Raw genomic sequence first — 107436 nt, 5'->3', positions numbered from 1 at the left:
ATAGTACAGTAAAGTATGTAGTATCCCAGTGAATGTGTAATGAAATTGGTGACCTAGTGAATGGTTTCTGTAATTATATTGTGCTCAGTATGTAGGAGGCAAGACATCTAGGCAGAAAAAAAAAACACAAATCATAATTTGTCTCCCTGTGTTTTTATCTCTAGCTATTACAATAATTTTAACTTTTTACGAAACACCAAAATAGGTAAGTGGAAAATGCCCTAAAGATACTAAAATTGTAATCCAATTTGGTAACCATAGATTAATTTAATGCTTCCCACCCCTGACTGGCACAGTAAAAATTTTCCTGGAGGCGAGCAGATCGTGTACTTTATATGACTGAACAAGATTATGAACCATAATTTATTTTAAATAATTGGACCACTATCAAGGAAATGAAACAATGCTTAATGACAATGACCTGGTCATAGGAGTAGACTGTCCCTAGAGTAAGACCAGACCGGCCTCTGGAGCAGTGGCCCAGATTCCCCATGCAAAAAAAAGGTGAATTGATGTAACCCCGAGGGACTGTGAAGATAGGATATCACTAGGAACAGAATGGAATGTGTATTGTAAGCACGCTTGCAGAAGGGAAACATAACAAACTTGTAGGCTTAAGACTGACAGCATTATTTTGTGCTAACTAGAAATTTGAATTAAAATGTTTTTTTTTTTAAACCAAACTTAAAAACTATTCTAAAGGTAAATTTATACTTGAATTACCTGTACATGTAGAGATATATTATAATTCAATGTAATTATATTGGTATGATTACATTTGTATATTATATTACATTGTATGGGCTGTTTATTATATTATATTATATTATATTATATTATATTATATTATATTATATTATATTATATTATATTATATTATATTATATTATATTATATTATATTATATTATATTGAAATAGGATACTTGCATATAAACTCCTAATAAACAAACCTAATAACTAAATGTAAATGTAATTAAATATGACCAAATATACTTAATTGCATTTATAAATATATATATTTACATTTTATTATAGTCATATAAGTACATTTCTATATTATATTATATTATATAAATGTAATATAAATATAAACAATTAAATATGAACAAATATATTTAATTCAATTCATGCATATATATTTAAATATTATATAATAATTTAATATAAATAAATATTAACTTCAAAAAATTAAAATAAATCTTTTTCATTATACTAACAATGAAATATGTTTAGGTAGAATAAAATAAATAATTATTATATATGTGTGTGTGTGTGTGTGTGTGTGTATGTGTGTGAGAGTTATATTTAAATAATCATAATTTTTTATATTATATTTATATGTGTTATATTCTATCATTATTTCATGTTTTTATTCTATATTATATATAATTTTATTTGAATATGATTAAGTATAAAATATGACCTAACTCCATTTAATAATATTTAAATAGAAAAAACAAAATTATTTTTTGAAAACAAACCTAATTCCATGAACTATAAAGAATGGTAAGAGTAGACATTGTGCGTTTTGTAATATTGGTTGCCCGAGGAGGATTGTGGTATGTTGAAGTATGTCCTGTAAAAAGTATTTTTGTATTCTGACCTTTCTTTCTCCGCTGCCTCTAGTTTTGCTTTCTTTGGCAGTGGTTAGATTTGATGTGCCTTTGTGTTGTAGGGTGATGTCAGCTGGGTTATTGGGAACACCTGCTGAATTACGCACAATGCTGCCACAAGAGGGAAAAAAGGTTGAGACCTATCCCTTCTGTGAGTGCATCCAAGTTGCAGTGTGTGTGCATGTGTACACATGCGCAACCCTGGAAATCCAGCTTATTGTCAAAGAGGCAGCGTGCTTCCTCTGCTTTCTAAACTCCCTCACCATCCGTGTTCCTTATTTCTCTTCCATCACATTTAATGTCTCTAATCAGAGGGTTTGAACTAGAGTGAAAGCCTTCATTTTATGAGGACAACACCCTTCATTGTGCCCTCCATGGCCTGAACGGTATTAGTCAGAATACTCACACAAGGTGATCAGTCTTTGACTTGAAAGAAATTGTTCAGTCAAAAAAATGAAAATGTTGTTTCTGCATGACTTTCTTTCTTGGAACACAAAAGGATAAAAAGGATAAATGTCGATAAGTGCAAGGCAACTTATTTCTAATGAAAGTAAATGGAGATCTGCAGACCATAACAAGAATTAAAAAAAAAAGTAGCCATACAACCTTTTCTCATATATTCAGTTTCTTTTGAAGCCTTAGAATATCTTTGAATGCGAAACTTGAAGCCTTTATTAATCGATAATCTTCTCCTCTGCTGTGACAATTGATTTTCTTTCATTTTGCAGTTCAGCTGCCTGAATCCACATTACTTTGTAAAATTAAACTTTGAACTAGAGTTTAAAGCCTTACTATGCATGAAACTTATGGTGCTTTTTTGCTCATTTGACAGCTTGACAGTCTCACTTTCATGATAATTAAAAGAATGGCCAGGATATTTAAAATTTCTCTTTTAATGTTCTAATGAAGAATGGTCTGGAAGAAATCTAATCAACAACCAAATTAAAATGCTTTGACAATCAAGCAAACTTTTTAATACAGCCAGTTAATTACTGTAGAAGACTGTTCCCATCACAGAATAAAATAAAAATAATAAAATACAATAAAAATAAATAAATACAAATTACAGGTAATTGATTTTGAGGCTTATTATTTATTAAGTGCAATTTTGAGAAAAGTCAGAATTGTGAGATATAAAGTAAGGACTGATTTTTTTTTTTTTTTTTCAAATATTAGATTATATATTTTTGTTTTGTTCTGTTGTTGCTCTTTTTGACCATGGAATAAGATCATTTTAAAAATGTACATTTAAAAAAAAAAAGTAATAGCAAACTTCATATTTCACGATTCTGAGATAGAGATTTACAATTAGCTTTTTTATTTTTAATCCAGTGGCAGAAATGGGCTTCCATAATTTAGTTTTATTCAAAGACTGAATATTCAAACTTTTACCCTTCAAGCTTGCTTGCTTGAGTTTGTTTATTCATTTATTTTTCACAAGCAAATTGCACTGCACGATTAAATCCCTATTGTAAATATTTCACAAGTGTAAATATTACTGTTTGCTTGGGTTTTAAAGAGTAATTTACTACTTGAATATACTTCTTCACTTACACCACCACTAAAATAAAAAACAAAATGATCCAACAAATAGTTATGTCTAGAGTGTGTTCTAATTCCTCAGCCGCCTTCAGACTGTATAGTCTCCCGTGTAGCGTTCAAGGCGGGCAAGCCTGAGGGGGAAGTCTTTGTTTTGACACTGTGGGAAAGCAAGCTTTGTTCTTACTTATCTTATTCCTCAGGGTTGCACTGTGCTCTCTCTCACAACCCTGAGCGCAGAGCTGCAGACATGCACTCAGAAGTGGAAGCTTTGATGTGGCTGTATGAGCACACATCCACAGTCCCCCCATCTCCAGCGAAGACTTGGAGCAATGGAGGCATTTTCAAAATAGTGTGTGGCTTTGTCTTAGTATAAGTTAGGAAAGTGTTGAATATTAGGTCTTTTCATGTGGCATATATTATGACTGACCAACTACTGTCAGTGCTGGGAAGTAACTAGTTACATGTAACTAGTTCCCTATCTGTCGGTCACTACGAGTTATGTCGACCGACAAATGGGGTCTCACTTGGGAGGCCAATCATCTCTTATTTAAGAGAAAACGCCAATGAAATTGGCAAGTGGATTAACACACCTGAGCCACTCCCCGTGCCAGCGGGTATAAATAGGGCGACAGGTGCATCCACTCATTAGATTTTTGCTTCGGAGCCGAGTAGTCGATGAAGAAGATCACTACAAAGCCATTCATCTTTGTTTTTGTTGAACTGTTCCTGGTCGGTGTGACGGCGCGTTACAGCGGTGTCCCTGCGAGACGGCGATTCCCCTGGGCGCTTCGGCTAAAAGAGACAGTTCTCTAAAAGAGCAAATCACGGACGATTCGCGTCTTTTTCAAGATGCCGTTTCGTCCGTGTCCTTCTGGATGCGGTCGTTTCCTGTCTTCGGTTGACGGTCACGAGCGTTGTCTGCAGTGTCTGGGCGTCCAACACGCTGAGGCTGCGCTCGTGGATGATTCATGCGTCTACTGTGGGCGTATGAACATGGCAGCGCTGCGATCGCGTCTCTCACTCCTCAAGGGGAGTGCAGCAGACCCCTCTGTCGCCACCCGTCCCGGTCTCTCTGGCTCGAGCAGAGGGCCGCCGGCTGGCGCTCTGGGAGATCTGAGGATCACAGTGAGAGCTTCTCCGCCGGGCCACGCCCCACGGACCTCTCACTCCTCACGCAGCGACTGTCCCGTGCAGCTGCCGATTGATTCTGCTGGGCCGTCTCACAGCGGTCCCAGCGTGTCTTTCGGTGCGCCGCCCGAAGACCAGATGTCGATTGCTGCATCGGGGGATGGGTTATCGACCTCTGAGGATGAAGGTTCGGCGGGGCTGCCCCCCTCGGGTGTTGTCGCTGCTGCCGAATCGGACTTGGAGTTGTCGGCCATGCTTGCCCGGGCAGCCGTGAGTATCGGACTGGAGGTGACTACACCGCCCAGTCCCGAGCCCTCACGGCTGGATGATTGGTTTCTCGGCGCGGGACGTGGCTCACAACCTCGTTCTGCTCCGGTGCCTTTCTTCCCGGAGGTGCATGAAGAGGTGACGAAGTCGTGGACGGCCCCTTTCACGGCCAGAAGCCGCTCTTCTGCCTCTTCCATCCTCACCACCCTCGATGGCGGGGCAGCCAGGGGGTACGTAGAGGTTCCCCAGGTGGAGAGGGCGGTTGCGGTGCACTTGTGCCCACAAAACGCCGCCACTTTGAGGAATCGTCCGCGCCTCCCGTCCAAGGCCTGTAAGCTGACGGCCGCACTCGCTGCCAAGGCTTACAGTGCTGCGGGCCAAGCTGCCTCTGCCCTGCATGCCATGGCTATCCTGCAAGTACACCAAGCCAAGGCACTCAAAGCCATGCACGAGGGTGGTACCGACCCGGGGTTGATGCAGGAGCTGCGCACGGCGACTGACTTCGCCTTACGGGCAACGAAGGTCACGGCGCGGTCCCTCGGGAAGGCGATGTCCACGCTGGTGGTCCAGGAGCGGCATCTCTGGCTGAACCTGGCTGAGATGAGGGACATGGACAAAGCGCGCTTTCTCGACGGCCCCATCTCCCAGGCAGGCCTGTTCGGCGACACTGTCGAGGACTTTGCCCAGCAGTTCTCGGCGGTACAGAAGCAGACTGAGGCCATTCAGTACATCCTGCCCCGACGTGTCTCTCCGGCTGCCACCGTTCCGTCGCGGGTAGCGCCTCAGCCTGCTCGTCGCCGTGGGCGCCCCCCTGCGTCCTCCACACCAGCTCCGCCCCGTGCCGAGAGTTCTTCGAGGCCGGCGCGTCGAGCCCCGCGCAGGAGAGCGGCGCCCCCCGTGTCACTCCCGGCTGCGAAGTCCTCCAAGAAGTCGACCAAGCGGCCCTGACACGGGCAACTCGGAGATGCGGAGAACTGCTCTTCAGGAGATGGCGAAGACAGCGCCACTCCTTCCCCCGGAGGAGGGCCGGGTGGAGAATCCTCAGTTTCTGTTTTGTTCTGTTCCGCCACTGGTCGAACGGCCAGTGGCACCCACATTTTCAATAAAAGAGCAAATTCTCCTTCCTCCGAGTTGCAAGGCTCGTGGGCTGACAATGAGCGACGCGCAGCTTCCTCACTCTCACCCACGACGCCCCCTTTCGCCAGCGGCCAAGAGGTCGCGGTTCGGAGACGCATTCCCTCTCCACGCGTCTCTGGCCAGTTCCTCCGGGAACACGGGGAGTGTGGTTGTGATGACCCAGGACGCAGTGCCTTCTGGGCCTCCCGGCACGACTCCCCATCGCTGCACCACTGCGGGTATGTCGACTGTCCCTTTGGTGCCACTTGTACGGAGTCTGGGAGCGTGGCTTGCGCTGCCCAACCCGTCACGCTGGCTCATCCGGACGGTCCGACTCGGCTATGCGATTCAGTTCGCCCGGCGACCCCCCAAGTTCAATGGCGTTCTCGAGACTTCGGTGGCAGTCCAGGACGCCCCTGTCTTGCGCGAGGAGATTGCTGTCCTCCTGGCGAAGGATGCAATCGAGCCGGTCCCTCCAGCCGAGATGAGGACGGGGTTTTACAGCCCTTACTTCATCGTGCCCAAGAAGAGCGGTGGCCTTCGACCTATCCTGGATCTGCGAGTCTTGAATCGAGCCCTACACAAGCTCCCGTTCAGGATGTTGACGCAGAATCAAATGCGTCCAGCCCCAGGACTGGTTCGCAGCGATCGACCTGAAAGACGCGTACTTTCATGTCTCTATCCTCCCTCGTCACAGACCGTTCCTGCGCTTTGCTTTCGAGGGTCAGGCATGGCAGTACAAGGTCCTCCCCTTCGGGCTCTCCCTGTCCCCCCGTGTCTTCACGAAGGTCGTGCTTCGTGCTTCGGCACCTCAGTCAGTTGGGGCTTCAGGTCAACCGAGAGAAGAGCAAGCTTTCCCCTGTGCAGAGAATCTCTTATCTCGGTATGGAGTTAGACTCGGTGAGTATGACGGCACGTCTCACCAGCGAGCGTGCCCAGTCAGTGCTGAACTGCCTGAGTTCCTTCAGAGGCAGGACAGTGGTACCGCTGAAACACTTTCAGAGGCTCCTGGGGCATATGGCATCCGCAGCCGCAGTCACGCCGCTCGGGTTGCTTCATATGAGACCACTTCAGCACTGGTTACACTCCCGAGTCCCGAGATGGGCATGGCGCCGCGGTACACATCGTGTCACCATCACACTGATGTGTCGCCGCCTATTCAGTCCTTGGTCGGACCTTGCCTTTCTACGGGCCGGCGTGCCCTTAGAACAAGTGTCCCGGCACGTTGTTGTCACAACAGATGCCTCCAACTCGGGCTGGGGCGCGACATGCAACGGGCAGGCAGCCTGCTTTGGCACATCAACTGCCTGGAGTTGCTGGCAGTGCATCTAGCTTTGCGACGGTTTCGTCCGCTAGTGCTGGACAAGCACGTGTTGGTCCGCACGGACAACACTGCGGCTGTTTCGTACATCAACCGACAAGGCGGGTTACGATCACGTCGCATGTCTCAACTCGCCCGTCATCTCCTCCTCTGGAGTCAGACGTGGCTCAAGTCGCTGCGCGCTGTCCACATCCCGGGGGAGCTCAATCGTGCAGCCGACGCGCTCTCACGACAGCTCACTTTCCCCGGGGAATGGCGACTCCATCCCCAGACGGTCCAGCTGATCTGGAGTCGATTCGGGGAAGCCCAGGTAGACCTGTTTGCTTCCCACGAGTCCTCCCACTGCCAGCTGTACTATTCCCTGTCCCAGGCCCCCCTGGGCACAGATGCACTGGCACACAGCTGGCCTCGGGCTTTACGCAAGTATGCGTTCCCCCAAGTGAGCCTGCTCGCACAGACACTGTGCAAGGTCAGGGAGGACGAGGAACAGGTCCTGTTGGTTGCGCCTTACTGGCCCACCCGGACCTGGTTTTCGGAACTCATGCTCCTCGTGACAGCCCCTCCCTGGCGCATCCCCCTGAGGAGAGACCTTCTCTCTCAGGGGCTTGGCACCATTTGGCACCCGCGTCCAGATCTCTGGAACCTCCACGTGTGGCTTCTAGACGGGACGCGGCAGACCTAAGTGATCTGCCCCCAGCGGTGGTAGACACTATCACTCAGGCTAGAGCCCCTTCTACGAGGCAGGCCTATGCTCTGAAGTGGAGTCTGTTCACGAATTGGTGTTCTTCTCACCGAGAAGACCCCCGGAGATGCCCGGTCAGAGTCGTGCTTTCTTTCCTGCAAGAAAGGCTGGAGCGTGGGCTGTCACCCTCCACCCTGAAGGTGTATGTGGCTGCCATTGCAGCCCATCATGATGCAGTGGACGGCCGGTCCCTGGGGAGGCATGACCTGATCGTTAGGTTCCTGAGGGGTGCCAGAAGGTTACATCCTCCTAGGACACCCCTGATTCCCTCCTGGGACCTCTCTGTTGTCCTGGCGGGACTTCAGAGGGGTCCCTTTGAGCCGCTGGATTCAGTCGAGCTTAAGTTCCTGTCTCTCAAGACAGCGCTCCTGATCGCGCTCACTTCCATCAAGAGGGTCGGGGACCTCCAAGCATTTTCGGTAAGTGAAGAGTGCCTTGTGTTCGGGCCGGCCTACTCTCACGTTGTCCTGAGACCCCGGCCTGGATACGTGCCCAAGGTTCCCACCACTCCCTTCCGAGACCAGGTGGTGAACCTGCAAGCACTGCCCCTGGAGGAGGCAGATCCAGCCTTGTCGTTGCTGTGTCCCGTAAGAGCGCTTCGCATATACGTGGACCGCACCCAGAGCTTTAGAAGCTCTGAGCAGCTCCTGGTCTGCTTTGGAGGTCAGCAGAAAGGGAAGGCTGTCTCTAAGCAGAGGTTGGCCCACTGGATAGTGGACGCCATCGCCTTGGCTTACCATTCCCAAGGCGAGCCGTGCCCCCTGGGGGTGAGGGCCCACTCCACACGGAGTGTGGCCTCCTCCTATGCATTGGCGCACGGCGCCTCTCTGGCAGACATCTGTCGAGCTGCGGGCTGGGCGACACCTAACACCTTTGCGAGGTTTTACAACCTCCGTGTAGAGCCAGTTTCTTCCCGTGTGTTGGGTAACAGGTAATTGGCGGGAAGGGCTGGCTGGGTGTCTCGCTTGCTGCGCCATTCCCCCTAACACGGGGATGTGAGCGCCTTCTTCTCCCAGTAGAGTTCCCCGGTTGGCGTACCCTGGTCGAGCATCCTCCAGCACCCTCGGCGTCAGACTTGGCGGAGCAGTCTGTCGCCAGGCCCAGTACTGGCGTTAGCATGCCCGGAGTTCGGTCAGCCCCTGTACTGGGCTAGGTGTCCATATGGCTGGGTTCCCTACGGGTAATCCCATATGTGTATTTTTCCACGGTAAGGTTTCCCTCTTGGCAAACCCGTGTCTTCCCTTGACAGACCGTTCTGTCAGTCTCTTCTGGCAGCCGTTCCATCCCTACTCCAAGGTAGGACCTGCCTCAGAGACCCCTTCCATATGTAGTACTGCCCCCTGGGTCAGTCCATATCAGTATATCCACATGTCACCTCCCTACAGGTAGGATGTGGTCTCCGTAGCGGCCTTTCCTAAAGGCTCGCTTCCCCATTGTCTTGCCAGCTGAAAGAACAAATAGGGAAGATTTGAAGCTGTCTTTCACCGAAGGTTGAAATCCCTTCCATTTACTTTATGTGGGCGGAACAGCAGCATGGCCTTCTCCAGCAGCGATGTACTCACCCTTTGGCCCCTTCGGTACCAAGGTCAGTGAATTTGCGCTGGGGCTTTGGGAAGGTTACGACCTTAAGCGTAGCTTTTGTGGCACGCCAGGGCTTGTCAACAATTGCAGCGCCACAGGGTTGTGACGAGGTTCAGGTTGTGGCGTTTTCCATAGGACCCCATTTGTCGGTCGACATAACTCGTAGTGACCGACAGATAGGGAACGTCTCGGTTACGTACGTAACCCTCGTTCCCTGATGGAGGGAACGGAGACGTTATGTCCCCATGCCACAACCTTGAACCATTCGCTGTTGCCGGGACACGTTCTCGGCTCCTCAGCGTAAAACCTAATGAGTGGATGCACCTGTCGCCCTATTTATACCCGCTGGCACGGGGAGTGGCTCAGGTGTGTTAATCCACTTGCCAATTTCATTGGCGTTTTCTCTTAAATCAGAGATGATTGGCCTCCCAAGTGAGACCCCATTTGTCGGTCGACATAACGTCTCCGTTCCCTCCATCAGGGAACGAGGGTTACGTACGTAACCGAGACGTTATATATGTATACTAGCATATATATATATATATATATATGCTTTATTTTTAAGAGTAACTGTTTTTTCCAAGGCCATGTGTTTTCTGTCAAAGCTCTGCAAAGAATTGATTTCAAAAACAGTATTATAGCTACTAAACTATTTCTCGTTATGCTTTTAAATCTGTATTTAACCTCAGAATGAACTCAAAGTAAGGCTGATTTTGTGGTGGCTGTGCTTTCAAAATTAAACTATTATAATCTTAATTCAACTGATGAAGGATTTCAAAAGTGACAGTAATCAGTGTTGAGTACTACTGTAAGGTTAACCCTGCCTTGTTTACTTGTTAGACATTTAGAAAAGTAATCAAATATAATCAGTTAAATTTGTTTAAGTAATTGAAATAGTTACACTACTTATTACATTTTAAATTATTACATTTTTAACCTTCCCAAAACTGCATACTGTAGAAAAAAATACCTGTGAGAATGGTTAACAGTAAAACATCAAGTACAGAAGTCCTTTTTCATACTAAAGCTTTTTTACTAAATACTAAAAAAAATTTATTATTATTATTATCATATATTTTATTTTAGTTATTATTTTTTATATAGGGGACACTAGTTGTAATGCATTTTACTCCTGTAAACAACTTTTACAGAGTGAACTACTTTAATAAAGTTTCGCAAACAGATCTTTTTTGGTCTTGGGGCATGTTGTCACATGGGAACCTGCTGAAAAAAACAGCCTACCATATGCTTTTCAGCTAAATTTTAAATTACAAACTACTAAGTTCTAATGTAAATTTAGCTGAAAGGAATTTTAGCTGAATTAATTTTTATTGTGAAGACAAAATTTATGAAACAGAATAAGGTAAATTATATATCAAGCTACTGTTTTGACCAATAAATAATACAGAATTTTATTTTAATTTTAATAATAATTTTATTAATATTAAAGTGCCCCATTATGCTATTTTTAAGGTTGCTAATATTGTTTTACGAGTCTCTTAAAACAGGTTTACATTCATGCAACGTAAAAAAAATTTTTTTAGTTTTCTCACAAAATTCATAAACGAATCGTTCAAAGCAGTTCAAAGAATCAGTCTCTCTAAACACCCCATTTCCGTGAGTCCTCACTGCTGTGATTGGTCAGATGGCACAGTCCTTTGTGATTAGTCCAGAGCCGAAGAGAGATTGGCTCAGAATTGGTCTAACGCGTACAGTACATGTCAGAAACGAAATGCCGATTACCATGATAAAATGGCAGCCCTTGAGTCTAGTCAATACTTAGAAAAGATGGTATGGATTGAAGTCTACTAATTTAAGCTGGAGTCTGATGATGAAACAGTTGAACTGGCTGACTGACATGAGACAGATTTGTAAGTATGACTGGATCAGGACATTTCTCAGTGGTATAAGTGTTAAGTGTTGACAAGTGTGTGGTAGCCTAATTATGAGTTGTGATCAAACACATTTACTCACACAGAGTAGGATACAGCATCTTCTCGACATGATGTTAACCACACAAAAATGTTACTGTTTTTGTGGGCAGGCAAGTTGGCGACTTAAAACTGGGCGGATAATATGCAAATGTGTTACTTCGTGATGTAGAGCCGTAACAGAGTGAGATTAAAATTCCTGACAACTCGTTTTGGCAATTGAGAGCTACATGTACATGAGCTACATGACACACTGCATTAAAGGTATATATATACTCAACAAAATTATAAATGCAGCACTTTTGTTTTTGCCCCCATTTTTCATGAGCTGAACTCAAAGATCTAAGACTTTTCTATGTACACAAAAGGTCTATTTCTCTCAAATATTTTTCAAAAATCTGTCTAAATCTGTGTCAGCGAGCACTTCTCCTTTGCCAAGATAATACATCCACCTCACAGGTGTTGCATATCAAGATGCTGATTAGTCAGCATGATTATTGGCAGCTGGCAGCCATATCACCCTGGAGCCCAAAACAGGTTTCCCACTGAAGCTAAGCAGGGCTGAGCCTGGTCAGTACCTGGATGGGAGACCACCTGAGAAAACTAGTTTGCTGCTGGAAGAGGTGCTAGTGAGGCCAGCAGGGGGTGCTCATCCTGTGGTCTGTGTGGGTCCTAGTGCCCCAGTGTAGTGATGGGGACACTATACAGTCAACAAGCACCGTCCTTCGGATGAGACTTTAAACCGAGTAGAGATGTGACCTCGGCATCCTGGCTAAATTCGCCCATTGGCCTCCGACCATCATGGCCTCCTAACAATCCCCATATCCGCTGATTGTCTTCATCACTCTGTCTCCTCTCCACCAGTAAGCTGGTGTGTGGTGGGCGTTATGGCATCATCCAGGTGGAATGTTGGTCCACTCCTCTTCAATAGCTAGGTGAAGTTGCTGGATATTGGCAGGAACTGGAACACAGTGTCGTATACGCCGATCCAGAGCATCCCAAACATGCTCAATGGGTGACATGTCCAGTGAGTATACTGGCCATGCAAGAAGTGGGATGTTTTCAGCTTCCAGGAATTGAGTACAGATCCTTGCAACATAGGGCCGTGTGATAAAACTGCACATTTTAGAGTGGCCTTTTATTGTGGACAGCCTAAGGCACACCTGTGCAATAATCATGCTGTCTAATCAGCATCTTGATATGCTACACCTGTGAGGTGGATGGATTATCTCGGCAAAGGAGAAGTGCTCACTAACACAGATTTAGACAGATTTGTGATTTATTTTTATAAACTTATGATTTATTTGTCAGATTTATTATTATTATTTTTGTATTATAATATAATATAATATAATATAATATAATATAATGTTCGGTCCTGAGGCAAAATATAAGTCACATATCCATAACAAGAGAGAAAACACTCCATAGGGAACATTGTGACAAGTAACCCAGACCGGTTTTCTTCTAATCCTATCAGATTTCTTAGAGAGGTGTTAAACATGAAGGGAGGGTTAAAAGAGGACAGTATAAGCTCAAGGCTATACAGAGAAGGGGTTATAAACTGCCAGTCACATTCACAGGACAATGCGTTTTGCAAACCTCATGGATTTGGTGCATAAACGAACACCCCCATTAAATGTTTCCTCTCCACCCCTAATTGAATGAACATCTGCGATGTTTGCCACAAAGACACACCCACAACCTGCCACTGGCATTAGATGTTTTTCATATTTTCAGCATCACATGATCAGATTTTTCCTGAACATTTACTAATGTGCACCAATGTCTCTTCACATTAAATGGTAAGTTGTGGCACAACCTCCCTTGGGGTGCATTTCCCACTTTCTCTGCTCCCAAAGCAAAAGCAAGATCATTTGTTAACAAATATAACATGCCTGACTGTAAAGTGCATAAACCTTATACTGAATTCTGTTTAAATGCATGACTGGAGTCCTGAAATGGTTCCAGGGGCTTATTACTTACACCTTATTAGGAAAAAAAGCAATGACGTTTTCAATAAGTAAAGTCATCTTGAGCGGAAAGATCAAGCTGCCTGTATTACAAGCAGCTAGCAAAATGTTTTCTTTGCTTTCTAAAGCAAAAAGATAATTCATGATCTATCCTACAAGCTGCAGATTTTATCCACCCAAAAAGAGATTAAGATCTTTTGATGGATTATATTAAACGGAAGGGTTATGAGATGTCTGTTTTTACTTCTGTGATGAATCATACTGTAGGATGACTATGACCAATTATTGAATCTTAGACATGCTTAAATTAATTGTATAGTCTTTTGTATTTGTTCATTGATTTTCTGTGAAAAATGCATGCATCTGGTTATGGTCTAAATGCTTGAGATATTGGTGGTTGAAAACTTACTGTTTCTGTATGATTTCAGAGGATGGACATAATGCAAATGCACATAGATTCCCAGTGCTCCTTTTGGGAGCTTTTTATTCGTTATCATATAGACAGTAAAGTTGAGAGATTACAGTAAAGTACTGGGTTGAGAGATGGGAGCGGGACTGGCACAGGACCTTGAGACATGAATCAAACTCAGGTCGAATGAAAATCAACCTGTATATGACGTACAGTACTATCGCCACTGACCCATTTACATTTTATATTTTAATTTTTAAGGAAATTGTGGAGAAAAAAGTTTTAAAAAACTTTAACTTCCTTTAAACAGACAAGTGCCGGTAGGCCATAAAATTATTTGTAGGCCTATAATCAATATTTGCCACTAATTTTTGTTTATGGAATATGGACACTACAAATTTTCCTAATTTATTTTCTGCTCTAATGAGATTGCCCAGCCAAGCAACAGAGATGTTCATTCAGTGTGAGTGTGAATGTTATGCTAATAAAAGACATGCAGACTTTAGAAAGCACAGTGAGTAAAAATATATTTAAAGACCACATCCCATTTTCCACAAGATGGTATCTTTAGCGTCTTTTCTTGAAATCTTGGTAACATACTAACCCAATCTCACAGTAATTCAAACAGAAATCATACAAATGAATACAATGTCACTCAGCCACCTCGTAAAATAATGTCCGTAAGATAGCGTTGAACATACTTTGGTTAAAATTCTTCAATAGTCATGTAAAACAACCCCGTTTTATCTTTTCAAAAACATCTCTGTTCACGGCAACCCATTTTGGTGCATGTCTCTTTAAATGATAATGAGCTACTGCTCACCCCACCCCTCTCTTTCATGGGGCGTCAATTCTAGACAGGCAAATACTGTATATCCAACCTGACCTCATGGCAATTCATACATATTGGTACAAGGTGGCTAAATTGTATGTATCTAAAACCCATACAAATTTCTTTCTTTTTTTTTCTTCTTTTTTTCTTTTTAAAAACCAAATTAGTAAAAATTCTGCAAAGGACCACCTCTAACCCGCACCTAAAACTACCCCTCAGACTAATCATACAAAATCATACGAGTGAGGTCGTAAGAATTTGTATGAATTAGCCAACTCATTAAATATATGACTTGGTTGTGAGATTGCGTTGATATATCTCATGATAAATAAGATTGTACGAATTCAAACAAATGAGCCACCAATTCATCAAACCAGAAAATAAGAAACATTGTATTTTTTGTTTACATTGAGATTGATAAAGCAGTGGGTTGAAGACACATTAGAGCAAGTAATCAAGCCAAATCTCAGATATGTGCATTACATTCATTTAACTGTGAGTCCTTCATTTGTACCAATGATGGGAGTTTTTGATTCTGTAAAATCTTTCTGTTGTTTCCAGTATGGCTCAATATGTAAAGGCTGACCTTTCACATTTGAAGACAGGCCTGGGTTTTTGTGCCCCAGACATACTAATGCTCCAGACAAGATGATGTGACATTACAGAATATTTCCATTAATTATTGTAATGTTTCTCTGTTCAGACCTGTTATTTACAGACTGATGAGCTGAAGCAATGCATGCTTATCTAATATGATATAACTGGTGAGTACGTTTTAGATTCTTTAAAGGGCACAGACAGTTTAAAAGCATGTCATATTAGCAAACTGCCAAATATTAATCAAATATAAAACCATCAGGTTTGTCCAAAAGGACATCATGTGACTTCTATTTAGCCTAGTCATGGGCTTACGTAAACCTCCTTGCAAAGGTGGGGAATGTTTCTTCTTGGTTTCCTACCAACGAGTAAATAAACTTTGGCCTTTATAAAATTGTTGACATCCCTACAGTATTAAAACTGGATTCACCATAAAGTTCTGGCATATCCCTCAAAGCTGAAATGATTTCGACACCTCTTTCTTTTTTTCTTTAGATCCTCCTCTAAGCATTTCCAACCTAAAACCTGGCAATAAAAATGTTTACTTGCAAGACATTGTCCATTTTTAGCAGAGAGCGGTGTTAGGATTTTAAATAGCAATTAGTGAGTGTGGGGCTGAGGAAATTATTTTAATTAAACAGCACAGCTGTGCACTACGAGGGACATTTTAACTAACTAATGCTAATATTGTCAGCATACAAAAGCGTGCGGAGTGAGGCACACAGCATGTTCACTGTCATTTTCTGGTATAGTGAAGAAGAAAATGATTTTGAAGAGCAATTTAGCAAATGCACAAAAGGGTATTTTTATTGCTAAAGCAAACTGAAGAATGCAACCACTTATTATTGACATCCCTTGAGTTTCCTCTCCAGTAGATTCAGAGAAACCAGTGAATATCTGCTGGGGGGAATTGTGTACAATACTGCAGATTACCTTACAGTTTTTCAATTATGATTCTGGAAGCAACAATACTCCCCTCCATTGTTCAGCATGGAAAACATATGTATTTATGGACTATTTGTTTTGTTTGGCCAGTTGTTTTGCATGTGTTTCTTCCAGTTTTTTGGATCCTTGTGCCTTTATTGCTTCAGGCATTGGAAGGAAAATCAGTGCATGCAAGTGTGTGTTTGTGAGATTTCAAAATGCCATCACAATGTCTCAGTAATAATAAGTAAGGCCAGGAATAGTGCCAACAAAAAGAGCCGGCCTGTTTTATATTTCCCTTCATTATCAGCCTCAGTAAGTCCTGAGTGATTTCTAACAGGCCCATAAAAACACTCAATAAATCTGTCCAACTTTACCTTCAGCTGTTTCCCCCGTCATTCTGGGGAGGGCATAAGCAATGCATTTCTCTTTGATGCGCTGATTCAAATCCTTAGCATCGGCCCCTGTTTATTGCTTGGCATTAAAGCTGTCATGGGCAGATATGTTCTGTATGGGTGAATGAGGCATGGGTTTAGAAAAAGGAGATTAAAATGTGTCAAAATAAATGTGTTGGTCCCACACTTTTTTCCCCAAGTTTTAAGGTAAGGATATGACATTGTGTTACAATAACTTTATATTAAGTGTATGTACAGTAAGCTCCAAAAATCTTTTAACCTTTTAAATGTAACATTTAAAGTCTATTAGTCCTATTCAATTTGATCTGAGTAGGGGAGAGCAGGGGCGAAAGTACCATTTTTCAGAAAAACTTCATTTTAAAAGATAATGTTGTATACATAGATATATTTCTGCTGTGGCCAGTAACTCAGAAGTGTGGTCTAACAATACCAGGTGGTATTTTGTAGAAATGTAGAAAGACTTCAGTATAATTTCACTTTGAACACAAGTTGCACATTGTTACTTTCGACCCCATCGGTTGGGACGAAAGTAACACACAGGTGGGTCAAAAGTAACACAAATAAGCTAGATTTTTTTCTGTTAGTCTTATTTTTCTTAAGTATACCTGATTGTGACCTTGTTAATAAATAACTGCAAACATATTTTGTCCTTTATCTTTGCAAAAAAAAATATTAAATTACATTTTCATATTTTCATTTTAAATTTAAGTTTAAGTTTCATCGGATGTCTTAAAACCTGACTGTATTTTTTTTATTGTAAATTTCAATGTATTTTTATATAATAATAAAAAAATTCTACAGAATGCACAATATAAAAATGTAATCACATTAGCATAATAAAAAAACTTTAAACATAATGTAACAGTAGGCCTATTTATGTTTCCATCCAGTTGTTTTTATGCATGAATTAAAAATGTGCATTAAAACATCTGGAAACACTGCAAATTCACAGGTGGAGGTGTAAAGGCTAATATATGGCTAAAACCTAAATATAAATGTGATGTAGCAGCTGCCCAAAGAGAGATGTTCCTCTATGTCCAGAAACACCCTCTCAAAAACATCTGGATAAAACCAGACCTCTGTCTGTCTTTCTGAACCTCACTCGGACATATTCTTTTGGTATAATATGACATTAACATTTGTAAGAAATGATGCAAGACACATAAATTCACAATATAGCTTGCACTGGAACAAAATAAATACTTTCTGTGACTTTAGCGGGACAAAAGTAACAACTGTTACTTTCGTCCCGACAGGAACTCCTGACATTTAAACTCGATTTAATTTTATATATAAAAAAAATTGAAAATGCTAACTTTAGGATGTGTTAAAGCACTAAATAACCTGTAGATTGATCATTACTTTGAAAAAAATACCGCTTCAATAATTTACTTTTTGTACTCGAAAATAGTTTTACGGACCTAACTTCGGGAAACGATGAGGAAATCACATGATATTTCTCAGCTCCGTCAAGGATTGCATGCTGAACATTCTGTCATAGCTGGGAATGCAAATGCAGAAAGAGGCTCGGAGAAAATCGCTTTGTTACTTTCGTCCCGTGTTACTTTCGCCCCGGTTCTCCCCTACTCATCAATGCTGCATCTATTTCATTAGAAATACTGTAAAAACTGTACTATTGTGAAATATATGTTAAATATTTATTTTATTCTAATATGTTTTAAAATGTCATTTTGAATTTCCAGCAGCCATTACTTCAGTCTTTGGTGTCACATGATCCTTCAGAATACAAAACAAACCAAATGTTGATTTAGTCCTCAGGAAACATTATATATCATCATCATATAACATATAACAAGCTACCGAGCAAAGGAAGTAGACAGAATAGAAAAAATTAAGATAACACATGGGAAATTGCACAAATGACAGCCAGCAACTCAATTCAACAGCCTTTGATACTTCATTCCCTCCCCTCACATCACAAGTTCAAGTGGCTTTTATAACCTTGTCTTCTTCTAATTCAGCTGCCAGTAATTGGCAGCAATAATTATATAGGCAGTCACATTGGTATATGAGGTAGGGTGTGCCCAGGGCAACAATAGGATGATCAACTCATTCATTACCCATGGGAAACACTTAACATCTCTCTCTCCAGCTTAGCAAAGCTTGAGCTAAGCAAAGTTGCAAGCATGTAACAGACAGAAGATGCTCCATTCATGCTACTCACTCCTTTTGGGAACCATTTCTTAATATTCCATGAACAATCTTTAAGGTTGTAGTTTTATAACCAAACATTCCACAAACGTTCTGGATGGGAACCAAAAATTGTTAGCTGGATCTGTCCTCTTTAAAGGCAGCGAAAGAGAGCACTCTTCTGAAGTAACTGCAACTTTAATCAAGTATGAAACCGCATAGTCTGGCTTGCTTTCTTCTATGAGGCTTAAGGGGAAAAATGATAGTGTTAGAATGCACTATACAACACAACGACAGAGGTGACTGATGCAGTAGTCAGGAGTCTATTATATGCCTCAAAGATAAGTTTAATGCCGTGACAGCGTATAGGGACAGACTAGAGCTATGAATCTCCTCAAAAGGTCAATCATACTCAGCATTGCTTTCCATATTTTATTTATATAGCTCATTCTTTGATGGCTGGGTGGTCATGTGAGGCCTGCTGAATCTTTTAACTTATTTTTTAACGCTTTTTAAGACTGCCTAAGAGCCAAAGCTGTTAAAGTCAATCCAAGGATCAGGAAGACAAAGCATTGAAATACAGACAGCAGACAATTCAGTGACTCAGTGTGCAATACCCATTAAATCAACCAAGCTCAACATATATATCTCTGCAGGGAGATTCATAAGCTATTTTGAGCAGGAGCAATTATGTGAATAGCATGCACTCTGACTTCCCTGTCACACTGTTCTTAAATTGATTTGGTTCATTATGGATCCTACGTAAACGTGCAGCATATTCCGATGAAACGGCCTGCTAAGTGTTTAGTCACTCTTACACAGGTTATTAGGCTACATGGGGGATTTTTGGAGGGGGGATGTTGAGTCATCCACAGGTAAATTGCAGTGGTATTAGACAAAAAAAAAAAAATCAGTTCTTGTTAATTAAACATGAACAAACATCAGGCAAGAATTTTCATCTTCCTTCCTAAATGGACTTAATGCTCCATTTCCCTTTAAAACAGTAAACACCTTGCACCAATAAATGGTTAATCATTAGTGAAAAGAGCTATCATTTGGGAAGTTGAGTAAATACTATAGGCTTGAAAGGCTTCCTGGAATGTGAGGAATGTTCAAGTTCCTGTACACAAAGAATTAAAGTGTGGAATTACAGCCTCTGGAGCAGGCTATTATTGCATTTGAAATAAAGCAATACAAATAGTTAGATCCAGGCATTGATTTTAATTGGCTGAGCAGCGTTTCAAAAGTATTGTTAAGAAGATGGTTTCTATAATAAAAAGATGGGTTATATCCCAAATATCTGATAAATGCTGTTTTTAGTAGACTTAATACATGACCAATCAAATGTTTTGAGTCAACAAGAAATGTGGCTACATTTCAAATAAATATGCCTATTCTTTGAGCTTCATGGTTATCTTACAGAATCCTGAAAAAAAAATTTTTTATCATGGTTCCACAAAATAACTAAGAAGCACAAATGGTTTTAAAATTGATAATAATACATATTCATGAGCTACAAATCATCATAATTCAAAGGTTTCTAAAGGATCATGTGACAGCGAAGAATGTAATGATGACTGCTTGAAAATTCAGCTTTTCCATCACAGGAATACACGGCATATTAAAATATTGCAACTTGTAATAATATTTCATAGTATTTCTGTGTTTTCGACCAAATAAATGCACCCTGATTGAGCTTCTTTCAGATATATTAAAAATCTTAAACTTTTGAATAGTAGTATTTCTTCATAATAATAATGTATATACTTAAATGTATTAAGGAGATTTTAGGTTGAGGCATTGCCAGGGTTAAAATAAACTAATGAATGAATTTATTATTCAGTTCACTCATAGGCTATAAATGCTCGATAGGCTTTGCCCTGACAGATTAAGATTGTTAGTGAAACCACACACGCTGAGCTGATTGACCAGTATGGCGGATTGGCAGCTGAATACTGATGAACTTATATTTGAAAAACACAATCGCCCCTGGGACCCCCTTCTCCACGCACAGCAGAAGAGGTTGGCAGAGACCACAGAGCGTGGCCTCTCATTTCCAATCACTAGGGAGGCTTTAATGAGAGACAAACACCAGGCGTTCCCTCAGGACAATGAGGGATACGTTCACGCTGAGTGATTAAAATGGCAGACAGCACAGGTGCTGAGTTTGCTCAATGTCAGGGACATCACAACTTTCCCGTGCTGAGTTGAAGGGTTTCATATTGAGTTTAGTTTTAGGCTCTTTATGTCTTCAGGCTAAACATGTGCTAGACTGCCATCTGCTGGAAGGAGCATAATCAAAACTGCTTAGCCTGAACTAGTTTGACTCACAAATCAGAGACAGTCTGTGCAAGAACTATAAATGCTTTATCATATTTTAGGCGTCTGTGTGCAGTGGTAGATATATAAAGACACCAAATGTTTGGAGATTTTATAAACTTCTTCAAAATCTTTTTGTCTGTTTAGTTAACTTTGTTATTATTTTTTTTTTTTTTTTACCAGGCGTGAATGAGAAGACTGCTCATTGAAGGAGAACGAACAGAAACGATGAATCACCGCATGATGTGTGTAACATCAAATTACACAGACAAACAGACACCAATGAAATATGTTCACAGAATATGAGCATCTTCACAACCATTCAATTTCGATTTGTCTTAAGCAGGCATAAAAAAAGACAAACGACAGAGAATGTAGTTATTACAGTGATGCCGAAAAACAAAAGCTTTGTTCATTATGGCAGAATTGATAATATTTCACTCCATTGACTTTCAGAGATCATCCAAGGATAGCGTTTATCTTCCTCAAAGGGCTGCCTTTAGTCTTTGGGTAGATATTTTTAACTTTGAAGGATAAAACTCAGCATGCAACATGGGTATATGCTTATGTGGAGACGAATCCACTATCATACCAAGCAGATAATAAGTGTGTGAACTGTAGTGTTGGTTTTTGCCAGGATTCAGGTTATCACCACACACACACAAAATCACTGGCATGTTTTTTACATCCCACTGGTGATTCAATTCTCACGCTGTTCTGCTCAGTGAATTCTCAGTGAGTTTTTTTTTTCTATTATAGCCACTTATTTGAAGAGGAGTGCTTTTGATTCAGCCTCAGTTGTGCTGTCACTGCATCCTGAAGAGAAACAGTAAAAGTACCTTGAACCTGGTTACCGTACAAGTGGGTGGTATTTCAAAGATTTCAAGTAGCTTTTCTAATCTATTTTCACCTTCCCTTCAGAGATGAAATTGTTTTTCATTTACCACCTCAGTTCCCCTGCCTCTAAGTACCCTCACACTTGAGGCTGGATTTCTCAAAGCGTTTATTAAAATATAGCATAAAATCATGACAAGTGGGTAAAAAAAAAAATCCTTCTGCCACCTTCCATTCCCCTTCTTTTAGGGCTGCATATTTTGACCTATATTCAACAAGGCTGTTGTTTGATATTTAAAATAAAGAATATTCCCTAAACTCTGTTTTGTAAAATTGTCTATTTTAGATGTTTTGTTCATCATTATATGCTCATTTTAATGCCACATTTATTTAGAGTAAGGATTATATTAAAATTCCAATTAACGAAAGCTAAAACAAAAATTAAAACAATTCAAACATTTTTGGTGCTTAAAGTACAATAAATGATAACTGAAATCACATAAAAATTTAGTAATGATACAGTAAACTACACTAAACTACTAAAACGACAAAACACCGCAAAATTAAATTGAGAAAAGAAAATATAAAAACAAAAGCTAATTCAAAATATTAATAAATATTAGTATCCCAATTATAACTATAACTATAATAACAATGGTTGAATAATATGATATTATTATTATAATTATAATTATTATTGTTATTATTATTATTATGTCATATGTGTTGTACTTATCAGGGAATAATATAATGAATCTTTTTTTTCTTTTCTTTTCTTATTTATTTATTTTTTTATTTTATTTTTTGCAGAACTTTTAGTAAATTCCATTAAAAAAAATCTACTTTATCATCTTGCAGTTTGTGCCCAACTGAAACTCAATTTTTAAATGCTATTTATCTAAAGCTGATAAATCAAATACGGCTGTTCTGTCACAATATCAGTTTGTAGGTTAACCAGCAAATCTAGCTATGCTACAGAAAAAAAAACCCTCAAGTAATGTTAACTACAGACATTAAAAATTGCAAAATCTCTTCCATTTCTGAGGATTACCAGATTCAATGCTATGCCTTACCAATTCTGTACCAGCAGGTGGCAGGATTCAACACTTTTTTTTATTTATTTTTTTTTTTTTTTTTTTTTTTTTAGCTCTACGTATTCTAATCAATGAAATCCATCTGACAGAGCATTTAGCTACTGCTTTATATTTGTAGAAAAGTATCTAAATGAGGCTTTTAGATAAAGTGAAACGTGACCTTTAGTTTCACAGAGAATAATTACAGTAAAATCAGAACTACCACTAAGCCCATCAGTCTCTTGATTCTGTGCACCCCGTGGGGTGAAATCCCAAAGGGACTTCGGAGGTATGGACTTTAGCTACTTAGCCCATCACCCTGGCCCAATAATGAGAGCCACGGGGGGGTGTTAAAGCTCTTTCCTCAGACCTGATTAAAAGAACTCACTGGTTATCAAAGAAGCAGAGCTGTGTTTACAGTACAGTTCTCCGGCAGGCTCTGTTACATAACCCCCTTCAGAGTAAATCTGTAAAATCAGCAGCGTCACTTGAGAGGGGTCTAGCTTGAGGCAAGAGCCCACTGTCAGTCAACAGGTGATTATGTTCCTCATTAGTAAGGAATTCTTATCACCTGCCACAGCAACCTTCACAAATAAACAACGGCACCATTTCCAAAACATCCACTAAGTTTTTAGACAGTCAAAATCTTAGAATAAAACACTGACATCTTACAAAAAAACTGTATTGTCCCCTATATAGCCTGGATATAATAGTATGAGGACCTGGATATAAGTATGTCAGATTTGATCCGTATACATACATTATACCCATGTACAGCAATATATACTGTATATACCTAGAAAGTGATATTATGGATAGAGGACATGTATTTTAGCTATAATTAGAAGGTTAAGACACAAACATGCAGCTTTTCACTTCACAAGAGAACTTTTGGATGATTTTATCAGCTGTTTGGACTCTTCTTCTGACGGCACCTATTCACTGCAGAGGATCCATTGGTGAGCAAGTGATGTAATGCTAAATTTTTCCAAATCTGTTCCGATGATAACAACAGATTCATATACATCTTGGATGGCCTGAGGATGAAGTTGGAGTAGCTGGAAAATAAATATATGGTTTACCAAGTCTTTATTGGTTAAAGACAAGTCCAAGAGTAATTTTGCATGGAGGGTACTATATGCTTTATGAAGTCGTTTCTTCAATATTTCAGAATTAATCTTTGAGGTGACTTGGCCCTAAGATTTTCCATCTTGAGGAGAATGAACTTCAAAGCCAGTAGGAGAAGGGAAGAGCCGTGTGGGAGGACCTGGCCTGACATTGGAGATGTGGCTTCAAATGCCCACAGGGTCAGCGGATCACATCAATATACGTGATAAGAAACGAACATTTCTACCATTAGTTCATGAGATGGTGACAAGATGATATGTCACTGTCTGCAATCTAGAGATTACTTTTGGAGGGGTTTGAGATCCATGTGTTTTTATCATCAAAGGATGACTTACTTTCTCTTTCAAGACACCACGTTTATCTTTAAACTAAAGTCTGACTTTAAGAACAAAAGCATTTATATTTGGCTGCTGCCATTACTTTGAGTGACCGAGATGGATCTAGCCTGTAATTAAAACATCACATGTACAGTTATTTATTTGACGTAAGTTGCATTTAAACTCCAATACCATGAATAACAGAAGTAAACAAGAAAGGTCATATAGAGTGGTGTATAACTAACCCACATATTTCACTTTACTCATTATTAGCTTCTTTTGCAGTGGTTCTTCAGACCTGATAGTTCCTCATAGGGTTTAATGAACTAAGGCTGAGGGAATGGTGCTTCTCGTGATGTTTGTGTAGATAGAGAGATGAGCCAGTGCAGATGATGGAGATTGAGGGTTTTAGATGGTTCTCTCCTCCTGCTGGGAAATCAGTGAGAGTCCCACTCCAATCACTGGAGAAGAGGCCACTTGTTTGTCATTTGATACGGGATTGTGGTTTCACCATGAGATGGTTTCAGATCATTTGCTTTCCAGAAAATCATCTAATTTGTGGTGTATGCATGTAACAAACTGAAAACTGCAAAAATAAATAAATCAAATAAATACAAACTTACTAAATGCTCCATAATATAGACATATAAAAAAAGAAACTAAAAAAAAAGTTATAAAAACAAAAAAATGATTAAAATTTTAACAGAAAATTAAAATGAAAAATTTAAATATAAAAAAAAAATTTAAATTTAAAAAAATTATAGTATATCAATGGTACTAAAATAACTCTGCATGTGACTTAATTTAACTGTTAGGTAAAACATAAAATTAGACTAAAACTATTAATAAGTCAGGGCTGCAGACTGCTACAAAAATAAAAAAAATATGCTACAATAATGTAAAATCAGAAAAGCTTTGTATTCATCCATATGCAGTTTCAATATGTAGCCTACTGTATTATCTCTAACATGTGCAAACATAATATGAGCCGTAATTTTCAGTTTGCAAAAAAAAAAAAAAAAAGGGCTCTTATGAACCACTTCTTTTTAATGAGTCACTCAAAACGATTCACTAAAAAAGCTCTCAGTCTTTGACTCAGTCAATGAACCATTCAAAGCAGTAACTGAAGAATAGATCACCTCACCTTCACATCATTCTTCGATCTTCAAAACACTAATGAAGATATTTTTAATGAAACCTGACAGATTTCTGTCTCTCCACTGAAACTCTATTCTACCAAAACTTTGTCGGGTGAAAAAGTCAAAGACGTAGTGAACATAATCAATATGAATCAAATGGTTTAACCAAGTTCTTTGTTTGATAAACAGATATGATTTAGGATTTTATTCACATATTCACAGTGATTTAATAACAGCAAATAAAAATAGTAACCGGAAGAGTTATATGCTTGATTCAAAAGGGTTTATTTCACTACATGTATCTTTTTATGAAATAATTTTTGTTGGAATGGACTGCTCTCAGTGGAGGCCTCTCAGGTTGCATAACATTTTTTATTTGTGTTTCAAAGATGAATGAAATTCAAGGCTTTGGAACTACATGAGAGTACATAAATAATGAAAGAATTTTCATTTTTGGGTGAGCTCTGGAAGCTAAACTGAAGAATTAAAAAAATAATTATAATATATATTTCCCTTATCTTTTTCTAGATTTATATTAAGTTTTCATTTAATGTTTAATAAATAGGTTTTTCTAAAACGTTAGAAATTCATTTAAAATTAAATATTGATGAATGCAGTATTGTTTAACATAGCCTACTGATGTAATTGAATGCCAAATACTCAGATCTAGACACCACAGGTAATTGGTCATGTCTTGAGTTTGTTTGTCTCTGATGGTAAATTGCCCTGTTTATTGTCTCTGTTTGTCTTGGCATTAGTAAACATTGTTAACTCAATGGGGTGCCGTCGCATCTGACTATCCATGAGCGCGTTACACGTCACTCTCACAATGACTCACCAGCCACAACAAATGAAGCTAAAAGCTTTCTGCCCACAGATTCAACAGACTGTTATATCAGGAGTGAGTTTCATATAAAACTCAACACTTGAAATAATTCCATTTGATATTTTTAGTAACATTTCTATCACCTGATCAGTCTTTCTGTCCTCTTTGTTTTCAGGTCTCAGGTACTAACATTACTATTTGTAAGCGTTTACATCAATCACAGACACCAGCGTTGCGGCTTCTCCTCCTGATCTATATGACTTTGTGTTGATCTCTGAAACAGCCTAGCTCTGTGTGAAAAGGTAATAAAAAAATCACTTCGCACACAATAACTCACAGGGCTTCTTTTGCGCTGGAGACTCGGTTCGGGGAATGCTTTCATTAATCACGAAGCCCAGTATGGACTCTAGCACCACTGCTCCTACTGAACATACATAACTGTCCTGGCAGGAAGAGAGATCGCTGGCCCCTCGCTCGGCATAGGGCTAAAAACATCACGACCTGCTGCATGCTGGGAGTTTTTGTGAATGATGGGACCCAGCTGAAATGTCCATCAGAGAATGTATGTGGCATTTGGATAGAAAGAAAACAAGACGTGTGACTGACTTAAGCAAAGCGCGGTGTATTCTTGTCTGGCTGGTCTTCAGTTCCTAGCACACGAGCCATAAATACCCCAAAGGTCCTTAAATATTGCATTATCCAATATTTCATAACAGGCCATGTTTTCTTTTGTGTCTTGTAATGATTCATATTAAGTCCGAGAACATTCAGTATTATAAAGACAAGAGTTTTGCAGTGATCCATGCTTATGCTGTTGTTTCCTTTATGAGCTCATTGTTTGTATATTGTTTCTGACAATTGTTAGAGACAGGTCTATAGTGTTAATGTATGTAAAATAATATTATAATGTCATATGCAGAGAATGTGATGAAAAACTGTCATCTAACAATATAACACAAGACAAATTCTAGACATTTATTTTCCTTTTTCTCTTACTAACCCAGGACTCTGGAATTAGACTACTGTTAAAAAAAGCTCACCAAGGCTGCATTTATTTGATCAAAAATACAGTAATATTGTGAAATATTTTTAAAATGTAAAATAACTGTTTTCTATTTCAGTATGTTTTAAAATGTCATTTATTTCTGATGGATAAGCTGAATTTTCAGCAACCATTACTGCAGTCTTCAGCGTCACATGATCCTTCAGAAATCATTGTGACCTGCGGATTTTGTGCATTATTTTTTGGAACATTTGGTACTTGGGACATTTCTTATTATTAACAATGTTAGAAATAGTTGTGCTGCTTTATATTTTTTTCTAAGAATGGTCATTTTCTCATGATTTTTGATGAATAGAAAGTTCAGAAGAACAGCATTTATTGCACAAAACTACACTGCCATTCATTTTGGCAAAAGTCAGCTAAAACATTCAGCTCTTCTCAGGTCCAGAGCAAGTTTGTGTATTTTTTGCTTGCACAGTTTATGCAATTACACTGCTGGTAAAAGCAATGATTTGTATATTGCCCTTCACATTTTTTCTGCTTTTTCATTTTTTTTTTTTTTTGTGATTTTTTTGTTTTGTTTTTTGTCGTAATTGTTTTAACATTAACATATAAGGAAGTGCGTCTCCTTTTTTGTACGTTTAAAGTTTTGTATTTATTTACATATTATATATTTATATATATTCTACTCTATTGGACATCATTATTAAAGCCAGAGTATAATGTAACGTGGGTGAATGATTGCACTTGGTTGCAAAATTTGACCATTTGAATGAACTGTAATTGCCCTCGATACCTTCAAATCAAATAAACAAATAAAAAAACTTAAAGAATTATAGTTACATATTACATCTGACAGTGACGTGACGTGTCTGACGTGTGCTATTTCCTTTGGTACAGCACCAGTTGGACGTGTGGGTTGAGAGAACTGCATAAGCCTTCCACACGAAATACATAGTAAATGTGTTTACTTGCGTGCTGTAATTATAAAGACCACATTGTGCTTGAATGCAGAGTAGGGCCAAAAATGTCCATCAAGGAATTGTCTGGAGGACAGCCATTCATAATCAGGGCATACATTGTCGGACAAGAGGCATTGCATCACTTTCCACACAAAGTCCTGTGTGTTTTGTTTTTGTCGTTGCACTTATCTTAGAAATGTCTTTCACAAAATTCATGCCTGCGGTGTGCAAGTCAGATTGTTTTTATTTATTATAGGTACTTTATGTGTGGTTTTTGTTTTACTAAACTATGAGTGCAAATGTTAATATGACCAACTAATTTTTCAGTACCATCTAATCATAATTTTATTTAATTTTATTTTAAAGAAAGCTCAAAGGGAAAATATTAAATGCATAGGTACATTCTTGAAATCAATGTCAATAGTGCTTTAAAATTAGATTTTTTTTTTCTTCCCAACTGCAGGTCTGGAGTGTTTGGCAGCAGAGAGATCCGTCTCTTTCACGTGCCTCACTCCCCCAAGCGTGTGAGGGTCTTTATTAATGAGCGTGGTTCACCCCAGAGGGTCAAACCCATTCGGCCTGCTGATGGAACTCATCTGCAGCAGAGTGTGCTGGGATCTTCTGCCTCACATGTGCTGCACCATCAGTCTCACAGTCAAGATAAAATACACAAATATTAACAAAGGTTCATATCACTACCGTCGATACAAAATACTAAGAATAAGTAATACATATGCTTTTATCAAGTAAATCATAGAATAAAAAAAAACACAAAAGATTAGATGTTTTTAAACTCGTTACATAAACATACTGTATGTAAAACTAACTTAATGATTACATTTCTTTTAAATTAAGATTTAGAATATGCATCCCTGTGTTATTTTTAATAAGTACTGGTATTTACTGGGTAGATCCAAATTAAGAGTTTACCGTTGCTCCAGCTGTTAAGAAACTTGATAAAGTTGTGTTTATCTAAAAAGGCTGAAACAAGTGTCAGCCGAGGAGTCAATACTAAATCAGAATATTTTTAAACGCTGCTTATTTTGTCGATTTACTCAAAAATGTATATGGATTTTAGATCATAACTTCATTTAAATAAATAAATAAAGGTGGTGGGGTTGTTATTACTATTACTATTGTTATTACTACTGTAACTATTAAGCAGCACAACTGTTATTATGTAAACTGTAAATATATTTAAAAAAATGCTTCATGATCACCAAATCAGCATATTAGAATCATTTCTGTAAAATCATGTGACACTTAAGGCTGAATGGCTGCAAAATTCAGCTTTGCCATCACTGGAATAAATTACATTTTTATTATATATCAAAACAATAGACCTAAGAGAGTGAAACACATACAGTAAACTGTAATTTTAATGAACTTTTATTACCGTAATATAAAATAAAAAATTGCAACTCTGCATGTGGCAATGTGGACTAAACCACAGCTAGAGAGCATTAAACAGCTTTGCTGCAAAGCACAAAGACATAGTGTTAGTATGTCGACCATAACATCTCTGTCAAAGTCATGAGAGTATAATACTGTCGAGATCTGTGGCCTTCATATTCACAATGACAAGAGACGCTAAGACAAAATAAGAACAACTACTGTTTAATCAAGAGGTTTCTTAAATTATTTTTGAAAGGACAGAAAACTTTTCCAGAACAGTCTATAATTACGGCTGGTATTTTGTTGTTCCAATAAAAAATAAAATAAAAACAAATTCACGAAGTAACTGGCTGTACTGTTATAGGTTAAAACTGTTGAGATCAGCACTATTAGAATAAGTTCAGAGTTCACATGGTCCAAGATATGTTGGCTGCGTGTTCCTTCGCCTTCATCCGCAGCACAGCAATGCTGGAGGACCGCCGTTCAAACTCAGGTTTGGTCTCGAACGCAGCGTGACTGTTCGCTGAAGGCGCCAGAAGTGAATCGGCGAAGAAGTTGTTGAGAGACATTCCAAACTGATTTTGCTGGTGATTGGGGAATCCCACGTAACTGTGCTCGCCGGCTCTCGGCGAGTGGGGATAGGGAGACGTCACGCAGGGAGGGGAACCGCGTGGGATCATGCAGGACGAGACTACAGAGCTGCCTGCAGTGGGACCTGTCCATAAGTTGTTGGAAATCTGTGTGGAAGGAGGAATAACGTAAAATCAAAATGAACTATAAAATCACAACGCTTCTCAACTATAATAGTTAACTCTGCACTCTCAGAAAAAAAGTTTTTTTGTACCTTATTAACCCCTAAAGGGGGAATATTAGTATCTTAAAGGCACATGTTAGTACCTATGGTGTGCATAGTAATACCTTAATGATACATATTAGTAGGCTACCTTTTGAAAGTGTAATGTTCCAGTGGCAGCTTTTAAATTATACTTTTTTTTACTCAGAGTGTAGGTCATTCTAAAACACAGGTAAACCTGATCCTGGGTTATCTTGCTTTTAAGTTTCACACTGCTCATACGTTACCCAGGGCTAACAATTATAAACTGACGTTTCACACAGTACATTCCTAAACCCGGTTTAATGTTCTTATTTCCATATGTTGGGTGTCATTGTTTAAACGAACGCAGCACTTGATCTGTTTTCATAAATGCTGTTGACTAGCTATAATTTTTATTTATTTTTTTCATGAATAGACATTTCACTGGGGCAGGAAGTCATGAAGCAAAAAAATCCATAATCAAAATAAAGAAATCCAAATGTTTGGAAATTCATGGTACATACACATAGATTGTGATTTGGAAAGTTAACTCGATTTTAAAATTTAAATCGATGCATTTTAGTATGCCTGGGAAAACGCTTCATTATAAACCGCGATGACATCATATCAGATACACCCTCAATCTACATTAAAATACAGTCACAATTATGTCCAAGACTTTAAATAAATCCAGACCAGGCTTTTAAGAACAAATCCTATAGCCCGCAAAAATGTATTTGTGTTTACCACAAAAATCTGGGCATAAGACAAACACAAGGCTTAGCACCCACCCACCTCTCCTTACAACATGCCAGGTGCAATAAAGACCTCTCCTATAAAGGCACACGCTTTTTTATGTTACTATGGAAAACACACAAGTGAGGAATCTACTCTCTGATGAAGGAAATTGAGGTCCCGTGGTGCCATCTAAATCTTCATCTCCTATCCTCCCAACAGCTTTTGTCAGTTAGCGTGAGACAGCTCTCTGCAGCCTGACTGACTACACAAACGTCAAAACAGTTTAAAGCGTTGTCAACAATCCATGCATTGTGTTTGAGTCTGTAAGGACCATATGCTATTCGCAGAAATTTGGTCAAATGTTTTGAGACTTTACAGTCAAATTTACTAATCACAACAGTAAATACTTTGTCACCTTGAATAATAGGTCATGAAACCTACTTATACAATGTATGTATGTATATACATATACATATATATATATATATATATATATATATATATATATATATACAAAAAAGCACAATAAAAAGTATGGTTTGCTAAAAACACCAGGGAAAGTATTCTTTTACATTTGAGTGGTGACCTAATAGACAGCCATGCACTGGTTGATTTTATTTTTTGCCAATGTTTTTGTAAAACCATGGTGTAGATAAATAAAATGAATCACCTGTGAGTAGCTGTCTGTCCGGGGCAGCATTGATATGTCATAGGTCGCTGCAAAGTGGCTTTTGGCCTGCTGGATCTGTCCGTATCTTTCTCGCTTTCTCCACTTGGCTCTTCTGTTCTGGAACCATACCTAAAAAATAAAAAGAAAAGTTATTTTTCCATGATGTAAAATTGTTGATTAATATCAAGTTAGAATTTTACATAAGCACAAATTTACAGAACAAGTTTTATTTAAAAAAAAATTTGTAATGTAGCCTTCTTTTTATTAAAACATTTTGGTTTAGTGTAAATGTGAAGCCATAAATTCAGGGCTGTGAGATTAAGTTCATCATCTTTATCTGTTATAAATGTCAGGTATGTAAAACGTTGTCATCGTTTTTATCACATTTAATTTTTAATAGTTTTATAGGGCTAAACTTAATTAATCGGTAATTACAGTCATTTACTTTTGGAAAAGAGCAAAAAAAGGTGCATGCTGTATACGGCATCTTTAGCACCACTTTCATTTTAACTTCAACGATTAAGGCAAAAAGTAAGTTTTTTATGAGGAATAAATGCATAAGGACTAAAAATGTATTAGAATTTTTTTTAGAGACAACTAAGGCTTTTTAAACCTCAAATGTAATGACGTTATTCTCAGACAGGACTTAAATTAGCATTGAGAATTATGAAGTATAAAAACATCCAGGGAAACTGAGAGAATCATCACAAATGAAAGTGAGCCGTTACCTGAACCCTGGCCTCCGTGAGCTCTGTTCTCATGGCCAGTTGTTCTCTCACATACACATCTGGGTAGTGGGTTTTCTGGAAGACTTTCTCCAGTTCCTCTAGTTGAGCGCTCGTGAAGGTCGTGCGATGGCGTCTCTTCTTGCTGCTCGACACGTTGCTGTCGCATTTTTCGCCGATGTCGTCCAGGTCTGTTTTGTCTGGTCTGCAGCAGTTCTCCATCGCGTGCAGGCTGCTGTCTTCAGTTTTAGGAGCGCAGTAATTCACGCCTGAATCTGATCATTAAAACTCGAGTAGTTAACACAAGAATACACAAAACTTTTAGCAGCACCCTATCTTAAACTACATCTAAAACGTTAAACCTTTTTTTAAACACTAAATAATTGTCTCATAAAAACACCCGAATGGAGTAATTTTACATCCTATGATCATTTTAAAAATGACGAAAACCTTGAGACCATAAATTTGGATATAAGCCTATTTGCATAAAAATAAGAAAATGCTCATGGATATTTATCAACGGCCAATGTAACTTTATAATGAAAGGAAAGTATCTGAATATAGCCTAGACCTGTGTAGTAGCTATTTGCCCATTTAGTTCATGTAGGCTACAATGAGGTTAAAATTATGTTTAGGCTATTTATTTGAATATTCATCTTCAAATTTAAATAAATAAATTATTTGCAGCTTTAGATTTACGAATTACTTTTTTAATGGAAAGTTACCAAACAATTAGGCTAGTGGATAGGATTTTTTTTTTTTAAATAATAACAAAGTTTATTTAAAGTTATAAAGAATTAGACAAAGGCCACGTTCCATGAAAATGTTAAACCAATTTTCTTTTTTTATCTTTCTCAACTTTTGAAAAACTATTTGTAATTGTTAGAAACAAACGGAGATCTTTTTTAATGCAAATCTTACAAAGGCTACTAAATCTGCTATATGTACTTTTTACATTTACTTCATACAAGTGATTTCATCAATAAAAAGCCTACAACTGCTAGTATCCTAAATGGTAAAACATTTCTTGTAGGAAATACAAAACTGGCAATAGCTTCTAAATCCGACGTAATCTGGTTTTCTTATTTTGTTAAAAAATGAAAGTTATTAAATTACTTTTATAGATTGGTGCCAGGAGAACATTCTGTCATCCACAGAAGACTTTTGTATTTTCAGAAATCCACATAGAAAAGCACATATATCGGTACTTTAAATAATCTAGACGACTCCAGCGCACTGACATGAAGAAACTCTTAAAATGTGATTAATATCTGGAGAAGCAAAAAACATATTTTACTGATCCAAGGTGTTGCAAAATCACCAAAGATTTTTAAAATGGTACGCAAAATGTTTTGTTACATTTAACAAAGAAAAAAAAAACTTTGGGTGTGTGTGTGTTTAAAGTCAGACTTACTGTTTTGGTTGTCACACGGAGACGATCTGTCCATGGTGGTGTGTTGATCATTGCTCTGCATCGAGAAGGCCTGGACGCATTTAGGTGATGTCTTGTTGTAGTACTGCACATTGTCTAAAGTCTCCATGACTTGGTCCATGTAGTAATCGCTGCCTTTAATCGCTTGACTTTTTAAGGAGAACTTGTCGCTCAAGTACTCCATCATGCTCCTCTGGCCTCGTCTCAAGCATGTAGCGCGTCAGTGGACACCATAAATGTTTTAGTGATGTCAAAAATGAAGCAATGCGGCCAATTATTTGTACAAGTCGTTAATTTGTCTTGTCTTAAAGAGACCGAGGTCCTCTCTTTATACGGCAAAGAGTGTGAGCTTCAAGCAGCCACCCAACTTCTGAATATGGAGAAGGTGAAACTCCACCCCCGCGCATTCACAAGCACTAAATAAGATTTATGAAACTCGGAGATGACCAGAAATTAAACAATTACACTTGCTTTCGCTTTCAGTGTGTTTGGATACCCCTAATGGTTATTTAACTGATAAATCTGACTCAAGCAGGGCGCTATTCATAGTGTTAAACCGTCTAAACAATATGAAGTAGCCTATTTCAGTAAACAGAAAAGTTGGAGACAGTTTAAAGAACAGCTATAGAGTATGTTATTTGCGAAGAACAGTGTAGAGTAAATCTTTAGGAGTAAAAATAAATATATTAAATACAAATATTTTACGTTACTTTGTATAGCCAACTTGCAGTTATATTCTCTTTTTAAGTTAGCCTCTATAGCCTAATATCACGATGACTAACGTTTGTAAGAAAAAAAAAAAGAAAAGAAAAGGAAAGTAGGCTACACTGCAAATAAGTATTTAGCAGCCCATTTAACTTGGAAAATGGCATCTTTGTTCCAACGCATAACTGAGTGTTATTTATACTACTTTTTTTGTTCATAATGGGGAAATAATTTTAAACTACCCAATTTTGGTTTTCCTGTTTATTTATTGTATTTTATTTAGCTAATTAATTATTTTAATTTACGGTATACACATAAGGTTAGTTCCGCTTTGAATAGCTAGCATTACGGGACGGCATTTGGGAGGGTGACAAATACATTTAGACTACTTTTCTGAAGTTACATGTCATTAAATTACACAATGTTATTTAAACATTTTATTTAATCTATTATTAGAACTATTCGAAGGATTATAAAGCATCTTGTTTCAATAATCTTGAATATTTTAAATCGTCTTGTTAGTAATTATTTTTTAAGACGCCTAGCCTACACAAATATAAGTTTCCAGTCAAACAGTAAACAGGTAATTACTACAGCATTGTTTTACATAATTACAAATTTTTAACACATGTATTACTTTATAAACTATTCAACTTTTCTCACAATTTTAAAAATATATAGCTAGTCATTAGACTAATATGTTTACAAAGATTATGTTCTATATTAAGGGGAATGAATAGGCTATGTATGTATATTATTTCATCCAACATCCAGGGCACAAAAAAAACTGTGTTTGCAGGTCTCATGAATGACAATATGAATCTTCCGAACAATAAACGAATAATAATATCACGACGGCATTCAGCGCATATAGCCAGCACAGAAATCCTGTTACTATGACCTAAATAAAAATACAATAAAAATTTATCACGCAGATTTAAATGTGTGTTAAACATTTCCAAGTTGCATAGATTTTTTTCTAGAGGAAAATATAGATGCTGTAAGAAAAACGATGACATGATCACACTAGCGTAGCTAATATTAAAGAGGATTTTATAGCGAACTTTATTCTGCTATTATCAATAGTTTAGCTCAGTTGACACGCTTGGGTTTAAAAAACAAACTCCACTGATAAGGCAAACAACGCAGAGTTTTACACACTCCGACAGTAACAGTGTCGACACAGTGAGCATAAGGCCGATTTTTGAATACGAGACTATAAAGCTCGGCACCGAAATGATTTTGCGACCACCTGAACGTGTATATTTCAGACAGGAAAGGCGTCATCCGATACCACCCTCACTCTAAAAAGTTTGTAAGAGATCACACATAGAGAAGCCCTCTCCTTTCTGCCAGCAAAACCTTACCACCTGCCAGGCTAGCCATATCTAAGGGTCACTTACAATGCTTGGGGTTTGATGGTGCCACTCCAAGAAAAAATGAAAATAAATAGGGGTGCTCTTAAGTAGCAGGGGGGTGTCTTATTAAGGCTCTGAAATGACCTTCTATTTGGACCCCTTGCTGAGGGGAAAATGTGAGAAATTCTCTGTGGTTTGTTGAAATTTTGTCTGCAGATTAAAATTAAAGCACATCAAAGTGCAGAAGATGCTATGAGTTACGGCCTAATTTCACTCAGTTAAGTTCAGAAGTACATCAAGAAATCAAAATAAGTGAGCATTAAAGATATAAGAAATTTGAAACATTTGATCTGCCATTTGTTCCTTTTATTACAGAGTAAATATTCTCCATTTTGAGTCTTTTTTTAATCATTACTTTTTAATATTCATTTTTGATTTTGCAGGCAGGCATTTTAATTTATGTTTAATATGTTTTAACAAACTGCAATTATTAATTAACATATGCTAACATAATGTTTATATCACATAAAAATATTCATACTGCCACCTATAAATTGTGATGATCCTTGCATGTCCCTGAAATTATCAAAAATATACATTAAGTATGTATGTGTGTGTTATATAATATAACAATTATATAATTCAACGATCTCCTTAGTCTGAGCCATGTCAAATTGGTACAGAGAGATGTTAGTATTTTTCTTGATTATAAAGGTACATTTTTAAATCATCTTAATGGTTTAGTACTGGCCACATGAGGCTTTCAGGCCACTGACATGTTTGCCATTGTTTATTGCCTCTCTCCGTTTTGTTCCCTCTCTCGCTCTCTTATGTACAGAATGAATCTCTAGTGAAAGTCAGAGGTCAGTATGAACGTGTCAGCTGGGTTTGTGTACATACGCCTTTGCAGTCACTTAAGTAATTAAAATGATAATAAACGGTTTGGCCAAAGCCACTTCTTCCAGCTGCTGCGATCGAGCTGCTCAGGTCAGGCCAGATGCATTGAGCTTGCAAAGTCAAATTTGGTTTGAAAGGCCTCTTCACTTTAGTGTGAAGGATTATTCAATGAGTATTTTCTTTTCCCTATAATGTGTTCCCGGACAGTTAAATACAACGTAGTCTATTAGAAACTCAAACAAACCAATAGGTTTTATATGACTCTGAAGGGTTTTACTAACCATATTCAGATCTGCTCTTGCTGGCACTTGAAAAGATTATCTCTCATGGTTTGCCTATGTTTTCTGTGGGTAACAACTGGCATGAATTACTCTCTGGCATCAGTCTGCGGATTCAGTCTGTTATTCTGAGATTCAGCTAAAGTGGAAACTTGGAAATGTACTGTCTTTGGAGTCCCACTATAACCTTTTTGCAGTCATATAGTCTGTCTATCTATATACTTTATCTAGTCCATGTGCTCAGAAAAAAGGTACAAAATTGTCACTGGGGTGGTATCCTTTCAAACATTATCTTTTTGTACCTTTTTTCTGAGAGTTTAAGTATATAATATATACTGTATACATATACACACACACACACACATAGTTGCACAGTTACTCATAGTCATATAGTGTAACCTAGTTTTATGCCTACAGTATTTAATGTATATTTATGTGTATATAATTCAACAAGACAAATACCACAGCAGTCAGCCAGTGTCTCTTAAGTACGAGACCTATGGGCCGTCTGCCCAAACATGATGCCAAAACTCCCAGTAATAAGGCATCCCTTTAAAATATTTTACCATTTCTATAGCCATAAAAATGCCAGAATGTTCTTTTCCAATGACTGTTTTGAACACTCAGCTTTTTGAAATCCAAAGTAAAACACACAAACAAAGATATCCTTATCTGACACTAACACTAAAGAAAACACTTTTAACTCTGATGTATGCATTTCTTTTTACTTATTTTTCTGCCACTTTTTATGAGATTATACCATAGGTGTTTGAGTCAGAACTGTGTGTATAGCAAATCATTTATTGACAGTGATCTTTGATATATTGCTTTCATTAAATGTGTATTGTCTTATTTTTAGCTTTAAGAACAACACAAATTCCCAGTATAAAGAAAGAAAAAAAAAACCTCTAAAGTAAATTAAAACAGGAACGAGCTGGTTTCTATTGCCTGTCATTGTCTGCATATTAAGCATGTCATTTGTAAATGGTTTCCACCAAGTCCATGGCTCGCAGTGCTCATGTTAAATGGAGTGATACTTGAAAGCAATACATATCCTGTGACTGCCTGCAGATATTTGGGCTAGATCTCATCCATTGCTTCTAATTCATTTGCAGGAGAGGAAGCTGGATTTTAGTAAAAACAGCAGCTGCAAAGAATTTCAGCGGAGATCAAATGGGCATTGTAAGTCTTGTTAAGGGCTTACATCAACAAGACATCCATCACACTCTAAATATATACATGGACGCAAATACGAAGGGCGAAAACAAAAGAACAAACAGAATCAATATTATCTCAGTGCAACAAACACAAGCTGATGTAGTTATCTTTTTACTTGTTCAATTTGGCTCTCTTCTTTCCTCCACTCCAGCCTCCACTGTATAGTACTGAGTTGTCCCCAAACGAGATGCTTTCATTTCGGATCAGAGCTGAATTGACTCTTGTAGGTGATGGCACTTCTGTTTCTGTGGCGACAAAGGTAACTTTATAAATAAATAAAAATACCTTCAATAATGCTAATACACCTGATAAGACTTTGACTGACATTTATGGAGTTTCCAACAAACACAGTTCTTTCAAATACATAAAACAAAGCAAGCTTTTTTCTCTAGCTGATGCGTTCCACGTGTAGAACCCATGGCTGCGCTCGGCAAGAAGTCATATGTGGTAAAATGAAACAGCAAGGAAAACTTCATCGATTCGGGAGGCTACCGTGCACCACTTATCTTCCTGCACATAACTCTAAAACACAATATGTTTTTAGAATTAAAAAATGATCCATTATTTTTATTTCAAAGATTCAAAGCCAAGTAACTCTTCTGATCCCTGGTTCTTAAGAAATTTAACACATTTTACAAATGTAGTAATTGTTTAGCTAACACACATTTTAGTTTTTACAACATTTGTCTTCATTTGTTCCTTGCCTTTGCCGATTCAAGTTGAAAAAAGCAGACATCTGCTCTTGATGGATATTAATCGCACTTCAAACCCTGGACATTTACATTCAAAGAGACACATGTTGTTGCCCGTGTTCTGTGGGCTGATATTTAATAAAATGGCCACACATTCACTTAACCGCTGTGACCAAACAAATTGTTTTCAGCCATTTTGCTTCCGTTACCTTTGAAAGAGGGCAAAAAATGAGGCACCAGGAGATTTCCTCTACACATAATGAAAACGTTTATGGCTTCCTAAACTGCTCTTTATGGCTCGGCCCCAGTAAGTAGAGGGTATCTTGTTGCATTAAACCTAAGAAGTATTTATAGAGTCCTTACTGTAATTGAACATCGTACTAAGCATGTCAACTTTGTGCTCATGACCTAATGACTCACGATGATTTAATTCAAATGACAAGAGGCCTATGAGGAGCTGGGAAAATTTGTTTTATGTTAGCTGATAAACAGATTAATTCACGACGGGAATAAAGCGTTCTTTTCAGAAAATGAGTAGTGATATTTGCATGTAAACTGTAAAGTGAATTATCTAGAAGTAAATCTTTTCAGTTCTCTTTGATCTGTAGAATCAGCCCTCTCTCCAATAAATCGCCTATAAATACCTCTATGTGAAAGGCTTGATTGAGTTTGTCATTCAGACAGCCAGTCAGTCATTCAGTCAGTCAGGCTGTCAGCAGCCTCGTGGATTTCATTTTCAAATCATCATCAGAATCCAATTTAGCTTCATTAGGACAGACAGTGAAAAGCCTTCACAGTGCGTCATGACTGTGTTAAAAGCGCTGAGACCTGCTTGTGTCCGTCAGTGGTATCTTTGTCAGGGTGAGTCCTGAGTGGTATAGTGTGTGTGACAGAGCTCGCACTTAATCAGTGAGCTGTCAAGAGGTCTCTCGCTGTCCGTTTCCTGCTGAAAGAGAGATCCCCCACCCCCGTCCCCTCACTGACCCCGGCATCTGTCTGCAAAGATGACACACGCAGACATAGGCAATTATACACATACACATTCTCAAAAATGCTTGAATTAACCAGAAGTATCCAAGAAAAATGTTTATCATGCATTCACTTTTTAATAAGGTGGAACAAAATTACAACTCTGCATTAATATATATATATATATATATATATATATATATATATATATATATATATATATATAAATAACAAAAGTGCTTGTTGATGTAGCTTTCGACTATTTGAAATCGGATTTGTGTGAGGTTGTAATGGGTTATCAAGTGAGCCAGATGATGTGTACAGTCATGTCAGTTTCCATCATGTGCTTCACGTCACACCCACTGCACTTTGTGCGCAGTATTTGATTTGGCACCTGACCCATATGATTTAACTTCACATCATTGTGTGAAGTCTGCAGTGTTTTAAAATTCCACCTTAATTAATCCCATCCCTTAACATTTCAGAAATTATTACCGGGATAAATCATACGGAGATGATACTCTGAGTAGAACCCAAAAGCTGGCGCCAAAAAAGAGATATAGAAACAAAAAAATGTATCCAATGGTGTGCTGTGTGTATTCATAACAGAAGTGGAGAAGGGAGTTTTGACTGCTTTCAAAAAACATGCTCTTTTGCTTGTGTGGTATTATCAACAGTGCAGGAACAGATGTTTCTAATGTTAATGGGCCGTTTGCATACTTTATAACTTGTATTTAAATGGCAAAATATGGTCAAATGTTTGGAATTATTAAGATTTTTTTTATGTTAGTGAGAAAAGCCCCTTGTGCTAACCAAGGCTGCATTTATTTAATAAAAAATACAGTAAAAACAGTAATGTTGTGAAATATACTGTATTATTTAATTTAAAAACAATTTAGAATTTTCAGCTTCCATTACTCCATTCTTCAGTATCAAATTATTCTTCAGAAATCATTCAACATTAAAATAAATAATTATTCCAAACTATAAGAATGGTAGTATATAGAAGAAAATAGAACACACGAACATTTTACTCAACTTACTTACATTTTAACAATTTACACTCCTGTAAACAAATATTTACAGGGCTGAAAAGAGCAGCAATTGTTAGTAATTTCTAAAAGTATTTACTTTAAATTTAAATTCAAAATTAATTAGCACAGAATCCAACAGTACTTGTAAAAAAGTGAACAGTGGCATGTTAATGTGCAGATTTTAGTATAATAAATGATCAAAAATAATAGCTCTTACCACAAGCTGCACCCTCCCACCAGTAAGAATATCCTGGCCAATATCAGGGAGGAAATGATCCCTAAAAAGTCACTTTGAATAGATTACCTCTAACACAATTTACACCACAGCACATTCACAACATGTGAGACCACTATAACTGATCACCATTGTGAACTGTTAATAACTTATCTTCCATCTGTGTATATTTTTCAGAAGAATATAGTTCAGAGTAGTGTGTCTCACCGTCCCGTGCCTGCGGAGTCTGTGTCGGGTTGAACTGCTTGTGTGTGGAGCCACTGGTAAGTTCTCTCCTTAAGATTGTTTTTCCTCTGCTTTCGGTAATTTGTGAACCTCATTCACTGCTTGGTGAACTGCATTTGACATGAAACAAGAAGAAAAGCATCCAAAACCATTTTTTCTTCTGACATATCCATTTAAATATTTACAGAAATAAACATGTTGAAAGGGGTTGTTTGCCAGACAACTCCTGATAAGTTAATCAAAAAAGAAGTAGTTTTGTGATAAATAAAAAGCAGAAGAAACAAGTCTGCGTGGTGGATAGCAAATGCAAACGACAGTTGTTATGGGAAATTCTGTGCTGTATATTTATGCCTTCTGAGCGAGAAAAAAGAAAAAAAACTAAATGAAGTATGTAGGAAGTAGGGAGATTTATGGACAGTATCAATACCTGTCACCAAAAAAGCCCTAATTCAAAATAAACATGTTCTTGTTACAAACTAACATGAATTGATAACGACTTCTGACAGCCAAGTGCTGGAACTAATGAGCCATTTATTTAAGTAATTTTCATGGTTTTGCCAAAAAAGTAAAGCGCAGACAAGGTTTATGGGTTACAGTTGTCATGGGTTAATTGAAAATCCACTAAAAATGTCAAGTGATTAACTCCTCCCTAAGGGCTGAACAAGAAAACGGAAAAATAGCAATCTACATTTATTCCTGATGAAAAGTCCACAAGTTAAACAATTATTCAGCATTAACAGTATGTTTGCACTTTGAACAGACATGATTTTGAAGCTTTTTCATACACTTTAGCAAATGCAATAAACAAATAAAAAGAATAGATTTAATACAACTATTTGGACACTTAAGTATGAACACATAAAATGTATGAATTATATTGCATTCTATAACAAAATATACAACCAAGAGGACACTGAAAACACATAATGTCGTTTAGTCATTTTTTAACCAACTGGCCCTACAGTCATTTTTATTTGAACAGGGTGCTTCTGCTAATTTTCTTTAAAATAAATGGAAACTAGTTTGATGTTGTCAAATGCAATAATATTCATATACATTAAAGTGAGACTGTGTCGAACTACCATTGGGGCCACTGTATGTAAAATAAGTATTAGAATAAGAATAGAATAACATTATTTATATTAATAGTTAATTTATAGCATATATAGCACTTGATAGATTTAATACAATTTGATGTCAACAATCATAAAACTGTTAGCTGAGTTCATAAAAAGTGTGCATTGAAAGGTTCATGGTTCAATAAGTATTACTATTTGCTGAAAAGTTGCAAGAAAAACAGGGTCGAAGTTGTGTGTTATGCAGCAAACACACAGATTTAAGGGAAGGACCTCTAGAGTTAACCACAGATGTTATATGATAGAAACTCATGCAGCATCCAGTAGCTGTCAAACCAGCTTCCCCCCCATCTATCCCACCCTCAGGACATTGGGGGGCCAGGAGTCACGGCTGTTAGAAGGGCTCTTAAGTACATTAGGCTGTGTGGTGCTGCTATGGCAGTGACAGGAGTTAGAGAATCAGCTCTTTCACGAACGAGGGTCAGGATGACAGAACCAAACTGCTGGGGGTGAGTGGCTCAAAGTGATTTCCTTAAGGATACTGTGCAGGTATTTTCAGAAATCCTGCTCTTCCTTGATATGGATACTAGGCAATAACACAAAGTCAATCCTGATAAAACCAAGATAACAACTGCCCTCTCCTATAAAAGAAGTATTTAAAATATAGATTATATTTTGATGCATATATATATATATATATATATATATATATATATATATATATATATATATATATATATATATATATATATATATATCTCGCATCTCATGTTATGTCTATAAAAAATGCTTCCACAGACTTTCCAACTATTTTTGGGTCTGACTTACTAAACTGGAATTTGGCGTCCAAAATGCCTAAATTGTTTCATTGCAATGAAGTCACTCCATGCACACACGCATAGGCTATGCACAAGATGTGCATGTGGGGGATTCTTGAGTGTGTGTGTGTGTGTTTGTGTGACTATGAGACATACCCATGGGGCTTTGATTGTTTGGGAGTTCTCCGAGCAGACTCAAAGAGGGAGGTCAGGTCTTTTATCGTGAGGTTCTGTCTCCCACTTTCCTTTACCCTGGGTCAAACCTTCACCTCCAGAGAGCAGACCACAGGCGGTCAACCAGCGGTCAACACACACACACGAACACACGCTACAGAAAGGTTCGTATGTATGCATGAAGTTTGTCAATAACATCAATCTGAAGCAATCAAAAAGTGCACCGAAATGGAAGAAATCTGATAAATCTTTGCGAAATGGAGGCAATCTTATAAATCTTAATATGAGATTTTGAGAAACAAATCCGTAGTTGCACTGGTGCAGAAAAGCAAAAAAAACAACGTTCATCTGAACTTTCTAAATTTAAGAATTGATGTTTTCCTTTAATACAGTGGAAAAAAGGGAATTAGTAATTTGTTTAGAAAATCTTTTTAATTTAAGTACTGATGTTTTAAAAATCATCTGATTATTTTATTTTCTTTTACTAAAGTGCACAAACATACACACACAAACAGAATAATTAGGAATGGAAGGAAATCTGATAAATCTTAATGTGAGATTTTGAGAACCTGTTTTATTTGAACTTTTTACATTTAAGAACTGATCATTAAAATGATCTCTGATAACGTTAATTTCTTATTACTTAAGTGCATAAAAACACACAAAAAAATAGAATAATTAGTAATTTGTTGAAGATATTGAAACAATCCGATAAATCTTAATGTGAGATTTTGAGAACCTATAAATCCTTGGTTGCACTGGTGCAGAAATTCAAATAACATAAAATCTGAATATTTTATTTGACTAAAGTGAAAAACACACCAATAATAATTAGTCATTTTTAAGGTGATTGCCGATATATATATATATATATATATATATATATATATATATATATATATATATATATATATATATATATATATATATATATATATATGACCTTAGTAAGACATTGCATTTCAGTTAATCTCTTTCAACTGATCTAAAGTATTATTTTCCACAAAATCTCACTCTCTTCTGTGATTTCCATGCAAAGGAATCCACTCAAACCAAAAGCATCATCTACTTGAGAAGTGATACAGTGCCAAGCCCAGCAGATACAGGAGACTGGAAATAAATGACACATGGTGCAAATCAAACACAGGAGAGCAGCGAAAACTTGCAGGTTAATGCAAAGCAACTTTACTGCATTTGACAAAAAAAATAAAAAAGTGTCAAATGATTGCATTTCTTACTATTAAAGATGCTTAAACCAAAATAAGCAGGGCATGGTGAAACTGTGTGTCCTGGCTTTGGGGTTGGGTAAGGCTACCTGCTCTTCCCCTATGCTGACCTGCGGAAGGCACCAACCCCATTAAGGACGGCCCCAAGCCTCAGGCTACAGGCTGGCCGCCGCTCCCCTGCTCTCCCCCAGCAGGGGCTTACATTTCAGCCGAGCGCTCCAAGCCCCCTTCTGGAGGTGATTAGCCCCCTGAAGCCGTGACAGATTCTTTCCGAGATATCCGCCTCACTTGTGTTTATTTTATCTGAGCTCTCTTTTGTGGATGTGCTGGACATGAAGTAACCCACTTGAAAATGGGTATCAGCTTACATACGCCACGGGACTGGCGGAGGAGTCGGAACAACAACAAAAAAAAGTAAAGAAAGAAAGCAATAGTTTGCATGTATAGAGTATATATTTTCATTTATTTGCCCTGCTCTTTAACGTGACCCTTCATCTATGCCTTATCTCTTACGCTCGACCCTGCCTCGGTAGCATTGTGCTGAAAGCCAACCCCCCTCGGGTGGCACTAGGGCTGCAGACGGCGCTCTCTCTCTCTCTCAGTCTGGAACCCCTAAGTGCCCTACCTCCTCTGTACTTAACTCAATTTCACACTTCAGGTCCGCTACAAAGTCTCCTGAAATACAATCATCTTGTTTATTCTCCACCATCCCAAACAACCTAATAGCTAGCTATTTACGATCCCATCATGTGCATTCAATTTAATCGGGTGATGTGTATGTTTTCGTGTATTACACGCAAGGTAGATCCAAGCGTGTCCCAAATGACTGGATGGATCCAGCCCGTGGGGAATAATGAAAATGGATCAGTTCTCTTAGAATTCAGGAAATTATGCAAACTCCATCAATTGTTGACTTGTATATTATATAACAACTTATTTCCTATAACTAATCAATTGATTTATATGGAGAATCACTTTTATTTATACAAGGAATAAATGTATTTGAATGGTGAATCATTTGATTAGTACTGGGTACTATTCAACTGATTCAAATGGTGAATTCTTTTATTCAAATAGTGAAAACTAGATCCATATGGTGAATAAATTGACTCATATAGTGCCGAAAAAATGATTCATATTTCGAAAGTGAATAATGATTCAACTGATTCATATAGTGAATCAATTCATTCATTTAAATATTAGTTGTGTCCCAACATCCCACACTTAAATAAGTAGTTCATTTGGGTGTTTAAAGTAAAAAGACATTTGTTGGAATTTTCTGTGTGGATACACTGATCATGGAATTTATCCTACAAAATGGCATCTGATATTATGTAAACTGAGAAACATATTCTTTTAATTTATATAGTGACTCATTTGAATAGTAAATCAATTGATTCATAGAGTACAGAGATTCAGTTGTTTCATATTGTAGCAACAACAGATTTATAGGTGAATAAACTAGTTTGTATAGCAATTTAACTTATTCATATAGTAACTCAATTAATTCATACAAATATATATTTTAGATGTATATAGTAATTTGTTTGATTTGTGGTGCATATATGCATGAATTAAAGTTGTCCTTGAAAGTAGGACGTGTTCGCCTTTTAGTTTTTGTGGAAACATACTAGTTACCGTAGCTACTGAACAGGGCCAGAAGTGGATTTGGGTCTAGAACACATAACGCAGACAGGAACACAGTCACAAATGAGCTCATAAGAACGCAGGATTCATCGAGCAGACAACCGCAAACAGAGAACTGACAGAAACCAAAGCTTCATTTTCCATTACGAGACCAAAGGACCAGTGGAGCAGTGGCTCTGAGAGTTTGACACAGGCCCTCATTTCATGGGGCCATGATTGGATTTGTGGCATTAGAGTCACGCACTCCTGACCTTGATCAAAGCCAGCTTCAGGCCAACCCTGGAGGATCCAGACCAGGGCCAGCACTACCTTGTCTGGGATTCTTCTCAGACTCACGCCCCATTGAACTTACGAGCACTGATGTTTTCCTAGCTCCTAGTAATGAAGCTGGTTCTGGGCCCTTGGACCTCAAAGCACGATGGAATATATGTAAGAATGTTTGCAGACAGGCCAATCGAACATGACAAGGCATGGAGAAGGGTGGAGCTGGTTGATGTTATGGCAGATTAAGCTTCTCATGGAATCACAAGCTCCATGCTAGTGTGGCATGACTGTTTACCAAAGACGAAGAGAGGGAAAAATTAAAAAAAAAAAAATTGGCATTGTTTCATTAAATGGATAGTTCACCCAAAAAAATAAAACATTGTACACTATTAAGTACACGTATGTGTGTATATATATATATATATATATATATATATATATATATATATATATATATATATGATTATGTATTATAATTATAATGTATTATATTAAGAAATTAATTTTCTTAGAAGTGTCTTTGTGTCAGTACAGATTGATAGCAGCCTTTTTAGAGGTAATGCTTTTAACATGACTAAATATTATATTAGTATTATCCACTGTATCTTTACATGCTAATACAATATATTGTATCACAGACAGTGGTTCTTAGCCTTTTTGACTCCAAGACCTCCACTGTTCACAACAATATTCAAAGGCCTTTTCCAGTTGTTTGTGATTTCCTGGATAAGGATTAAAGATAACAGCTGTTGAGGGAGTGAAAAAAAAATCTATTTTATTAAAATGTTTTAGGTGATTCTAATGCTTGTTTTTTTTGTGTGTTTTGAATCATTTAAGTCATCTTGAGGCCCCCTAAGAAGTTTGCTGAGGCCCCTAGTGGGCCCTGGCCCCCTGATAGAGATGCACTGATCTAGGACCCAATAAATGGTCTATTGATTTAAAAGTTGAATGATTTTAAGTATAACTCATAAGATGGATAAATTGATATATGTGACCCTGGACCACAAAACAAGTCTTAAGTGTCCATTTTTGGAAATTGAGATTTATACATTACATAAAAGCTGAATAAATAAGCTTTGCATTGATGTATGGTTTATTAGGATCGGAAAATGTTTGGCCGAGATACAACTATTTGAAAATCTGGAATCTGAGGGTGCAAAAAAAATCAAAATACTGAGAAGATCGCCTTTGAAGTTGTCCAAATGAAGTTCTTAGCAATGCATATTACTGATCAAAAATGTATAATATATTTACTAAATTTACTAAATATCTTCATGGAACATGATCTTTACTTGATATACTAATGATTTTTGGCATAAAAGAAGATGGGTTTTTTTTTTTGGCTATTGCTAAAAATATACCCCAGCGACTTAGGACTGATTTTGTGGTCCAGGGTCACATATAAATATGCTAACCGAATAACCTCTTTTGCTTCTTACCTTTCATTTTGTCGGCTCTCTTCAGCATGAGAAGGGCAGTGGACTCATTAGTGATTCCCCTGAAACAGAAGTTAACAAGAGTAACTACACTGGTCTAAAAACAGTTTTTTTTATGTGGAATTTATGATTTATCATTATCATTATGGAAAAATGATTTCCTAATAAATTTGATTAAAATTGTGGAACCAAAGTGAAAGGACTAAGAAACATGAAGACAGTAAAATAAAAAAATAGCATAAGTATGCAGTTTCTAATACAAAGACGTGCTTTTTTTTTTTTTAAAGATAAATAATATTCATGCTGCCTGGTTGTAGAACATCAAAGTGCATTCAACAATCTCTACATTTCCACAGCAGCAGCTGCATCACATCACAGTGCCGCTACCGTGATAGAAATGGCCAGCTCTCCCTAAAGAAAAGAAACCGCAGGAGAAAAAGCACCGGGCTGAAAAATGACATCTGCTGACGAGAAGGAAGTTTGAGGCAGCCTAGAAAGTAATTGTGTTTTTGGAGGCAATAAATTCGGCACTTAATCACCCAGAGAGACTCTGATTGTCCTGGCCCACAGACAGAAGGAGGGTCCGTAGGGCTGTTACCTTTGGCAATGGCAGCTGTTCTGAAAATGGCATCATCTTGGCCGGTAAGGCTTTGGAATCCAAGGTTATCCAGGCTTTCTCCACTGCTTTCTATTCACAACAGGACACAAACAAAACCCAAGAGCTGAACACGGACTGCACCATTCCAAAATGCCATGTGATGTGATTCTACAGCTGATTAAGTGCATCTTGATGTTTTCATTATTCCTTCAAAGCAAGTAGCAGATCACATTAAGCTAAAAGCACTGAACTGGTTTCCTGTGTGTGACAAACACTTGAGAATGTATCCACTTCAAAACAGATTTTTTTTCCCCCCGAAGTCGTGACATGCAGAAATTGGAGAGCCAACACATGAAAACCTCCAGAATTGTTTGATGTAGACCAATAATACAGATCAATTTAACATGACATCGTAATACACTATAATGAATCGCCTAATAAGCTACACAGATGAGCTCACTTAGCGTAATGTGTAGGTTAAGCCAATGTTAAGTTGAGTAAACGTGATGCAAATGGGCAGAAAATAGCAGGTGACATAAGACAAAGAAACAACGTTTTCCTTCCCCTCTTTCCCGCTCATTGACTGCTCTTTTTCAATACCTAATCACAGCTGACAGCCGACCGCCTCACGGTTCTGAGCGCTAGTTTAAGGACTGTCAGCACAACGGCCCAGGCTATCTGTCTACCGACTTCACCGTAATGGCAGGAACACCAAGCATCTGCTCATACCTCATCAAAAATGAATTCGTCCATGTCCACCTCTTCTAAGTCCTCATCGCTTTCTGTGATCTGAGCAGCAGCTAGAGCACAGGCCAGCTTTTTCCGCAGAAAGCAGCCCCTCCATGCAGCCCACAGGGGCAACACACACAGCCATGAATCACATGCAAGCATAAATATTGTGTGTTATCCCATTAGGAAGATAAAACATGTTAACCTCTGTTTAATTGCCCCATGGTCTGCAGTTTGAACTTTCGGTGACTTTGGCTTTATAAGACAATTGTAACACCGGGATGCCTTTAAATCTGCGTATTCCCCGTGGGGAAAAAAAGACTTAACGGATCAGAACCCTAGCGCTCCCACTCCAGCGACACGTTGGAATCTGATTAATCATTTTTTTTCTTTCGGTTCGAGTCCTTGGAGACTCATTAAACACATAGAGAGAGAGAAAATATCCCTTAGAAGTTACATGTGAAAGAAATAGCCTGTTTTCAAAAGCACTAACGTTACCTGATGACTAAAAACAAGCCCTTGGCAGTAATAGGTGTAATGAAGATGATTTAATTTTATTCAAGTTATTTATTGCATTCATAAAAGGAGGCATGGAAAATACATTTTCAGAGATATATCAAACAATCCTTGATCAAAACCAAAGTGAACAGAGGATTAGTTTTTTTGTGAAAGGAGCAAAAAAATGAGTCTCACCTGAATAACAACAGCAGCACGTTCTCTCTCAGGCCCCCCAATGCAGGTATCTTCCACCTTATCAAAATGTGATTTTGTGTTAGTTTTTTCAATTAAGCCTGGGAGGCCCTCACGTCTCTGCAATACGCATCTCCTCCGCCAACATCGCTGGATCGCCACAGCTGCCGCTCTGAGTGATAGCAGAGAATACAATTTTATCTGATGACTCACAAAAGTCATGAGAGACTAAATGAATGTCACTGAACTCATGCCTTGGATGATTCATCTGCGTTAAAACATCTGGAGAGAGACCCAGCAGGGGTGTAATGTCCACCGAATGATTTAGAGATGAGCTTTATTTCGATTACCTTTAGCTAAAATTAAATGTACCTTCAAATCATGGGAGATGTTTACTACATACAGAAATTAAATGTAAAAGTAAAAATATTTTGTGTGTGCATGCAGTCAGCAGATCGTAGCTCAAGGTCAGCTTGAGAAAATTGAGTCTTTTTGTGTTTCTGCCAAATCTGCTGTATCCCGGAGACACATCTCAAGTCTTTTTGTGATAAAGATGCTTCAGAATAAGTACATGAACTACTGTTAGCAGCTGCTGCCAGTGTAGAATCCTCTGTAAAACAGCTTTTGATATATTCATGGGCATAACACTGGTCCACTGCCATTCTGAGCAGGTCTGCTTGGTGGCCAATTGCAAGAAGCTGGGCGTCATCTTGTGAGGGTGCAGAACTGTGCAAAAAAATGCAGACAAAAAGCACAACATTTCAGATATTAGGAGCGGGAGCCATTCACATAGAAAGCATTTTTGCATTCCACTTCACTGCTTATAAACTTTCTATATAAACATGTGCTGGACAGACATGTTTGGCCATCGTTCTTACATAGACTTGTGTCTTTTGCAGCGTCTTGCACGTGACACTCCATTAAAAAAAGGTGCCGTTCAAGTTAAAAGAACTTGTTTTAAAAACATTTTCTTTTTCATTCTGTGGCATTTTTTTAAATGTAAAATTGCAAGTTTGAAAGGCTCATTAGAATCTTGGTAACACCTTACCTAAAGGTCTCATTAGTTAACATTAGTTAATGCATTAATAACAATAAGCAATATATTTGTTAAAGTATTTCTTAATCTTAACGTCAATTGATAAAAGTACTGTTCTTTAGTAGTTCATGTTAACTCCGTTCCATTAAATATAAAAAAAAGTTAATGATTTTAATAATTTCAAATTAACATTTAGCATATGCTTGATGAATTATATTTCAATGTTAGATCATGTTTACTAATGCAGTTAACTAATTTTAACAAATGGAACCTTATTGTAAAGTCTTATTGATGAGGATTTAAACTAGCCTTTACCACAGAAATCAGAACATTTCCTGCGAGATGTGTAACTGGCTTATAATGAAGTTTTTCAAGAAGTCTCTACAAAGGTGTCTCAATCCCATTCTAATTATTCTATTAGCCGTGGCTAGTTCAGCCCTCCTGCCCGTGACCCTTGAGCCTGTCTTTGCTGTCAACATCAGAAACCAGCTCTGTCACTATAGAGTCCCTGCTATTCTAATCCTCTGACACGGTTAAAGGGGCATTTGCAGCCCTCCAGCATACACTTTGTCCAGAATAGAGTCATAAAAAGAGCCTTGCAAGAGTCAAATGCAATGTACATTTGTTCTGGAAAACAAAACTACTGTCGAAACATGTTGAAATTCAGTACAAGGACAAAGATGTATAACAAAATTGCTAATTTGATTACCTCATTAAAACAAATTAATGTCAAATTGCATATACAGTCATCAACGAACATTCCGAAAGCCAAACATTATTACAAGCTATAAAAATCAAGCCAAGGCAAATAAATACAATCCTAGACGTTACACAGTTTCCCTACTTACTGACATCTGAAATTACCTCCGAGAAAAACCGGGAAAGATTTTCTTTTTTAAGATATTTTGAAAAACGTTTGCAGCTTTTGCAGTAACACAACATCATTTATGATTCAGTGGCATAGATTACATTTTATTGCTGTGGTATTGGTTTACCATTGTATGACGGTCAGACGGCAGTCTTCACCTTGCCAAAGCTGGGGACTGACACTGGGTCAGGTCAGATGTTAAACGGCTGCAGTGGTCCCGACGGGTGTGCAAAAGACCCTTTGTGCAAAATGTGCTGCGGAAGGGTTAGGGGGTATCTCTAAAGTCCTCTAAGCCATAAGAGACCTCGGTTTGAACCACAGGACACACAGACTTCTGCCAATCATGTTTCATGAAACATGGCAAGTGTTCTGGTGTATTTGCTGGTGGTCTGCAGCAGCATCTGAGGGGTCTTTTGTATCGAAAGAATTGGATATATAATTTGTATTTTTTTTTATATTCAGCATGAACAGGCTCAAAGAACTTATTATACATTTCTACATACCACAAAATGTGAAAATAATTAAACTCTCAGTCATACCACATATAAAAGATAAGTAATTTTATACATAAACAAATTTATTATAATAAATAATTACAATTAAATCTTTATATTTTTAAGGCCTGGATTTTCAGATTTTCTGCAAAGATCCTCTGCATAAATTATGATTTGTTTTTAATTTACCTACTATTAAAGTGATTAATAATTAAAATTAAATTAAAATTAAATTTATGCATTCAGCAGACGCTTTTATCCAAAGCGACTTACAGTGCATTCAGGCTATACATTTTTACCTATCATGTGTTCCCAGGAAATCGAACCCCCAACCTTGCTTGATATCTCAGTGCTCTACCAATTGAGCTACAGGAACTATAATTTTAATTATTAAACTATAAACTAAATATCACATGCATTTTGCATAATATACTACATTATTTACATTTTCAGCAATTGGGTCTTTATTAATACTTTTGAAAATACTTTTAAAAAAATCTGAAACTGCTAGTCTACCTGATCTCCATCTTTTGCTGCTGGAGAAGTGAATCTTGTCACTCTTGTTGTGCTTGACAGAGGGCCTGGAAACGCCACTGCTGTTCTGGACATTTATGGGGCACTGCAGCAGCAGCAGTCTGCTCATTATTCAACTTAATCAAGCCAGGCACTGTCTCCAAAAGCAAGGACCTGAGGGAAAACAGGCATTTACAAGATTTACCTGATGAAAATGTAATGTGAAATGACCACACATTGTGCTCAAAGCTCTTGGAAATTATTGATTTAATTGTTAGTGACTGTTTTATTTTATAAAGTAAAAAAAAAAAAGCTATAACAAAGTTTTAAAGCAAAGGTATACAAAAGCAAAAAAGGGATTACATTTTTTTTTGGGTTTATTTATAAAAAAGATTCTAGATTAAATATAAAGACACAAAAAATAATAATAATTATAATTTAAATAGCTTCTTTTGCAAAACAATTAGCTGTTCAGAATAATATGTAAGGTCCATTGCAATCATAAAAAAGTAACGGGTAAACTTTAGTTCCAGCCCCTCCCTCTCTCTGTCTCCATGGGCTATCTATTGGAGAATATTTATACTGAGCAGATGAAATCACTTATGAAACGGGGAGAAGACATTTAATGAGTTTGACATTCTGGACCCAGGAGAATCAACAGAGCGCCTGTGCATTGACTAAGAGGTTTAGTCGGAGCCTGCCTTTCTCAATGATGACACTCGGCTTGGATTAGAAGTGAAAAAGGGTTTGCTGGCCTCATTTCAGAGATGTGACAGCCACTCAAGTGAGCCTGTGTTATTGTTGTTTTAGATCTGTGTATTAATTTGCAAAATCATATGAGAAAACACAGGTGTAGCCTAGTCTTTGCTGAACCCTGCTGAGAGAAGTACAACTGAAGAACCAATGAGTGTTAATGACTGTTATATTCAGTAACAATTAAATTGCTCAATGTTTATTGCAGTCACTAATTAGAATTTTTTTTTTTTATCATTTATTATTATTTTTACATAAATTGTAGCTTTTTTATCTCTTTGTATTTATTATCATAATGAATACTTTTACATGTGTAAAATATTTTAAAAAATATAAAACCTTTTTACACAATTTTCTTTGTTATTGTTTACTTTAAAGACAGTATTTGTTCAAAAATAGTTTTTCAGTTGTGGTATATTAATACTCAGTTAATTGTAAAAAAAAAATACACTTGGATAGGAAATATAATTAAGTGTTGGGAAATTCTATCCAAGTTGATATTAACATAAAAGAGGATCAAAGAGGTCATTTCTAAAAGCCAAAACTGGAGGCATGGTCATGTGACACACTTTTGCCCATGTTGTGTCCGGCAGCCAGGCTCCTATTGCTACAAAAAAAAAAAGAACTGACTCCATTCATTACTCATGAAAACTTCCCTGTAAACAAAAGAAACTTACAGAAGTTTGAATAATCTAGCTAAAGTCTCCTCTCCCAGACTCTGAACACTCGTGCGCTGTGTATTTCTCTGAAATATCCTTCGGTTCTTTAATTTAGGCTGTGTTATCACTGGACAGGGATGAAAGGACCAGAGGAGAGTGAGAAAAACACTGGGTCTAATTCCGTTGTTGGCATTGAGGGTTAGACAAAGTTCAGCGGAATTCTGAGCCAGACTCGAGTGAACTTCCTATCCGTCATTACAGAATAAAACAGATGTACAGAAACAGATATATTTTACCTAAAATCTTCTTTTTGAAAGCCACATGCAAAATGTGGAAAATAAAGTTTAAAAAATTACTATTAAAATAAACAGCTAAAAATATCACAAGTCAATTTAGTAAGACATTTTTGTCAGAAAAACGAATGTGTTGCCAACATTAAACTTTTTAGGCCTTCTAAACTATAAACTCATGACAGTCAAGAAATCTCTTTGGTATGTATGATGTTATTTTTTCCATGTTGGCTGAATGGACTGGATTAATTCTTGAGAAATTAATTCCAACATGGGTTTGTATTTTCCTGATATTCCTATTCTTTCTCTCTCACATTTTTTCTAGCACATAAGAACATACAATTTGCAAATTAAAAAAACCCACTTAACTGCTGGCACTTTAGGAGCACATTTGCTTAAAAAATATTTCCCCACTGAGCAAATATTTTCAGAATTACGAGCACTTAAATCCACATGTGTACAGATGTCACTGGGTAATCCAATAGCGGACACAGATACAATGGCCGGTGCAGTGATATGGGCCGGAAGCTCAGCGGTAAAAAGGAATGTTTATTCTACTTTAAACGCCTGGTGCACTTCCAGCCAATGTCCCCATTCACATTAGTTTCACATTCTCGGACAATTATGAAATGCTTTGTGACTTTTGCTGGAATGCACACATGACAGCTTCTGCCCAATCCAAAATAAAGCTCTCCATTATAAAAGGAGGAACCTAATTTCCTTTATATACTAATATTCACTCTCAACAACAAAAATACTCCGGAATTTAACTTCGTGCCAGTAAGAAACTGAAAAATGAACTTAACTGTCAATGTAAAAGGTACTTAACTGGGTCCTTGGGTCACACCTACCTCCAGTTGCTTTCCAGCTGTAGTGGGTTACCAGTCAGGTTAAATTTTTGAAGGCTGGTGCATTTCTGGAGATTCAGACACATGTTCTGTAAATCTAAAAGGGAGTCAGAACAGAGATTCTTAGAGAAACGTTGCAATTTACTCTGCAAATTAGGTCTCAAGTTCCATCGTTACCAATGGAGTTCAATGGAACCAAAGTCCCTTTGAGGCAAATCGTGTCACTCTGCGGCCATCTTTGAAACGACTCTCGGGCATACGGTACAAGCGCAGATCCTATAACTTTGTATGGAGAAACATTACATTCTCCCAAACTGTTCACTAAGCTTAAGATTAAATTTCATATTTGAAATCACCAATTAAAACTGACAACAACTGTGTCATAAATGTAGTTTATTTTGCTCAAATAACTTTATAAAAAGCTTATTTTTTCAGGCTAGATTAGCCAGTGTGCATGCGCAGTCCTAAGCGCTCATCTCAGAATGCTGACTGTTTCTGTAGCAACCAGGACGCTTCTAAGGGCAGCTGCAATGATGCGCTTATTTTACTGGTTAGCGATTGGCTCTTTCATTCAGAAGGCGGGGGGCTTCCTGCGATTAAGCAGCCATATTGAGCGTAGCATTTTCCCCCATTCAATACTATACGACTGGCCCGTCTTGCATATATTGTTGTCTTTGATGGAACTAATGACCATAGTTATCTAAATGCTTTTGGGAAACGCACCCCTGGTCTTAATTGAAGATACTCAAATACTATGAGTTGCTATTCAGATCCCCGCAGATATGTTTATGTGCATTCGGGCCCTTTTTGCAAATAGCCTTTGAGTCTTAATATTAACGTTATGTTGTATAAATAACGAAGCATATTCTATATAAAATTATGAGTTGAATCCCACTGATTAAAAACTTGCTATCAAATGCATCAATCTACTGGTCATGTTCAGCGCCCGCAGCTCAAAACAGAATGCAGAACATTAACTGGCAAACGTTTTAGGCTAACGTTAGAATAAGAACACTATTGTAGAAAAAAAAAAATTTGTTAATTGTTATGGTTTCGCCGAAGTTAAGTGTTAGCAATCTGTTCATCAAAACATACAACATTATTTACCCCATATATATCTGCATGGTGTTTGTTACACATTTTCCCTGTGTGTTAACATCAGTAATTATGTTAGTCGAATATCTCACTTGACTCATGTTAATGTATTTTGCCCCACCCCAAACATATGATTCAACTATCCGTCGAATATCGGCAAGATTCGAAAATTCCGATTCGACTATGAAAATACTAATAAACACAAAGACTGTTATTGTCGATGGTACTTTAAGGAACAGTACAATAATTCATTATTAATAAGTCATTATTGACTCATGTCATTCATGCCAGTTAAAATTTGATTGTTTATATTTTTTCAGTGGACCACAAAGATTTAATTTTGAAAAATATTTATGATTCTATTTATGAAAATGACATGCAGAATCTATACAGCTCTATTTCATATAAAAACAATATAAAGTGTCTATTTGACTTACACTAGTCATCTTCTGAGGTCATCTGAAGTTTAATAATAGTTATGTGTAATGAAAAGGAAAAAAAAATACATAACAGCATATAGGTAATACAGGGGAGTAAATGATTTTTTTATTTTGGGGTGAACTATCCCTTTAAGGATGAATGATATGAGATATGGATATATGAGAACAGAAGTCTTTTTTTAAAGAACTGTTTGTTTGTCACAATGATCATCCATCCATATTCAAGAATAAAGACCCTTTCAAGCAGCCGAAAACAAAAGATGCATGGTCAAGTTGACCCACCCTACTTCATAAGCTCACCTGACAGACAGTTGTGACTGGCATCCTCAGAGACACCAGGTCCAAGAGTGGAATTAAATGAGTTACACTGAGGGGAAAGTGAACCCTCATTTGAAACAATAAAATATCTTAGCACTGTATAATTGTAGGTTTTTATATTACATTTTACTTAAGAACTTACTGTATTTAAACAAAGTCTTAAGACTTCTGTGCTTTAGTAGAATTAAACTGTAAGACAGTGTTAAGTTCACAAAACGAATAGGAAGAGACTCAAAACACTGTGAGCTGCTAGCCTAGAAAACACCTGCAGTACGATGCCCTAGGTAGGCAGCTCACTAGGTTTTGAGAGACAGCTATTCTGCATTGAGGCCTACCTTTTATGGGACATAGAGAAGTTCTGGAGCAAAGGCAGCCAATAGGATTCCAGATCATCAACAGAGGATAGAAGATTGTCATCCAAGTACAGGTCCCTCAGAAGAACTTGGTTCTGCGGGACAGGCCCGGAAATAAAAGCAACAACAATTCCTTCTTGACCAGATGATCACACAGGAAGTCATTCTTTCTGTTCCAACCATGAATGTCCCATGAGCTGAAATGGGTGGAAACTCATGGCTCATCATGAACATGACTAATATCTAAACGATAAGCAAAACAGATAATGATAATTCAATTAAAGTGATGGCAGCCCAGGATTGCAGTCTAACCGATGAGGATTTTTTTTTTTTTTTTTTTTGGTATCATGTAATGAGCACAGTCAAGTTACACATTTTCTGGACACTGGGATAGGAAATATGTTCCTAAATAAATTTTTAAAAGTGGTGAAAAGTCTATGATTTCAGTCGGGCTAATTAGAATAAGAACATAAACCGTTCTCAAATACCAAAGTAATGGAAAATTGTGATTATTGAGTGATATTGAGATCACTGCTGAAGACATGATAAGTCATGATCTCATCTTTCAACTTGTTGTTAAGCAGAGCACAATTCTTCAAACCCTCAACATGGCTTAGATGGTTGTACGAACAGTCCAGATGGAGAAAGGTAAACATTTCGTTCAAACCTCCTGTGCTGAGCAGCTGGTTATGGCCCAATGATAATCGCAGAAGCATTTTCAGGGGTCCTAAACCACCTAAGAAAGCAAAGATATATAATTTAGTCAATGCTGGTGTAGACGGAGTGAATGAGGATAATTCTAGACCATGGTGACAATATCTAATACCAGCCAAAGGATAATCTAATATAAAAAGGCAGCAGTGGCAGGACATCATCTTACACTGACAGCAAATACCTTTAAACTGCATTTATCCTTTTCTTTATGATACATTTATTCATATTTATTCAATATGAGGCCATTTTCTTAGAAATGAGACACATCTAGACATATTTTAAGAGCAGAGTGAGGGCAAAAGGCCATTCGAAGACACCAAACTGGAACAATGGTGCCCTCTTCTGGATAATGACAATGTTGAGCATTAGATACTAATTCTGTCACACGGGAGATCCAGATATCTTCAACTGACCAACTATCAGCATCTCTTTCTTGAGTCCTACCAATGCAAAATACATAAAAGTTAATGAACACTTCTAATGAAGATACTCACTTATGTGAGAGATGTTGTTGTGTGAGAGCTGAAGAATTTGCAGGTTTTCAGCTCCATCAAGACCAGGAATGTTCATTAGTTGGTTCCTGCCTAGAAAGAAAAACCTGAAGGTTGGCCAAACCTCTACAATCAACAAATTATTTATATTTTAAATAAATACTGCTCTTTAAACCTTCTATTTATCAAAAAATTCTCAAGCACAAAATCAGTGTATAAGAAGGATTTCTGAAGAATCATGTGACACAGAAGACTGGAATAATGGCTTCTATAAAAATTAAACTTTCCCCTAACAGTTATTTCATTTGTAATAATATAAGTGTAATAATTTTATAATATTTGAATCAAATACAGTAAATGCAACCTTGGTGAGTATAAAAGTTTAAAAATAAATAATTAATCTGAACTTTTTAATGGTAGTGTAACTGTATATCAAGCATAATGGATCATTTGACAAGGAAGTTTGAAAATAATGCAGACTGCACTGGATAGTTTGTTTCTTATTTGTACATGAATAAATTTGATCTAAGCACACTGGTTCAATACATCCAAAGAAGTGAGGCCGCAGCGTCTTACGGTCAAAGCCTGCAGATTGTTACATTCGGACGGTGTGGACAGGCTACATCCTGGTAGGTCTTCCAGCATCACTGTCATAACCTGATTTTATACAAGACAATTACAATAAAGCCAGCATTAACATGTCATAGACATAAAATGGGCTTTCAAGTTTAATTTCTACCTGTTTGAAAGAGCTCCAAGCTACTGTTTTGGGAATAGTGTCCACAGACGGGGGGTAAGCTGGGTATTCTTCTTTTTCTTGGGCATCTTTTTTTGAACTGGATGATTCTTGGCTTTATGGTTTATGGTCCTCAAGCTCAACAGCTGTAGTATTTTGAAGCCCCCTTGTGTCCATCTCTGGTGCTGCATCTCTCCATCTTCTCCCTCTGAGCGTGCTCTTCTTCCTCAGTCCTGTTTCTATTCTGTTCTCTCTCCTTCTTCAACTTCTCCCATTCCTTCTTCTCTTCCTCTTTCTTTTTCCTACGCTCTGCTTTGCTCCTAATGTTCCTCTGAGAGCAGCTTGAATCTTTGTTGCTGCTGTGCAATGAAGTTTCTGGATTCTCATTGTCCTCCCTTCCTGAACCTCCTCAAAAGCCTGTTTTTCCTCGTAACGTTTGAAATTAACCAAAAAATATTGACTGAAACACTTACTTCAGTAGATATTTGTGAGGTGGTATATAGTATAAGGTTATAAAAGAATAAGGTTAAAATCGAATAACGTTTTTTATTATAATAATTTTACTTAGATACACATTATTTACACAAATATACAGTACACATTGGGGAAAAAATGGTGTAGAATTTACTTTACTGGTGTAGGGTAACAAATTTCACTCTGCTAGTAAACTAATTACTGACTCAAGATTGAAATAGTATTTTTTAGTAAACTGTTCTCCAATAAATTTTGTTTTATTTTAAACTTTGAAAAAATATTCCTCACATTATACGTTCAACAAATTATATAATTTTTATATGTTCTATTTTTTTTTACATAATACACCAACTCATATATCATATAACTGAATTAAAGGTTAAAATTTTCAAAGTTAAAAAGGTTAAAATAATAAAAGGACAAAACACAGATACTTCTCCCTTCCTCTGTTATGACTCAGATGGTATAACAATCCCATTTCCATTTAACCACAAACAAATAACCATGACTCATGACTCACTTGCTCTTTCCACTTTATGGGGTCGTCTATGAAATCTGAAGCTGGCTCATTAGTAGGATTATCATTTGTGATGAAAGTGAGACAGGTTCTGGCTTGAGAAGTCTATAAGTAAACATAACGGGAGAAAATATACAATGCCCCCAATAAACAATTTAGATCATTTTAATTAAGACTTTCAATCAGTTTTATTTTTTTAAATGCCTTCTTACCCTTCTCTTCAACATGTTCAAAGATTAATTGTTCAAAGGCATTCTCTCACTTTCTTGAAGCTTCAGCATATGTGAATACAGAGTCATCTTCTTCATGCAGCTTTTCTGAAAACAGAAGTGATAGTGCTGCACTGACAAGTACGTTATTAAGTAAACATTCATATTTTTGGATGGACTACTTGAATTATCAGTTTATGTTATTATAATTTCAAAAAAAGTGGGATATATATAATATTCAGTTTAAATAATGTTGCAACTGTACAAAAAAAAAGCTTTTTATAATAAAGTGGTCTGAAAAACAAATGTTGAAAAGTAGGCTGAACTGTAAAAAAAAAAAAAAAAGTAGATGCGAAATTAATACTTAATGAATATAAAAGCCACTTACATCGTCTGACTCGGAATCATTTTCAGAAGGATGTAACGTTAGGTTTCATTTCATCAGCTTTTTGTGCGCGAATCTAACGTTACAGTAGAGGCGAAAATTTGCCAATGAACCAAACTATATCAACGTCATAGCAACGGTATAAAATACTAATGATTAATACAGAAAAGCGTATCATAAGTATTTATAAACACACCGTCTTTCTGACTCTGCCTTTATTTGAAGCCAAGCACCTGTTTCTCTGTTTACCTCATGTTTGTACATTCGCGCCCCCGTAGTTGCTATGAAAACAAAGTGTACAGGTTGGCGTGAGGGACAAACTTCCGAGGAAACCTTGTGCTGTGCCATATTTGCGGATGCACGTCTTTCAAATGTTTTAATCAATTTACGAGTACATTTTGATATTGATAAGTAACTAAGTAAGTAAATACATGTACAGAACCAAATGGAAAATTGTAAAAAAAAAAAAAAATAATAATAATAATAAAATGTTACATACAGATTTTAACAACTGTTTTTACTGAAGCACATTTGTTTGAGTTATTAACTGGGCAGTTATTTCCAGCAAAGATTATTTTTTAAATCAAGTCAAGTCTGCTTTATTGCCAATTCTTCCAGGTACAGTACATACACACAGATAATTGAAATTGCGTTACTCTCAGACACTTGGTACATACAGATGACACTAAAAGTAGAAAATTAAATACAGATAATAAAATATAAAGTACAAATATACAAATAGGTCATGTAAAAAAAAGAAAGATAAGTAAAGCAGCACAAGGCACATGGCAGATAGAGTATATTTGTCTCCCCCTAGTGGCAACATAATTAAAAGCATAGTGGCGTGGCGCTTTAGTACACACAAATTGAAACAAGACCAGTCATTAAAAAGAAAAATAGTATTTTGTGGTTAACAACTATTAGGCACAAACTTATTTCAAAGGGAGGCTGAGATTAATCATTTGATGAACTAGCAGAATCATTTCTCATCTCTCTACAACAGAGTAAGTATTTTGTCATTTATTTCAGGACTAGACTAATGTTGATGTTTTGTAGTTTTATTGATAATGTCTACTGAGTTTGACCAGCTTCTCACTTAAATAAGTCGTGACAAATTGTGTTTTTATTTACATTATTCATTTGGTGTGCAGTCTTTTTTTTATTAAAAGCATTCAACTACATATTTTATTCCCTGAATATGGGACCAATTTTGATCATCAGTTCCTCTGAGTGCCTGCTGGAGTCTGCTTTTGCAGTCAAATCAACTGTCCGTGTTTCATCAGATCCTGAAGAAGCATTCACCAAGTTCAATTGCTCAAAAAGGCCCCATCAGCAAGCCTTGTCCGCTTCAATTAGCGAAGAGTGGCATCGACCCCTTTGTTAGTGGGCAAGGTGTACGGAGCTTTTGTCTGAGAGCATGGAACCCAGACAGAGACTAGACAGTCAGTGGCTGCAGATTTACACTGCAGATTAGGGCAGTCAAAGCCTGCTCAGCTCTGAACAGAGCTCAAGTTTGGATAGTGTCCCTGTGTTTATACTGTGCAGGGTTTTCTGTTACTGGTCTGTTGCTCTTCAAACTGATTGTTTCCATTCATTCTTTCAGAGTGGGTGAGAGGGAGAGAAAGAACTTGTTGAATAAAAGGCAGCTTCGGATCTGGGCCGCTATCTGTGATCGTGGATTCCTCCTTATGGGCTACTATTATAAACCACATAAAATTACTGGTGAAGAATTAGCCGTAGCATTATTGATTTCAACTACATATATATATTTTGTTAACCAAACTAGTCCTTATTTCTAGGTTTGCACAGGTGTCCCTTTTTAACCCTGTCACTGCAATTGCCATATTCCATTTCATATGTGAATGTGCCAGTTTTCAAAGTCAAACCTACTGATATAAAATCTTTTCTTTTCTGTTGTAACTCTGTATTTCCTTCCAGTTTCTTTCTCAACCCTCAGATTATTCCATAACTAAATTAAACCCAAAGTAACCAGCCAATTTTCCTGAGAAAGAAGACTTTAGGACCACCCTGAAATTAATCCCCTCATTGTCAAACATCTCCAAGAGCTTGTGAAGGCACCACTGTCCACTCCAACTGTCCCACAATAATTCCATTATCTTGGAACATGGACAGTTAAGATACGACTAAAACTATTGGACAGATGGAGATAAAAAAATTTAGATAGAAATAAAAAAAGGTGGGGAAAGTGTATTATCGATCTATTTTTATCAGCTAAGGTAACTACATGGGTGGGTTTCAGCAATGCTTTGTGATGTCAGACTATATTAAATACTGGTTCACTCAAGGATCTTGTGAAAAGCCTCCTGTTCTTTTGAATGCTGGACACTCATTCAGTCCAAGACTCTTTTAAATATATTTTTAAGATTGATATTTAAAAATCTAGAACTGAATACTTTAAATTATCACGATGATTAAACTATTCAACTCAAAATATTGTATTTTGATTGCACCACAAGTAAGCCAACAACTTTACCATCTGTTATTGATGGGGAAAAAAATAGAGCAAAACTTGTGACAGCAGCAAAGCATCGTGTTACCTAATTCATGGTGTAGTTAAGCACATTAACTATTTAACAGTTAGATAGAACAACTTGCCATCTGTGACTGATTGGTGTGTGTTTTTTTATCATCACATGCTGGAAACATTCTCAAAATAATGCCCTTCACAAAAGAGCTTGATTCCGATGCAGTGATATTTATTTCAATATTTTAGATTTAGTTGTAGTCCATTGAGATCTCTGTAGCATAGTACGCTTTATGTTTCATCTAATGATGTCATGGATTAAACCTTATCATTAATGGAAACTGCTCCTGTGCCTCATTGCAATGTGCTGAGTCCCGGGAACATCTGACATTATGATCACCCCCAGCTATCAGCAGAGGATAGTCACATGTCACAAACAGCCATTAGCCTACTGGGAACAACAAAGCCCTTTATTACTAAAAATTATAATTATGTTTTCCAATTAGCATAAACTATAGACTATCAGAGTCATTTTCCAGAACTTGCACACTCATTGTTCCTCAATAGTGGGAGTGACTAAAAACCTTTTAAAAATGCACAGTTTTCTGCAAGCACTTGCTCCACAACCTGTGAACACATGTTCTTACAAGTTCAATTAAACCAATTTTAGGAACAAGCTCTTAAATTAAAAAAAGGGCATTTCCCACAAGAAAAACTATGAAGGCTGCTAATTATATTAACAAGTAATTTAAGTCATGGCAATTTATTTAATTTATAAAGTAAGTGTTACTGTTATAGCGCACCCTTTTGCTAAACAGCATCAAACTTTGCATGCTTCCACAAGTTCTTGCTTAAAATAAGTATACAGAATGAGTTTTATGGGAATTTTTACAATTTTATTAATTTGAATTAATTAGTTTTACTTCAAATAGTGCATGCATTCATTGGTCAACATAGGAGCCATGTTGATCTTAAACTTGTTTTTGACTTCTAGATAGTCTCTCAGCTAGATTTATTGAGCTCAGGTACAATCCTAGGATTAGTCTGCAGAATGTGTTTTCAAAAATTAAAAATTTATGACTGGAAATAAATTAGAACATGCATACAAAAAGTATTTGTGCCGCTTCATAAAATTCAGACTGAACCACTGATGGCAGATGGACTATTCTGACGATGTCTTTCATACTTTTCTGGTCATTGATAGTGCAATTTATTTACTTGGCAGTCGATGGGACGGTCACAATCCTCCCGGTTTTCATCCAAAGTATCTTACATTGCGTTCCGAAGACGAACAATGCTTTTACAGGTTTGGACATGGGGGTAATTAATGACAACATTTTCATTTTGGGGAGTATCCCTTTAAGTCATTTTGTTTTCTTTATAGCCACCAATAGTTTAATTTACCCATATTTATTTCCTGAATAGGGGCGCGCATTTCAGACCTTTATTCCAAATGTTAAATGTATACAATTTATAGTTTTAAAGCCTATATCCAGTTTTAAGACAAAACAAAAGGCATAATGAGATTCCAGACAAAACTGCACCTAGCACATCGTTACTGGACTCACATAAGCCCGTGTCATTATCTGAGATTTTAGCCATTATTGTAAAGCTGATGTAAGATTTCCAAGCATGAGGTTACAATACCGGTACACCCCTAAAAACCAGCTTGTGGTCGCTCTAGTGGGTTGTACCATTCTTTCATTTAATAGGGGTGGATTTAGATTTAAAATCATTTTACAAACATAACGAACGCAATTAAAAGCAAAATGCTATGTAATACTGTCATATCATTTGATGTGTTCAAATATATTAGCCTACACAAGACACGCCTAGTTCAGTTCTTCAGGGAACTCAAATCAGTTTCCTCTACAACCTCCTGTGGGCGAACGACACAGATAGCATCCGCGCGCGCCTCCTGCATCATTTACATCAGATTGTGTATGAGCTGTACTTCTATGTCCAAACCATCCAATATTAACCGCCTGCAAGTCGAAACAGCCCATTTTAAAACCTAAGCTCAGCTTCCTTTGGTTCGTTACAAGGTAAGTTGATTTTTTTTCCTTATATTTGATTGTGCTTATTTGACACCCAGTAGGATGAGAGAACGGCTGCGCAATCACATGCAGTGAATGATGAAACCTCGCACATGTGTGACATAGTAAATTGGGGGGGGGGGGGGGTTATTTACAAATGTATATTTATATCGTAAACAATAATTGCTTTCCGTATGAGCGTAATTGCCTATTATGAGTCAGTGTAATAAAACCGTCAAATCATTTCCCTAAAATAAGAGGAATTTCATCCATAAGAGCTATAGCCTACATATAGACACAATGGGCTTTGCTGATAACAAATTATTTACTTTAGCCTATAATCTTGACATCCTATACGCATATAGATTTCACCTTTTTTTCATGCCTTTTTGAATGAGCGAATTCATTTTTTTGAACATTTTTTTTATTTATTTTTTTATAGAATTTAGAGTTAAATTCGAGCCTATATTCAATGACGAAAAGGCCAACATGTGTTCTACTGTAAACTGGATTATAAAAAGGTGCAGCCTTGAAGGAAATCTATTCATCACACGAGAGTGCGCGGCGCAGCATCATTCACATGTGTAGCTACACTCAAGGTTCAATATACAATTTACAAACCAGACCTTCTGAGCCACAAAGTATCGATTTAAAAACGTTATTGCCACAATATATATTTTTTTTTTATATCAAAGCGGCAATCTGCTTTTCTGGGGCGCTGCGGCCACGTGACTAAAGGCGCGCTCTTGTCTGTTTGTGTTCGTATGCAAATGAACCGACCTCGTGCTCCGAAGAGGGGCTAAATTATTTAGATGCGAAATATGATCGTGTTCCGAATGGTCCAGTTGGCCTGAGTGACATTTAATGTCAAATGGAGTAAACCGTGATACAAGTGATGTTGACAGCCTCCTGCACGGAACACACTTATGTTGCGCCCTTGCATTGTACATCACATAAGATGTGAATACAATAAAGGTGAAACCAAAATATGTACTCTACGCGTTTTTTCCGTTAACATAATGCATATATTGTCCCAAATTCCTGAGATATTCTGGGAATTACACTTGTCTCAGCTATAGGATATAGTCTGGGTAAGGCGCGCTTATTTATCCGATTAAAAATCAGCTGTGTGTGCCTGTCAGTCACTCTTAGCATTGGGTTTGATTGATAAGCCATTAAGGTGGAAGTTTTGAAAAAGTGAAATGGAGTCTAGTGTAAGTTATTAAAAATTTGTGCAATTTAGTGACACATTGCATCATGTGAGGGGAATTAACCTGTCTAGTTTCTGTTTCATTGTTTTTTTTTTATCTAACAGGAAACCTCTGTCATGAAAATGAGAAGATAAATATTTCATCACCCACACTTTCCTCTATCCATTGACACAATCCCACTCTCTGACATCACTTTGTACATTTGAACTCGACTTGCCCTGCCAACACGCCAAATAATTTAACCCATTGCTAAAATAAAAAAGACATTTTCAGATGCCCAAAAACAGCAAAACCGTCAAGAGAGAGATTGACGATGATGAAGTTACAGAATCTGTCAAAGATTTGCTCTCCAATGAAGATAACTGTGAGGACTCTTTCAAGAAGAGCTCTCTAACGGTAGGAGATGTTCCACAGAATAAGGAGCAGGATGTTGAGGAGGGCTCAGAGGAGGAGGAGGAGGAAGAAGAAGAGAGGCCTGCATGGAGCAGCAAGCTCCAGTACATCCTTGCCCAAGTGGGCTTTTCAGTGGGCCTGGGCAACGTCTGGAGGTTCCCATATCTGTGCCAGAAAAATGGTGGCGGTAGGTTAATATATTTGGATTATATTCATACCTTGATGAGTAGATCTATATCTTTTTATAAATCTAGATATATAAACAAAACTGAAACTGCTCACAATTCTCAAATACTTTCCATTCAAATAGATAGATAGGAATGGAGAATATTTGAGATTGAAACTGGGCTGTATCTGTTCATTAATAACGTACTTAGACACAAAGGAAGTATGTTTCTAGACCGAAAGCCTAAAGACAGACATATGCCCAACACCTCATTTGCAAGTTCTCATTATGCATTTCCTCCTTCATTTCCTTCTTCAAGTCAAAGGTCTTTCTTGAAAAACCACACTATAAAAGAACAATTATTAGCATTTTGGGGTAGTATAATTTATATTTTACCTAAGCAATACATTTATAGTCAATACAAACAAAGACGCACCATAATGAAGTGATAGTTTAGCACTATGTGTGGAAACTCTTCAGGCTAATCAGCTTTAATTTCTTTTGAATCCATAGAAAGTTATTGGAGTAAGAATTGTACCAAAATGACGATAAATAAATTTATTGATCAATAAAAACAAATTAGAATTGGCTTTATGAAACAGAGATCTAAGTTGCATGGCATTGAAATTAGTGTTTTGCCTGTGCAGGATAATCACAGGCTATATTACACTTCTCTGATTATACAAAGCTGTTTAATGTCAAGAGAAAGCAGATTACAGTTCTTTACTCTAGTCTCCCTGATAGCAATGATGTACATTAGATATGATTACTCATCTCTTTCTCTTTGTTCACCTTATTTCATTTGCAAAAGACACTTTCAGAGTGAGTGAATGAAAGAAACAGAAAAGAAGCAACCGATGTAATAGCTATCGTTTTATAAGGAATGCCAATTTCTTACATTTGGGTTTCACATAGTAGTAACTATTGTGTTTGTACTGTATACAGCTGCACAGTAGTTTGTGTCAACTAACAAGGCCTGTTGTCTGCATGAGAGATTGACCACAACCTGCCCTGTCTTACTTTCCAGGTTATAATAAGTGAGTGTGACCACCCTGCAGTGCAAATCAGTAATTAGATTAAATAGGTCACTGTGTGTGGGCCGTGTCTGTTTGGTCTTTGTCAGGGCAGAGCAGCCACATCACTGCACCATCTGCGTGCCATCAATGACAGCAAGTTTTGTCCTCAAAGAAACACAACTACAACATTTTGCTGCCTTAGTCTGCCAGATGTCATCTCATTGACAACCTGTAGAGTCTCCAATTTTTCAACCAGCATCCCACAGTGCCCCAATCTGACCTACATTACAAACCCTAAAGGAACACTCCACCTTTTTTGAAAATATGCTCATCTTCCATCTACCCTAGAGTTAAACCATTGTGTTTTAACGTTTCTGAATCCATTCGGTCTAGCGGTGGCACTTTTAGCTTAGCTTAGCATAGATCATTGAATCTGATTAGACCGTTAGCATCTTGCTAAAAAATTACTTTTATTTTTCCTATTTAAAACTTGACTCTTCTTTAGTTACATTGTGTACTAAGACAGACAGAAAATGAAAAGTTGCAATTTTCCCGGCTGATGGCTAGGAACTATACTCTCATTCTGGTGTAATAATCAAGGAACTTTGCTTCCATACCATGGGTGAAGCAGTCGCAATGATATTACTAGTGTTGTCACAGTACCAAAAATTCAGTATTCAGTAGTAATACCAGTGAAAATCCACGGTTCTCAGTCCCAGTTTCGGTACCAATGCAAAACACAAAAACATGGCAATTAAAAAATTGGACTATACTTTCATTTAAATCTAAACTGTGTAAATATAAAATTTTAAAGGGCTTTTGAATTCTAAAGCCAAGAATAACAACTAAGTTAGCTAAAAAAAAATAAATAAAAAAAAAACACCCCGGAACTGATTTTCTGACTGATATGACAGAAACAATGTTAACCATTTGTACATTCTCTAACAGGCATATTTTTTATTTTAGAAAATTGTAAATATCATCACGTCCTCCTGTTTTTTTTTTTTTTTTACCCTAATATAAGTTATAGGAGCATTAAATGGTTAATAAATAAACTTAATTCTAATTCTCAATATATTAGCGTTAGCCACGCTTATGCAAAGAATTAACTACACTAATATCAGCGTTCATTTAAATTCGACATTGAAATTAAAATATTTAATTCATAACAGAAGCGGTTTTTCCCCACAGCCTTGCACTCAATTTGTGGCAGCATATATATGCAGATTCATTCTCTGCCAGCAGGAGGAGCTTGTAGAGCGAAAGAGAGGTTTCCCCGGTAACGGCTGTAATCAGATAAGCACTGAGCCTGCAGTTCACAGAATTACAGGCAAGATGAAATGAAAATGACATCCATAACTTTCTGAAGACATTCGGTTTTCTTTAGAAATACAGTGATATCAAAACACCCGCCCCGGGTTTCGACTTTGACATGTGCAGTGCTCATGTTTATTCAACGAATTCAAAGAATTCCCAATGTATGGGAAACACTATGAAACTTACCACCATGAACGCTTTCATTTGATCTAAAATCAACTAAAACTAAAACAAAACAAATGTTGAAATAAAATATACTGAAGTTTACAAAACATAAATGACACTTCAGTTTATGTTGTAATCATCACAATTGTCTTTGAAGCTCAGTAGGGTTCTGTGTGTTAAAGCACATGACTTCAACATGTTGGAGGAGCAGCAGGCCTAAAGTACTCTCAAAGCAATGCCATTGTATTGAAGTCGTTCCCCATAAGGCACTGGGTAGGAATGTTCTATCCTGTGCCACTGGCAATGCTTAAACAGTTTGAAAATGTCAGTCTTGTCCTTCTTTGGCTCTCTGAAAAAGAGTTTAATTCAAGAGAGAAAATATTTTCAAATATTTATAGTGGGTTACCTCATTCATTCTTATTCGTAAAATACTGTAAGATTAGACCAGTGTTGTTATTGTAAACTAAAAATAATATAAAAAAATGTGTTTTGTTAATTGAAATAAAATAGAATAGAAAGTTAAGTAAAATGTTGCCTTGACCATTTTGACATACTAAAACATTGAACATCGAATTACAGTAATTAAAGTTTAATTAAAAAAATACAATTAAATTTGTAAAATATAAAAAATATTACAGTTCTTTTTATTTAACACATATCTCCAAACTCAGGTCACTCTTCTCAAAATAGTTAATACAGTGAGCTGAACACTTTGTAAATGTCCTTAACAGACTGTAGTATTCCTAATCATTTACAGATGTATCACAAATGCAATGACATTCTCTTCCAGATGTAAATGAAATGCAAAATCAATTATTCAGGATAAATCATGTATACAACAAACACACGCACGTGTGTGAATACAGTGGTGGCCAAAATAATTAGAACACCAGTATTTTCACTAGCTAAAATCAACCACTGCGCTGTAAAAGACTGATCTGTAGCTATCAGAAAAGTTTGTTTGCAGTTCTTGCTGTTAAAGGTGGCATAAACAGCATAAACATATTTTAAGTTTAAATGGTGATAGCATATTTTGAATAACAAATTTTATTTCATTTAGATATACACAATATATATCAACTCCCTGTCGAAGAATTGCAAAAAACATGTATTTTTAGTAGCATATTTGTGCATCTACAGCTGAATGTGTTTTCTAATCAATAGAGAATACACCTATAAGTTTGATGTTAATATTTACTTTTAATAAATGCATTACTAGAAAAAAAATTGCAGTGCTTCATTTTGCAGTAAAGTTGAACTGTTTGGTTAAGATAATTTTGTGTTTGGATGGCTGTGATAATTGTTTTGAGAACAAGTACATTGCATTGAAGAAAACTCAAATCGATTGAGAAAAACTGTAATAAATAATACTAAAATAACACTTTAAATGATTAGCATTGTAATTGTTTTAATATATAATGAAAGCTAAAATAATTATTAGAAAATATATTTATAATGAATTAATAAGTAAGCATAAAACCAAGATGAAATAAATTTTATATGTTTAGGTAAGATACTGTATGAAACCTTTAAAAACAATCAAATATTGACCTTGAAGAACATTTGATCATGATTGTTAATTGTTTAATAGCATTTACATACTGTTACTTGTAACATGAATATACTGTATCTGACATTGTATATCTCAAGTCCTGTGCATACCAGGAAGTTTGGAAGTTTGGTTCCTAAATAAATAGGGCCATAACCATAAGTTCTCCTTTTGTAGGAGCGTATCTGGTTCCCTACCTCATTCTGCTGGTGGTGATAGGGATTCCCCTCTTCTTCCTGGAGCTAGCAGTGGGCCAGCGCATCCGAAGAGGCAGTATTGGGGTGTGGAACTACATCAGCCCACGTCTGGGTGGCATCGGCTTTGCCAGCTGTTTGGTGAATATCAGTGCTTTCATAAGGACGCACCTTACTTCAAGTGCACTGTATAAAAATATCCTAAGACCGATACTGTCTTTACCCAGGAGAAAGGCACCTAATTAAATCTTTCAAAGAGTATAAGCTGCAGCATATACATTTGACTGCATTCTCTTTTATTGCAGGTGTGCTTTTTTGTGGCTCTTTACTACAATGTCATCATCGGTTGGAGTCTCTTCTACTTCTCACAATCCTTCCAGCAGCCTCTTCCTTGGCACGAGTGTCCCCTGGTCAAAAACAAAACTAATACATGTAAGACAGCTTAAATAATTACACTTAGAATTGTTCAAATCCATCACATCTTTTCTGATCAATCTCATTATGCAATACAAGACTGTATGTTTCATGTCATTGTTTAGATGTCGAACCAGAGTGTGAGAAAAGTTCAGCCACTACATACTACTGGTATCGTGTGGCCTTGGACATCTCTGATTCCATCTCTGAGAGTGGAGGACTTAACTGGAGGATGACTTTGTGCCTGTTGGCTGCTTGGACCATGGTGTGTCTTGCTATGATGAAGGGCATCCAGTCTTCTGGAAAGGTAAATAAATGTGTTTTGTATTTTGTACTAAGAAAGTGTCCCTATGGTCACACAGTAAATGTCAGCTAAGACCTCAAGGGATGTCCTAAAAGCAACACAGAGAGAAACACTGACCTTCAGACTGATCCTTCCTATGTCAGTGAGAACCACTGGCCTCTCATGTGATCCATGCCTGCATGACGCTGTGAAACGTGATGCAGCATCATACGGATAAGACCACATGTGGTACTCTGGCATCCGTGTGTTTCTGACCCAGCTCACTTTAGACAGCGGAGAGCTTTCTCAAATCATGTGAGTACTGAAACCTTCTTAAAGGAATAGTTCACACAAAAATGAAAAATTTCACACCCTCAGGCCATCCAAGATGTAAAAGAGAACAGATTTAGAGAAATTTAGCACTTGTTTACCAACGGATCCTCTGCAGTGAATGGATGCTGTCAGAATGAGAGTCCAAACAGCTGATAAAAGCATCAAATTAATCCAAAAGTAATCCACACAATTTAAATCCATCACTTAACATCTTGTGAAGTAAAAAGCTAAGTTTGTAAGAAACAAATCCATGTATTGTATGCTAAGCATTAAATGCCAAATTCCTACAAATACTTCTTAATATCTGTTCTGTTTAAGAAACAAACTCATCCACATCTTGGATGGCTGGAGGTTGAGCAAATTTATAAGAATATTTACATTTTTGGGTGAACTATTCCTTTAAAAGGAAGTAAAAAAAAAAAAAAACAGGATGAGGGGGTTAATTTTCTAAAGCATACATTTTTACAGTGGCCCCATACTATACAATAGTGATGCACAATAGAAAATTATGTGGCCCACTCCAGAACACCACGCATACAAAGTAAAATTTATTTATCCGCTCCGACCCGACCCACGGGGTCCGCGGGTTATGAGACGACCCGTGCATCGGGGACATCACTCTTAAACACTCTTGACTTTACCTGCCCGACCCACGGATTATGAGATGACCCGCGCATTACTACTGCACACAACACAATGGAAACAAGCCACAACAAAACTAAATTAGCAGCAGAAACAATCCGCAATGCAATAAAATTAGCACAACACAACGGAAAAAAGTCATTACAGAATATAATTAGCACAACACAATGGAAACAAGCCGGAACACAGTGGAAACAAGCCACAATGCAACAAAATTATTCTATTCCCAGCTAAAGGGATAGCAGATTGATTCCTACTGTTTAAGTGTGGTCTCTCAGTCAGTATATTATGGTACAGGATATAGTATACTATACTCTGCAGGGGATAAAGACAGTCTTTGAAGCTTAATCTGGGATTTACCTCACAAAGGAATACCACTGTCTCATTCAACATTCCCAGAATGCATATTTCCCAGAATATAAAAAACCCACAGTGCCATTCTTTTTTCTTTTTAGTCATTTTGTGTGCACAAATAGCATGGCAATGCTGGTTGCCATGCTTTTATGTGCACCATCTCCATTCACAGTTCAGTGGCACAGCACCAAATAACCATACTCAGCTACAATTATTGGTGACTGAGGATACTGTACTGTAGAATTAGAGCTGTGTCTGCAGGAAGAGGACTTGATGGATTTAATGGATCTTTGTAAAACGTTCATGATGTTTCATTTTTGGGAAGCCACAGAAAATGTGTGTCTTTTAATCTTCAAAGCTGTGGGATAGTTCAACTTTAGCCTTTGTTCTTACACTTTAAGGCTGGTCCACCCTTGATGAATCAGAAATGAGTCAGTAGCCTTTTCAGCATCATGGCCATACAGTAAAAGTAAGATCAAAGAAAGCCAATAATTTCAATCATCTATGAAATTCTTTCCGTTTACTTTAAAAAGTGCTTTTCAACTTAGCTTGTTTACATTTCAGCATGACTCTAGCAATGCCAGAGTCACGGGTTCAATTCCCAGGGAATAAATAAACCGATCAAATACAATGGAAATCACTTTAAATAAAAATGTCTGGCAAATGCATAAATGTGAGTGTAGAAAAGCATTTACTGTGTCATTGCAAGCATGGTCTGTCCATTCTTGTAGACGTTTTCATGATCAGCTATTAAGGATTAAGCTAGTTATTAAGTGCTGACATTATAATTCTTGTTAAGTAGATAATTATGAAATTATGTTTGGGGTGTGACTGCATGACTTAAGTAAACTCTTAAAAAGAGAAGCAACTGTTCCCATTAGCGCTGGATTCTCAGTCACACCTGGTTTATTGTTGTATATTTATTTATTGTAGTATATTTATTTATTTTGCAGAGGCTTTAATCCAAAGTGACTTTAATATTAGTTTAGTATTATGTATGTATTTGTTATTTATATACTGTTATAGTATTAAATAATATTTTTAATATTTATTTTCAGTTTTCATCTGAAATTTAGTTTTAGAATTTTTTGTCTTTAATTTGTCTGTTTTTATTATTTTTTTTATATTAATAAAAAGCTTTGTTTCAGTTTAAGTACTTAAACTTATTTACTTAAGCTAGTTTTTATTATTCAGTTATTTACTTCAATGTTTTAGTTAAACAAATGTTTCTTATATTTATAAATGTATCTGATAATTATAACAACAATACAATAATTTAGCAGCTCTATTTCTGTTAGACAGAGACATGTTTAGAGATGTTTAGAGAACATTACTTAAACCACAATCAGCGTTATCATCTTCATTCTTTGGATGACTATCACTGTATTGTCAAGGTAAACTCTAACCACTTAACTCTAGGCTTTGTTCAGACGGGCAGCAAAAATAATATATCTGATTCAAATGCATTTAGTTGCACTCTGAAAAATAAAATATCACATTTTCTTAGAACCACATCCATTTGCAATAGTTTTGGAAATATATTTCAGTCTGATCAGACTGGCCAGATCAGATTTCAGAAGTAGCTTTTTAGTCAGGGATGTAACATACATCATCCACAAAGCACAGTAGTGTCTGCAGCTGTTTCTCAGTTCACTCTGTGATAATAGCATGTGGCATTCAGGCTTAGTTAATTTTGTCATTCAAAATTAGCTGCATTTTTTCACTAAACTTCTTTGAACAAACAGATCTGAATTCTTCACTTTCAAAATAATGGACTGTCAAGGTGTGAAAATGTAACAAATGTAAAGATTTGGAAAATAAATCACAATTGGACGCACTGTGGAAAAAGTCTGTTGACTGTCAGCAAGTGAGGGCATTTTTCTGCCACCTACGTGTAGAAAATTATTTTACAGTTTAAGAAACAGTAGCATAGAGAAAAACATGCAAGTGACTGTTCATAACAGAAGTCACTAGCCTTCTTTTTAATATTGCAGTACTACAAACTACAAAGCACATTTTACATTGACATTTTTTGATAATCTGTTTGGTCATGTCTAATTGCAGGTGATGTACTTCAGCTCTCTGTTCCCGTATGTTGTGCTTATTTGTTTCCTGGCCCGTGCTTTCCTGCTCAAGGGTTCTGTTGACGGCATCATTCACATGTTTACACCAAAGGTACGACTCCAAAGAACATGATCTGTGTATGTGTGAACAGATGACACATTACGACAATGGTTAGACCAATTTACTTTACATGCTCTGGTTCATACAGCAGCAATTAATCCACTTTACTAAGAATTATGGTAACCATCCATTACTAATTCCCATGTGTATCCATCATCTCAGTCTGGTGGAGACCAGTAGATGTATCTATGGAAACAATACCCCAGCCAGATATCCCAGCATGCATTTGTGATGTGACTCGACAGAAGTGTATTAACTCTTCCATCAGCACGGACTGAAATGCAGCAGACTGTCTTGTTGTGCCAGCTATTTTACACAATAGTACACAGCCAACACAAAGACACAAGATGTGGTCACATCAATGTGTCCCTTGTTGTGCTGTGTGTCACTTCAGTGTCTAATCAGTGGGTGGTTTGTGTAACACACAATTAAATGATAGTATGTAGCCTCTGCTTTGGCATAGTACTGCCATTGCATTACAAACAATGATAATTAGAACCGAGCCATTACGAAAGCTACACTGTAGCTGAAATGTGGGGAGAAAAGTAAATTTGATAATTAAATATTTAACATTTTTCTTATCATATTAAATCCCATATTTAAATCAGACCGTAGCACTGATTTTACTTCTTTGTTATCAAGGATGCAACTCAGTATTTAATAAAGCTGATAGCTGATATTTATATTTAAAGAGATTTTGTATTTTGTTCCAAACCTCTGTGCTTTCCATTATATGGACAGAAAAAAGTCATTAAAAAATATATATTCTAAGTTCCATAAAGTCCATTACTCATGGTGTTACATAGTGTGGCGAGTGGGGCGGGGCCGAGAGGCGTGGGAACGAGGAGTGAGGCCAGGTGTAGTGATTGGAGATGAGCTACACCTGCGCCCCACCGCCGGTCTTGAGTCCCACGTAGGAGATGGAAGGATATAAAACTGGAGTGACGACCGTGAAGGACGAGAGAGGACCAGGCCTGGGACATTAGTTTTATGTTTTGGCTTTTATTTGTGCGCGTCAGTCGCCGTGAGGGGCTGACGCGCTGTTGTGTTTATTTTGGATATTAAAATGAGTTTTGATTGTGCGCCGGTTCCCGACTCCTTCTTCCCGATGATAAAAGCACAAATAAAAGCCAAAACATAAAACTAATGTCCCAGGCCTGGTCCTCTCTCGTCCTTCACGGTCGTCACTCCAGTTTTATATCCTTCCATCTCCTACGTGGGACTCAAGACCGGCGGTGGGGCGCAGGTGTAGCTCATCTCCAATCACTACACCTGGCCTCACTCCTCGTTCCCACGCCTCTCGGCCCCGCCCCACTCGCCACATACCCCCATCGCCCCTCGCAGGCCGGGGGGTACCCTCGAGACTGCGCTCTACTCCCACCCCCCCCCCCCTTCCCTCCGGGGGGGACCGCTCACGGGGACCTGCAGGAACCTGGGGGTAGGACAGACGAGGCGAGAGAAAGGAGATGGAAGGAGGAGCGACAAGGACGAGAGAGGGGAGAGAGAAAAAAAAAAAAAAATCCGGTTCCCAGACGCACTGCTGCTCGGCCCTCCACCAGCTGGGTGATCTCCTCCGCGGTGCCTGGCGGTGGCACTGGACGGCCCTCGGCGGACGGCGCGACACTCCTCCGCCGCCCGATGGACGGCGACGGCTCCTCCGATTTTGGGCAGCGGCAGGAGTCCCCCGTTCCCTGCCCCTCCGGATTCCGTCACGGAGGCGGCAGGCTCCGGCCCCCTGGCGAACGGCGCCGACTCCTCCGCTCCCTCACGGACGGCAGCCGCCCCTCCTTGTCGTGGGCGGTCGGCAGCGAGCTCGCCCGTCCCCGGCAACTCGCTCCAGCCCACCGCCTCGAGCGTCCCTGGCGGCACATACCTCGCCTGCTCGAGGGCACCGCGGATTCACCACAGCGGCGAGGGATCTTCAGCAGCGCGTCCCTCCTTCTCCCGGGCTTCGGCACCACTGTAACGAGATTAATCTCCATATCATCGGGAAGAAGGAGTCGGGAACCGGCGCACAATCAAAACTCATTTTAATATCCAAAATAAACACAACAGCGCGTCAGCCCCTCACGGCGACTGACGCGCACAAATAAAAGCCAAAACATAAAACTAATGTCCCAGGCCTGGTCCTCTCTCGTCCTTCACGGTCGTCACTCCAGTTTTATATCCTTCCATCTCCTACGTGGGACTCAAGACCGGCGGTGGGGCGCAGGTGTAGCTCATCTCCAATCACTACACCTGGCCTCACTCCTCGTTCCCACGCCTCTCGGCCCCGCCCCACTCGCCACACATAGTATATACAATTATTTTTTAATTAGCTTTAATTTTTATATTATCAATTGTCATTTACATTTAATCTTTAGGTCTAATTTATTTTTTGTTTAGTCTTAGTTTTTATTTCCAGTAATTTTAGTGCTTCAACAAACTTATTTCATTTAGTAGCTAATGTAAAATGTCAAATTTTCATTTAGTTTAAGCTCTCATATCAAGACATTTTTAATATGTTAATTCATATGATTAAAAAATTGTCCACTTTGAGATTACCGGCTTCAGACATTAATCATAGCAAGATTAATACATGTTTTCAGATATTTAAAGTGGAAAGCATATCACTGCATCCAAAATGAGCATGTGACAAATAATAAACTAGAGTATCTTCCTACAGCTGGAAATCATGCTGGAACCCAAAGTGTGGCGTGAAGCTGCCACACAGGTCTTTTTTGCTCTTGGTCTTGGTTTCGGTGGTGTTATCGCCTTCTCCAGCTACAACAAGCGAGACAACAACTGCCATTTCGATGCTGTGCTGGTCTCTTTCATTAACTTCTTTACCTCAGTGTTGGCCACTCTGGTCGTGTTCGCTGTACTGGGCTTCAAAGCTAACATCATGAATGCCAAATGTGTGGAAATGTAAGTTCAAAACAACTTAACCATGAGAAGCAGTTTAGTAGAATATATTCAGAATAATAATAAAATACACTTGCAGTTTTTTTAAACCATATACAGATCAAATGACCTGTGGTTGACTTTCTTGTATTAATGTATCTTAGGAACTCAAAGAAGATCATTGGTTTCCTTGGAAAAGAAATCAATCCAAGCTTGATCCCACACCATATAAACTTCAGTAATGTAAGCCCTGAGGACTACCAGCAAATGACCAACATTATCCAGGGCGTGATGGAAAACGATTACCCACGCCTAGGTTTAGATAGCTGCGACATCAAAGAAGAGCTCAACAAGGTGAGGAGGAACTTAAAGTGAACCGATACACCTCGGGGAAACCTAAGATACAAACTTTCCATGGAATACAACCCCGGTAGCTACGCTCTCACTCCAGTCATTTGTTTTGAAAGTTAATACAACACAAAGGAGCACTACCCATCAAAATCCATAATCAGTGGCTTCAATTCATTTCTTTAACTCAAATTATTTTTAAATGTCAAAAAGAATAACCCCAAGAAAATGTAAAATTAATGATATTTGTAAAAAAAAAAAAAAAAAAAAAAAATTTTTACACTACTGATCAGATATTTGCGGTCAACACTATTAATACAAAATTAATATTTTATTAGGCAAGGATGCATTGAATTGATCAAAGGTGACATTAAAGACTGTTTCAAATAAATGCTGTTCTTTTGAACTTTCTATTCATCAAAGTATACTTAAAAAATTAAAGAAAATATAAAATAAAAAATAAATAAGGTAAGACTGCTAAATATAAATAATATATATATATATATATATATATACACACTAGACAACATTGTAGAAGATCAAAATTATTATACTTTTTTTTTAAGCTTTTAACCTGTTAACTGTCACTCACGTTTTTGAAGATAGACATGAATGTGCATGATACAAACATAAATTTTTATAATTCATGACTGAAAACATTTTGTAACATGATTTTGATGTGCCATTTACATGGTAATGCAATGTCTGATTTTAAAATGGGTTTTGAAGGATGAATTTTGAGATTTTGTGTTTTCAAGTGATATATAACTTCTGATGATTTCTAAAATGTGATAGAGAAAAAGGCAACGAGGAAGTCTTTTTTTTAAACAAAGGTCAAAGCTCCTTTTGTAATGTAGATTTCTGAGGGTGCACTCTTGTCATAAATTCATCTATTACTTTTCCTACATTATTTTTAACAAAAAATATTGGTAAAATATATATTTGGGAGTCTTAGACCTTTCCAACGATATATAGTTTGTCAAGATTAGATTAGATTTGATCGTAATATAGTATAGTCAACCTAGGCGTCCCGTATACGGGACGGGGTGACATTTAACAGGTTAAAGGAGTTCTTTTCTTATCTGTAACGGACACACAAAAGTAAAATGCTTTAAAAAAACAAGTTTCTGACCACAAAAAAGTAAACTGCAGAGGAAGTAGTTTAGCGGACCAATAATGCAGAAGGCACAGAGGCTTTCTGTCATGGAAAGAGGTGTGTGTGATCAAGAGACACTGCATGATGAAACAAACGGAAATAAATGCGGTGCGTGTTGGCTGAGGCGATGCCATAATGAGATTAACCACAAACACTCTTACAAGAACCGTCACAGGCTGTAGGCTTCTGGAATATGGGGCTCTTTCTTGACACAGTCACTTAACTCCTGCTGCTTTGATGTGTTTTCTTTTACTCAGACCTATTTTTCAGTTCCTGCTAGTTTCGAGGAAAACCCTTAACCTAAAACCTGAATAACTGATGCAGCAGCATCAAGCAAAATACAGCATTTTAACAGAATAGAATCAACAGATATATGTATCACTGTTACAGCGCCAATCACAATTTTAGAAACCTCAGCTATATGATTAAGTAAATGTCACTTTTCTGAATAAATATGTTTGCCAGCACAAAACCAGTCAAGCCTTGTCCTTATACTCGTCCAGGTTTTTACTAATCAGACATCATCTCTGTATTTATATGTGTTTTTACATGTTTTTGAATGCATGCTCAAGTCCTACCTTTATCTTTCTTCTCACAGGCTGTGCAGGGCACAGGCTTGGCCTTCATCGCCTTCACTGAAGCCATGACCCATTTCCCAGCCTCACCCTTTTGGTCTGTCATGTTCTTCCTAATGCTGGTCAATCTGGGGCTGGGCAGCATGTTCGGCACTATCCAGGGCATCCTCACCCCCATTGTGGATACCTTCAAAGTCAAAAAGGAATACCTCACAGGTCAGAAGTTCTTAAATCTACTATATGGAGAAAGGACGCATCCTTTAGTTCATATTTGCTCACATTTGAGAATAGGCTGTAGCAGAGCCTAAATGGTATATTTGCATGAAATTTGAAGTTAATCAAACACTAATATGGCGTGTAAGTCAAGATGCGAACATTCTGAAAGAAAAATTCTAATATAAAAGATCCTGTTTGCACTAATATTCAAAAGTTCGTTCCTCTGTATCACAAACATTAATTCTCTCTGCTTTCTCTCCAGTTGGTTGCTGTGTACTTGCCTTCTGTATTGGTTTATTATTTGTCCAGCGATCTGGGAACTATTTTGTAGCCATGTTTGATGACTATTCTGCTACTCTGCCTCTCCTCATCGTTGTTCTTCTGGAGAACATTGCTGTGGCCTGGGTCTACGGCACCGACAAGTATGTTACGCTCGCTTCCTCCATTAGACAGCTTACAGCGCCCTCTAGTGGCACGAGCGTCATATTGCTATGAAGAATATTTGTTATCTACCCTAATAGAAATCAATTTATTATTACATACCAACCAAAGAAAATTTAAATTCAAATAAAATTATAGTTTAAAAAAGGGGGGAATTATAAAAACCCTATAGACTGCTGTACAACACAATCAATCTCTGATTGAATCATCTTGATTGAAACTCATCTTGAGAAAAAGCCAACGTTTGTTTATTAGAGAGAAACACATTCCATTCAGACTTTATTTTTTATAATTTTTTTTTGAAAACTTAAAACTTATTAACTTTTAAGTGTATTATTAAAACATAAAACTATTTAAGATAAGTAAAACTAAAGTTAAAATAAAACAGTCATTTATGTGAGACATTTAAGATTGAATAATGAACTTCATATTGATATGAGAAGTATCTGTTGTCAACTCTACACACACACACACACACACACAGATTTAAATATATATATAAAATGTATGTATGTATGTATGTATATATGTATATATAATTAATCATAAAAAAGAAATGACAAAAAACTAATAGATTGCTTTTAAAAGACAAACATGATATTACATAGAAAATAAACATAACAATATATCACAATAATTATTTACAAAATCTTAAAAACAAATCTTGAAACAATAATAATTTGCAATAATTGTCTCCTGTGGGTTCATTCAGGTTCTTTGAGGATCTAAAGGACATGCTTGGTTTCACTCCATACCGCTATTATTACTATATGTGGAAGTTTATCACACCAGTGCTGCTGCTGGGTCTTTTGGTCACAAGCCTAATTCAGATGGGACTGTCGCCACCAAGCTACAGCGCATGGAACCAGCAACTGGTGGGTGATCTCGATCAAAGCTCTGAGAAAAGAGGCCAATATGCAATCTAAAAGCCTAATACTTTAGATACAGTCTCTGAAACATGTTTTTAGTTCAAAATATGTCCGACTGTTTTTGTTGATTATTTCACCTATTGGTGTTATATTTTTTGTGAACTATTTAATATTTAAAAGTCACTTATTAATTCATTATTAATACATTTTGGGTGAATTATTCCTTTAAGCCGGGGTCAATTCTAAGGCTTTCAATCCAGTTTTACCACAGAATTAAAGTGGAATTATTCCTCTGCCAGAATAATCCAATTGCAGTGTCTGTTCTCAGGCTCAAGAACAGTCTCTCAGCTATCCGCCCTGGGGCCTGGCTGTCTGCATCTCACTGGTGGTCATTGCCATCCTCCCTGTGCCTGTGGTTTTTATCCTGCGCTGTTTGAACATCATCGACGAGAACGCAGGAGGCCTCTCTGCTGTCTCCTACAAAAAAGGCCGCATTATAAAAGACACCGCTTGCAGGAACAGAGAAGAGGACGAAGACGATGCAAGTCTTCTCAATGCAAAGACGCCAAGCGAAGCCCCGTCACCCATGCCAGCCAATTACAGGAAGCTGAGCAGACCTGCTTCACACGCAGACGTCATGCTCAACGGTAGCTGCAACACTGGATACGTAATGCCGAATATTACAGACATTCCGGACATGCCCGAATCTAATTTGTGAGGACCTGTTTAGCCTCACCTGTAACTGTGAGGACCAGTATCATTTCATTTGCCCTGTAAGAACCTCTTCATCGAGTTCCAGACCTTGTCAATCATGATTCATTGAGTGGGAATGGAAACAGACAGCGTCCTCCTATAGCTCCCTTCTAACAGCCATCTTCATTTCACAATGGTGTAGTACACAAATTTCAACATTTCTAATTGTATTGTATGTGTAGCTAGCACTATGCCCCCGCCCCCATCCCATCACCCAACTGTTGCACGCACTTACCCCCTCTGTAGGGGCCTGTAGTCCCCTGGTTTATGCTCTACTGTAGAATGGCTTTTTGTACAAACAGATTATGTTGCAAGTAAGGGCAGTTACTCTCTACAAAAAATCGAGATTAGAAGCAGCTTACTATCTTTGGAAAAGTCTAGGACGTAAATGTATGCGTAAAATGTGTAAAACATGCAAGACTATTATTTTGGATGTAGTTTTAATCATTGTACATCGGTGTATGGATTTCATTTAATACAACCCTTACTCATTGTTCGAAAATGTGTGCCTAATTCTTTCTAAAAAAAAATGTTAATAGAATACAAGGCGTGAATGTTGTACATTTAAGGTATTCTGTAAATATATTATGAATAAATTTATTCAAATATAGTTTGGAATACAGATCATGTTTTTGGTAAGAAGAGCTTAAAAACCCAGTACGCTGACTTTTTTTGTTTGTTTGTTGGATTGTATGGTTGCTGATTTGCTATCATTGTAAGTGGAGTCTCGACTCCTCCCTCTTCCTGTAAATATTTTTATTTTTTTCTCTTGCTATGCATTTCCTCTCAGTAATGAAATTAAAAGATAAAATGATTCAAACACACCATTTGGCTTTACTACTTTGCTGCACTCCACAATAACGTGACCGGAAATGAAATGAGAATCTGGCTGATGTCAATTATTTTAATTTAGTTATAACTGGCTGATTTAAACAAATAAAGTTAAATTAAAATAACTATTTTGTTCAATAAATCTAAAAAAAAAAATAAAACCACACATTACAAACAACTGTATAAGTGATACAACAGAATTCATGCATATATTGAATCATTTTGGAGGTTTACTAAAGAATATATTTAGTAGTAATATGAATTTATCAGCACCTTTAAAGATGATAGCAATGGTTTTGGCCAGTATTTATCCATTATGAACATAATTTAAAAAGAAAAAGACAAAAAAAAAAAGTTAAAGCTCTATTACCTAATAATAACTAATGCAGTACCAATATATCATGCATCCCTTTAAAAAAACAAAACAGGTTTGACAACATAGGTGGGTTTAAAACCTTTATTGTCCATATTATCCGGTTTTGATTTGTTCACACATTGGAAGGTCATTTTCAACAATAAAAATCTTAAAACAGGTAGTGTCTAAAAATCAATGACATGACAATTATAAAATAAATGTTAAAACATTGTTACAATCACATATTCAAATAAGCCTCTGCTAAAAAGCAAATGAGTGTAACTTGTCATCTATTTGACTTTTCCCTGAATCTTTTCATCTCCACATGGTTCTTTAAAATGAAAACATTTGAAAGCTAAAAGCAGTGCAAACAACAATCATACCATTTTTTTTTTAAGTAGAGATGATGTTTCTAGATTTCTTATTACTCTCATGACACATCTTAAGTGTTAAGGTGTACAGTTTGGCTTATACTGACTTAGCAAAGCCCACTCGGTTGTTCTCCCGATCAAACACTGTATAGTACTGCCCAATGAACACATCACCCAGAATCCACAGGGGTCCAGCAGGGGGTGGGATATCCAGGCCCATGAATCCACTCAGACAGATCTCCTTTCCTCCCTGGCTTTCCTGTAAACACATACAAACAAAAAGAGAGCGAAACCATGTTTAGAACGTTGTTGTGATTAGCAAAAATCCCTTTAGTGTTTTGCTTTCCCAATACTGGCTAGCAACTCCAGATACATTTCTTTTTATATATATATATATATATATATATATATACACACACTGACTCATGCATGACCTTTTCACGAACAACACCTCGATTTCACAGCTCCACTGATGCAAAGTGTTGCATCAAAGCAACAGCAAATTCTAAGACTGACCTTGAGTATGTACTGTTCTCCAGTCAGTGAGTAAGTCTTTCCACCCAGGACGAATGAGATGGTGGGCAGTGTGGGCACTTTCTTACAGTCCACCATATACTACAGAGAAAACATGTTTAATTAGAGAACATGATCAAAACATTATACGTTTCAATAAATAAGTTGCCATTAATAACGACACACCAAGAATGCATACTTTGTTGACCAGTCTTGCAATAAATAAATAAAGAGTTCATTTTAAGGCCAGTTCGTTTTGTCCTTAATATATTTAAATTTAAAAAAGGAACTACACATTTTTACAGTAAATGGTACTGTATATTTGTATTCAATTTAAAGAAATTATACAATATTTTATTTGAATTCCACATTATTAGATATCCATTTAGGTCACAAGGCTTCTGTGACGATAATTATACAAAGATTTAAAGTTGCAGTACCTCTCCCTGGATCAGAGGGATTGCACCAATAGCCTTCTGCAGGGCTTTGATTTCAGCAGCTGGGCCGGTGATCAGAGACGTTCCAGTGTCCACGATGGCTTCACATCCTCCTTTACACAGAGTCAACCCACTGCCGATGCTCATGCTACACACACATAAACACACACAGAGCACTGTCAACACTAGATTATTGTTACAGGGATTTCCTGCAGGGGTGGTTCAGTGGTAAGATTCTTGTCTCTCACGTGACAGACCAGCATATTTCACAACATATTACATATGCATGCACGCCTTCCATTTTTTTGATTGAATGAACATAAAAAGGGTTTCAAAGGTAATGCAATTTTTGTGTGAAAAATGAAAATCACATTGCCTTTACAAGCCGTTATATCTTACAAGTTAGTATTTTCAAAACAGGTGCAGCTTTCATGTTAACTCTATGAACTAAATAGAGCATATTTGCATAAATAAGATAAAAACTGCATTACACAGTACAAGTACAGAAAAATCTCTCACCCATCCATGTGAATCTGCCAATAGGCCTGTCTGCTGATGGCCACGTAGTTAAAGTCTCCAGTGTAATATTTAGGGTCTGTGCCTCCAAGGAGCAACTCACCACCAGGTTGAGTGTCCGGGTTTCTGTGGGAAAAATAAAAACTGGGTCATCCACAACAATCAGGCATGATTTTGATAGAACATTGTGTAATTGTTTATTTCATAAAATCCAGAGATCCAGAGATCCTAAATAATAATGTACCTGTTCAGATAGAAAGAGAAAATATTTTTCTCCACTTTCTTCTGGCTCATCATCATGTCAAAAACAGGAGGAACCCCATCCACAGAGATGCGAGGATAAGCCATGCCCAGAATACCATCAAACTTGGCTGCGATGAAGGCCACTCCTGGCTGTTTGATAGCTTCTCCAAATATCTGCTTCTCAACCACAATATCCCCAATCTAACAGAGAAGTAACAGATCAGTTTCTGTCCCCATTTGAACTGATAAAATCAAAAAATAAATAAACGTGTTGCTTCTTACCGTGCACGTGTCCTGGCTGAGATAACCAGACAAGCTTCCAGAACCATATTGTATGGCAAATTCAGTCCCGTTTTTCACATAGGTGCTTGACTTGCCTCCATTGTACTTGTGATGAAGCACTACAGGGTTTAAAAATATTACAATAGAAAATAAATTAGAAGTATGCATCATGCTGATATAACTACTTTATGTAACATTCACAGAGACCAATTATTAACCTTAGTTTACACGCCAAGCCCTTTATTCTCTAGTAGAAGAACAGCACTGAATGTATTAATGTTTTAAATCGAAATGTAATATTTAAATATTTTTCATTATATATTAAGTGTAGGCACTTTTTTATATATGTAAATTAATTTCTAAAGAGGGTTACGTAAAAAGTATCCATAGTACATTATTTGACCAAACATACAGAAATAACCAATTATTCACACCAAGTAAAGTAAAGGACTTATACATCATCACTGAGGCAAGGCTCTTTATTTGCAAGAGTTAAATGCATCTAACTAGTCTGAAAGGGTGAGATACAATCACTGACATGTTCAGATAACAGGAACAAACATGCTACCATCAAACACGCCACTAACAAAGTTGAGCAACATTTGGCCTTTCGTCATCTTGTTTTATGAAGAAATCATTTTGAGGAATTTTCATGAAGTTGATCATGGTTTGATAAATGAATTGATAAAATGACCAAAATTTCTTGGTTTTGTATTTTTGATTATTTATTGGCACTAGACCATGATTAACTTATAAATACCATACCTCAAAATAAAATCATGTGTGAGTGTGTATAGAGTTTTAAGATCTTAAAATGCCTAGGCTCTCGGTGGACTTACAGCAGGCAATGTCAGTCAGGGAACAGTGGATCGAGGGCACCCACAGGTTGGAGGATCCCGTGTCAAACACCACAGTGAAGGTCTGGACAGGAGTGCCAAGACCGATCTCTCCATAGTACTGAGCCTGTAAACAAAAACCCTCCAATCATTCAAAATTCAGCGCCATAACAGACAGTCTAAAACTTTTCCTCACAAGTTTAGAATTAATAGGTCTTAGAATTTTTAAAAATCTTGCGTCCACAAATTTCGGTTTCATTGTGAACTCAAATCTCAGAATTATTTTTTTTTTTAATGAAACAAATGTCAGGTTAAAAAAAGGTTCATTCATTACCATGTATCCCATTTTTTACAGAGTTACTGATATTCCAATGTATAATGAACTAATGGCGACAAATGTAAAATTTTGTCAAATTAATTGACTTCAAAAGATTGAAAGAAAACAAGACAAATCCTTTACTTGAATCAATATGTATTTGCATCAATTACCAAAGCTTGGTTACAAAACTACGATCAGCAATAATATCAGCTGCTTAGTGCTTTTTCCAAAGAGGATTGTTGTGGCCTGCTTTGGTAGAGGCTTTGTTTCAGAAGCATGACAAACAATCTCATGACCAGCTGTCTGACACAACCACACATACCATCATGCTTATGACTGGAAACAGACAGGCAAAATTTTTTGCTGAATAACAACTACTGTCAGTCACATTTCAACTTGCAGACATAGTGGAATTTATTAATCACATGACATGATTAAGCAAAAGGATTGTAGGTTAAACTATAACAACTGCTTGGCCTCACTTTTGCAACTTCCTGGATGTACACAGCTTTGTGTAATCTCTGTGGTCTAAAAGAGCCCAGACATTTATGTGCCTCTGACAGCAAATGCTCTGATAGCACATGACAGCATGCCCAAATTAGAGATCATCTGAAAAAAAAAAGTATAAACTGGCCAACCAGTGATGTTTGGTAAATGATTAGGGGCCATTTACTGTAATTGAGTGTGCAAGATCAATGTGGATTACAAACCACGGCCACCCTACACAGGAAATGACATTTACAAGCAGTACTCACATCGAGGTAGTTCTTCAGGGTTTCTGGAGTAGGACCATTGCTTGCTGGGAAGCCCAGGTTGTATTTCAAGGATGCAGAACTGGACACAAGCTCCTCTACATCTCTGCCAGAGTCACTCAGTGTTCGTCTGATGGAACGAAACTTCTGTAGAGGAATCCTGGAGAGAAAAACAGGAAACATCAATGAAGTCGGCAGAGTTCAGTTCAGTCATATTACAGGCATAATCAAAGCTCCTGCAGCAAACTACAAACATTCTCATTCAAAAAGGGATTTCCAAATCACATACTTATGCACTACTCTATGACGTTTTGTAGTATAAATAGTGAGAGTAGTGAGTTCACACTGAAAATTCCAAAAAAGAAAAAGGTGCACTTTAAACACTCGGAAAATAAAATAACCTTCCATAATTCATACACTACATGGTTGAGTACATATTGAGTGCATAATGTATAGTGTGTAATTTGGGATGCAGCTTCAAAGCTCATATTCACCTACTTCATTTTGATGAACTCAAGTTCTATTTTGTATTTATAGACAATGCAATGTAATTTGATTTGAAATGTGTTGTAAAAAGGCTAAATAATGCAAGCTGGGTAAAAATGTTGTCAATTGCTGACTATGCATAATTGCAACAATACACAGGTAAATTAATTCTTTAAATTAATTACTTGATTTAATTGCGCACTCATTGCATGTATATGATAATATGTGATGCTGTTAAATCAGCTGTTTTGGACTTTGATAGGGTGGTGGCGAGTCAAACTCAGTATGTGTGTCAACTTCAAGACAGACAAATCAGGTCAGTTTCTAACATTCAAAACAAAGGCAAGAAAGAAACTAAGGGCTTCCACCATAAGGACTAAAATCAAGTCATTAATGATCGCCTTGTGTAACTGATATACATACACATTATCCACGTGTTTTGAGCCAGCTGGGATGAGATCTATCAGCTTAAGTGCACTAAACTGGATTTCTAAAGGTTGAATCTTAAAGGGCCCTTCGTGCTGATCTATAAACAGCTATTAGTTTCTGCTGAGTCACAAAGCATGTCTCTTTTTCTAATGGGAGAACTACATAAACTCTGGGCGTTTATAATCGTCAAAACAAGGGCTGTGTTTCAAATTCTGCTAAATTGCCTAACGTTAACGTTACCTAGACAGCGTTTTTATACGCTTAAAAATATATAACGGTAGAAAACTCTCTAAGCTTTAAAAGACAACTATTCTTTGTTTCAATTGTAGGATAAATTTATATTAAAACAGTCTAGACTACTATATATAACCCACATGAAAGAGCAAGAAAGATCTCACTGTGTGGTTTAGCTCTAATGATCGGATTGTGTTGCCGTTGCCGTTGTTGTTATTGTTATGTTTGTTTGTTCGACCTTACCGTACAATCGCGTCGGACGTCCAGAAAAAGGCAGCAGCTAGCAGCAGGCAGGCGACTCTCATGTTGGCGAGACTTCGGGAGCTGTTAACACATCTGAGGAGTAGTATCGATGTGTTGTTGTGTGATCTGATATGTAACGTTAGGACAAACGGCTGCTGCAGTCAGCTGACGCGAAACTGCTGCTGAGCAACTTTGTCTCACAGTCATGTGATGATGCTTTGAAGGACGTCAAGGCTGCGCTGGTTTCTGCGCAATCAGTGGTTAAATAATGGTTCTAAGGAAATTGTTATTATATTATTGGTAATTAATCTAATTACTTTTTGTATGTAATAAATGTAAATAAATCAAATTAATCTTATTTTTAATTCAATCGAAATGTTAAATATATGTAGTATATATAGACACGCACACACACACACATAAAGGAGCAAATTAAATATCTCAGTATAGACCTATATAAATATATATTGATACGCATGGCTAAATACAACCAAAATATTTATATTTCTCTTAAAGATCCAGTTGGAATGAAATGGTGCTGACTTGGTTGACACTGGGCCTGATAATTTTAATTAACTTAACCTTACATTTAGTTATATAATTAACATACATATTGCATAGGTTAAAACTATGAAGGACTAGGAGAGACACTTTTAAAAACATTATAAATTATCAGTTTATATAATTTAATAGACCTTGTTATAGAAATTAATAGACATTGTTTATTTTATGTAATATTTATTTAGTTTCTAAATTGCATTTAAAATGTACATCTTAAATTATTTGTTATATTTCTGTTTGATTGTTTGTTTAACTACATTTAAAAACATTAATTACACAGTGAAAACTACAGGTGCATCTAAATAAATTAGAATGTTGTGGAAAAGTTCATTTAATTCAACTCAAATTGTGAAATGTGTGTATTAAATAAATTAATTGCACACAGACTGAAGTAGTTAAAGTCTTTGGTTATTTTAATTGTGATGATTTTGATGATTTCACATTTAACAAAAACCCACCAATTCACCATCTCAACAAATCAGAATGTGGTGACATGTCAATCAGTCAATCAACTCAAAACACCTGAAAAGGTTTCCTGAGCCTTCAAAATGGACTCTCAGTTTGGTTCACTAGGCTACACAATCATGGGGAAGCATGCTGATCTGACAGTTTGTCCAGAAGACAATCATTGAAACCCTTCACAAGGATGGTAAGCCACAAACATTCATTGCCAAAGAAGCTGGCTGTTCACAGAGTGCTGTATCCAAGCATGTTAGCAGAGAGTTAAGTGGAAGGAACAAGTGTGTAATAAAAAGGTGCACAACCAACAGCGAGAACCGCAGCCTTATGAGGATTTTCAAGCAAAATCGATTCAAGAATTTGAGTGAACTTCACAAGGAATGGACTGAGGCTGGGGTCAAGGCATCAAGAGCCACCACACAACTGGCTAAAGTTGGTGTTTTCCTGGCGTATGTTAAGCCACTCCTGAACCAAAGACAACGTCAGAAGTGTCTTACTTGGGCTAAGGAGAAGAAGAACTGGACTGTTGCCCAGTGGTCCAAAGTTCTATTTTCAGGTAAATTTTGTATTTAACTTGGAAACCAAGGTCCTAGAGTCTGGAGGAAGGGTGGAGATGCCCATAGACCAAGTTGCATGAAGTCCGGGGTTAAGTTTCCACGGTCTTTGACGATTTGGGGTGCAATGTCATCTGCTGGTGTTGGTCCATTGTGTTTTTTGAAAACCAAAGTCACTGCATCCGTTTACCAAGAAATGTTGGAGCACTTCATGTTTCCTTCTGCTGACCAGCTTTTTGAAGATGCTGACTTCATTTTCCAGCAGGATTTGGCACCTGCCCACACTGCCAAAGGCACCAAAAGTTGGTTAAATGACCATGGTGTTGGTGTGCTTGACTGGCCTGTAAACCAGACCTGAACCCCAGAGAGAATCTATGTTTTGAATTACTGAAATAAGATAACTTTTCCACGACATTCTAATTTATTGAGATGCACCTGTATATTTTATAATGTAAATTAAATAAAAATAATGTAAATGTCTATTAATTTAAAAGTGATTTATTTATTTCCATGTTATGTGTATTATTGAATTGATAAATGACAATAAATATTCAAACTTAGATATTTAACATACTTATACATTTTAAGATCTTTTGAAAGAAAAAATACGTTTAACTATAAACAAATGTAGGGGGGAGCGGAGACGAAAGTAACAAAGACTTTATCAGACTACATGCCTTCCAAGCTATGACAGCACATTCAACACGCAACCCTCGACCTGGCTGAGAAATATCCTGTTTTTATCATAGACTGTGGGTTTTTATCATATACAGTAAAATAAATGGACACGGCGACCCCATTGGATTCAACCATAGACAGTAAGATTTTATACAGTCTATGGAAATATCACGTGATTTGATAATCGTTTCCCGTGTGGGGGAGGGGTTAGGATTAGGCAGGGCAGGGGGTGGAAAATGGGCACAACAGATGTGTTGTGTATCTCGAATCTCATGTGTCACAGTTATGATCAATTTACCTTAGTCCTATTTAGATTTGAGCCACACCTTAGTTTTTACACCTCCACCTATGCATTTGCAGTGTTTCCAGATGTTTTATGCTCTTTTTGAATTTATGAATTCAAAAATCTAGCTTTTATTGTTGAGTTACTTTTGACCGGGGTCGAAAGTAATGTGCAATTTATGCTCAAATTGAAATTATACTTCAGTCTTTCTACATGTGTACAAAATACCACCTGGTAGTGTGTGATATACCACACTTCTGAATAAAAAATAAATACCTTGTCTACAAAATTATCTTTTTAAATTATGTTTTTCTGAAAAATGGTACTTTCGTTGCCGCTTTCCCCTACTCATCGAGGAGAATAATAATAAGGGCGCAGTTCACTAAAACGCTAAACCGAATATAGCTACTTGTGCGATTTTTAATGTTTCCCTAAGGACAGCACACTTCCTACATCTCATTCATTCATCCGTATTTGAAACTAAACGTGACTTCGCCGTTTTACCACTAGATGTCAGTGTGACCTAGATTATGTTCTCACTGCGGTCTGAGAATGTGATGAGGGACTGTCCGGACAGCAGAATCTACAAATTTGCAAGAGTTTGTGTTCTTTAACTTGCTCAGCATAACTGAATGCTACAATATAAAACCAAATGCCCCCTTATCACTTTTCATGTCCCCAAAATGGGTCTCCTGGCCTGGGGTAACTATGTAGCACTCTTTCCAGTTAATTGCTACCACTGGAATAACATTATCACAACTCAGTCTATTACATATAATACTGTTTTAATATTATATCTATCTATCTATCTATCTATCTATCTATCTATCTATATCTATATATCTATATCTCTATATCTCTATATCTCTATATCTATATATATCTATATCTCTATATCTATATCTATATATATCTATATCTATATCTATATATATATATATATATATATATATATATATATATATATATATATATATATAATACTGTTGTTAAATCTATAGCTAAATGTTTACATTTGAATTTATTATATGAGTCCTTGCTGTTGGGTTAAATGATTTTATTTCCCATATGATTTACAGACACATACTTTATGAGCAATAATTATTTTACAAATAAGCATTCAGAATAATTTCCAGGGACTCATATCATGTGAATTGTGTTAACTTTGGTTGTTTTTACATTTCAACGTTATGAATCTCATCTCAGCTGACTTTCAAAACGTACTTTTTTGATAAAAAGAATAATAATAATTTAATAAATTATTAACTGTAGTAACTGTCTTTTTCCTAGCTTCTTTTGTTAATGGTTCACTATGCATAAAATCTGTTTACATGTCAGCTGTAGGTAATTGGGTGTTTCTGGGTGGTTCATACTGAAATTAACACTCTAATGGACTGAGTGTCACATGCGTACTTTGACCTGTAATGAAGTCTGAATGATTCTGTCAGCCTGTTTAAGTGTTTTACAGTGTACTGAATAATGATCATGTGCATTTGAGTGCTGAAATAAATGAGGGGGGTGATAGCATTTTGTTCACATGAGCTTGTTTATTTGACAACTGAGCTGCATAATTTCAAACAGCAAATGTGTAAAGCATTAAGGAAATGTGCAGCAGTCGCTCAGTTTAGGTTTAAAAAATCCATAGATTTTTTTTCTACAACATGAACATTAAACATACAGCATATTCACAAACTATATACATCCACATGCCACTTTTTAGGCAAATGACACTATAGGGCCCATGAAATGTGTTACAATGCAGAAATAAATGGTAGCTGGTACATCACTGTTCCTATGCATTCATAAACCCAGGTCTAAAAATAAACACATTCAAGAAAACTTCTATGATCTCCTGATTGTTAAGATCTATCCAATCTAAAAGGTCCGGTTACATGTTTATTCATGTCCTGTTTTACAGTGCTCCACAACATTAAACAAGGCTAAACACATTTGATATAATCACATCTCTTTAAAGGTTTTACCTTCCATACATTTCAACCGCTGTCTCAGACTAAAATGAGCCAGCTCACACGTTTGAATATACCAGCTCAAGAGTATTATGATGTCATACATTTATAGATACATATATTCCAACACTTGCCTTGTATATAAGAAGATTTCCTTAAGAAAAGCATATCATAGTTTGAGTTCAAAGGGCATTGGCTTAAAAACGAAGAGTGAGGATTGTGTTATAGGAAACTGAGAAGGCAAGAAAAAGTGCACTTTACCTCTGGATTAAATAACTACTTTTATCAGAATATATACAGTACAAATTTTTATATCTACCAAAAGAACACAGATTACATTCAATATCAAAGTTCCATAAGGTGCTATTATACCTTGTACATTTTTGCTAGAGGTGACACAGGACAATGATGTCAGATTGTTGGCAAAGTACTCTCAGTGATGACTGACAGGTGATTGGTCCTGCCATTCTGATCTGGACTGTTGATTTCCTTCAAAAGAGATTCAGACTAATTGTTCAGGAGAGGGAGAGAGAGATATGGGGACTGCTGTGACATTACATCAGAGGGTTGCTGCTTACTCCAACTGTCCAATTAAAATCACTCGAAACGTTTTGTCACCACCCCTACCAGAGGAGCATCTCTAAGAAATGAGTCCTGGCCCAAACACTATGGTATGTTGAGGTATGTAGGTAACTCTTTCAAGCACTGAACTTTGAAAAGAGCAATATACAACCGAAAACCAGTTGTACTATAATAGAAAGTTATATATCTGACAAATACTGCAGCAGTCACACCAGCCTGCTTGAGGTCAGTATCAAACATTACATCCAAGAGTCCAATATGTGACTTCCAAATCTTTGAATGGAACATTCCGCTAGGATAAGTGCCGTTCGTTAGCTTAAAGAAGGTTGTACTGCGCTAAACTAAGATTCTTCATAAAAATGAAAAAAAGACAGTTACAACAACGGAAAAAAAAAACAAGAGCAAAGTCTGAAATTTCACACATTTTCTGGTCAATACTAATACGCCATTAAAAGGCGAGACATAAAAGTTGCTGTCAATTGGATTTTCATTCAAATATCTCAAGGAATCAGTGCAAAAGGCACTGGCTGTCCCTCACTCTCCACAAAAAAAAAAAAAGTAAACCAATATGTTTTGAAATTTTGAGTCCTCATAATAATAATGCTAAAAAAGCAACAAAAAAAAAAAAAACAAATAAATGAACAGCCTTTGCTTGGAAATCCATAGAAACACTATAGTAAATACTCAGTGACAGTTCAATTAAGATGAACAGATAAATAGCAATTTTACAAGCAAACTAGTGTGCACTCAAAAGATCAGCTTTATGTACCATCGTTTTCATTTCTTTGGGGCTGATGAATGGCATCACTCTCACTCTCATGATGATCCCCAGACACAGGAGAGGCCAGGTCAGCCTCGTTGGACAGGTCACCATCGGGAGACGGCGGCTCGTCGTCTTTTAAGGATGATGCATTAAATCCAGAGGTTTTATCGGCGGGTGCACTGGGGAAAGCAATGGCAGCGGCGGCTGCGGCTGCAGCAGAGGCGTGCGTGGGAATCCCGGGGTAAAGCCACGGGAACGGGGTGGTCAGCGCCGCTGCTGCTGCTGCTGCTGGATACACCAACTTCTCCAAATGACTTTTATCAAACAAAGGCATGTACGATGCAGCTGCAGACGGGTTTATGAAGTAAAACGGCATGCAAAAGGGAGTCTGTTGTCCACTAACACCTGCCATTCCCATTAAAGAGTTCATTAACGCCACATCCGGCCGGGTATTGGTGGACTCTGACGCACCATTCGCGGACCAGTTCATTTTGGCTTTTTTGGTGACACGTTCATCTCCAAACTCCTGCTTGATCTTAACTCTTTTGGCCATGTCACATACTTTCTCGCATTTGCCATCACCTTTCTCCGCCTCTCCTCCGTATCCACTGTCGGTGTCCGTGTCGTTCTCATTGAGCTCGAGGTTCTGAGTCCTCTGGATGACAGGGACACAGTTGGCTTGAGTATCTCTCTGCGGGTCCCGATCTGGAGCATCGTCGCCTGGCAACGGCCGCTGCAGGATCCCTGCGCCGGGCTGGAACTGCGCGGAAACTTTATGTAAGTGGTTGATGAGTCGCGTGCACATCTGCTCGCGTGCCGTCCAGTTCTCCACCTTGTTCAGATACTGCAGGACTTCTTTGGCACATGCTTGAAAGCCTGAGTGAAACGTGTCTAAGTCAGCCTGGAGGGAGGACTTCAACGACCGCTCCCCTGTCATAAAAGAGACAAAACTGCTGTCATAAAAAAACTGAAATACAGACATACTGATAAATAGATAGATAGATAGATAGATAGATATTCAAAATAACCAACATATATAGTGTAGATTTTTTTTAGACAGGAATACATAGAAAATAAATATAAAAAAAAACAAGATAGATGAATAGACAGACAGACAGACAGACAGACAGATAGATAGATAGATAGATAGATAATTAATAAATCAAGAACACATGCAACAAAAAAGTGGTCTATAAAAACCCAACATAGATAAGAATAATTGATATAAAAAAGTATATAAATAACTGCAGCTATGTGCATTTTTTTAATTGCTGTACTTTAATCTCCATTTACTGTTTTACTCGATGTGGCATTGATGTTTCTCCGATTGCACTGTATAGGTGGCTCATTATGTAATTTACCGTTCTGCAAAGCGATGATCTTCTGGTGCTGTTGCTCTGTGACAGCTGTCAACGCGTTCAAATGCTTCAGAGTCAACTCAAGAACTACAGCCTTTTCCAAGTGACCTAGAGTCTGTAAGACAACACGAACATTTATCGGATTTCCCTACTTTCTTGCTTTCCTTATATGGGTTTAAAATTACAAAACACATTTTAACAAGACCAAACTAAATTCTTTACCGTAAGTTTCAGATGTTCCGGTAATAAATCTTTCAGCTGCCCAATACATTCATTTATTCGGTCCCTCCTCTTTTTCTCGATCAGTCTGTGTGGTAACTTATACGCATCCTGCGAATAAAAAGTATTAGCCATTGCAAAAAGTTCTTAAAGTAATAATTATCACACGGATTATTAGGGACTCGCGACACAAAGTGATAGCCTACGTGAACTTGACGGACATCACGTTTCCATCACGGGTCACAGTTTGCTTACCTTTCCTTCCTCTCTCTTCACCCCTCTTTTGGATTTGCACATGTAGAGGGACGAATATTCAACCCTAAAAAAAAAAGAAAACTCTCATTTTTAAAAATGCTAGTCTATTAATTTCTTCATCAACCTCACACATTTAAAAAAAACGTAACATTAGTTGCGTTATAAAAAAAAATGTAAGCATAAAAACTTAAAAATTACCCCAAGAAATCCGCATGATCCAGGAACTGTCTGCCCTGCATTCTCGGGATTCTTTCATCCATAACTTTGTCCAACTTTCTTGTGTGCTTCTTTTACAGTCAGGTTTGTTAATCCAGTATCTGCGGAGCGCAGTGCGTTGTGTTTGGTCTCGCGCAGCACCTCTGAATGATGATGTGTGTGCGCTCGCCTGAGCTGACACTCTCGCGCGCGCACTCTGCGCGTGGCGACTACCGCGCACGCGCGCTGACTCACGTGTAAACTGCACCAGCTCTAGAGTCTGGGAATTAAATGGGCTTGAAAGTTGTCAGTTTATTACTGAAGAGAGGTTGAAAAATAAAACCCACCAACATATTGCTCAGACGCGTTAAAAGAATTGTTTTTGAGCTCTCAAGGATAACATCTAGCCTACACATCTAAATGTGTAATCTAAATAAGGATATGTCTTATTGCTTTTACATAAAACCAGTTAGAATTAGACCTATTATAGTCTAAGTCGACTTTTTGGCATACAAAATAAAAACATTATTTTATGTTTTATTTTCTTTCCAATATAGGACATCCCTAAAGGTCTGCAAACTAAGTAAACAAACATTTACGGACACATTTATTAACTTGGCTAAATGCATTTTCAGCCATGCTTTCCTATTATTATTTATCATGTTTACTATATATATATATATATATATATATATATATATATATCTTGTATATATTTTTGAGGAAAAACTTCTGCAATGTCAATGTGTTATTATTATTATTATTATTATTATTATTATAAATTATTATTATTTTATTAATATTTTATTTTTTAGTAATCTCTATAAACATTTAATTGTACCTGCACAGTGTTAACATTTCATCAATATATTTTTAAACAGGCAACATCTTTTTAAAGATTTGCAAATACTTTGCCTGCTAGTCTAAATTGTAAAAAATGAAAATTTTTCTTTACGTAGATCAACAAACTGCTAAGAAAATATTTATGATAAATATTTTATGACAAATCATTTATTTGCAGCATTATAATGTGAACATTTCTGTGCAGCATGTTTAGCTTGAACTAACATCTAAATGTACTGAGATTGCTTTGCCTATACATGCCATCTGATACGAGGTGTGACATAACACAAAAGCACATAGAATAGTCTGACTGAAAATAGACCACATTCCATCAATATCCATCCTTCAGAAGGCTTTAGCAGATGAAACCATTATGAGATTATAAATCAGAGTTTTTCCAGCATGTAAAAAATATAAATTGAGTCTTACAAAAGCTCTAGGTGAATACAGACATATTCATTATAAGAAACATGCCCTGCATGTGGTTAATGACTTTCCATAATTAACAAAAAATGAAATGAACACGTAGCATTTCTGCTTTCTCTCATAATATTCATAAGAGATTAACTGTAACCCGCTCACATGCCCACAGGTCACGTAACTTCATCAAAATCATGTGACTGACTCCAGGCTGTTATGAATAGATTACACAGTGTGTTGCAGGAGCTTGGCAGGACTCGAGCACTCGCCCACATGTTTGCCAGAGACAAAAACTGTTTTTGCTCTGTGAGATCCATGTTTCCTGTTTAGTTTTCAGGGAGACTGGTAGCTGTCGTGTGTTGGAGTCCCCCTTTATGTCTTCCCTCCCCTTTCCAACCCTCCCTCCTTTCCATCTCCTCTTCTGTGCTCTATATGTGGCTCATGTGGAATCTGCTCCAAATGTTTTCCATATTAGTTCAGAGTACTTTCTGTTTCCGAAAAGCAGGTATCGCGTAGGGAGCGAAGCCTCCAGTGAGGAGGGAGGGGAAGGGCAGGGCACGGGAACAGTCCAGCTAAAGGTAGCAAAAGAAACGGCAGACAAGAAAGAAAAGGAAGGACAAACAGATAGAGGGCGAGTGCAAGAACGTCCAGTCGGCCTCAAAGGAAGATTAAGAATCTCATCACGAGACAGGAGGAATTATGGGGTCGGGGACGAGTCCGATGAGGTCGGCTGGAGGAGGCAATGCAAATGCTGGCACGGAGAAGAAGGGACAAGCAGAAACTGGAAGCCCAGTGCTGGAGGAAGCCCAAAAGTGTTGTGGCTGCCGCTTTCCTTTGCTGGTCGCTCTGTTACAGCTTTTGCTGGGCATCGCAGTAGCTGTTGTGGCCTTCCTCATGGTTGCCATTAGCTCCTCTCTGCTGGCCAGGGAGACGCCCCATTGGGCCGGCATCATTGTAAGCTTCCTTTTGCTTCTCCCTCAACTCCCAGCATGCCTTGTTTACTCTTTTTGGGCCATGCATGAGGCCGTCTCATATCAGATCCATCGGCCACACTGCCAGACTGTACATAAGCATACATAAACAATGTTACAGAGAGCATGCATGCACATCCAAAAATAACATAAGTGAGAACAATGAATACATCCCTAAAGAGACTCATAAGTTTTAAAGCTGTTATGAGAATCATCACTGAGGGTATCATATTGCAAATCTGGAAAAAAATACAAGCTCATATGCTAATCACATTAGATTTTGCTTGCTCAGTTGTGATATTTAAGCCTGTAACAAAAAAAATTAATATTTTAAGTTTAAAAACAACACAGGTTCCATAGATAAAAAGACTACTAAAAATGCTACAGCTGTATGTTTGTTTGAAAATCACTGGAGAGTTAGAACAAACTGTACCTTTATAAATAGAAAACAAGTCTTCAAAAGATTGAAAACCATCCCTCTGTGCAGACATGCATGTCCAGTCATGTAGGCCGTATGACAACAGAACAGGGCTGAAACATGCACAAGGATAACTTTGCAAGCATCCTTTTTTTTTCTCTCATGTGCTTACATAAAAAAGTACATTACTTAATGCTTGTTAATTCTAAATTGGCATTGCCACCAGCCAAAAAATAACTGGTCTTTTACAAATAGCTTGTGAGTGCTACATTATATCATCACCAAACCTTAGATTAGGTCTTTTCTCTCTCTCAATTTGTACAGGTTTATACAAGCCTATGGTCAATCATTTACTAAAAGAAGTACAAATACCTGCGCCAATTAAACGAACACAAGGTGATAAAGTGAAAAAGAGAATCTTTTGTGTAACAAAAAAAAAAAAAAAAATTACATTTGAATTTCTTTACATTTTTATTTAAGTTTGCAATTTTGAATCCTGTTTGCTACCTACATTCAACAAAATCCGAAATGTAGTCTCGGTTTAATTCTAAATGCCACACAAACCCAAAATAGAACTGTTTTATTGTGTAAAACATTAGCTATTATGGCAATAAAACAAAGTTTTATGAGATCGCTATGTTAGATAAACATTTAAATTAATGGATGCACATATAATTGGAGCGATAAGGTAGAGCAGAGAACATTCTCAAGTTCAGCCCTCACGAGACCAGTGCTGCTGTTCCTGGAGAAAAACACTGAGGTCACCAAGACTTCTCTGCCTTAGATCCTGGGAAAAACAATCAAATTAGATACCACACGTTAGTCACAAGACTCCTATCATGCTGAGAAAAGGAGCGGGGAAAACCCAGAGAGGGACAGAGGAGAAAAGTGTGAGATAAAAAGCATGAAAGATTAAGTTATCTTGGAGGTTGAGGGGGCGGGGGGGTCAAGCTATTCGATTTGCAACGGCAGTCAATATATTATCAGATGACAACTCAATGCTGAGTTGCACAATGCTGATTACAATAAGGGCTATGCTTGGCTCATAACAAGCCTGGCAGACGCAGAGGACATAGGAGGTCTGCTGCACTGCAAATGAGATTAGAGCAACCCAGTATTCTGGTATGTGCTCATGACAACAATGACAACATTTTGCAACAATGGACTCTGAGATGCACATGATCATGGTGATCACCCTCCAAATGGCCTATTAAAACCTGATTAGCATGTATGATTAGTTTATATTTTGTTTATATATAAAGTCTTGTGATTGTGGTATGTTTATTGCTTCAAAAGTTGTGATCATTTGTGAATGTTATCATGATGAACAAAATGTGTGAGAGTCCTAAGCGTCATAGTCACAGAGCTCATTTTATTCAATAGTCCAAAAGCCAATACACAAATGTCAAGGGAATCAGGGTGATGGTAATTTCTGGGTTGGCCTACAAAAAATGTCATCACTGCAGTACTCTATAAAAATACTCTACGTTGTGTTTTGCAGATGATTGTGGTGTCTCTGCTGGGATTCATCCTCTTCTGCATCACCAGAGTGCCTGATGAAAGAGCATCAGCTCAGTTTATTGTAAAGGTAAAAAAATGAAAGCATTTTTTGGATGAACCAAGATTTTCCTCATCTGTAAATGCTTTAAAAACATGTAGAGATGCAGCGTAGCTCAGATAGCAGGGGATTCTATGGTAAAAATGTAGACGGTATCCAGCAACGGTCAATTTACACTGTATTTAAAAAAACCACGTTTCTGGACACGTTTACAACTTAAGTCGAATCATGACTTGAATCAAAAAATGGCTAATTTGGACGGTTAAATTTAAGTATGGCTGTGTATGAAATTGCATCTCTCTGAGAAGGTATACTTATTTTGAAAGTAGTTACTTTGTGAGCATTAAAAAAATAAGCTCTATATGAATCAGCATGTCTGTCTTGAATATGAATGAAAATCCAGACATACTTCATTTGACATTTTGTCAGTGCCATGTGACCTACACTTCATTGCACATTCATAAAAAGATTTACGTTTAAGATCATTGTTATGTTCTGGGTTCTGATTATATCTTCTTTTGTGTTTCACATAAAGAAAGTAATCCTAGGTCCGTATGGTGCGAGTGTGCTAATGACAAAATCAACATTTTCAAGTCATCGGTTTCTGTAATTAGGCATATTTTTAATATTTAATGACCAGTTGACATTGGCAGTAACATTCCTGAGTCATCAAGTAGGATTATTGAGCTGGTTTTAAATGAGCAAGTACAGGCATTTTAGTCTATTTAAATCTGATTTCCGGCACCTTGCCTTAATCATCACAGATGACTGTAACAGCTCTCTCACTTCTGCCCAGCTCCTGTACTTCTTCCTGTGCACGATGGGGCTGGTCATTTCCGCAGTGGTCATCGCCTTCCAGTGCTACCATTATGCCCTGACTTACAGCTACAGCTGCAAGGAAATGGGGGAGCATTGTACGTGTACCCTGGACCCTGAGGATCCCATCGCCCGCACTTTTTCCTACAGCGGTGTGACAGACTGCAGTGCCATCGTAAGCACTCTACCCATGTATTACCTTCTGCAGATGGTGCTGAACCTGGCTCAGGCTATCGTCTGCCTGGTGGGAGCCTTCCTCATATGGAAGCACAGGTACCAGGTGTTTTTCGCTGGGCTACAGACGGGATCTCCTTCTGCCCAGACTTGGCAGAAAGTTTAGGGAACTGAGAGATTTCTCTGGAGAAGTAAACATGTGGAGCCTGGGAGTGTTTGTGCCTTTAGGGAAGAAACAGTTTGCTGCAATATCTGCCCCACTGGGAGTTTTATGCCATGTGACCTTTTATCAAAGCAGCCGAATGACTCTGTGTTTGAATTGCGATATTATAATATTTTGGAAAGTTTTATGCAACCTTTAGCATTATTGTAGCTTTCTACATTGGCTGTTTGAAAATTTCCACTTGTTGAAGTGAACTTTTTACTTTTTACACCACTGCCAAGGAGAGTCTTTTTATTTATAAAACCAGTAAATGGCACAAAACGAGACATGACATTTTAGAAAAATGAGCGACACAATGTGTTGTTGTGGTTGTTCTTGTTGTGGCGATGCCATGCCTAAAAATTTCTTTAACTGCCAGCATTAAATTTTACGTAGTCCAAAAAAAAAAAACACGTTTAAAATGCAATTATTCACAAATTGACCTTTTTCTAACTTCAGGTGCATTCATTGTTTCTGAGACAAAACTCCTGATTGTTCAATTACTGTTGGGGTTATTAAAATATTTTACAATTATGCAATATACAGTGTATTATATTAGATTTCATATTTGCATTTTTATTATGTGAAACATTATCTATTGTTGAATGCATATTTTAGCAAAATCAAGTAAAATATTGGTTTCTAACCTACATATCTGATTTTATTTATATCTTCTAGTTTATTAATAAGCAATATTAAACACTCATGAGAATACATACAGAAGCAACACTCTTTAATATTTCTTAGATGAAACATGATTTCTAAAATATAACATAAATTAATAGAATACAGTACTGCTTTACCTGAAGAACTGTTTAGAGCACTTAAAAACAAAAAGCACTTTGTACACAGCAGTCAGAAATAATCGGTGTTTGCAGTGACGAGGCTGGACAGGCTTGTGGACTGAAGTCACAGTTCATGCAGCCAGTGAACAGCAGTCAGTCAGGGACCGGGGGAACTCAAAGGGGGACTTTGACAAACAGCAGGTCATTGCCTCCAGATTCATGCAATGCAAGGGGAAATGGCCTTTAATCTTTTTTTTTTTTAAAGGTCTATTGCGTATTTTAAATTTGTGGCAAGGTGAAAATTGAGCAAATGTAAAGCCTGACAATCAAACCAAAAAGCTCTGTTTGTTATCATTAAGTCCTTGTCAATGACGCTTGTAAACCAAATTAATACAACTGAGTGATTTGAACACTGCCAACAGGAAGAGAGCTGCCTGAGGTGTTAAAAGAGTCTGTTGCTTTAAAGAGACCTTCAGTCTGGTGTTTGGAAGAGAAGCAACATGAAAAAGAAAAAAAACACCCATAAATGTAAGCTTTGTATGACTCATCTTTCCTTTGAGCTGATTTCTATTAAAAGGCATTTACATAACCTTCTCTCCTTCATCATTCAATTGCATGTCCTTTAAATATTATTTACTGAATTTTATACTTGTGTGTTTCTCTCTTGTTTTCAAGCAATCACAAATATGCCATCTTTGGATCCACAATGATGTAAATGTAATCTAATTATAATAATAATAATTATAATATACTAATAATAATTTAACATATTAAACGTTTTTTTATTATTAAAATAAATAAGGTTTGTTCAATTTTATAGTTTGTGACCAATACTGTACAATGCCGTTCAAAAGTTAGGATTTATCAAAAAACACAGTAAAAAAGTAAAATTGTTATATATTAATAAAATTTTAAATAACGGTTCTCTATATATTTTAAAATAAAATGTATTCCTCTAAAGGCAAAGCTGAATTTTCAGCAGCCATTACGCCAGTCTTCAGTGTCACATGACCCTTCAGAAAACATTTTGTTCCCCCAGAAACATTTCTTATTATTATCATCAGTGTTAAAAATGTTGCACTAAGCATTGTTTTTTTTTCCATAATTCTTTGATTAATAAAAAGTTTTTAATTTGCAATAGAAATCAAGTCTTTACAGTCACTTTTGATCAATTTAATGCATCATTGTTGAATAAAAGTATTTATTAATTTAATAATAATTATAATAATAAAAAAATGAACGGTAGTGTTTGTGACTCTGTAATGTGAATAGTGACCATTGGCTGAAGCCCAAAACAGAAAGACTGATATGGTCACCATTTTCTTTGACTGTATGGAAAAGAGCAGTATGAACATTTTGATAAACATCTTTTGCATTCCACAGAATAATGTCAAATGGGTTTGGGATCACATCAGGATGCATAAATGGCATAATTACAATTTTTTGGGTGAACTATTCCTGTATATATTCTTGCAGATCTCCTCAGTCTCTGCAGCAGAACTTCAGCGAGTCACTCTGTACACTATTAAATTAAGCAGGAACGCTGAGTCAAATGAAAAATCCCCCTTGATTTGCAGTGCTTTTAGGAAAGAGTGCAGCAGGGGTGATCTCTCGCTGCTCAGATACGAGCTCATGTGACAGATCTCATCTGCTCTCTGACCAACCAGCATGACAACAACACGCACAATCACATGCAGACCCATCACATGCAGAAAGAAGGAAGGGAGGGTGGTATATTTAGATTAATGAGCGTGTTTATGAGTGTGTTTATGCAGGAGGCATGACATGAAGCGATGGAGGCAGAAAGTGGAAAGGATCGGAAAAGGTCCAGAGTGTTGCCAAATCTGTGGAATTGGGCTACTTTTGGCACTTGGGTTGTTTTTCATGTCCGTCTGTTTAAGCGACCCCAATAACGTGATATTTAGCCCCTGAAATGCTAATTCTACCAGTGGATCCACTTCGAAACAAGACTGGGCTAGTTTTGAGTAACAATTGGGCAGGTTTTGTTGCAACCCTGGCTGGGACTCGAACTCGGGACTCGGGAAGATATATCGATGGAATACCTGTTCAAATATCAGCATGCACTGTGAGGGAAAACTGAATTTTATGTAGTATAAATGACACAATAAACCATTGAATATCTGCTATTGACCATATTCTCCAGCGAAACAAGCACGTCATTATCTTTAGAATATTGTCTTTGAACTTCCATTTGTGTGGTAGCTCTGTATGACATTGCTGTCAGAGTAATTTATGCCGAGTTCACACTGCATGATTTTCAAAATCATTGGATCACTGTTGCTTTCACACTGCAAGACTATAGGGGTATAGCATTCATCTGCTGCGACAGGAGATTACACACTGCGGGACTCCTCCCCAAACAAACAATAACAAAGATTCGTTGTTAACAACAGGGGCCTACTTCTGCTGGGAATTTTTCATATAGGCCTACAGAAATGTACCCGAAAGTGAAACATAACGTTTTGTGCATTTTACAATGAGCTTGTTTCTTGTAGATACAAAAACCCTCAAAGTGATAAAAATGAAATAATTTCATTTATAGAAGAATATGATTTACAGGAAAAATCCTAGCCCCCTTTTATGTTTAATTTATAATTCATAGCCTAACTGTAGCCTATGTCTATTTTCTAATGCAAAAATCTACTGATATGCTGATTTATTGGCTGTAGGTCATCGCCGATGTATTGTTTTTCAGTCAGAGCTCATTTCACACAGCAGGATTTTGATTCGCTGACAGGTCCAGATATTTAGCATGCCAAATATTTCACGGGGGGCAGCGACACATCTGCTCAGATCGCGTCTTTGATAATTCACACTGCATGACTGTCACTCACGTGAATGAGCAGGCCTACCGATTTGCCTCCGATTTCAGGCATTTGTCAGCGATTTCGCAAAACCTGTCGGCGAGTGAAAATCAGGGCTAAAATCGTGCAGTGTGAACTTGGCATTAGCTAGTAAAGTGTATCTATGTAGAGTTAAAGAAAGTAATGTTTAAAGCAAAAAATACGAGCGGGTCCTTCGTAAATTGGTTAGATTACATTGGAAAATTGGAAATAGGCTTACAAACGGAAAAAACAACAACCGACAAACACCGAGCTAAAAAGGGGCGGGGTTACATAAGGTCAATATCCATGACATTTGT

The 107436-nt window shown here is 37.4% G+C and overlaps 5 protein-coding genes and 1 pseudogene across 5 annotated transcripts; 2 read left to right on the top strand and 4 right to left on the bottom strand.

Annotated features, from left to right (window-relative positions):
- Positions 1–29519: 29519 nt before the first annotated feature.
- alx1 (ALX homeobox 1) lies at positions 29520–34383 on the bottom strand. The gene is made up of 4 exons (XM_026287352.1): positions 33903–34383; positions 32492–32763; positions 31764–31892; positions 29520–30278 (listed from the first exon to the last, which is right to left on the bottom strand). The coding sequence occupies exons 1-4, from the start codon at positions 34105–34107 to the stop codon at positions 29949–29951; spliced, it is 936 nt and encodes a 311-aa protein (XP_026143137.1). The 5' UTR covers positions 34108–34383; the 3' UTR covers positions 29520–29948.
- Positions 34384–37576: 3193 nt separating this feature from the next.
- LOC113118290 (leucine-rich repeat and IQ domain-containing protein 1-like) lies at positions 37577–61671 on the bottom strand (annotated as a pseudogene).
- Positions 61672–65735: 4064 nt separating this feature from the next.
- LOC113118289 (sodium-dependent neutral amino acid transporter B(0)AT2-like) lies at positions 65736–84192 on the top strand. The gene is made up of 12 exons (XM_026287350.1): positions 65736–65912; positions 67219–67694; positions 71898–72055; positions 72220–72346; positions 72454–72635; positions 76005–76115; positions 78790–79031; positions 79172–79361; positions 81110–81302; positions 81565–81724; positions 82456–82618; positions 82941–84192. The coding sequence occupies exons 2-12, from the start codon at positions 67388–67390 to the stop codon at positions 83328–83330; spliced, it is 2223 nt and encodes a 740-aa protein (XP_026143135.1). The 5' UTR covers positions 65736–65912; positions 67219–67387; the 3' UTR covers positions 83331–84192.
- Positions 84193–84639: 447 nt separating this feature from the next.
- On the bottom strand, positions 84640–90408 carry ctsd (cathepsin D). Its single transcript, XM_026287349.1, has 9 exons — positions 90213–90408; positions 88824–88980; positions 87753–87876; positions 86914–87032; positions 86633–86832; positions 86392–86514; positions 85876–86020; positions 85439–85537; positions 84640–85181 (listed from the first exon to the last, which is right to left on the bottom strand). Exons 1-9 carry the CDS (start codon positions 90272–90274, stop codon positions 85020–85022), a joined length of 1191 nt encoding a protein of 396 aa, XP_026143134.1. The 5' UTR covers positions 90275–90408; the 3' UTR covers positions 84640–85019.
- A 3866-nt stretch (positions 90409–94274) lies between these two features.
- Positions 94275–98299, bottom strand: LOC113118286 (class E basic helix-loop-helix protein 41-like). Its single transcript, XM_026287348.1, has 5 exons — positions 98090–98299; positions 97892–97955; positions 97640–97747; positions 97421–97532; positions 94275–96989 (listed from the first exon to the last, which is right to left on the bottom strand). Exons 1-5 carry the CDS (start codon positions 98149–98151, stop codon positions 96058–96060), a joined length of 1278 nt encoding a protein of 425 aa, XP_026143133.1. The 5' UTR covers positions 98152–98299; the 3' UTR covers positions 94275–96057.
- Positions 98300–99627: 1328 nt separating this feature from the next.
- On the top strand, positions 99628–104781 carry sspn (sarcospan (Kras oncogene-associated gene)). Its single transcript, XM_026287347.1, has 3 exons — positions 99628–100303; positions 102240–102326; positions 103093–104781. The coding sequence occupies exons 1-3, from the start codon at positions 100049–100051 to the stop codon at positions 103450–103452; spliced, it is 702 nt and encodes a 233-aa protein (XP_026143132.1). The 5' UTR covers positions 99628–100048; the 3' UTR covers positions 103453–104781.
- The last annotated feature ends 2655 nt before the right edge of the window (positions 104782–107436 follow it).

Source organism: Carassius auratus, chromosome 18 (genome assembly GCF_003368295.1).
Source record: "Carassius auratus strain Wakin chromosome 18, ASM336829v1, whole genome shotgun sequence".
Lineage (NCBI taxonomy): Eukaryota > Metazoa > Chordata > Actinopteri > Cypriniformes > Cyprinidae > Carassius > Carassius auratus.
The sequence above is the reverse complement of the archived record's forward strand: the minus strand, read 5'-3'. Positions and strand labels throughout refer to the sequence as shown.

What these genes read in the sequence shown, in the direction of transcription:
- LOC113118289 (XM_026287350.1), top strand. Translation starts at nt 67,388, where the DNA reads ATGCCCAAAAACAGCAAAACCGTCAAGAGAGAGATTGACGATGATGAA. An exon ending in GCATCCAGTCTTCTGGAAAG is followed by an intron (nt 72,636 to 76,004) that starts GTAAATAAATGT and finishes GTCTAATTGCAG; the next exon opens with GTGATGTACTTCAGCTCTCT. An exon ending in GCGCATGGAACCAGCAACTG is followed by an intron (nt 82,619 to 82,940) that starts GTGGGTGATCTC and finishes GTCTGTTCTCAG; the next exon opens with GCTCAAGAACAGTCTCTCAG.
- alx1 (XM_026287352.1), bottom strand. Translation starts at nt 34,107, where the DNA reads ATGATGGAGTACTTGAGCGACAAGTTCTCCTTAAAAAGTCAAGCGATT. An exon ending in TCCGTGTGACAACCAAAACA is followed by an intron (nt 32,764 to 33,902) that starts GTAAGTCTGACT and finishes TTTAATGATCAG; the next exon opens with ATTCAGGCGTGAATTACTGC. An exon ending in GGACAGACAGCTACTCACAG is followed by an intron (nt 30,279 to 31,763) that starts GTGATTCATTTT and finishes CCTTCCACACAG; the next exon opens with ATTTCCAACAACTTATGGAC.
- sspn (XM_026287347.1), top strand. Translation starts at nt 100,049, where the DNA reads ATGGGGTCGGGGACGAGTCCGATGAGGTCGGCTGGAGGAGGCAATGCA. An exon ending in CCCATTGGGCCGGCATCATT is followed by an intron (nt 100,304 to 102,239) that starts GTAAGCTTCCTT and finishes TGTGTTTTGCAG; the next exon opens with ATGATTGTGGTGTCTCTGCT. An exon ending in CAGCTCAGTTTATTGTAAAG is followed by an intron (nt 102,327 to 103,092) that starts GTAAAAAAATGA and finishes ACTTCTGCCCAG; the next exon opens with CTCCTGTACTTCTTCCTGTG.
- LOC113118286 (XM_026287348.1), bottom strand. Translation starts at nt 98,151, where the DNA reads ATGGATGAAAGAATCCCGAGAATGCAGGGCAGACAGTTCCTGGATCAT. An exon ending in GATCATGCGGATTTCTTGGG is followed by an intron (nt 97,956 to 98,089) that starts GTAATTTTTAAG and finishes TTTTTTTTTTAG; the next exon opens with GGTTGAATATTCGTCCCTCT. An exon ending in CGGAACATCTGAAACTTACG is followed by an intron (nt 97,533 to 97,639) that starts GTAAAGAATTTA and finishes GTTGTCTTACAG; the next exon opens with ACTCTAGGTCACTTGGAAAA.
- ctsd (XM_026287349.1), bottom strand. Translation starts at nt 90,274, where the DNA reads ATGAGAGTCGCCTGCCTGCTGCTAGCTGCTGCCTTTTTCTGGACGTCC. An exon ending in CCCTGAAGAACTACCTCGAT is followed by an intron (nt 87,877 to 88,823) that starts GTGAGTACTGCT and finishes TTTTGTTTACAG; the next exon opens with GCTCAGTACTATGGAGAGAT. An exon ending in TGGCAGATTCACATGGATGG is followed by an intron (nt 86,021 to 86,391) that starts GTGAGAGATTTT and finishes ATGTGTGTGTAG; the next exon opens with CATGAGCATCGGCAGTGGGT.